The 121,896-nt window shown below is 46.2% G+C and overlaps 2 long non-coding RNA genes across 2 annotated transcripts; one reads left to right on the plus strand and one right to left on the minus strand.

Annotated features, from left to right (window-relative positions):
* Positions 1-9,524: 9,524 nt before the first annotated feature.
* Positions 9,525-77,810, minus strand: LOC140395463 (uncharacterized). The gene is made up of 3 exons (XR_011936196.1): positions 77,676-77,810; positions 22,793-22,882; positions 9,525-10,637 (listed from the first exon to the last, which is right to left on the minus strand). It is a non-coding gene; the product is annotated as an uncharacterized lncRNA (long non-coding RNA).
* Positions 77,811-77,901: 91 nt separating this feature from the next.
* On the plus strand, positions 77,902-120,776 carry LOC140395464 (uncharacterized). The gene is made up of 2 exons (XR_011936197.1): positions 77,902-78,029; positions 116,169-120,776. It is a non-coding gene; the product is annotated as an uncharacterized lncRNA (long non-coding RNA).
* Positions 120,777-121,896: the final 1,120 nt, after the last annotated feature.

Raw genomic sequence — 121,896 nt, forward strand, 5'->3', positions numbered from 1 at the left:
TTTGATCCTGGCTCTTGGTCACTGTCCGTGTTGAGTTTATCCGTGTGGAGTTTGCACATTCTCCCCATGTCTGCATGGGTCTCACCCCCACAACCCAAAGATGTGCAGGGTAGGTGGATTGGCCACGCTAAATTGCCCCTTGATTGGAAAAAATAATTGGGGTACTCTAAATTTATTTTTAAAAAGCAATGAATTAGATACTCCAGTGTATTGAATCATAGAGCGACTAATTGTGCAGGACTGTACTGCCTCGTTTTAACCTTGGTGTTAAGTCTCAGAAAGGAAGGGGCGAGAGCAGCAGGGAGTAGTGAGGAGGATGAAGGGGGGAATGGACACACAGTGGTCGAGGGGTGTTATAGATCCACCCCGGAGTGATGGGAGCACTACACTAGCGGGTAAGCTAGCACTAGGAAGAACGAGCAAGGGGGTTGCTCCAACCCATCTCCCATCGGGGAGAGGGCGCCTGCCGACAGCGTGGGGGTGGGGGGGGGGGGGGGAGAACATTGCAGACGGGATAATGGGGGAGACACTCGCAGCAGCAAGGGGAGGGGAAAGAGGGGAGACCCGGGGATAGCAGAGGGTCAAGGGGGGAAGGGCACTAGGCTGACAGATCGCACAGGGCAGCAAGGAACTCAAAGGCACCACAAACAGGCTTCTTGGAGGGTCTCAAAAAAGTTTCTTTGTGAAAAGTTTTCATTTTCTGGCTAAAGCTGCTTATTTTAAAATATTTTTATTCATGTTTCCGGGATGCGGGCTTCCTTCGCTAGGTCAGCATTTGTTGCCAATCCCTAATTGTCCTTATCTTTGAGTTGTAAATTATTTTGCGATGTTCGACTATTAATTTGAATTTGCAACATTTTTTTCTGTCATTTGTGTACGTTTTTGATCTTCTGGCAGATGTGCATATCTCAGTGAGTTAACCATTTTTTGTTCTCTATTACTTTTTTTGATGATGGTCCAAGAGCGTTTCGGGTCATTTGTGAGATGTTTTATTTTCCTGGCAATAAATATTCATCCCAGTGAGTTGAACAATATTTTGTGATATACTAGTTTTGATGAAGATCCAACAATTTTGAAGTCCTTTATGAAAAGCTGTTGGTTTCGGGCCGGACGGGTTCCCGGTGGAGTTCTATAGAAAGTATGTGGACCTGTTAGCCCCGCTACTAGTGAGGACCTTTAACGAGGCAAGAGAGGAGGGGACCCTGCCCCTGACAATGTCAGAGGCGACAATTTCCTTGATTCTGAAGCGAGACAAGGACCCACTGTAATGTGGATCGTAGAGGCCGATTTCGCTCCTCAGTGTGGACGCTAAGTTATTGGCAAAAGTGCTGGCCACGAGGATTGAGGACTGTGTCCTGGGGATGATTCATGAGGACCAGACGGGATTCGTAAAGGACAGGCAATTAAATACTAATGTGCGGCGGCTCTTAAACGTGATAATGATGACATCGGAGGAGGGAGAGGCGGAGATAGTGGCAGCTATGGATGCGGAAAAGGCCTTTGACCAAGTAGAGTGGGAGTACCTCTGGGAGGTATTGCGCAGGTTTGGTTTCAGGGGAGGGTTTATTAGCTGGGTTAAGCTCCTTTACAGCGCCCCGGTGGCGAGTGTGGTGACGAACTGGCGGAGGTCGAAGTACTTTCGGCTGTACCGAGGAACGAGGCAGGGGTGCGACCTGTCCCCCCTGTTGTTTCCATTGGCGATCGAACCACTGGCCATATCACTGAGGGAGTCTAATAAATGGAGGGGGGTGGTCCGCGGGGGAGAAGAGCATCAGGTGTCGCTATACACAGATGACCTGCTGCTGTACGTGGCGGACCCAATGGAGGGGATGGTGAAGGTCATGCAGACTCTGAGGGAGTTTGGGGAGTTCTCGGGCTATAAGCTCAATGTAGGGAAGAGTGAGCTTTTTGTATTACGGGAAGGGGACCAAGAAAGAGGGATAGGGGACCTACCGTTGAGGAGGGCGGCGGGGAGTTTTCGGTATCTGGGGATCCAGATAGCCAGGAGTTGGGGGGCCCTACACAAATTGAATCTGACGAGGTTGGTGGACCAAATGGAGGTGGACTTCAAAAGATGGGACATGTTGCCGCTCTCGTTGGCGGATAGAGTGCAGTCGGTCAAAATGGTGGTCCTTCCGAGGTTTTTGTTTGTGTTTCAGTGCCTTCCCATCGTGATCACCAAGGGCTTTTTCAAGAGAGTAGGTAGGAGTATTATGGGGTTTGTGTGGGCGAATAAGACCCCGAGGGTAAGGAGAGGGTTCCTGGAACGCAGTAGGGACCGAGGAGGGCTGGCGCTGCCAAACCTAGGGAGCTACTACTGGGCAGCAAATGTGGCGATGATCCGCAAGTGGGTTATGGAGGGAGAGGGGGCGGCATGGAAGAGGATGGAGATGGCGTCCTGAAAAGGAACGAGCTTGGGGGCGTTGGTGACGGCACCGCTGCCGTTCTCGCCATCAAAGTATACCACGAGCCCGGTGGTGGCGGCAACATTAAGGATCTGGGGCCAGTGGAGACGGCACAGGGGTGCAGTGGGAGCCTCGGTGCGATCCCCGATCAGGGGTAACCACCGGTTTGTCCCGGGGAAGATGGACGGGGGGTTCCAGGGCTGGCATCGGGCGGGGATTAGAAGAAGAGGGGACCTGTTCATTGACGGGACATTTGCGAGCCTAGGGGCACTGGAGGAGAGGTTTGAGTTACCCCCGGGAAATGCATTTAGATATATGCAGGTGACGGCTTTTGTGAGGCGACAGGTCAGGGAATTCCCGTTGCTCCCGGCACAAGAAATTCAAGACAGGGTGATCTCGGGTGTATGGGTCGGGGAGGGCAAGGTTTCGGCAATACACCAAGAGATGAAAGAAGAGGGGGAAGCGCTAGCAGAAGAGTTGAAGGGTAAATGGGAGGAGGAGCTGGGGGAGGAGATCGAGGAAGGTTTGTGGGCTGATGCCCTGGGTAGGGTTAATTCCTCCTCCTCATGTGCCAGGCTCAGCCTGATACAATTTAAGGTGGTTCACAGAGCGCACTTGACGGGGGCGAGGTTGAGTAGGTTCGTTGGGGTAGAGGACAGATGTGGAAGGTATTCAGGGAATCCGGCGAACCATGTCCACATGTTTTGGTCATGCCCGGCACTGGAGGGGTTCTGGAGAGGAGTAGCGGGAGCAATATCTCAGGTGGTGAAAGTCCGGGTCAAGCCAAGCTGGGGGCTAGCAATATTCGGAGTAGTGGACGAGCCGGGAGTGCAGGAGGCGAAAGAGGCCGGCATTCTGGCCTTTGCGTCCCTAGTAGCCCGGCGAAGGATATTGCTATGGTGGAAGGAGGCGAAGCCCCCTTGCCTAGAGGCCTGGATAAACGACATGGCTGGGTTCATAAAGCTGGAGAGGATTAAGTTGGCCTTGAGAGGGTCTGCGCAGGGGTTCTACAGGCGGTGGCAACCGTTCCTAGACTATCACGCGGAGCGTTAGAGGAAGGTCGGTCAGCAGCAGCAGCAACCCTGGGGGGGTGGGAGGGGGGACGGGGACGAGAGATTGTTTGAGGGGATGGATGAGCAGGAGATAGCATGGAGGGTGGGGGAAACTGGCACGTGCGGGCGAGAGCCAGTGTATAAAGCTAAGTAAATATACCATTTTGCCATGTATATATCTTGCTCAGTGCGATTTCGTGTTATTTTGTTACGGCGGGGGGGGGGGGGGGGTTATTGTTTGTAAGGGGAAAAAATTGTGTTGCTAAAAAACTTTAATAAATATATTTAAAAAAAAAGAAAAGCTGTTGGTTTCTGGCACAAAAAAAAGTTACTTATCGCAGTGAGTTAAGCATTTTTTGTGGTGTATTACTTTTTTATGATGGTGCAACAATTTTTGTGTTATTTGTGAAACATTTGATTTTCTGTTTTTCAAATATTATCTGAGCGGGTTGAGCATTTCTTCCCCCCTCCCACCCCCCCAGGGTTGTTGCTTCTTTCATGGTGGTGGAACAGTTTTGAGTCACTTGGGAAGGTTTCTTCTGCCAAAATGTGCTAATCTCAGAGTGTTCAGCATTTTTTGTAATGGGTTACTTTTTTTTTGATGACGATCCAACTGTTGAATCATTTTGACTTTCAAGCAAAGAATGCTTATCTCTGTGAAGCAATCATCGTTAGTGAAGTAGTACTGTTTGTTTGGATGGGGGGCGGGCAAACATTTCTTGAGTAATTTGTGAAAATTACTCAATTTTCTCAACTATCAGTTTCTGATTTTTTTTTTGGCAGTGTAATAATAATCTTTATTAGTGTCACAAGTAGGCTTACACTAACACTGCAATGAAGTTACTGTGAAAATCCCCTCGTCGCCACATTCCGGCGAGGGAGAATTCAGAATGGCCAATTCTCCTAACAAGCACGTCTTTCAGGACTTGCGGGAGAAAACTGGGGCAACTAGACGAAAGCCACGCAGGCACGGGGAGAACGCGCAGACTCCGCACAGACAGTGACCCAAACCGGGAATCGAGCCCCGGTCCCTGGCGCTGTGAAGCAACAGTGCTAACCACTGTGCTACTGTGCCAGTGTGCTTATTGAGTGAAGTTATACTTCCATTTTTTTCATGAGGTGCCTTCAATATTTGAGCCTTTTGTAAAAAGTTTGATTTTTCTGAAAAAATTACTCATCATTTATTTAACCTTTTTTTGAGATATTCACCTGCTCTTTATAATGGTCCAACAATTTTTGAGTCTGTTGTGAAATTTTCAGGCAGAGTGCCTGAAATTTTCTTGGAGAGTTAAGCATGCATTTATGATTTTTTAAAAATGATAGTTCAACCACTTTGCAGTGATTTGTGAAAAATAATTGATTTTCTGGCCATGAATACCAGAATGCTAATGTCAGTGAGTTACGTATATTTTGATGAAGCACTACTGATTTCTATAAATGTTCTAATTTTCTGGTGAAATTTGCTCACCTTGGTGAGTTTAGCATTTTTTTGTGATGTATTATTTTTTATATAATGGTCCAAGATTTCTTGCGTCATCGGTGAAATATTTTGATTTTCTGGTAAATGCTCACTTTAGTGAGTTTAGCATCTTGTTGTGATCTACTGCTGTTTTGATAAAGATGCAACAATTTTGAAATCATTGGTGGAAATTTTAATTTTCGGGTGAAACGTGCTTACCTCAGCGGGATAAGCAGTTTTTGTGATGTACCAATGAAAGTCCCACAGTTTTTTAATCTTTCGTGAAAAGCTTTAATTTCTGACAGGAAAGCTGCTTCTCCCACTGAGTTAAACTTATTTTGTTTGTGATTTACTACTTTTTATTGTGACCGTTGAATATTTTTTGACTCGTTGAGAAATGTTTGGTTTTTCTGTCAAAGAGCTCTTGACCTGAGTTTTTCGCTTGGCAGGCGAGCGCAATCGAGGTGCCTGGGAGAGGATGTAAACTGCCCCCCCCCCCGCCCCCCCCCCCCCCCCCCCCCGAGAGCAAACATGCACTGGCCAATTAGCAGCTGGCCAACGCAAAGCTCACTCTGAGGGCCAGCACTGACGAGGAGGGGAGGATTTAAAAGCAGGTGACCGACGGTAAGGAAGTTGATGCACGATCAATTGCACAGAGACGAGAGTTGAATACAACTGAGGCTTTATTGCTCTAAGATGTGTGGCCTCCTACAGCAGCTGGCAAAAGGGTTGCTATATAGGGAGCACACATATTTATACTCTGCCTACTGGGCGGAGCCAGCAGGCAGGGACTACCCCCGTACCTGTAGCACAGGGCCTTACCACTCATCTCCTAATATATACAACAGTGGTGATGACCACATTCACCCCCTGTTAAAATTGAGTCCGGGGGAGGGGGGGGGGGTGGAGAACTATATACAGAGCAAGATGGTTTGATAGTCCCGAACCAATTATAGGTTTAGCCAGTCCGGGCCTTGATGTGGCATTGGGAGCGTCACAGTGGTGGTGGCGATTCCGGTGATGGTCTGGTCCTCGGTGACTTGGGGAGCATGCCGAAATCCTCTTCATCCTCGGGCATGGGCAGGGGGAGGACAGATGGTCCTGGGGGGGTTGCTGCTGGGTGTGCCGAGGGGGGGGGGGGGGTGGAGCCGGGCCGGAGGGGTGTGTGTGTGTGGAACCTGCTGGTGCCAGGTCCCTGAGGGAGACAGTATCCTGGCGGCCATCGGGGTACGCTACGTAGACATGCTGGGGGTTAGCATGGAGTAACTGCACCCTTTCAACTAACGGGTCCGCCTTGTGGTTTTGGATGTGCCTATGGAGGAGTACGTCCTGGAATTGCGAGCCAAGTCGGGAGCGACACCCTGGAGGTGGACTTCCTGGGGAAGGCAAAGAGACGTTCATGGGGTGTGTCGTTAGTGGCGGTGCACAGTAGTGACCGAATGGAGTGCAGTGCATCGGGGAGGACCTCCTGCCAGCGGGAGGCCAGGAGATCTCTGGACCGTAGGGCCAGTTGGACAGCCCTCCAGACCGTCCCGTTCTCCCTCTCCATCTGTCCGTTTCCCCGGGGTTGTAGCTGGTCATCCTGCTGGAGGCGATACCCCTGCTGAGCAGGAACTGACGCAGCTCATCACTCATGAATGAGGATCCCTGTCACTGTGGATGTAGGTGGGGAAGCCGAACAGCGCAAAGATTGTGTTGAGGGCTTTGATGACGGTGGCAGACGTCATGTCGGGTCATGGGATGGCGAAGGGGAATCTGGAGTATTCATCGACCACACTGAGGAAATACGTGTTACGGTTGGTGGAGGGGAGGGGCCCTTTGAAATCCACGCTGAGGCGTTCAAAGGAGCGGGTGGCCTTCACCAGGCGTGCGCGGTCCAGCTGGTAGAAGTGTGGTTTGCACTCCGCACAGACCTGGCAGTCCCTGGTGATTGCTCTGACTTCCTCGACGGAGTAGGGCAGATTGCGGGCCTTTATGTAATGGTACAACCGTGTGACTCCCGGGTGACAAAGGCTGTCGTGCAGGGTCCGGAGTCGGGCCACCTGTGCGCTGGCACATGTATCTCAGGATAGGGCATCTGGGGGCTCGTTGAGTTTGCCATTGAGACAAAACCTCGTAGTTGTAGGTGGAGAGCTCGATCCTCAACCTCAAGATTTTATCATTTTTGATCTTACCCCGCTGTGTGTTATTGAACATGAAAGCTACCGCCCGTTGGTCAGTGAGGAGAGTGAATCTCCTGCCTCCAATGCCGTACAGCTTCAACGATGGCTTGGACCTCTTTTTCGACGGAGGAGTGCCGAATTTCGGAGGCATGATGGGTGCGGGAAAAGAATGCCACGGGCCTGCCTGCCTGATTGAGCGTGGCGGCTAGGGTGACGTCTAATGCGTCACTCTCCACTTGAAAGGGCAGCATCTCATCTACTGCGTGCATCGCTACCTTGGCGATATCGGCTCTAATACGGTTGAAGGCATGTTGAGCCTCGGTCATCAGGAGGAAAAGGGTGGACTGGATGAGTGGGCGGGCCTTGTCCGCGTAGTTTGGGATCCACTGGGCGTAGTATGAAAAGAACCCCAGGCAGCGTTTGAGGGCCTTGGGGCAGTGGGGAAGGGGGAGCTCCATGAGGAGGCGCATGCGGTCGGGATTAGGCCCCAGAACTCCGTTCTAGACCACATAGCCAAGGATGAATAGCGGTTTGTGCTAAATACGCACTTCTCCTTGTTATAGGTGAGGTTTAGGAGAGTGGCGGTGTGGAGAAATTTAGCAAGGTTGGCATCGTGGTCCTGCTGATCGTGGCCGCAGATGGTGACATTGTCTAGGTACGGGAAGGTGGCCGTACCGGTTGACCATTCGGTCCATCTCCCTTTGGAAGACCGAGACCCCGTTGGTGACGCCCAAGGGAACCCTGAGAAAATGGTAGAGGCGACCATCTGCTTCGAAAGCAGTGTATGGGCGGTCCGCCTTATGGATGGGGAGCTGGTGGTAGGCGGATTTGAAGTCTACAGTTGAGAAGACCCGGTACTGTGCAATCTGATTGACCATATCAGATATGCGTGGGAGGGGCTACGCGTCGAGCTGCGTGTACCTATTGATGGTCTGGCTGAAGTCCACGACCATTCTGTGTTTCTCCCCAGTTTTTACCGCTCCCTCTTGGGCTCTCCAGGGGCTGTTGCTGGCCTCGATAATGCCTTCCTGAAGCAGCCACTGGACCTCGGACCTGAAGAAGGTCCTGTCCTGGGTGCTGTACCGTCTGCTCCTGGTGGCGATGGGTTTGCAATCTGGGGTTAGGTTTGCGACTAGGGAAGGTGCGTCGTCTTTTAGGGTTGCGAGGCCGCACACAGTAAGGGGTGGTAGGGGCCCGCCGAATTTCAATGTTAGGCTCTGGAGGTTACACTGGAATTCCAGGCCGAGTAGCAGGGCAGCGCAGAGGTTGGGGAGGATGTAGAGGCGGAAGCTGCTGAATTCTACGCCCTGGACCGTGAGCGTGACTATACAGTACCCCCGGATCGCCACGGAGTGGGATCCAGAGGCCAGGGAGATTCTTTGATTGGCGGGGTGTACCATAAGGAGCAGCGCCTTACCGTATCTGGATGGATGAAGCTTTTGGTGCTGTTGCTGCTAACTTTAGCCTTAGTTTAATTGCTCTGTTCTATCACCTTTGCTCTTGAGTCGCCAGGTATCTTTATGATACCGCCACGTGGTTCAAGTCCGAGTAATGATCAATAATCCAACACACCGCTTAGTAAGAGTTAAATCAACGCACATTTATTATATACAGTAATCAATACTCATGCATAAATTCTACACCTAAGCTACTTCCTACAACTAACAGGCCAATACTTAACTTGGAAATGGCCCACCAGGCCAGGGAAACGAATGGCCTTTCGTTTGGGTTCTGAGCCTGCGGGATTCGAAGCTGGTACAGATCGATAGCTAGGAGCGCCTATCTCATAGCGAGCGTTGAAGTAAGACTTACGATTTGAGCGGCTGTTGCAGAAGGCTAGCAAAAGGGTCGCAGGAGGGTGCAGAAGGGGTAGCAGAAGTGGTAGCAGAAGGGTGGTGGAAGGGTCGATTTGAACTTGGACTCTATTCTTATAGTCCCCAGGGGCTTCCCGCCTTTTGGGGCGGACCCTGTACCTGGTTCCAAGTGATTGGACTTTGTCCCAATCACTTGGTTCGATATTCTCCAATGCTGGAGCGATTCCTTGATCGATGGGCAGTCTTGGGGTGAGCGTTCACCTCCCTTTGTGTAGGCTCCTGTTGGCGCCAAAGAGCCTGGGTTGGCTTTGTGTGTCTAAATTGTTGCACATTGTTCCCGGGGATTGCTCATTAGTATTCAGATGGCTGGTGTTTTGTTGTGCTGATGGCTGCAGGTATCGATCTTGTCTGGCCTTCCCAGAGGTGAATACACAGTTTACCTGCAGCTGCTTGTTTTAGTCCTGTTGGCTGATTTTCCCATCAGCCTTTTCCGTTTGCCATTTTAAATCGGGGTTAGCCATTCTAAATCGGGAGTTAGCCATTTTAACTGGCTACATTCCCTCCTTGTGATCCTAGCGCGAAGCGTGAAGGATCACATCATTATGTTGCTTTCCATTCCCTGACCTGGGGGGGGGGGGGGGGGGGGGGGCACTGCCTTCATGGCCTCTGCACTGACCATAGCTGTGCACAAAAATGTTTTAACTAACAATTCTAAGTGCGCTATGTCAGACAGGGACATGCATTACAAAACAATAAACTGGGAACCTCTAACTTATTCTTAATATACTACACTCACTTAAACATTCCATTATCCTACCTTCCTCAATCATAAAACAAAATCATAGCATTTCATACAGTCTTTCCTGGCTTGGCAGTCAAGCTCAAGATCATACAATTTGCTCATGAAAAAGTTCTTTACAGTTTTTTATTTACAATAACAATAAACGCAAGTGAATGCACTTTATTATTTTATTATAGATCGCGGGGGTCGGGGGTCTGGGCGTAACCGAACATAGGGGATCTGATCCTATATACCGGGGTTCGAGCGCGGTAGGCTCTCCTTCTCCATTTCCGTAGACGCATAGTCTGCACTATGGAACACAGTCGAACCACGCACACCACATCATGCTCGACGCAGCACACCACACCCCGCCCACAGCCAACGTAACCCTACCAACCCCCACCACGTCCAGCCCAGCCACGGACCCGACCTCGACTCCACCGCCGAAATATACACTCCGCCCCGGAACGCCCACAGACTGCAGCAGCAGAGACAGTGACTGTGACTCGGACGATAGCCACAGCACGCCTCCCTGCTATCCCCATGCAACCGGACCCACACCCAGCGCCTCCACCTACGATCCAAGTGATCCTGATCACTTCCCTGAACAAACCCACCACCGACCCCCGAACCACACTGACGACCCCGATTTTGTCCCCACACAACTAGGCACCAATTAGCAGCAGAGTGTCGCCAATGCTAGTAGTGTTTCGATCACATAGGACAGGGAGTACCAGGTTATGAACCTGGCACACCAAGATGATGTAGTGTCGCTGGTGACTGGGCTCTGGGTACTGCGGGAAACTGAAACATTAACGACTGGGGGTCTTGAAGTCATGGGGTTCGCGTTCACGCGCAACCAAATGTCCAATAGCACAAGGGTGATCCACTTGAAGGAAGTCCTCATGGCTGTTCTCTTTCCTTTTCTTTCTTTGTCTTCTCCGGTCCTGGAGCTTCTGGAGTTCTGTAGAAACAAGCATAGTGTCTGTAACTACCTTTGTTTAATATCTCGTACGCCAGTGTGTCTGTCCTTTTGTGCCAATTATTTCCTTTATAATTGGTCACTATGTGTGACTCCCTCATTTTTTTTTTCAAAAACAAATTTTAGGACACGGCACACTTCCCAATAATGAACCAGTGCTGATTTACCATCCAAATGTTCCAGGATGTAAATAGCAGATGGCCGGCAACCTAAACGTTACCTAAACAAACAAAACATTTTGAACTGAAAAATGCCAAAATGAGGTGCATATGGGCCGCGACGGGGAAGAGTTGGATGGAGTCTCCGGGTAGGATGGCTCCAAATGCCGTATCTCTCCTACCCGAGCGTAGTTGACCAGCGGGGGGATTCCCAGGCAGGGCGGGTCTCAAGCCGTTTCTCCACTGCATGAGCAACCAACAAGAACGGGCAAGAAATGTAGTCATCGCGGCGGGGCTGCCGTAGTGGTTCTATCCTTCGAACCAGAAGGGCAGTTATGAACGGGCGTCTGGTTCCGTAACCAGTCTCTGCAGACAAGCTCTCAGAGGTTTCTGCTGAACTGGTGAGTCTCTGAGGGCAAGTCCTCAGAGGTTTCGGCCGGCGTGGGGCAGTGAGAAAAAAATTCTCCTGTCAGACATACAACATTTACCAAACTTACAAACAACATAAAACATTCTGCAGGTTCCATCAGAAAGGACAACACTTCTCCCAAGCGGTTCCTTGAAAACATCATGTGGACACGTCAGTTCTCGGTTGCGAACAGGGTCGCAAAGGGGGTCTCGGTTTGGGAGTCAGACCCAAGGTCATCCTCTTCTCCCGGGTGCCAAACTCTAGAGTGTATCAGGGCTGAAAGGGCTGCATGGTGTGAGGTGGGGTCGCTCTCGTCGTTGCGGACGAGTCGGAACGAGTTATCTCGGTGCCAGTAATTGGTGTCTAGTTGTGTGGGGACAAAATCGGGGTCGTCAGTGTGGCTCGGGGGTCGGTGGTGGGGTTTGTTCAGGGAAGTGATCAGGAAGGGATCACTTGGATCGTAGTCGGAGTCGCTGGGTGTGGGTCCGGTTGCATGGGGATAGTAGGGAGGCGTGCTGTGGCTATCGTCCGAGTCACAGTCGCTGTCTCTGCTGCTGCAGTCTGTGGGCGTTTCGTGGCGGAGTGTATATTTCGGCGGTGGAGTCGAGGTCGAGTCCGTGGCTGGGCTGGATGTGGTGGGGGCTGGTAGGGTTACGTTGGCTGTGGGCGGGGTGTGGTGTGCTGCGTCGAGCATGACGTGGCGGGGGGGGTTCGACTGTGTTCCATATGCCTTCAACTGAAACCACGCAGTCTTACCATTGGGGTACTTTATTTTATAAACGGAAGGGCTTACTTTATCCGCAATGGAATACGGACCCGAGTATTTTGGTGACAGGAATGTGCTGGGGTTATATATAGAGAGCATCACTTGCTGTCCGATACTATACTCAGTCGCATGCACTGTCATGTTGAAACAAGCCTTGCTCTGTTTCTTTCTGGTGCCCAATTTTACTGCGGCTGCTAGGTGAGCTGTTTTAACATTTGCAACTAATTGCTCCATGGCTTTCTCGTGTGTGAGGGCCGTCACTTCGGGGCTTGTCAGGTCCAAACTTAACAAATATTCTGTGCCTTTCATGGGGCGTCCGGTCATGAGGGTGTGTGGGGTGTAACCTGTGGAAGTAGAAATAGTGATACGCAAAAACATCAGCGCAAAAGGGATCTTTGTCTGTGAGGCCTGAACTGCACTCACTGGCGCGCTTTCGGGGGGCTTCCAAAAATACCCATGTCTGGAACCTGCTTTAGCCAATGCGTCGGCTTTCACATTTCCAGGGGGGGAGGAATGATGGTGACTGCGGACTTTGATGATCCCAAAAGTCCTGTTCTGGGCTCTCTATAAAATATGGCGGAGTAATGGGGCTGAGGGGAGGGGTTTTCTGTCTGCGGAAACAAATCCTCTTGCTTCCCACAGGGGCAGAAATTCCGTAAGGCTGTTACAGACATAGAGGCTGTCTGAGTATATGTCTGCTGGGCTGGGGAAGGAACCTGGGTGTTCAACTATATATGCGATGGCCGCAAGCTCTGCTGCCTGCGCGCCTACGTGTCCGGGTAGTTTTAACGATATTTCCTCGAGGGCGCGTCCCTGCACGTCCTCGACATATATACCGCAACCTGTTATGCGTTTCCCATCCAAGACTGTGGAAGATCCATCCACATAGATCTTTATGGGCTCACACATATCCGTGTGCGGGGGGCTCTGGTTTGAACTATCTATCTTTCTGGGAGGTGTTTTAGCGATAAAGGGGCCTGTGTTGTGGTGTGGAGAGATAATCTCACATTCATGGGGGGGTTCCGGGGTACTGTAAATTGTCGGCTAAATAGGTGTGTGTCTTTGTCCTTTTCACAGTGATGTCCCGTCCCTGCAAGAGAAGGGTCCATCTGGCTGCTCTTATTTGGCTTACTGTACCGTCCTTGTATCGTCCGTCCAGTAAAAGTTGGGTGGGGGTGTGTTCGGTCAGGATTGTGATGGGGTTCAGTCCGGTAATATATGAAAAGTACTGGACTACCCAGAAAATTGGAGCAGGTGCCTCTCACAGGCTGAGAATCCCTGCTCCACAGCATCTAAGAGTCTGGAGGCATAAGCTACGGGCCTTAACTGGTCGTGCCGTTCCTGCAGGAGCACAGCTGAAAGGGTGCCGTCTGTGGTCGCTACCTCTATGGCGTAAGGGGAAAGTGGGTCTGGAACTTGTAGTGCGGGGGCTGCTATGAGTGCCTGTTTTAAAGAGTCCACAGCATCCGTATGCTGCGGAAGCCATTCCCAGGGAGCTCCTTTCTTTAGGAGGTCTGAGAGGGGGGCTGCCTTGCTGGCGAAACCGTCAATGTGGTTTCGGCAGTAGCCAACCAGTCCTAAAAATGACCGGAGGGCTGAAACATTCTGGGGAAGGGGCAATTTAGCGATCGAGTCTATTCTTTTATGCTCGATCTCGCGTTTACCGTGCGTGATAATTGTTCCCAAATATATCACTTTTTCTTCCAAAATCTGGGCCTTTTTGGGGTTGACTTTACAACCAATTGAATGTAATAGTTCCAGGAGTTCGGACAGAAGCTCAATGTGCTCTTCCTTGGTGTCTGTCTGCAGTAGTAGGTCGTCTACATACTGTACCAGACATTCGGGGCGAGAGAATTTGGCTAAACCATTTGCCAGCTGTCGGTGGAAAATGGAGGGGGAGTTGTGGAATCCTTGTGGCAGGCATGTCCACGTGTACTGCTGTGCTTTAAAGGTGAAGGCAAATTTGTACTGGCACGCCTTTGCCAATGGAATGGACCAGAATCCATTACTGACGTCCGAAACCGTGAAGAATCGGGAATTGAGTCCCTGCTTGAGCATGGTCTCGGGACTTGTTGCTACTGTGGGGGTTGCTGCGGGGGTGACTTTGTTGAGTTCCCGGTGATCGATGGTCAGTCGCCATGATCCAGCGGGCTTTCTCACTGGCGAAATCGGGGCATTATTAGTGGAGGCTACTGATCTAAGTACGCCCTGCTCTAATAAGCTTTCTATTACCTTGGAGATTTCTCCCTCTGCCTCTTGGGGAAATCCGTACTGTTTTTGGGGTCTAGGGTCAGGTCCTGTTATTTGTACGGAGCCAGTCATCCGTCCACAGTCGTGCTTGTGGGTCGCGAATGCTGCCCAGTTCTTTTGCAGAACTGCCCTAACCTGCTTGTCCGTACTAAGTGTGGTCGGGTTGAACCAAAATTCGCCTACTGCGCTAATTTTGTTCATGTACCCTCCTATGTTGAGCGTTGCAGGGGCTCTTGCAGATTTTGCCATCTTCCAGACACACTGGTTGACTGGATCCAATGATAAGTTGTGGGAATTCATGAAATCAATTCCCAGAATGTGTTCTGCTGTGTGGGGCAGGTCAACTTAAACCACGGGGTGCTTGGTGGTGATGTTACCAATTTGAATGGGTACAGGGGCTGTGATGTGTCCCTGCTGTGAGTGGCCTGTAAAGCCGCTGAGGGTGATAGTGGCTGTAGTGGGCCACGTGTCTTTTTGGAACAGGGTGGAGGAATTTATTGTGGTGCGGGACCCTCCTGTGTCCCACAGAAACTCGATGGGCTGTCCCCGAATTTTTGCTGCAACTACCGGTCGTCCTGACCTATCCCAAAGGGTGTCGCAGACCCAACTGGGGGAACCCGTACACCGTCAGTCCGTTCCGGTAAAGTTCGTCTGATCCGAAAGGGCGCTAACGCTATGAATGGGCTCTGTCTTTTTCTTAATCAGAGTGCCAATCTGCTGGGCTCTCTGTGGCTTTTTAGGGGCATTGCACTCCTTTGCGAAGTGTCCCAAATGTCCGCAGTGTAACACTCCTGTGACTTGGGTGGGGGGCTGTTCTTTCCCTCATTTACCCATGCGGGGTTGTGGTGTGTTGTTTTTACTGCCTGCATATCTGCGCCGGCCTGCTTTTCCTCGCTATTCTTAACGGTGGGTTTACTTTGAACAGATTGTTCCCAAACGCGGGACAATCTCTTCACTACCCACTTCTCGTTATGGGCCTCCTCTGAGGATTCATAACCCGTACAAGCTTTCTGTCCTGTTTCTGTGGCATGGGAGATGAGGGTGCGGGTCCATTTGGCCATGCTGTCTGGGGACAAATGGGCACGGTCTAAGTCTCCAATGACTGCTGCGAAGTGAATCCACAGGCGTCCAGCAAACGCTGTGGGGTGCTCAGATTTCTTCTGCCTACATTTGTTGAGGCCATCTACGGGGTCACCCCGGTTATACCCGATCGCATCCAGGATCGCGGTATGCATTTCTGCAAGGGTGCCTCCTCCTACATTCTGTGGGTCAGGAAGGGTTGCTGCTACCGACGGATCTAAACTTAAAACGGTGAGCTTTACATGCTCTCGCTCATCCAGGCCGTACATGTTCACCTGGCGTCTAACTGTGGCAAAGAACTGGTGGGGGTCTGAGGTGGGGAGGAAGGGTGTGATATCACACGCGTCCCGTAATTGGGTCACTGTTAAGAGGGTGGAATATAGAAATTCCGCATCGTCTGGTGTGGCTGTGCGGCGGGTGGTTACTGGGTTCATTGGAGCGTGAACTATCTGCTATGTGGGGGGTTGGGGTGCTTTTCTCTTTCGGGGCTGTCCCTGCGCACATGTTCCCTGAACATATCTCTGAGCTGTTTCCTTTAACTCTTCCCAATCAGGGCCGTCTTCCTGATCTAATTTTTCCCCAATGGTTTCCTGAAAACCTTTTTGAACAGAAAGCAGCGATTGCAGCTCTGCAATCTGCTTCCGGCACTTTGCGTGATCTAAGGTGCTTTGTCTTTGTTCTGTGGTGGCAGCATGGAGTGCTCTTAATGCTGCCTTGGGATCACTACACTGTTTCTGTAATGTCTCTACCTGTTTTTCTGTCTCCTCTCGTACCAGGACTGCACGTTGCGTGTCCTGATAGGCCTTTTCATATTGAGACTGGAAATTGCTTAAATGAGCCAGACAAGACTGGTGAGCCCGTTTGGCGTCATCCACCTCTCCATCTTTTGCTGCCAATTTCCTCCTCCATTCCATATTCTCTCTTTCTACTTCGCTTACATCGACCTTACTCATCCGATGTATGCCCTCAAATTCTTTGCGGAGCGTCTTAATGACCTCCTCTGGGCCTCGCAATTGTGCCAAACAGGACACGATTGACATCGGCTTGCGAGCTTTTCCCAAGCTCTTTTTGTGGCTCTCGCTCAGGTTCTCCCACCAAGTATGTCCTATACTCCCGGGACCTGATTCCTCGTTATCACAGAAATCATTCCAAAAGGGCCATTCTTTCCCTTTGAGATATTTCCTGATTTCTTCCTCCCAAATGGGACATTGTCCCACTCTACTGCTGCTGGTCGCTGCGGCCGCAAATTCCTCAGGGTTCATGAACGCTGCATTGCCTGCATTGCCATCCTGCCTATACGAATGCCTCTTCTAAATTTGGAACGGGGAGCTAAGGCGGTGCTGTAAATACGGGTACGGCTTTCGCTACTTTCCGATATACAAACTTCCAACAGTTTTGACGCAACAAAAATCTATCAGTTTTACCTTATAGCCCTGTTAGTTACGCATGCATACACACACTTCTGAATTATGACTATTGATCAGAACTCCTTGAATACTTGTGGTTTTCTGTTTCCAATTGGATCTCTAATTCAAATTCTTGGGTTCTCCCGGAGTGGTTTTACACTTCTAGATCGGGTCCCGTCAGGATGTCGCCAAATGTTGCTGCTAACTTTAGCCTTAGTTTAATTGCTCTGTTCTATCACCTTTGCTCTTGAGTCGCCAGGTATCTTTCTGATACCGCCACGTGGTTCAAGTCCGAGTAATGATCAATAATCCAACACACCACTTAGTAAGAGTTAAATCAACGCACATTTATTATATACAGTAATCAATACTCATGCATAAATTCTACGTCTAAGCTACTTCCTACAACTAACAGGCCAATACTTAACTTTGGAAATGGCCCACCAGGTCAGGGAAACAAATGGCATTTTGTTTGGGTCCTGAGCCTATGGGATTTGAAGCTGGTACAGATCGATAGCTAGGAGCCCAGCCAGTCCAGCCCATCCTCAGACACATCTTCAACTCCACCCCAAGAGGCACGATTCCGCCTCTCCCTTCCTTCAACCAGCAGCGACAGCAATGACGACAGCCACAGCACACCACGTTATGATTATATCCCTGCAACAGGCCCCACTCCCAGCGAAACCGAGCATGATTCCACCGACCCCTTCAAAGCCCCTGACCCAGACCCACCGCCCGACGATTACGGATTACAACCTAACAACTCCAACCTCGACACACGATTCTGGCACCGAGACAATTCCTTCAGGCTCATCCGGAATGATGAGATGGACCCCAATTCGCCCCAAGCAGCTTTAGCCAAACTACTCCAGTTAAGAGTATAGCAGCCGGGAGAAGATGATGACATAGAGTCTGACTCCCACCAAACAAATCCCTTTGCGACTCTGTTCGCCACTGAGCAATGAGGTGTCCACATGATGGAAAAAAGGAACCGATGGAGAGATACGGTGTCCTTTCTGATGGAACCTGCACCATGTTTGTCGTATGTTTGTTCGTTTAATGTACATGTTTGTGTTTGTGAATTCGAAAGTTTTTCATGGCCCCACGCCACCACCCATTTGACGCCCAATGGCTGTTAATGCAACAAGTTTGTTGACAGACAACCATTCAGAGGAATTAGTTTGTCGGCAGACACCACTCATAGCTACTCTTCTGATTTGATCACGAGAGGCAGCCCCCCACGACGACCACATTCTTACCCGTTCTTGCCGGTCGCCCAGGCAGTGGAGAAACGGCACTGGTCCCCGCCCTGCCTGAGGACCCCCCCCTCTGGTCAGCTACGCTCGGGTAGAGCACATATGGCCCTGATCACCGTCCTGCCCAGGGATTCCACCCATTTCTTACGCACCCCATTTTGGCTCGTTACGTTCAAAATTCTTTTGTTTGTTTTGGGCAACCCTTAGGTTGCTTCCGTATGCTATTTACATCCTCAAACACTAGGATGGTAGATCGCACAGGCTGCGAGATGGCTCGCACTGTGTCAGTATTTTTCTCGGATTTCTTGTCCAAATATTTGGTTTAAAAAAAAAATGAGGGAGTCACAGATGGTGACCAATCATCATGGGTAATTGGCATCCAAGGACAGACAGACAGACATATGAGATCTTAAGCAAGATAATAACAGATATTATGCTTGTGTCCATAGAACTCCAGAACCTCAGGAACCCCAGAGGAAGAAAAAAAAGAAGACAGAAAGACGGAAAGATGAAGACAACCTTCATGTTCACCTGGATCCTAGCGGGATCCCTTCAGTTGCGCGCGGATGCTACCCCCCTGACCCCTACCACACAGGCCGTGAATGATACCCACCCCTACCATACACTACACCCCGAGATAGTTAACCCCGAGACAGTTACCGACACCCCGACCTGGTGTAACAAGTTTATCACCTGGTATTCACTATCGTACATAGTAGAAGCCCTCTTAGTACTGGCAATACTTTGCAGTGTTATGAAGACACTTAGACTCATAAAATGGCGAAGGAGAGCCTACCGCTCTTGCACCCCGGTATACACGTTTAGGTCCCCTATTTTCGGACTTCACCAAACCCCTCAACCCCTTGAGTGAATTAAAGTGTATCCGTTTTTCTTTGTGTGTGTTTTGTTCAATAAAGAAATGTAAACCTCTGTGCTTGACTGCCAAGCCAGAGAAGTTTGTGTTGCTGTTATTTGTAAATTTAAAGTGTTGTAGAATTATTGTTCATAGTTTATTGAGGATAGTTAGACGTTCCAGTTTGTTATTTTGTAATGCATGCCTGAATGTCATAGCGCCCCGTAGAGTTTTATACTGATGTATGTAAGTAAAATGATTTTAGGTAAAAATTGCGATTCATAGGATAGGATAGTGTAGAGCCCGTGAAGTGCTTATGGGTGCCCCGCTTGGTCAGAGAACGAAGACGATGCGCTAATGTGATCCTTCATGCTTCGCGTTGAGGATCACAAGGAGGGAGCGTAGCCATCTGGGATGGCCACTTCCCGATTACAAAATGGACACTTTGCAAAGATTGCAGGGAAAATGGACAATGCTGAGAAAACAAGCAGGTTCAGGGTTTGTCTGTTGATTGGGCCGCAGCCCCCAGACAAGACCGAAACTGCAAACCCATTAGCATACTAATGGGCCATCTCTGGGGACAAAAGAGTAACATTTGAGTAAACAATACTAAGGCAGACACCCCGGCGCCAGAGGAGACTAGAACAAAGCAGGCCAACGGCCACCTAGGACACTCGCAGCCATCAGGGCACCCACCCCTTTATTGGAGGAAATCGATAGGAACGATTGAGAAACGGCTCAATTAATTGGGGCCAAGTTCAAGGCCCGCCCAAAAGCGCGCGAAGCCCCTTATTGTCACAACAGACGTAGTTCGGCGCAGCCTGGATAAGAGGAAAGACTTTGAAGCTCAGCCGCGAGTAGAGTATCCGGATCTTCTGAGCTTCCGGGATTGGGTCTGGTGCAGACCTGATGTAAGCTTTGAAACAAGCTAGCCAGTGTTGAAAGTCCTTTTTGGCATCGCTTGATTGCGGATCCAGCTACAGGCGATCCGGCTTGATGCGGAGGTCCATCTTCTGAAAATCTTAGAGTAATAAATTGATGCACGATCAATTGCACAGAGACGAGAGTTGAATACAACTGAGGCTTTATTACACTAAGATGTGTGGCCTCCTACAGCAGCTGGCGAAATGGCTGCTGTATAGGGAGCACACATATTTATACTCCGCCTACTGCGCGGAGCCAGCAGGCAGGGAACTACCCCTGTACCTGTAGTACAGGGCCTTACCACAAATCACCTAATATATACAACAGTGGTGATTACCACAGAAGTGAAGTCCAATTCTGGGACAGAGTGCTGCACGCTTTGAAGGTAAAACTTTTCATTGAAGAGAGCAAGGCAGGAAGAAATTAGCCAAGAATAGGGCAATGTCATCAACAGTGCTAACCACTGTGCCACCGCATTGCCCATTTCAGGGGCTGGTTTAGCACAGTGGGCTAAACAGCTGGTTTGTAAAACAGAACAAGGCCAGCAGCGTGGGTTCAATTCCCGTACCAGCCTCCCTGAACAGGCGCTGGAATGTGGCGACTAGGGGCTTTTCACAGTAGCTTCATTTGAAGCCTACTTGTGACAATAAGCGATTTTCATTTCATTTCATTTTCATCCAAGTGCCACTTGACAGCACAATTCAAGACCCCTTCCATCACTTTCAGTGAATCCCTACAGTGCAGAAGGAGGCCATTTGGCCTCCTTGGCATTTATGTGTCAGTCACCATCAACTGGTGCATTCTCCATGGCAATGCATCTACCTATCAGAGTCCACTTGCCAACCAATGAGCATTCTCTTCTCAGGCAGTATAACCTGTCGTTTTCATCTCACACTGGTATTCTTGTGAAGTGTCATGATGTCTCTTTTTTCAGCAATGACCCAGAGTTTGTTACTTTTGAGTTTCTGCTTTTTAATTTTGTGTCACGGTCAACATAACCTCTATTCAGTACCTCTTTCCTAATTTTACCTATGCCATCGATACCTACATGGAACTGTGAGTTCCTTTCCAGCCTTGAGCAGGCAACACAGCTGTCTGGACTTACTGTTCTCTGCAGTTAGGAGTGTATCTATCCCCCTGACTATGCTGTCTCCTATCATGACCACATTCCTCTTCACTCCCCTCACTTAATGGCCTCCTTCACCCTGAAGCCATGATCAGTCCAGTTGCAGTCCTTCTCATCTGCATAGGTAGCAAGCACCTCGTACTTGTTGGGTAAAGTCAAGGTCCGAAGCTCCTCCATCGCTATATGCTGGCATTTGCTCAATTCTCAATTTACCAAATGATATTCCTAACTATTGACCAACTCTAAAGTTCTTTGACAAAGAGTCATCCGGACTCGAAACGTCAGCTCCCTTCTCTCCTCACAGATGCTGTCAGACCTGCTGTGATTTCCCAGTATTTTCAGATTCCAGCATCCGCAGTAATTTGCTTTTATTGAAAGTTCTGTCTAGCTGAAGGGGGGTGGCTGCTTCTTCCAAAGTGTCCAGGAAACTCTCCCCCTCCCTGATGTCCCACACTGTCCGCAACTCAGACTCCAGTTCAGCAACTCAGAGCCAAAGTTGCCCAAGCGGCAGACACTTTTCTGTGGATGTGGTTTGTCCGGGACTGCAGTGTATCCCATATAACCCCACATGCTGCAGTCATGGCACACTCCCAGCCCTGTCCTTTCTGTCCAACCTTATTTATTTAATTAGTCCATTTGTTAATAATTTGCACAGATGAAGCACTTACATTGTATATGTTGTGTTGCCCTATTATGTATTTTCTTTTATTCCCTTTTCTTCTCTTGTACTTAATGATCTGTTGAGTTGCTCGCAGAAAAATACTTTTCACTGTACCTCGGTACACGTGACAATAAACAAATCCAATCCAATCCAACCTAGCTTAGAGACAAGGAAGGAAACTCACCAACCACTGCTCACTGACAAAGGAAAAGGAGAATCTTTGTTCCACTGCATCAAATTCCCTCTGAACCAAATTTCCAACTCCCCACTCCAACTTCATCTCATTCAGACACAGTCTGGGATTTGCGCACCCCCCCCCCCCCTTCTGTGTGTTACTGTGTTGCTTAAGGTCGAACAATGTTTGATTCTATTGTGAAAAGCTTTGATATTTCTGGCAAAAAGTGCTCATCATTTTATTTTTGTGATGTATTACTTTTTTATGGCATTCAATCAATTTTTGAATCATTTGTGAAAAGTTTGGATTTTCTGTTAAAATGTGCGTTTCACACTCTGGAGGGGGGTCGAGGCGCCCCGTTCCCCTATAGCATGAAGTACAGGTCTGAGCACATATCCATCAGTCTCTGTGTGACCTGGTGGACCTGGGTCTCGATGGCACACATTTCCATTTCTATGGAAGCAGCCAAACACCACACAATGCTGGAGCTACACCAGCAGACTGATTGTGAATGGACCTCTCCAGCCTTCGGCCCAACCTACACATTGCCTCTGACATCTCTGCCTAAATTTTCCCTGCCTAACTCTGCATCTCCAGCAGGCCTCTTATGACCAACGTCAGAGCCTTGTCATCTGTATGTGGTCCCCAACTGTCCTCCGAGTGTCAGAGACCTCAGCTGTCCCTTCCTCCACCACCTTTAGACCTGTGACAGTGATGTGTTCATCGGGATTCTGACCACTCATGAACCACCAAGGTGACTACATTGGCACTGGTGGAGGGTGCAGGTGAACAACGTAATGGTGGATCCTCTCGGTTTTGACTCCTCAGAAGTGGGGTTGGATACAGAGCTATGGCCTGCCTGAATAGTCTCCCTCTTTCCTTGCTGGTTTCTGGCTTGGAGAAAAGAAAGATTTAGCGATTGACTAAGCAAGCTCCTTAATGAAATAAATTTCTCACTCAGTGAGCACAGCTGACAACTACAGACTGGTGGCAGCCTCACTGGCTTCCTGGGGGAGTCCAACTTCACCATCAGCACTGGGATGATCCTGCCCCTCCCCTGCTAGCTCACTGACCTGATCCTTGAAAGGGGTGAAGACTCGAATGTCTGGAATTCTGCATTCTGTCGAGGATCGCTCCCACTTGTTGCGGCTCTTCTTGTCCGGCTGAAAGACAGAAGGATTGATTGTCATCCTATTGGCTGCAGGGGCAGTTTAGGAGCATGCATTCCTATGGCAGCTGCTGATCAACAAGTGACCAGTAAGTGATCAACAAGCAGGGTATCCTGCAACTTATATAAGATTGAGAGCGTGGCACACATTCAGTGCAGATATTCTATCTGCTGGACCCTAAACTCATGTGTCACATCCCTGTGCACGCGCACACTGAGACTACCTGATGCACTTAGGAGTATCAGTTACCAGTGAGAGTAGATGGTGCACTTACCCTGGCAGAGCACAGCAGATCATTCATCCTCTTCCGACACTGCTGGGCATTTCTGTGCTGGACACTATGGGAGCTAACCTCTGCTGCAACCTTCGTCAAGGCCACTGAGCAGAATGTGCAGAGAGGCATGTTATCTGCAGTGCTTGAAAGTGCCTTGAATGCCTCAGCCTGTGCATTAACCTCCTCCCCCCATCCTCTGATTCCAGACAGCATGTGAGCTCTGTGTGAAGGGAGAGGGAGCCAGAGGAGCAGCATTGTACAACATCTACAAGATGCACTGAAGTAACTCACCAAGGTTCCTCCGGCCGCTCCTTCCAAACCTAGGACCACTACCATCTAGAAGGGCAAAGGCAGCAGACACATGGGAACACCACCACCTGGAAGTTCCCCTTCAAGTGACTCACCACCCTGACCAGGAAATATATCGCCGTTCTTCTACTGTCACTGGGTCCTTCCCTAATAGCACAGTGGGTGTACCGACACCACAGAGACTGCAGCAGTTCAAGAAGGCAGCTCACCACCACCTTCTAAAGGAAAACTAGGGATGGGTAAGAGATGCTGGTCTAGGCAGCAATGAACACACCCGGTCAATGAATTACAAAGACACGGTGGCGCAGTGGTTAGCACTGCCGCCTCACACCACCGAGGTCCCAGGTTCGACCCCGGCTCTGGGTCACTGTGCGTGTTGAGTTTGCACAATCTCCCCGTGTTTGCGTGGGTTTCGCCCCCACAACCCAAAGATGTGCAGGGTAGTTGGATTGGCCACGCTAAATTGCTCCTTAATTGGAAAAAATGAATTGGGTACGCTAAATTTTTTTTTAATGAATTATAATAAAGCATGCCAACATCAGCAATAGCACCAAATAACAACCAACAACATCCACAATAGCGGCAATGACAGTAAGACCACAATGGTGCCTACAGCGACATCAAACAACAGCAATCAACACCAAAGAAAAGATATAACACTACAGAACAGCAATAAACACCAAAGAACAGTAATAAACACCAAAGAACAGTAATAAACACCAAAGAACAGTAATAAACACCAAAGAACAATAATAAACACCAAAGAACAATAATAAACACCAAAGAACAGTAATAAACACCAAAAACAGTAATAAACACCAAAGAACAACAATAAACACCAAAGAAAAGACAGACCACCACAGAACAGCAATAAACACCAAAGAACAGCAATAAACACCAAAGAACAGTAATAAATACGAGAAAACAGTAATAAACACCAGAAAACAGTAATAAACACCAAAGAACAGCAATAAACACCAAAGAATGGCAATAAACACCAAAGAACAGTAATAAACACCAAAGAACAGTAATAAGTACCAAAGAACAGCAATAAACGCCAAAGAACAGCCATAAACACCAAAGAACAGCAATAAATGCCAAAGAACAGACATAACACCAAAGAACAGCCATAAACACCAAATAACAGCAATAAACACCAAAGAACAGACAGAACACCAAAGAACAGACATAAAACACAAGAACAGCAATTAACACCAAAGAACAGCAATAAACACCAAAGAACAGCAATTAACACCAAAGAGCAGACAGAACACCAAAGAACAGACATAACATCTAAGAACAGCAACAAACACCAAAGAACAGCCATAAACACCAAAGGGCAGTAATAAACACCAAAGAACAGCCATAAATGCCAAAGAACAGACATAACGCCAAACAACAGCCATAAACACCAAAGAACAGCCATAAACACCAAAGAACAGCAATAACACCAAAGAACAGCCATAAATGCCAAAGAACAGACATAACACCAAAGAACAGCCATAAACACCAAAGAACAGCAATAACACCAAAGAACAGACATAACACCAAAGAACAGCCATAAATGCCAAAGAACAGACATAACACCAAAGAACAGACATAACACCAAAGAACAGCCATAAACACCAAAGAACAGACATAACACCAAAGAACAGCCATAAACACCAAAGAACAGCCATGAACACCAAAGAACAGCAATAACGCAAAAGAACAGACATAACACCAAAGAACAGACATAAAGACCAAAGAACAGACATAACACCAAAGAACAGCCATAAACACCAAAGAACAGCCATAAATGCCAAAGAACAGACATAACACCAAAGAACAGCAACAAACACCAAAGAACAGACATAAACACCAAAGAACAGCAATAAACACCAAAGAACAGACATAACACCAAAGATCAGACATAACACCAAAGAACAGCCAAAAACACCAAAGAACAGACATAAACACCAAAGAACAGCAATAAACACCAAAGAACAGGCATAACACCAAAGAACAGCAATAATTTTGGAGACGTGGATAGAGCAGGGACAGGAATGGATGTTGCAGGTTCCGGGGTTTAGGTGTTTTAGTAAGCTCAGAGAAGGAGGCAAAAGAGGGGGAGGTGTGGCGCTGCTAGTCAAGAGCAGTATTACGGTGGCGGAGAGGATGCTAGATGGGGATTCTTCTTCCGAGGTAGTATGGGCTGAAGTTAAAAACAGGAAAGGAGAGGTCACCCTGTTGGGAGTTTTTTATAGGCCTCCTAATAGTTCTAGGGATGTAGAGGAAAGGATGGCGAAGATGATTCTGGATAAGAGCGAAAGTAACAGGGTAGTTATTATGGGAGACTTTAACTTTCCAAATATTGACTGGAAAATATATAGTTCGAGTACAATAGATGGGTCGTTTTTTGTACAGTGTGTGCAGGAGGGTTTCCTGAAACAATATGTTGACAGGCCAACAAGAGGCGAGGCCACGTTGGATTTGGTTTTGGGTAATGAACCAGGCCAGGTGTTGGATTTGGAGGTAGGAGAGCACTTTGGGGACAGTGACCACAATTCGGTGACGTTTACGTTAATGATGGAAAGGGATAAGTATACACCGCAGGGCAAGAGTTATAGCTGGGGGAAGGGCAATTATGATGCAATTAGACGTGACTTGGGGGGGATAAGGTGGAGAAGTAGGCTGCAAGTGTTGGGCACACAGGACAAGTGGGGCTTGTTCAAGGATCAGCTACTGCGTGTTCTTGATAAGTATGTACCGGTCAGGCAGGGAGGAAGGCGTCGAGCGAGGGAACCGTGGTTTACCAAGGAAGTGGAATCTCTTGTTAAGAGGAAGAAGGAGGCCTATGTGAAGATGAAGTGTGAAGTTTCGGTTGGGGCGATGGATAATTACAAGGTAGCGAGGAAGGATCTAAAGAGAGAGCTAAGACGAGCAAGGAGGGGACATGAGAAGTATTTGGCAGGAAGGATCAAGGAAAACCCAAAAGCTTTCTATAGGTATGTCAGGAATAAGCGAATGACGAGGGAAAGAGTAGGATCAGTCAAGGACAGGGATGGGAAATTGTGTGTGAAGTCTGAAGAGATAGGCGAGATACTAAATGAATATTTTTCGTCAGTATTCACTCAGGAAAAAGATAATGTTGTGGAGGAGAATGCTGAGCCCCAGGCTAATAGAATAGATGGCATTGAGGTACGTAGGGAAGAGGTGTTGGCAATTCTGGACAGGCTGAAAATAAATAAGTCCCCGGGACCTGATGGGATTTATCCTAGGATTCTCTGGGAGGCCAGGGAAGAGATTGATGGACCTTTGGCTTTGATTTTTATGTCATCATTGGCTACAGGAATAGTGCCAGAGGACTGGAGGACAGCAAATGTGGTCCCTTTGTTCAAAAAGGGGAGCAGAGACAACCCCGGCAACTATAGACCGGTGAGCCTCACGTCTGTAGTGGGTAAAGTCTTGGAGGGGATTATAAGAGACAAGATTTATAATCATCTAGATAGGAATAATATGATCAGGGATAGTCAGCATGGTTTTGTGAAGGGTAGGTCATGCCTGACAAACCTTATTGAGTTCTTTGAGAAGGTGACTGAACAGGTAGATGAGGGTAGAGCAGTTGATGTGGTGTATATGGATTTCAGCAAAGCGTTTGATAAGGTTCCCCACGGTAGGCTATTGCAGAAAATACGGAGGCTGGGGATTGAGGGTGATTTAGAGGTGTGGATCAGAAATTGGCTAGCTGAAAGAAGACAGAGGGTGGTGGTTGATGGGAAATGTTCAGAATGGAGTACAGTCACAAGTGGAGTACCACAAGGATCTGTTCTGGGGCCGTTGCTGTTTGTCATTTTTATCAATGACCTAGAGGAAGGCGCAGAAGGGTGGGTGAGTAAATTTGCAGACGATACTAAAGTCGGTGGTGTTGTCGATAGTGTGGAAGGATGTAGCAGGTTACAGAGGGATATAGATAAGCTGCAGAGCTGGGCTGAGAGGTGGGAAATGGAGTTTAATGTAGAGAAGTGTGAGGTGATTCACTTTGGAAGGAATAACAGGAATGCGGAATATTTGGCTAATGGTAAAGTTCTTGAAAGTGTGGATGAGCAGAGGGATCTAGGTGTCCATGTACATAGATCCCTGAAAGTTGCCACCCAGGTTGATAGGGTTGTGAAGAAAGGCCTATGGAGTGTTGGCCTTTATTGGTAGAGGGATTGAGTTCCGGAGTCGGGAGGTCATGTTGCAGCTGTACAGAACTCTGGTACGGCCGCATTTGGAGTATTGCGTACAGTTCTGGTCACCGCATTACAGGAAGGATGTGGAGGCTTTGGAGCGGGTGCAGAGGAGATTTACCAGGATGTTGCCTGGTATGGAGGGAAAATCTTATGAGGAAAGGCTGATGGACTTGAGGTTGTTTTCGTTGGAGAGAAGAAGGTTAAGAGGAGACTTAATAGAGGCATACAAAATGATCAGGGGGTTGGATAGGGTGGACAGTGAGAGCCTTCTCCCGCGGATGGAAATGGCTGGCACGAGGGGACATAACTTTAAACTGAGGGGTAATAGATATAGGACAGAGGTCAGAGGTAGGTTCCTTACGCAAAGAGTAGTGAGGCCGTGGAATGCCCTACATGCTACAGTAGTGAACTCGCCAACATTGAGGGCATTTAAAAGTTTATTGGATGAACATATGGATGATAATGGCATAGTGTAGGTTAGATGGCTTTTGTTTCGGTGCAACATCGTGGGCCGAAGGGCCTGTACTGCGCTATATTGTTCTATTCTATGTAACAGCAATAAACACCAAAGAACAGCCATAAACACCAAAGAACAGCCATAAACACCAAAGAACAGCCATACATACCAAAGAATGGACATAACACCAAAGAACAGCCATAAACACCAAAGAACAGGCATAAACACCAAAGAACAGCCATACATACCAAAGAATGGACATAACACCAAAGAACAGCCATAAACACCAAAGAACAGCCATAAACACCAAAGAAAAGCAATAAACACCAAAGAACAGACAGAACACCAAAGAACAGACATAACACCAAAGGCTAATAGAATAGATGGCATTGAGGTACGTAGGGAAGAGGTGTTGGCAATTCTGGACAGGCTGAAAATAGATAAGTCCCCGGGACCTGATGGGATTTATCCTAGGATTCTCTGGGAGGCCAGGGAAGAGATTGCTGGACCTTTGGCTTTGATTTTTATGTCATCATTGGCTACAGGAATAGTGCCAGAGGACTGGAGGACAGCAAATGTGGTCCCTTTGTTCAAAAAGGGGAGCAGAGACAACCCCGGCAACTATAGACCGGTGAGTCTCACGTCTGTAGTGGGTAAAGTCTTGGAGGGGATTATAAGAGACAAGATTTATAATCATCTCGATAGGAATAATATGATCAGGGATAGTCAGCATGGCTTTGTGAAGGGTAGGTCATGCCTCACAAACCTTATTGAGTTCTTTGAGAAGGTGACTGAACAGGTAGACGAGGGTAGAGCAGTTGATGTGGTGTATATGGATTTCAGCAAAGCGTTTGATAAGGTTCCCCACGGTAGGCTATTGCAGAAAATACGGAGAGAAGTGTGAGGTGATTCACTTTGGAAGGAATAACAGGAATGCGGAATATTTGGCTAATGGTAAAGTTCTTGAAAGTGTGGATGAGCAGAGGGATCTAGGTGTCCATGTACATAGATCCCTGAAAGTTGCCACCCAGGTTGATAGGGTTGTGAAGAAGGCCTATGGAGTGTTGGCCTTTATTGGTAGAGGGATTGAGTTCCGGTGTCGGGAGGTCATGTTGCAGCTGTACAGAACTCTGGTACGGCCGCATTTGGAGTATTGCGTACAGTTCTGGTCACCGCATTATAGGAAGGACGTGGAGGCTTTGGAGCGGGTGCAGAGGAGATTTACCAGGATGTTGCCTGGTATGGAGGGAAAATCTTATGAGGAAAGGCTGATGGACTTGAGGTTGTTTTCGTTGGAGAGAAGAAGGTTAAGGGGAGATTAATAGAGGCATACAAAATGATCAGGGGGTTGGATAGGGTGGACAGTGAGAGCCTTCTCCCGCGGACGGATATGGCTGGCACGAGGGGACATAACTTTAAACTGAGGGGTAATAGATATAGGACAGAGGTCAGAGGTAGGTTCTTTACGCAAAGAGTAGTGAGGCCGTGGAATGCCCTACCTGCTACAGTAGTGAACTCGCCAACATTGAGGGCATTTAAAAGTTTATTGGATAAACATATGGATGATAATGGCATAGTGTAGGTTAGATGGCTTTTGTTTCAGTGAAACATCGTGGGCCGAAGGGCCTGTACTGCGCTGTATTGTTCTATGTTCTATAACACCAAAGAACAGCCATAAACACCAAAGAACAGCAAGAAACACGAAAGAACAGCCATAGACACCAAAGAACAGCAATAAACACCAAAGAACAGCAGTAAACACCAAAAAACAGACATAACACCAAAGAACAGAAATAACACCAAAGAACAACACTAAACACCAAAGAACAGCCATAAACACCAAAAAAAAGCAATAAACACCAAAGAACAGACAGAACACCAAAGAACAGACATAACACCAAAGAACAGAATAAACACCAAAGAACAGCAACAAACACCAAAGAACAGACATAACACCAAAGAACAGCCATGAATACCAAAGAACAGCAATAAACACCAAAGAATAGCCATACATACCAAAGAATGGACATAACACCAAAGAACAGACATAACACCAAAGAACAGCCATAAACACCAAAGAACAGGCATAAACACCAAAGAACAGCCATACATACCAAAGAATGGACATAACACCAAAGAACAGCCATAAACACCAAAGAACAGCCATAAACACCAAAGAAAAGCAATAAACACCAAAGAACAGACATAACACCAAAGAACAGAATAAACACCAAAGAACAGCAACAAACACCAAAGAACAGACATAACACCAAAGAACAGCCATGAATACCAAAGAACAGCAATAAACACCAAAGAACAGACATAACACCAAAGAACAGCCATAAATACCAAAGAACAGACATAACACCAAAGAACAGCCATAAATACCAAATAATGGACATAACACCAAAGAACAGACATAAACACCAAAGGACAGCAATAAACACGAAAGAACAGCAATAAACACAAAAGAACAGCCATAAACGCCAAAGAACAGCAATAAACACCAAAGAACAGCAATAAACACCAAAGAACAGCAATAACGCAAAAGAACAGACATAACACCAAAGAACAGCCATAAATACCAAAGAACAGCCAACAACACCAAAGAACAGCAATAACGCCAAAGAATAGACTTAACACCAAAGAACATCCATAAACACCAAAGAACAGCAATAAACACGAAAGAACAGCAATAAACACGAAAGAACAGCCATAAACGACAAAGAACAGCAATAAACACCAAAGAACAGCAATAAACACCAAAGAACAGCAATAACGCAAAAGAACAGACATAACACCAAAGAACAGACATAACACCAAAGAACCGAATAAACACCAAAGAACAGCAACAAACACCAAAGAACAGACATAACACCAAAGAACAGACATAACACCAAAGAACAGACATAACACCAAAGTACCGAATAAACACCAAAGAACAGCAACAAACACCAAAGAAGAGACATAACACCAAAGAAGAGACATAACACCAAAGAACGGACATAACACCAAAGAACAGCCATGAATACCAAAGAACAGCCATCAATACCAAAGAATGGACATAACACCAAAGAACAGACATAAACACCAAAGAAGAGCAATAAACACGAAAGAACAGCAATAAACAACAAAGAACAGCAATAAACACCAAAGAACAGCAATAACGCAAAACAACAGACATAACACCAAAGAACAGCCATAAATACCAAAGAACAGCCATTAACACCAAAGAACAGCAATAACGCCAAAGAACAGACATAACACCAAAGAACAGCAAGAAACACCAAAGAACAGCAAGAAACACGAAAGAACAGCCATAGACACCAAAGAACAGCCATGAACACCAAAGAACAGACATAACACCAAAGATCAGACATAACACCAAAGAACAGCAATAAACATCAAAGAACAGCCATAAACACCAAAGAACAGCAGTAAACACCAAAAAACAGACATAACACCAAAGAACAGAAATAACACCAAAGAACAGCAATAAACACCAAAGAACAGCCATAAACACCAAAGAACAGCCATAAACACCAAAGAACAGGCATAAATACCAAAGAACAGCCAGACATACCAAAGAATGGACATAACACCAAAGAACAGCCATAAATACCAAATAACAGGCATAAACACCAGAGAACAGCCATACATACCAAAGAATGGACATAACACCAAAGAACAGCCATAAACACCAAAGAACAGCCATAAACACCAAAGAAAAGCAATGAACACCAAAGAACAGACATAACACCAAAGAACAGACATAACACCAAAGAACAGAATAAACACCAAAGAACAGCAACAAACACCAAAGAACAGACATAACACCAAAGACCAGCCATGAATACCAAAGAACAGCAATAAACACCAAAGAACAGACATAACACCAAAGAACAGCCATGAATACCAAAGAACAGCAATAAACACCAAAGAACAGACATAACACCAAAGAACAGCCATAAATACCAAAGAACAGACATAACACCAAAGAACAGCCATGAATACCAAATAATGGACATAACACCAAAGAACAGACATAAACACCAAAGAACAGCAATAAACACGAAAGAACAGCAATAAACATTAAAGAACAGCCATAAACGCCAAAGAACAGCAATCAACACCAAAGAACAGCAATAAACACCAAAGAACAGCAATAACGCAAAAGAACAGACATAACACCAAAGAACAGCCATAAATACCAAAGAACAGCCATTAACACCAAAGAACAGCAATAACACCAAAGAACAGACATAACACCAAAGAACATCCATAAACACCAAAGAACAGCAATAAACACCAAAGAACAGCAATAACGCAAAAGAACAGACATAACACCAAAGAACAGACATAACACCAAAGAACCGAATAAACACCAAAGAACAGAATAAACACCAAAGAACAGCAACAAACACCAAAGAACAGACATAACACCAAAGAACAGCCATAAATACCAAAGAACAGCCATTAATACCAAAGAATGGACATAACACCAAAGAACAGCCATAAATACCAAAGAACAGACATAACACCAAAGAACAGCCATGAATACCAAATAATGGACATAACACCAAAGAACAGACATAAACACCAAAGAACAGCAATAAACACGAAAGAACAGCAATAAACACAAAAGAACAGCCATAAACGCCAAAGAACAGCAATAAACACCAAAGAACAGCAATAAACACCAAAGAACAGCAATAACGCAAAAGAACAGACATAACACCAAAGAACAGCCATAAATACCAAAGAACAGCCAACAACACCAAAGAACAGCCATAATGCCAAAGAACAGACATAACACCAAAGAACATCCATAAACACCAAAGAACAGCAATAAACACGAAAGAACAGCAATAAACACGAAAGAACAGCCATAAATGCCAAAGAACAGCAATAAACACCAAAGAACAGCGATAAACACCAAAGAACAGCAATAACGCAAAAGAACAGACATAACACCAAAGAACAGACATAAATACCAAAGAACAGCCATTAACACCAAAGAACAGCAATAACGCCAAAGAACAGACATAACACCAAAGAACAGACATAACACCAAAGAACAGAATAAACACCAAAGAACAGCAACAAACATCAAAGAACAGACATAACACCAAAGAACAGACAGAACACCAAAGAACAGAATAAACACCAAAGAACAGCAACAAACACCAAAGAACAGACATAACACCAAAGAACAGACATAACGCCAAAGAACAGCCAGAAATACCAAAGAAAGGACATAACACCAAAGAACAGACATAAACATCAGAGAACAGCAATAAACACCAAAGAACAGCCATAAACACCAAAGAACAGCAATAAACATGAAAGAACAGCAATAAACACGAAAGAACAGCCATAAGCGCCAAAGAACAGCAATAAACACCAAAGAACAGCAATAAACACCAAAGAACAGCAATAACGCAAAACAACAGACATAACACCAAAGAACAGCCATAAATACCAAAGAACTGCCATAAACACCAAAGAACAGCAATAACGCCAAAGAACAGACATAACACCAAAGAACAGCAATAAACACCAAAGAACAGCAATAACGCCAAAGAACAGACATAACGCCAAAGAACAGACATAATACCAAAGAACATCCATAAACGCCAAAGAACAGCAATAAACACCAAAGAACAGCAATAAACACCAAAGAACAGCAATAACGCCAAAGAACAGACATAACGCCAAAGAACAGACATAATAGCAAAGAACAGACATAACACCAAAGAACAGCCATAAATACCAAAGAACGGACATAACACCAAAGAACAGCCAAAAACACCAAAGACCAGCAAAAAACACCAAGGAACAGCCATAAACACCAAAGAACAGCAATAACACCAAAGAACAGACATAACACCAAAGAACAGCAATAAACACCAAAGAACACACATAACACCAAAGGAGAGACATTAACATCAAAGAACAGCAATAAACACCAAAGAATAGCCATAAATACCAAAGAACAGCAATAAATACCAAAGAACAGCCAGAAACACCAAAGAATAGCAATAAATACCAAAGAACAGCAATAACACCAAAGAACAGACATAAACATCAAAGAACAGCCATAAACACAAAGAAAAGCAATAAACACCATTGAACAGCCATAAACACCAAAGAACAGCAAAGAACAGCAATAAACACCAAAGAACAGGCATAACACCAAAGAACAGCCATAACACCAAAGGACAGACATAACACCAAAGAACAGCCATGAATACCAAATAATGGACATAACACCAAAGAACAGCAATAAACACGAAAGAACAGCAATAAACACGAAAGAACAGCCATAAACGCCAAAGAACAGCAATAGACACCAAAGAACAGCAATAAACACTAAAGAACAGCAATAACGCAAAAGTACAGACATAACACCAAAGAACAGCCATAAATACCAAAGAACAGCCATTAACACCAAAGAACAGCAATAACGCCAGAGAACAGACATAAACACCAAAGAACAGCCATAAACACCAAAGAACAGCAATAACACCAAAGAACAGCAATAAATACCAAACAACAGCCAGAAACACCAAAGAATAGCAATAAATACCAAAGAACAGCAATAACACCAAAGAACAGACATAAACATCAAAGAACAGCCATAAACACAAAGAAAAGCAATAAACACCATTGAACAGCCATAAACACCAAAGAACAGCAAAGAACAGCAATAAACACCAAAGAACAGGCATAACACCAAAGAACAGCCATAACACCAAAGGACAGACATAACACCAAAGAACAGCCATGAATACCAAATAATGGACATAACACCAAAGAACAGCAATAAACACCAAAGAACAGCCATAAACACCAAAGAACAGCCATAAACACCAAAGAACAGGCATAAATACCAAAGAACAGCCAGACATACCAAAGAATGGACATAACACCAAAGAACAGCCATAAATACCAAATAACAGGCATAAACACCAGAGAACAGCCATACATACCAAAGAATGGACATAACACCAAAGAACAGCCATAAACACCAAAGAACAGCCATAAACACCAAAGAAAAGCAATGAACACCAAAGAACAGACATAACACCAAAGAACAGACATAACACCAAAGAACAGAATAAACACCAAAGAACAGCAACAAACACCAAAGAACAGACATAACACCAAAGACCAGCCATGAATACCAAAGAACAGCAATAAACACCAAAGAACAGACATAACACCAAAGAACAGCCATGAATACCAAAGAACAGCAATAAACACCAAAGAACAGACATAACACCAAAGAACAGCCATAAATACCAAAGAACAGACATAACACCAAAGAACAGCCATGAATACCAAATAATGGACATAACACCAAAGAACAGACATAAACACCAAAGAACAGCAATAAACACAAAAGAACAGCAATAAACATTAAAGAACAGCCATAAACGCCAAAGAACAGCAATAAACACCAAAGAACAGCAATAAACACCAAAGAACAGCAATAACGCAAAAGAACAGACATAACACCAAAGAACAGCCATAAATACCAAAGAACAGCCATTAACACCAAAGAACAGCAATAACGCCAAAGAACAGACATAACACCAAAGAACATCCATAAACACCAAAGAACAGCAATAAACACCAAAGAACAGCAATAACGCAAAAGAACAGACATAACACCAAAGAACAGACATAACACCAAAGAACCGAATAAACACCAAAGAACAGAATAAACACCAAAGAACAGCAACAAACACCAAAGAACAGACATAACACCAAAGAACAGCCATAAATACCAAAGAACAGCCATTAATACCAAAGAATGGACATAACACCAAAGAACAGCCATAAATACCAAAGAACAGACATAACACCAAAGAACAGCCATGAATACCAAATAATGGACATAACACCAAAGAACAGACATAAACACCAAAGAACAGCAATAAACACGAAAGAACAGCAATAAACACAAAAGAACAGCCATAAACGCCAAAGAACAGCAATAAACACCAAAGAACAGCAATAAACACCAAAGAACAGCAATAACGCAAAAGAACAGACATAACACCAAAGAACAGCCATAAATACCAAAGAACAGCCAACAACACCAAAGAACAGCCATAACGCCAAAGAACAGACATAACACCAAAGAACATCCATAAACACCAAAGAACAGCAATAAACACGAAAGAACAGCAATAAACACGAATGAACAGCCATAAATGCCAAAGAACAGCAATAAACACCAAAGAACAGCGATAAACACCAAAGAACAGCAATAACGCAAAAGAACAGACATAACACCAAAGAACAGACATAAATACCAAAGAACAGCCATTAACACCAAAGAACAGCAATAACGCCAAAGAACAGACATAACACCAAAGAACAGACATAACACCAAAGAACAGAATAAACACCAAAGAACAGCAACAAACATCAAAGAACAGACATAACACCAAAGAACAGACAGAACACCAAAGAACAGAATAAACACCAAAGAACAGCAACAAACACCAAAGAACAGACATAACACCAAAGAACAGACATAACGCCAAAGAACAGCCAGAAATACCAAAGAAAGGACATAACACCAAAGAACAGACATAAACATCAGAGAACAGCAATAAACACCAAAGAACAGCCATAAACACCAAAGAACAGCAATAAACATGAAAGAACAGCAATAAACACGAAAGAACAGCCATAAGCGCCAAAGAACAGCAATAAACACCAAAGAACAGCAATAAACACCAAAGAACAGCAATAACGGAAAACAACAGACATAACACCAAAGAACAGCCATAAATACCAAAGAACTGCCATAAACACCAAAGAACAGCAATAACGCCAAAGAACAGACATAACACCAAAGAACAGCAATAAACACCAAAGAACAGCAATAACGCCAAAGAACAGACATAACGCCAAAGAACAGACATAATACCAAAGAACATCCATAAACGCCAAAGAACAGCAATAAACACCAAAGAACAGCAATAAACACCAAAGAACAGCAATAACGCCAAAGAACAGCCATAAATACCAAAGAACAGCCATTAATACCAAAGAATGGACATAACACCAAAGAACAGCCATCAATACCAAAGAACAGACATAACACCAAAGAACAGCCATGAATACCAAATAATGGACATAACACCAAAGAACAGACATAAACACCAAAGCACAGCAATAAACACGAAAGAACAGCAATAAACACAAAAGAACAGCCATAAACGCCAAAGAACAGCAATAAACACCAAAGAACAGCAATAAACACCAAAGAACAGACATAACACCAAAGAACAGACATAACACCAAAGAACAGACATAACACCAAAGTACCGAATAAACACCAAAGAACAGCAACAAACACCAAAGAAGAGACATAACACCAAAGAAGAGACATAACACCAAAGAACGGACATAACACCAAAGAACAGCCATGAATACCAAAGAACAGCCATCAATACCAAAGAATGGACATAACACCAAAGAACAGACATAAACACCAAAGAAGAGCAATAAACACGAAAGAACAGCAATAAACAACAAAGAACAGCAATAAACACCAAAGAACAGCAATAACGCCAAAGAACAGACATAACACCAAAGAACAGCAAGAAACACCAAAGAACAGCAAGAAACACGAAAGAACAGCCATAGACACCAAAGAACAGCCATGAATACCAAAGAACAGACATAACACCAAAGATCAGACATAACACCAAAGAACAGCAATAAACATCAAAGAACAGCCATAAACACCAAAGAACAGCAGTAAACACCAAAAAACAGACATAACACCAAAGAACAGAAATAACACCAAAGAACAGCAATAAACACCAAAGAACAGCCATAAACACCAAAGAACAGCCATAAACACCAAAGAACAGGCATAAATACCAAAGAACAGCCAGACATACCAAAGAATGGACATAACACCAAAGAACAGCCATAAATACCAAATAACAGGCATAAACACCAGAGAACAGCCATACATACCAAAGAATGGACATAACACCAAAGAACAGCCATAAACACCAAAGAACAGCCATAAACACCAAAGAAAAGCAATGAACACCAAAGAACAGACATAACACCAAAGAACAGACATAACACCAAAGAACAGAATAAACACCAAAGAACAGCCAGACATACCAAAGAATGGACATAACACCAAAGAACAGCCATAAATACCAAATAACAGGCATAAACACCAGAGAACAGCCATACATACCAAAGAATGGACATAACACCAAAGAACAGCCATAAACACCAAAGAACAGCCATAAACACCAAAGAAAAGCAATGAACACCAAAGACCAGCCATGAATACCAAAGAACAGCAATAAACACCAAAGAACAGACATAGCACCAAAGAACAGCCATGAATACCAAAGAACAGCAATAAACACCAAAGAACAGACATAACACCAAAGAACAGCCATAAATACCAAAGAACAGACATAACACCAAAGAACAGCCATGAATACCAAATAATGGACATAACACCAAAGAACAGACATAAACACCAAAGAACAGCAATAAACACGAAAGAAGAGCAATAAACATTAAAGAACAGCCATAAACGCCAAAGAACAGCAATAAACACCAAAGAACAGCAATAAACACCAAAGAACAGACATAACACCAAAGAACAGCCATAAATACCAAAGAACAGACATAACACCAAAGAACAGCCATGAATACCAAATAATGGACATAACACCAAAGAACAGACATAAACACCAAAGAACAGCAATAAACACGAAAGAACAGCAATAAACATTAAAGAACAGCCATAAACGCCAAAGAACAGCAATAAACACCAAAGAACAGCAATAAACACCAAAGAACAGCAATAACGCAAAAGAACAGACATAACACCAAAGAACAGCCATAAATACCAAAGAACAGCCATTAACACCAAAGAACAGCATAACGCCAAAGAACAGACATAACACCAAAGAACATCCATAAACACCAAAGAACAGCAATAAACACCAAAGAACAGCAATAACGCAAAAGAACAGACATAACACCAAAGAACAGACATAACACTAAAGAACCGAATAAACACCAAAGAACAGAATAAACACCAAAGAACAGCAACAAACACCAAAGAACAGACATAACACCAAAGAACAGCCATCAATACCAAAGAACAGCCATTAATACCAAAGAATGGACATAACACCAAAGAACAGCCATGAATACCAAAGAACAGACAGAACACCAAAGAACAGCCATGAATACCAAATAATGGACATAACACCAAAGAACAGACAAAAACACCAAAGAACAGCAATAAACACGAAAGAACAGCAATAAACACAAAAGAACAGCCATAAACGCCAAAGAACAGCAATAAACACCAAAGAACAGCAATAAACACCAAAGAACAGCAATAACGCAAAAGAACAGACATAACACCAAAGAACAGACATAATTACCAAAGAACAGCCATTAACACCAAAGAACAGCCATATATACCAAAGAACAGCCAACAACACCAAAGAACAGCCATAACGCCAAAGAACAGACATAACACCAAAGAACATCCATAAACACCAAAGAACAGCAATGAACACGAAAGAACAGCAATAAACACGAAAGAACAGCCATAAATGCCAAAGAACAGTAATAAACACCAAAGAACAGCGATAAACACCAAAGAACAGCAATAACGCAAAAGAACAGACATAACACCAAAGAACAGACATAATTACCAAAGAACAGCCATTAACACCAAAGAACAGCAATAACGCCAAAGAACAGACATAACACCAAAGAACAGACATAACACCAAAGAACAGAATAAACACCAAAGAACAGCAACAAACATCAAAGAACAGACATAACACCAAAGAACAGACAGAACACCAAAGAACAGAATAAACACCAAAGAACAGCAACAAACACCAAAGAACAGACATAACACCAAAGAACAGACATAACGCCAAAGAACAGCCAGAAATACCAAAGAAAGGACATAATACCAAAGAACAGACATAAACATCAGAGAACAGCAATAAACACCAAAGAACAGCCTTAAACACCAAAGAACAGCAATAAACATGAAAGAACAGCAATAAACACGAAAGAACAGCCATAAGCGCCAAAGAACAGCAATAAACACCAAAGAACAGCAATAAACACCAAAGAACAGCAATAATGCAAAACAACAGACATAACACCAAAGAACAGCCATAAATACCAAAGAACTGCCATAAACACCAAAGAACAGCAATAACGCCAAAGAACAGACATAACACCAAAGAACAGCAATAAACACCAAAGAACAGCAATAACGCCAAAGAACAGACATAACGCCAAAGAACAGACATAATACCAAAGAACATCCATAAACGCCAAAGAACAGCAATAAACACCAAAGAACAGCAATAAACACCAAAGAACAGCAATAACGCCAAAGAACAGACATAACGCCAAAGAACAGACATAATAGCAAAGAACAGACATAACACCAAAGAACAGCCATAAATACCAAAGAACGGACATAACACCAAAGAACAGCCAAAAACACCAAAGACCAGCAAAAAACACCAAGGAACAGCCATAAACACCAAAGAACAGCAATAACACCAAAGAACAGACATAACACCAAAGAACAGCAATAAACACCAAAGAACACACATAACACCAAAGGAGAGACATTATCATCAAAGAACAGCAATAAACACCAAAGAATAGCCATAAATACCAAAGAACAGCAATAAATACCAAAGAACAGCCAGAAACACCAAAGAATAGCAATAAATACCAAAGAACAGCAATAACACCAAAGAACAGACATAAACATCAAAGAACAGCCATAAACACAAAGAAAAGCAATAAACACCATTGAACAGCCATAAACACCAAAGAACAGCAAAGAACAGCAATAAACACCAAAGAACAGGCATAACACCAAAGAACAGCCATAACACCAAAGGACAGACATAACACCAAAGAACAGCCATGAATACCAAATATTGGACATAACACCAAAGAACAGACATAAACACCAAAGAACAGCAATAAACACCAAAGAACAGCAATAACGCAAAAGAACAGACATAACACCAAAGGACATCCATAAACACCAAAGAACAGCAATAAACACGAAAGAACAGCAATAAACACCAAAGAACAGCCATAAACGCCAAAGAACAGCAATAAACACCAAAGAACAGCAATAAACACCAAAGAACAGCAATAACGCAAAAGAACAGACATAACACCAAAGAACAGACATAACACCAAAGAACCGAATAAACACCAAAGAACAGCAACAAACACCAAAGAACAGACATAACACCAAAGAACGGCCATAACACCAAAGAACAGCCATAAATACCAAAGAACAGCCATCAATACCAAAGAATGGACATAACACCAAAGAACAGACATCAACACCAAAGAACAGCAATAAACACCAAAGAACAGCAATAACGCAAAAGAACAGACATAACACCAAAGAACAGCCATAAATACCAAAGAACAGCCATTAACACCAAAGAACAGCAATAACGCCAAAGAACAGATATAACACCAAAGAACAGACATAACACCAAAGAACAGAATAAACACCAAAGAACAGCAACAAACATCAAAGAACAGACAGAACACCAAAGAACAGACAGAACACTAAAGAACAGAATAAACACCAAAGAACAGCAACAAACACCAAAGAACAGACATAACACCAAAGAACAGACATAACGCCAAAGAACAGCCAGAAATACCAAAGAAAGGACATAACACCAAAGAACAGACATAAACATCAGAGAACAGCAATAAACACCAAAGAACAGCCATAAACACCAAAGAACAGCAATAAACATGAAAGAACAGCAATAAACACGAAAGAACAGCCATAAGCGCCAAAGAACAGCAATAAACACCAAAGAACAGCAATAAACACCAAAGAACAGCAATAACGCAAAACTACAGACATAACACCAAAGAACAGCCATAAATACCAAAGAACTGCCATGAACACCAAAGAACAGCAATAACGCCAAAGAACAGACATAACACCAAAGAACAGCAATAAACACCAAAGAACAGCAATAACGCCAAAGAACAGACATAACGCCAAAGAACAGACATAATACCAAAGAACATCCATAAGCGCCAAAGAACAGCAATAAACACCAAAGAACAGCAATAAACACCAAAGAACAGCAATAACGCAAAACTACAGACATAACACCAAAGAACAGCCATAAATACCAAAGAACTGCCATAAACACCAAAGAAAAGCAATAAACACCATTGAACAGCCATAAACACAAAGAACAGCAAAGAACAGCAATAAACACCAAAGAACAGGCATAACACCAAAGAACAGCCATAACACCAAAGGACAGACATAACACCAAAGAACAGCCATCAATACCAAATAATGGACATAACACCAAAGAACATCCATAAACACCAAAGAACAGCAATAAACATGAAAGAACAGCAATAAACACGAAAGAACAGCCATAAATGCCAAAGAACAGCAATAAACACCCAAGAACAGCAATAAACACCAAAGAACAGCAATAACGCAAAAGAACAGACATAACACCAAAGAACAGACATAACACCAAAGAACCGAATAAACACCAAAGAACAGCAACAACACCAAAGAACAGACATAACACCAAAGAACAGACATAACACCAAAGGACGGACATAACACCAAAGAACAGCCATAAATACCAAACAACAGCCATAAATACCAAAGAATGGACATAACACCAAAGAACAGACATAAACACCAAAGAAGAGCAATAAACACGAAAGAACAGCAATAACGCAAAAGAACAGACATAACACCAAAGAACAGACATAACACCAAAGAACCGAATAAACACCAAAGAACAGCAACAAACATCAAAGAACAGACAGAACACCAAAGAACAGACATAACACCAAAGAACGGACATAACACCAAAGAACAGCCATAAATACCAAAGAACAGCCATAAATACCAAAGAATGGACATAACACCAAAGAACAGACATAAACACCAAAGAAGAGCAATAAACACGAAAGAACAGCAAAAAAAAAACCAATTAACAGCAATAATCATCAAAGAACAGCAATAACGCAAAAGAACAGACATAACACCAAAGAACAGCCATAAATACCAAAGAATAGCCATTAACACCAAAGAACAGCAATAACGCCAAAGAACAGACATAACACCAAAGAACATCCATAAACACCAAAGAACAGCAATAAACACGAAAGAACAGCAATAAACACGAAAGAACAGCCATAAACGCCAAAGAACAGCAATAAACACCAAAGAACAGCAATAAACACCAAAGAACAGCAATAACGCAAAAGAACAGACATAACACCAAAGAACAGACATAACACCAAAGAACAGACATAACGCCAAAGAACAGCCAGAAATCCAAAGAATGGACATAACACCTAAGAACAGACATAAACATCAGAGAACAGCAATAAGCACCAAAGAACAGCCATAAACACCAAAGAACAGCAATAAACATGAAAGAACAGCAATAAACACGAAAGAACAGCCATAAACGCCAAAGAACAGCAATAAACACCAAAGAACAGCAATAAACACCAAAGAACAGCAATAACGCAAAACAACAGACATAACACCAAAGAACAGCCATAAATACCAAAGAACTGCCATAAACACCAAAGAACAGCAATAACGCGAAAGAACAGACATAACACCAAAGAACAGAATAAACACCAAAGAACAGCAACAAACATCAAAGAGCAGACATAACACCAAAGAACAGACAGAACACCAAAGAACAGAATAAACACCAAAGAACAGCAACAAACACCAAAGAACAGACATAACACCAAAGAACAGACATAACGCCAAAGAACAGCCAGAAATACCAAAGAAAGGACATAACACCAAAGAACAGACATAAACATCAGAGAACAGCAATAAACACCAAAGAACAGCCATAAACACCAAAGAACAGCAATAAACATGAAAGAACAGCAATAAACACGAAAGAACAGCCATAAGCGCCAAAGAACAGCAATAAACACCAAAGAACAGCAATAAACACCAAAGAACAGCAATAACGGAAAACTACAGACATAACACCAAAGAACAGCCATAAATACCAAAGAACTGCCATAAACACCAAAGAACAGCAATAACGCCAAAGAACAGACATAACACCAAAGAACAGCAATAAACACCAAAGAACAGCAATATCGCCAAAGAACAGACATAACGCCAAAGAACAGACATAATAGCAAAGAACAGACATAACACCAAAGAACAGCCATAAATACCAAAGAACGGACATAACACCAAAGAACAGCCAAAAACACCAAAGACCAGCAAAAAACACCAAGGAACAGCCAGTAACACCAAAGAACAGCAATAACACCAAAGAATAGACATAACACCAAAGAACAGCAATAAACACCAAAGAACACACATAACACCAAAGGAGAGACATAAACATCAAAGAACAGCAATAAACACCAAAGAATAGCCATAAATACCAAAGAACAGCAATAAATACCAAAGAACAGCCAGAAACACCAAAGAATAGCAATAAATACCAAAGAACAGCAATAACACAAAAGAACAGACATAAACATCAAAGAACAGCCATAAACACAAAGAAAAGGAATAAACACCATTGAACAGCCATAAACACCAAAGAACAGCAATAAACACCAAAGAACAGCAATAACGCAAAAGAACAGACATAACACCAAAGAACAGACATAACACCAAAGAACAGACATAACGCCAAAGAACAGCCAGAAATACCAAAGAATGGACATAACACCAAAGAACAGACATAAACATCAGAGAACAGCAATAAACACCAAAGAACAGCCATAAACACCAAAGAACAGCAATAAACATGAAAGAACAGCAATAAACACGAAAGAACAGCCATAAACGCCAAAGAACAGCAATAACGAAAAGAACAGACATAACACCAAAGAACAGACATAACACCAAAGAACAGACATAACGCCAAAGAACAGCCAGAAATACCAAAGAATGGACATAACACCAAAGAACAGACATAAACATCAGAGAACAGCAAAAAACACCAAAGAACAGCCATAAACACCAAAGAACAGCAATAAACATGAAAGAACAGCAATAAACACGAAAGAACAGCCATAAACGCCAAAGAACAGCAATAAACACCAAAGAACAGCAATCAACACCAAAGAACAGCAATAACGCAAAACAACAGACATAACACCAAAGAACAGCCATAAATACAAAAGAACTGCCATAAACACCAAAGAACAGCAATAACGCGAAAGAACAGACATAACACCAAAGAACAGCAATAAACACCAAAGAACAGCAATAACGCCAAAGAACAGACATAATACCAAAGAACAGACATAACACCAAAGAGCAGCCATAAATACCAAAGAATGGACATAACACCAAAGAACAGCCAAAAACACAAAAGACCAGCAAAAAACACCAAGAAACAGCCATAAACACCGAAGAACAGCAATAACACCAAAGAACAGACATAACACCAAAGAACAGCAATAAACACCAAAGAACACACATAACACCAAAGGAGAGACAAAAACATCAAAGAACAGCAATAAACACCAAAGAATAGCCATAAATTCCAAAGAACAGCAATAAATACCAAAGAACAGCCATAAACACCGAAGAATAGCCATCAATACCAAAGAACAGCAATAACACCAAAGAACAGACATAAACATCAAAGAACAGCCATAAACACAAAGAATAGCAATAAACACCATAGAACAGCCATAAACACCAAAGAACAGACATAACACCAAAGAACAGCCATAACACCAAACAGCCATAAACGCCAAGGAACAGCAAAAAACACCAAAGAACAGCAATATACACCAAATAACAGCAATAACGCAAAAGAACAGACATAACACCAAAGAACAGACATAACACCAAAGAACCGAATAAACACCAAAGAACAGCAACAACACCAAAGAACAGACATAACACCAAAGAACAGACATAACACCAAAGAACGGACATAACACCAAAGAACAGCATAAATACCAAACAACAGCCATCAATACCAAAGAATGGACATAACACCAAAGAACAGACATAAACACCAAAGAAGAGCAATAAACACGAAAGAAGAGCAATAAACACGAAAGAAGAGCAATAAACACCAAAGAACAGCAATAACGCAAAAGAACAGACATAACACCAAAGAACAGACATAACACCAAAGAACCGAATAAACACCAAAGAACAGCAACAAACACCAAAGAACAGACATAACATCAAAGAACGGACATAACACCAAAGAACAGCCATGAATACCAAAGAATGGACATAACACCAAAGAACAGACATAAACACCAAAGAAGAGAAATAAACACGAAAGAAGAGCAATAAACACCAAAGAACAGCAATAAACACCAAAGAACAGCGATAACGCAAAAGAACAGACATAACACCAAAGAACAGCCATAAATACCAAAGAACAGCCATTAACACCAAAGAACAGCAATAATGCCAAAGAACAGCAATAAACACCAAAGAACAGCAATAACGCAAAAGAACAGACATAACACCAAAGAACAGACATAACACCAAAGAACAGCCAGAAATACCAAAGAATGGACATAACACCAAAGAACAGACATAAACACCAAAGAAGAGCAATAAACACCAAAGAACAGCAATAAACACGAAAGAACAGCCATAAACGCCAAAGAACAGCAATAAACACCAAAGAACAGCAATAAACACCAAAGAACAGCAATAACGCAAAAGAACAGACATAACACCAAAGAACAGCCATAAATACCAAAGAACAGCCATTAACACCAAAGAACAGCAATAACGCAAAAGAACAGACATAACACCAAAGAACAGCCATAAATACCAAAGAACAGCAATAAACACCAAAGAACAGCAATAAACACCAAAGAACAGCAATAAAGCAAAAGAACTGACATAACACCAAAGAACAGCCATAAATACCAAAGAACAGCCATAAACACCAAAGAACAGCAATAACGCCAAAGAACAGACATATCACCAAAGAACATCCATAAACACCAAAGAACAGCAATAAACATGAAAGAACAGCAATAAACACGAAAGAACAGCCATAAACGCCAAAGAACAGCAATAAACACCAAAGAACAGCAATAAACACCAAAGAACAGCAATAACGCAAAACAATAGACATAACACCAAAGAACAGCCATAAATACCAAAGAACTGCCATAAACACCAAAGAACAGCAATAACGCCAAAGAACAGACATAACACCAAAGAACATCCATAAACGCCAAAGAACAGCAATAAACACCAAAGAACAGCAACAAACACCAAAGAACAGCAATAACACCAAAGAACCGACATAACACCAAAGAACAGCAATAAACACCAAAGAACACACATAACACCAAAGGAGAGACATAAACATCAAAGAACAGCAATAACGCCAAAGAACAGACATAATACCAAAGAACACACATAACACCAAAGAGCAGCCATAAATACCAAAGAACGGACATAACACCAAAGAACAGCCAAAAACACCAAAGACCAGCAAAAAACACCAAGGAACAGCCATCAACACCAAAGAACAGCAATAACACCAAAGAACCGACATAACACCAAAGAACAGCAATAAACACCAAAGAACACACATAACACCAAAGGAGAGACATAAACATCAAAGAACAGCAATAAACACCAAAGAATAGCCATAAATACCAAAGAACAGCAATAAATTCCAAAGAACAGCCATAAACACCAAAGAATAGCCATGAATATCAAAGAACAGCAATAACACCAAAGAACAGACATAAACATCAAAGAACAGCCATAAACACAAAGAAAAGCAATAAACACCAAAGAACAGCCATAAATACCGAAGAACAGCAGTAAACACCAAAGAACAGCAATAAACACCAAAGAACAGGCATAACACCAAAGAACAGCCATAACACCAAAGAACAGCCATAACACCAAAGAACAGCAATAACACCAAGGAACAGCAATAAACACCAAAGAACACACATAACACCAAAGGAGAGACAAAAACATCAAAGAACAGCAATAAATACCAAAGAATAGCCATAAACACCGAAGAATAGCCATAGATACCAAAGAACAGCAATAACACCAAAGAAGAGACATAAACATCAAAGAACAGCCATAAACACAAAGAATAGCAATAAACACCATAGAACAGCCATAAACACCAAAGAACAGCAATAAACACCAAAGAACAGCAATCAACACCAAAGAACAGCCATAACACCAAAGAACAGACATAACACCAAAGAACAGCCATAACACCAAAGAACAGGCATAACACCAAAGAACAGCCATAACACCAAAGAACAGACATCACACCAAAGAACAGACATAAACACCAAAGAACAGCAATAAACATGAAAGAACAGCAATAAACACGAAAGAACAGCCATAAACGCCAAAGAACAGCAAAAAACACCAAAGAACAGCAATATACACCAAAGAACAGCAACAACACCAAAGAACAGACATAACACCAAAGAACAGACATAACACCAAAGAACGGACATAACACCAAAGAACAGCCATAAATACCAAACAACAGCCATAAATACCAAAGGATGGACATAACACCAAAGAACAGACATAAACACCAAAGAAGAGCAATAAACACGAAAGAAGAGCAATAAACACCAAAGAACAGCAATAAACACCAAAGAACAGCAATAACGCAAAAGAACAGACATAACACCAAAGAACAGACATAACACCAAAGAACCGAATAAACACCAAAGAACAGCAACAAACACCAAAGAACAGACAGAACACCAAAGAACAGACATAACACCAAAGAACGGACATAACACCAAAGAACAGCCATAAATACCAAAGAACAGCCATAAATACCAAAGAATGGACATAACACCAAAGAACAGACATAAACACGAAAGAAGAGCAATAAACACGAAAGAACAGCAATAAACACCAAAGAACAGCAAAAAACACCAAAGAACAGCAATAACGCAAAAGAACAGACATAACACCAAAGAACAGCCATAAATACCAAAGAACAGCCATTAACACCAAAAAACAGCAATAACGCCAAAGAACAGACATAACACCAAAGAACATCCATAAACACCAAAGAACAGCAATAAACACGAAAGAACAGCCATAAACGCCAAAGAACAGCAATAAACACCAAAGTACAGCAATAAACACCAAAGAACAGCAATAACGCAAAAGAACAGACATAACACCAAAGAACTGACATAACACCAAAGAACAGAATAAACACCAAAGAACAGCAACAAACACCAAAGAACAGACATAACACCAAAGAACAGACATAGCACCAAAGAACAGACATAACACCAAAGAACAGCCAGAAATACCAAAGAATGTACATAACACCAAAGAACAGACATAAACATCAGAGAACAGCAATAAACACCAAAGAACAGCCATAAACACCAAAGAACAGCAATAAATACCAAAGAACAGCCATAAACACCAAAGAATAGCCATGAATACCAAAGAACAGCAATAACACCAAAGAACAGATATAACACCAAAGAACAGCAATAAACACCAAAGAACACACATAACACCAAAGAACAGACATAAACATCAAAGAACAGCAATCAATACCAAAGAATAGCCATAAATACCAAAGAACAGCAATAAATACCAAAGAACAGCCATAAACACCGAAGAATAGCCATGAATACCAAAGAACAGCAATAACACCAAAGAACAGACATAAACATCAAAGAACAGCCATAAACACAAAGAATAGCAATAAACACCATAGAACAGCCATAAACACCAAAGAACAGCAATAAACACCAAAGAACAGCAATCAACACCAAAGAACAGCCATAACACCAAAGAACAGACATAACACCAAAGAACAGCCATAACACCAAAGAACAGGCATAACACCAAAGAACAGCCATAACACCAAAGAACAGACATAACACCAAAGAACAGACATAACCACCAAAGAACAGCAATAAACATGAAAGAACAGCAATAAACACGAAAGAACAGCCATAAACGCCAAAGAACAGCAAAAAACACCAATATACACCAAAGAACAGCAATAACGCAAAAGAACAGATATAACACCAAAGAACAGACATAACACCAAAGAACCGAATAAACACCAAAGAACAGCAACAACACCAAAGAACAGACATAACACCAAAGAACAGACATAACACCAAAGAACGGACATAACACCAAAGAACAGCCATAAATACCAAACAACAGCCATAAATACCAAAGGATGGACATAACACCAAAGAACAGACATAAACACCAAAGAAGAGCAATAAACACGAAAGAAGAGCAATAAACACCAAAGAACAGCAATAAACACCAAAGAACAGCAATAACGCAAAAGAACAGACATAACACCAAAGAACAGACATAACACCAAAGAACCGAATAAACACCAAAGAACAGCAACAAACACCAAAGAACAGACAGAACACCAAAGAACAGACATAACACCAAAGAACGGACATAACACCAAAGAACAGCCATAAATACCAAAGAACAGCCATAAATACCAAAGAATGGACATAATACCAAAGAACAGACATAAACACGAAAGAAGAGCAATAAACACGAAAGAACAGCAATAAACACCAAAGAACAGCAAAAAACACCAAAGAACAGCAATAACGCAAAAGAACAGACATAACACCAAAGAACAGCCATAAATACCAAAGAACAGCCATTAACACCAAAGAACAGCAATAACGCCAATGAACAGACATAACACCAAAGAACATCCATAAACACCAAAGAACAGCAATAAACACGAAAAAACAGCAATAAACACGAAAGAACAGCCATAAACGACAAAGAACAGCAATAAACACCAAAGTACAGCAATAAACACCAAAGAACAGCAATAACACAAAAGAACAGACATAACACCAAAGAACTGACATAACACCAAAGAACAGAATAAACACCAAAGAACAGCAACAAACACCAAAGAACAGACATAACACCAAAGAACAGACATAGCACCAAAGAACAGACATAACACCAAAGAACAGCCAGAAATACCAAAGAATGTACATAACACCAAAGAACAGACATAAACATCAGAGAACAGCAATAAACACCAAAGAACAGCCATAAACACCAAAGAACAGCCATCAACACCAAAGAACAGCAATAACACCAAAGAACAGACATAAACACCAAAGAACAGCAATAAACATGAAAGAACAGCAATAAACACGAAAGAACAGCCATAAACGCCAAAGAACAGCAATAACACCAAAGAACAGACATAAACACCAAAGAACAGCAATAAACATGAAAGAACAGCAATAAACACGAAAGAACAGCCATAAACGCCAAAGAACAGCAATAAACACCAAAGAACAGCAACAAACACCAAAGAACAGACATAACACCAAAGAATGGACAAAACACCAAAGAACAGCCATGAATACCAAAGAATGGACATAACACCAAAGAACAGACATAACACCAAAGAATGGACATAACACCAAAGAACAGCCATAAATACCAAAGAATGGACATAACACCAAAGAACAGACATAAACACCAAAGAACAGCAATAAACATGAAAGAACAGCAATAAACACGAAAGAACAGCCATAAATGCCAAAGAACAGCAATAAACACCAAAGAACAGCAATAAACACCAAAGAACAGCAATGACGCAAAAGAACAGACATAACACCAAAGAACAGCCAGAAATACCAAAGAACTGCCATAAACACCAAAGAACAGCAATAACGCCAAAGAACAGACATAACACCAAAGAACAGCCATAAATACCAAAGAACAGCAATAAACACCAAAGAACAGCAATAAACACCAAAGAACAGCAATAACGCCAAAGAACAGACATAATACCAAAGAACAGACATAACACCAAAGAACAGCCAAAAACACCAAAGACCAGCAAAAAACACCAAGGAACAGCCATAAACACCAAAGAACAGCAATAACACCAAAGAACAGACATAACACCAAAGAACAGCAAATACACCAAAGAACACACATAACACCAAAGGAGAGACATAAACATCAAAGAACAGCAATAAATACCAAAGAACAGCCATAAACACCAAAGAATAGCCATAAATACCAAAGAACAGCAATAACACCAAAGAACAGATATAACACCAAAGAACAGCAATAAACACCAAAGAACACACATAACACCAAAGAACAGACATAAACATCAAAGAACAGCCATAAACACAAAGAGAAGCAATAAACACCATAGAACAGCCATAAACACCAAAGAACAGCAATAAACACCAAAGAACAGGCATAACACCAAAGAACAGCCATAAATACCAAATAATGGACATAACACCAAAGAACAGACATAAACACCAAAGAACAGCAATAAACACGAAAGAACAGCAATAAACACGAAAGAACAGCCATAAACGCCAAAGAACATTAAAAAACACCAAAGAACAGCAATATACACCAAAGAACAGCAATAACGCAAAAGAACAGACATAACACCAAAGAACAGCCATAAATACCAAAGAACAGCCATTAACACGAAAGAACAGCAATAACGCCAAAGAACAGACATAACACCAAAGAACATCCATAAACACCAAAGAACAGCAATAAACACGAAAGAACAGCCATAAACGCCAAAGAACAGCAATAAACACCAAAGAACAGCAATAAACACCGAACAACAGCAATAACGCAAAAGAACAGACATAACACCAAAGAACAGACATAACACCAAAGAACCGAATAAACACCAAAGAACAGCAACAAACACCAAAGAACAGACATAACACCAAAGAACAGACATAACACCAAAGAACGGACATAAGGCCAAAGAACAGCCATAAATACCAAAGAACAGCCATAAATACCAAAGAACAGCCATAAATACCAAAGAATGGACACAACACCAAAGAACAGACATAAACACCAAAGAAGAGCAATAAACACGAAAGAAGAGCAATAAACACCAAAGAACAGCAATAAACACCAAAGAACAGCAATAACGCAAAAGAACAGACATAACACCAAAGAACAGACATAACACCAAAGAACCGAATAAACACCAAAGAACAGCAACAAACACCAAAGAACAGACATAACACCAAAGAACAGACATAGCACCAAAGAATGGAGATAACACCAAAGAACAGCCATAAATACCAAAGAACAGCCATAAATATCAAAGAATGGACATAACACCAAAGAACAGACATAAACACCAAAGAAGAGCAATAAACACGAAAGAACAGCAATAATGCAAAAGAACAGACATAACACCAAAGAACAGCCATAACACCAAAGAACAGAATAAACACCAAAGAACAGCAACAAACACCAAAGAACAGAATAAACACCAAAGAACAGCCATAATACCAAAGAACAGCAATAACACCAAGGAACAGCAATAAACACCAAAGAACACACATAACACCAAAGGAGAGACAAAAATATCAAAGAACAGCAATAAATACCAAATAATAGCCATAAATACCAAAGAACAGCAATAAATACCAAAGAACAGCCATAAACACCGAAGAATAGCCATGAATACCAAAGAACAGCAATAACACCAAAGAACAGACATAAACATGAAAGAACAGCCATAAACACAAAGAATAGCAATAAACACCATAGAACAGCCATAAACACCAAAGAACAGCAATAAACACCAAAGAACAGCAATCAACACCAAAGAACAGCCATAACACCAAAGAACAGACATAACACCAAAGAACAGCCATAACACCAAAGAACAGGCATAACACCAAAGAACAGACATAAACACCAAAGAACAGCAATAAACATGAAAGAACAGCAATAAACACGAAAGAACAGCCATAAACGCCAAAGAACAGCAAAAAACACCAAAGAACAGCAATATACACCAAAGAACAGCAATAACGCAAAAGAACAGACATAACACCAAAGAACAGACATAACACCAAAGAACGGACATAACACCAAAGAACAGCCATAAATACCAAAGAACAGCCATAAATACCAAAGAACAGCCATAAATACCAAAGAATGGACATAACACCAAAGAACAGACATAAACACCAAAGAAGAGCAATAAACACGAAAGAAGAGCAATAAACACCAAAGAACAGCAATAAACACCAAAGAACAGCAATAACGCAAAAGAACAGACATAACACCAAAGAACAGACATAACACCAAAGAACCGAATAAACACCAAAGAACAGCAACAAACACCAAAGAACAGACATAACACCAAAGAACAGACATAGCACCAAAGAATGGACATAACACCAAAGAACAGCCATAAATACCAAAGAAAAGCCATAAATATCAAAGAATGGACATAACACCAAAGAACAGACATAAACACCAAAGAAGAGCAATAAACACGAAAGAACAGCAATAATGCAAAAGAACAGACATAACACCAAAGAACAGACATAACACCAAAGAACAGAATAAACACCAAAGAACAGCAACAAACACCAAAGAACAGAATAAACACCAAAGAACAGCCATAACACCAAAGAACAGCAATAACACCAAGGAACAGCAATAAACACCAAAGAACACACATAACACCAAAGGAGAGACATAAACATCAAAGAACAGCAATAAACATCAAAGAATAGCCATAAATACAAAAGAACAGCAATAAATACCAAAGAACAGCCATAAACACCAAAGAATAGCCATAACACCAATAAGAACAGCAATAACACCAAGGAACAGCAATAAACACCAAAGAACACACATAACACCAAAGGAGAGACATAAACATCAAAGAACAGCAATAAACATCAAAGAATAGCCATAAATACCAAAGAATAGCAATAAACACCATAGAACAGACATAAACACCAAAGAACAGCAATAAACACGAAAGAACAGCCATAAACGCCAAAGAACAGCAAAAAACACCAAAGAACAGCAATATACACCAAAGAACAGCAATAACGCAAAAGAACAGACATAACACCAAAGAACAGACATAACACCAAAGAACCGAATAAACACCAAAGAACAGCAACAACACCAAAGAACAGACATAACACCAAAGAACAGACATAACACCAAAGAACGGACATAACACCAAAGAACAGCCATAAATACCAAACAACAGCCATAAATACCAAAGGATGGACATAACACCAAAGAACAGACATAACACCAAAGAACAGCCATAAATACCAAAGAACAGCAATAAACACCAAAGAACAGCAATAAACACCAAAGAACAGCAATAACGCCAAAGAACAGACATAATACCAAAGAACAGACATAACACCAAAGAACAGCCAAAAACACCAAAGACCAGCAAAAAACACCAAGGAACAGCCATAAACACCAAAGAACACACATAACACCAAAGGAGAGACATAAACATCAAAGAACAGCAATAAACATCAAAGAATAGCCATAAATACCAAAGAACAGCAATAAATACCAAAGAACAGCCATAAACACCAAAGAATAGCCATAAATACCAAAGAACAGCAATAACACCAAAGAACAGACATAACACCAAAGAACAGCAATAAACACCAAAGAACACACATAACACCAAAGGAGAGACATAAACATCAAAGAACAGCAATAAACATCAAAGAATAGCCATAAATACCAAAGAACAGCAATAAATACCAAAGAACAGCCATAAACACCAAAGAATAGCCATAAATACCAAAGAACAGCAATAACACCAAAGAACAGACATAACACCAAAGAACAGCAATAAACACCAAAGAACACACATAACACCAAAGAACAGACATAAACATCAAAGAACAGCCATGAACACAAAGAGAAGCAATAAACACCATAGAACAGCCATAAACACCAAAGAACAGCAATAAACACCAAAGAACTGCAATAAACACCAAAGAACAGGCATAACACCAAAGAACAGCCATAACACCAAAGAACAGACATAACACCAAAGAACAGCCATAAATACCAAATAATGGACATAACACCAAAGAACAGACATAAACACCAAAGAACAGCAATAAACACGAAAGAACAGCAATAAACACGAAAGAACAGCCATAAACACCAAAGAATAGCCATGAATACCAAAGAACAGCAATAACACCAAAGAACAGATATAACACCAAAGAACAGCAATAAACACCAAAGAACACACATAACACCAAAGAACAGACATAAACATCAAAGAACAGCCATAAACACAAAGAGAAGCAATAAACACCATAGAACAGCCATAAACACCAAAGAACAGCAATAAACACCAAAGAACAGGCATAACACCAAAGAACAGCCATAAATACCAAATAATGGACATAACACCAAAGAACAGACATAAACACCAAAGAACAGCAATAAACACGAAAGAACAGCAATAAACACGAAAGAACAGCCATAAACGCCAAAGAACATTAAAAAACAACAAAGAACAGCAATATACACCAAAGAACAGCAATAACGCAAAAGAACAGACATAACACCAAAGAACAGCCATAAATACCAAAGAACAGCCATTAACACGAAAGAACAGCAATAACGCCAAAGAACAGACATAACACCAAAGAACATCCATAAACACCAAAGAACAGCAATAAACACGAAAGAACAGCCATAAACGCCAAAGAACAGCAATAAACACCAAAGAACAGCAATAAACACCGAACAACAGCAATAACGCAAAAGAACAGACATAACACCAAAGAACAGACATAACACCAAAGAACCGAATAAACACCAAAGAACAGCAACAAACACCAAAGAACAGACATAACACCAAAGAACAGACATAACACCAAAGAACGGACATAAGACCAAAGAACAGCCATAAATACCAAAGAACAGCCATAAATACCAAAGAACAGCCATAAATACCAAAGAATGGACATAACACCAAAGAACAGACATAAACACCAAAGAAGAGCAATAAACACGAAAGAAGAGCAATAAACACCAAAGAACAGCAATAAACACCAAAGAACAGCAATAACGCAAAAGAACAGACATAACACCAAAGAACAGACATAACACCAAAGAACCGAATAAACACCAAAGAACAGCAACAAACACTAAAGAACAGACATAACACCAAAGAACAGACATAGCACCAAAGAATGGAGATAACACCAAAGAACAGCCATAAATACCAAAGAACAGCCATAAATATCAAAGAATGGACATAACACCAAAGAACAGACATAAACACCAAAGAAGAGCAATAAACACGAAAGAACAGCAATAATGCAAAAGAACAGACATAACACCAAAGAACAGCCATAACACCAAAGAACAGAATAAACACCAAAGAACAGCAACAAACACCAAAGAACAGAATAAACACCAAAGAACAGCCATAATACCAAAGAACAGCAATAACACCAAGGAACAGCAATAAACACCAAAGAACACACATAACACCAAAGGAGAGACAAAAACATCAAAGAACAGCAATAAATACCAAATAATAGCCATAAATACCAAAGAACAGCAATAAATACCAAAGAACAGCCATAAACACCGAAGAATAGCCATAAATACCAAAGAACAGCAATAACACCAAAGAACAGACATAAACATGAAAGAACAGCCATAAACACAAAGAATAGCAATAAACACCATAGAACAGCCATAAACACCAAAGAACAGCAATAAACACCAAAGAACAGCAATCAACACCAAAGAACAGCCATAACACCAAAGAACAGACATAACACCAAAGAACAGCCATAACACCAAAGAACAGGCATAACACCAAAGAACAGACATAAACACCAAAGAACAGCAATAAACATGAAAGAACAGCAATAAACACGAAAGAACAGCCATAAACGCCAAAGAACAGCAAAAAACACCAAAGAACAGCAATATACACCAAAGAACAGCAATAACGCAAAAGAACAGACATAACACCAAAGAACAGACATAACACCAAAGAACCGAATAAACACCAAAGAACAGCAACAAACACCAAAGAACAGACATAACACCAAAGAACAGACATAACACCAAAGAACGGACATAACACCAAAGAACAGCCATAAATACCAAAGAACAGCCATAAATACCAAAGAACAGCCATAAATACCAAAGAATGGACATAACACCAAAGAACAGACATAAACACCAAAGAAGAGCAATAAACACGAAAGAAGAGCAATAAACACCAAAGAACAGCAATAAACACCAAAGAACAGCAATAACGCAAAAGAACAGACATAACACCAAAGAACAGACATAACACCAAAGAACCGAATAAACACCAAAGAACAGCAACAAACACCAAAGAACAGACATAACACCAAAGAACAGACATAGCACCAAAGAATGGACATAACACCAAAGAACAGCCATAAATACCAAAGAACAGCCATAAATATCAAAGAATGGACATAACACCAAAGAACAGACATAAACACCAAAGAAGAGCAATAAACACGAAAGAACAGCAATAATGCAAAAGAACAGACATAACACCAAAGAACAGACATAACACCAAAGAAAAGAATAAACACCAAAGAACAGCAACAAACACCAAAGAACAGAATAAACACCAAAGAACAGCCATAACACCAAAGAACAGCAATAACACCAAGGAACAGCAATAAACACCAAAGAACACACATAACACCAAAGGAGAGACATAAACATCAAAGAACAGCAATAAACATCAAAGAATAGCCATAAATACAAAAGAACAGCAATAAATACCAAAGAACAGCCATAAACACCAAAGAATAGCCATAACACCAATAAGAACAGCAATAACACCAAGGAACAGCAATAAACACCAAAGAACACACATAACACCAAAGGAGAGACATAAACATCAAAGAACAGCAATAAACATCAAAGAATAGCCATAAATACCAAAGAATAGCAATAAACACCATAGAACAGACATAAACACCAAAGAACAGCAATAAACACGAAAGAACAGCCATAAACGCCAAAGAACAGCAAAAAACACCAAAGAACAGCAATATACACCAAAGAACAGCAATAACGCAAAAGAACAGACATAACACCAAAGAACAGACATAACACCAAAGAACCGAATAAACACCAAAGAACAGCAACAACACCAAAGAACAGACATAACACCAAAGAACAGACATAACACCAAAGAACGGACATAACACCAAAGAACAGCCATAAATACCAAACAACAGCCATAAATACCAAAGGATGGACATAACACCAAAGAACAGACATAACACCAAAGAACAGCCATAAATACCAAAGAACAGCAATAAACACCAAAGAACAGCAATAAACACCAAAGAACAGCAATAACGCCAAAGAACAGACATAATACCAAAGAACAGACATAACACCAAAGAACAGCCAAAAACACCAAAGACCAGCAAAAAACACCAAGGAACAGCCATAAACACCAAAGAACACACATAACACCAAAGGAGAGACATAAACATCAAAGAACAGCAATAAACATCAAAGAATAGCCATAAATACCAAAGAACAGCAATAAATACCAAAGAACAGCCATAAACACCAAAGAATAGCCATAAATACCAAAGAACAGCAATAACACCAAAGAACAGACATAACACCAAAGAACAGCAATAAACACCAAAGAACACACATAACACCAAAGGAGAGACATAAACATCAAAGAACAGCAATAAACATCAAAGAATAGCCATAAATACCAAAGAACAGCAATAAATACCAAAGAACAGCCATAAACACCAAAGAATAGCCATAAATACCAAAGAACAGCAATAACACCAAAGAACAGACATAACACCAAAGAACAGCAATAAACACCAAAGAACACACATAACACCAAAGAACAGACATAAACATCAAAGAACAGCCATGAACACAAAGAGAAGCAATAAACACCATAGAACAGCCATAAACACCAAAGAACAGCAATAAACACCAAAGAACTGCAATAAACACCAAAGAACAGGCATAACACCAAAGAACAGCCATAACACCAAAGAACAGACATAACACCAAAGAACAGCCATAAATACCAAATAATGGACATAACACCAAAGAACAGACATAAACACCAAAGAACAGCAATAAACACGAAAGAACAGCAATAAACACGAAAGAACAGCCATAAACGCCAAAGAACAGTAAAAAACATCAAAGAACAGCAATATACACCAAAGAACAGCAATAACGCAAAAGAACAGACATAACACCAAAGAACAGCCATAAATACCAAATAATGGACATAACACCAAAGAACATCCATAAACACCAAAGAACAGCAATAAACACGAAAGAACAGCAATAAACACGAAAGAACAGCCATAAACGCCAAAGAACAGCAATAAACACCAAAGAACAGCAATAAACACCAAAGAACAGCAATAACGCAAAAGAACAGACATAACACCAAAGAACAGACATAACACCAAAGAACCGAATAAACACCAAAGAACAGCAACAAACACCAAAGAACAGACATAACACCAAAGAACAGACATAACACCAAAGAACGGACATAACACCAAAGAACAGCCATAAATACCAAAGAACAGCCATAAATACCAAACAACAGCCATAAATACCAAAGAATGGACATAACACCAAAGAACAGACATAAACACCAAAGAAGAGCAATAAACACGAAAGAAGAGCAATAAACACCAAAGAACAGCAATAAACACCAAAGAACAGCAATAACGCAAAAGAACAGACATAACACCAAAGAACAGACATAACACCAAAGAACCAAATAAACACCAAAGAACAGCAACAAACACCAAAGAACAGACATAAACACCAAAGAAGAGCAATAAACACGAAAGAAGAGCAATAAACACCAAAGAACCGAATAAACACCAAAGAACAGCAACAAACACCAAAGAACAGACATAACACCAAAGAACAGACATAACACCAAAGAACGGACATAACACCAAAGAACAGCCATAAATACCAAAGAACAGCCATAAATACCAAAGAATGGACATAACACCAAAGGACAGACATAAACACCAAAGAAGAGCAATAAACACGAAAGAACAGCAATAATGCAAAAGAACAGACATAACACCAAAGAACAGACATAACACCAAAGAACAGAATAAACACCAAAGAACAGCAACAAACACCAAAGAACAGAATAAACACCAAAGAACAGCAACAAACACCAAAGAACAGACATAACACCAAAGAACAGACATAGCACCAAAGAACAGACATAACACCAAAGAACAGCCAGAAATACCAAAGAATGGACATAACACCAAAGAACAGCCATAAACATCAGAGAACAGCAATAAACACCAAAGAACAGCCATAAACACCAAAGAACAGCCATCAACACCAAAGAACAGCAATAACACCAATAAACAGACATAATGCCAAAGAACAGCCATAAATACCACAGAAAGGACATAACACCAAAGAACAGACATACCACCAAAGAACAGCAATAAACACCAAAGAACAGCAACAAACACCAAAGAACAGACATAACACCAAAGAATGGACAAAACACCAAAGAACAGCCATAAATACCAAAGAATGGACATAACACCAAAGAACAGACATAACACCAAAGAATGGACATAACACCAAAGAACAGCCATAAATACCAAAGAATGGACATAACACCAAAGAACAGCCATAAACACCAAAGAACAGCAATAAACACGAAAGAACAGCAATAAACACGAAAGAACAGCCATAAATGCCAAAGAACAGCAATAAACACCAAAGAACAGCAATAAACACCAAAGAACAGCAATAACGCAAAAGAACAGACATAACACCAAAGAACAGCCATAAATACCAAAGAACAGCCATTAACACCAAAGAACAGCAATAACGCCAAAGAACAGACATATCACCAAAGAACATCCATAAACACCACAGAACAGCAATAAACACCAAAGAACAGCAATAAACACGAAAGAACAGCCATAAACGCCAAAGAACAGCAAGAAACACCAAAGAACAGCAATAAACACCAAAGAACAGCAATAACGCAAAACAACAGACATAACACCAAAGAACAGCCATAAATACCAAAGAACTGCCATAAACACCAAAGAACAGCAATAACGCCAAAGAACAGACATAATACCAAAGAACAGACATAACACCAAAGAACAGCAATAAACATCAAAGAACACCCATAAACACCAAAGAACAGCAATAACACCAAAGAACAGACATAACACCAAAGAACAGCAATAAACACCAAAGAACACACATAACACCAAAGGAGAGACATAAACATCAAAGAACAGCAATAAACACCAAAGAATAGCCATAAATACCAAAGAACAGCAATAAATACCAAAGAACAGCCATAAACACCAAAGAATAGCCATAAATACCAAAGAACAGCAATAACACCAAAGAACAGACATAAACATCAAAGAACAGCCATAAACACAAAGAAAAGCAATAAACACCATAGAACAGCAATAAACACCAAAGAACAGGCATAACACCAAAGAACAGCCATAACACCAAAGAACAGGCATAACACCAAAGAACAGCAATAAACACCATAGAACAGCCATAAACACCAAAGAACAGCAATAAACACCAAAGAACAGCAATAAACACCAAAGAACAGGCATAACACCAAAGAACAGCCATAACACCAAAGAACAGGCATAACACCAAAGAACAGCCATAAACACCAAAGAACAGCAATAAACACCAAAGAATAACCATAACACCAAAGAACAGCAAAAACACCAAAGAAAAGCCATAAAACCAAAGAATAGCAATAAACACCAATGGCAGCAACAAGTTAAACGACACCTGTTATGGTGCCTGGTCAGCACTCAACAGTGGCTAAGAGTCTGGATGAGATACCTTAACTTTTAAAAGTTTTAATGCGGTGCGGAAATATTGATTTGTTCCAGGAGCGATAATATATGAAATAGGTCTTGGTTGTTTTATAAACAAACTTTATTCCAACAAAAGAAAAGAAAAGAATATTTAAACTTTTACATCACCTCTAACACTAACAGATTACAAGCAGTTTTTTAATCTTAACACACGAGATGTCATTATACAACACTGTAAGAGGACATACAGATCTCATGACACTTTCACAGGTAGACAAAGGCAATACTTGCATTTATGAAAGAATTTTTCTTTCAAACTCAATTTCTCCCTCCATGTTGTGGGCAGCTCTTAATTCCATCCTTAGGGGGGGGACATTATTTCTTATAGAGCGTACATGATGAGGACAACACAGTTAGAGCAGTAAATGCTGGTGGATTCCATTCTAGAGGTGGATCACCAATAATCGCTCAGTCCTGCTCCAGAGCTTTGGCAAGCAGGAGAAAAATTACAGACCCATTTCGAGCTACTCTCCATGAACAAGGCTGTATGTTAGTTACCCCGCTACAGGGGTACCTTTTATGAATATGGGGAGAAGGCCAGTCATCTCTTGGCTCACCAACTCAAACGACATGCGGCCTCCCATGAGATCCCTGGGATACTCAATCCGGGCAGCAACTTCGTCTGCGCCCCTCTCCAGGAAAATGCAACTTTTAAATCCTATTACTGCGACCTACATAAATCGGAGCTCCTTGCAGATAAATCGATCAAGTCTGACTTTCTGGATAGTCTGCCCAATCCAACCACTGAGGTGGATAAGAGATGTGAGTTGGACTCCCATTATGCCCCGACGAGATTTAAAAATGTATCTGGCTGATGCAGTCTGGCAAGGCCCCTAGTCCGGATGGCTCTCCAATTGGGTTTTACAAGAAGTTCTGTATACCTCTGTTACTGGACATGTTCAATGACTCCCTATCCAGGGGTTCATTACCTCCGGCCCTCAAAGAGTGCGGTTCATTCTGACCCATCTCACTTTTTAAACACGGATGTTGAGCTGCTTGCTAAGGTTCTGGTGCTCCGGTTAGAGCCTTGCCTCTGAAGTGTAATTTCGGAGGATCAAATGGGCTTCTTGAAGGGCCGAAAATTGTCCGCCAATATACGTTGACTTTTTAAACGTTATTCTTTCCCCCACTCCTGCATCCGAGCCTGAGGTGATAGTATCTCTGGACGCTGAAAAGTCATTTGATAGGTTGGAATGGGAATATTTATTTGAGATTCTCGGGAGATTTTAGATTCGGCCATAAATTTGCCTGTTGGGTTTGCAATGCCATACGGCCAGCGTTCGCACGAACACTCTCCACTCAGATCACTTCCCGTTAAATCGGGGCACCAGGCAGCGCTACCCTCTTGCTCCACTTTTATTCGTCCTGGCAATAGAGCCACTCTCTGTAGCCTTAACCGAGATGGGGTGGAGCATCAGGCATTTCTTTATGCAGATGACATACTTTTATATATTACAGACCCAACTCCTCCGTTGATGGTATAATGAAGGCACTTAATAGCTTCAGCTTCTTCGCTGGCTATAAATTAAATTTAGCCGAGTGTGAATGTTTTCCAGTTAATCCCCCTGAAAGTTGAGCCCAATTAGGTGCGTTACCTTTACACCTCCCTAATACACGTTTTAGGGTCCGCGTGGCCCATTGCAGACCTCACTTCATAAGTTGAATTATTCAAGGCTGTATCTTAAAATGGACCTAGAGGACTTCCGGGTGCGGCGATGACCAGCTAAGTCGCACGTTTCGGCAACTCCCGGTGGAACGGACTTTTGGGCTCTTGATAAGAGCCCCAACGGCAATTTTAACGGCTAAAAGCACTGTGCGATAAACCAGAAGGGAATCCCCCCTGGATACGGATGGAAAAAGGAGAGGAAAGTGGCCGGATTGCGGTGTATCCTTTAGAGCAGCGGCAAGGAAGGCAAGCAAAAACCAAGATGGCGTCGGAAGGTGGCAGTTTAATATGGGGCCCTGAACAACACGAGTTTTTGAAACGCTGCGTGGAAGAGCTTAAAAAGGAGATGAAGAAGGAGCTGTTGGCCCCGATATTACAGGCGATCGAAGGGCTAAAGGATGAGCAAAAGACCCAGGAGCGGGAGCTTCGGGTCGTGAAGGCAAAGGCTGCCGAGAACGAGGACGATATACAGGGCCTGGTGGTGAAGACGGAGATGCACGAGGCACACCATAAACGATGTGTGGAAAGATTGGAGCTGCTGGAGAATAACGCGAGGAGGAATAATTTAAGGATTCTTGGTCTTCCTGAAGGTGTAGAAGGAGCAGACGTCGGGCATATGTGAGCACGATGCTGCACTCGTTAATGGGAGCGGAGGCCCCGGCGGGTCCGCTGGAGGTGGAGGGAGCATACCGTGTGATGGCGCAAGGACCGAGAGCAGGAGAAATTCATAGAGCTATAGTGGTGAGATTCCTCCGTTTTAAGGACAAAGAGATGGTCCTTAGATGGGCAAAGAAAACTCGGAGCAGTAGGTGGGAGAACGCGGTGATCCGCGTATATCAAGACTGGAGTGCGGAGGTGGCGAGAAGGAGGGCGAGCTTTAATCGGGCCAAGGCGGTGCTTCACAAAAAGAAGATAAAATTTGGAATGCTACAACCAGCAAGACTGTGGGTCACATATCAAGGGAGGCACCACTACTTTGAGACGGCGAATGAGGCGTGGACTTTTATTGTGGAAGAAAAACTGGAATAAGCGGGTTACTAAAAAAGAACGTTTGAAACAAAGTGGTGGGGCGAGTATGGGGGGCGAAGAGGGGGGAAAAAGGGGGGGAAAGATGAGTCTTATGTTATTAATCCTGCGATGCGGTAACTTTTCTCTCTTCCACAGGTGGTGGTGGAGGGAGGAAGGGAGGTGGAGGAGATGGGGCGTTGGTCATGGGGGGCGGGGCCAAAAGGGAAGCGCGGGCTTTGTTCCCGCGCTATGATAATCATGGCGGGAATAGGGAAGCAGGAAGGAGGGGGTGTCGCACGGTGCGAGCCGAGGTCACGGGGGGAAGCCGAGGTCGGCCAGAGTTTGCTGACTTCTGGGAGCAACATGGGGGGTGTAACTACGCTAGTGGGGGATCTAGCGGGGGGGGGTGGGAGGGGGGAGTTACTGGGTTGCTGCTGCTGGGGAGAGGGGGGAGCCGGAATGGGGTGGGGTGGGTGGGGGGGCGCCGCCTGGGGGGGACACAGCTGCGTGGGAACCGGGTCGGGAGCTGGAAAAAGGGGATGGCTAATCGACAAGGGGGGGGGGTAAAAAGCCCCCCAACCCGGTTGATCACGTGGAATGTGAGAGGGCTGAACGGGCCGATAAAGAGGGCATGAGTACTCGCACACCTTAAGAAACTTAAGGCAGACGTGGTTATGTTACAAGAGAGGCACTTGAAACTTATAGACCAGGTTAGACTACGCAAAGGATGGGTGGGGCAGGTGTTTCATTCGGGGCTAGATGCGAAAAACAGGGGGGTGGCAATACTAGTGGGGAAGCGGGTTATGTTTGAGGCAAAGACCATAGTGGCGGATAGCGGGGGCAGATACGTGATGGTGAGTGGCAAATTACAGGGGGAGGCGGTGGTCTTGGTAAACGTCTATGCCCCGAACTGGGATGGTGCCAATTTTATGAGGCGCATGCTAGGACGCATCCCGGACCTAGAGGTGGGAAAGTTGGTAATGGGGGGAGATTTTAATACGGTGCTGGAGCCAGGGCTGGACAGGTCGAGATCCAGGACTGGAAGGAGGCCGGCTGTAGCCAAGGTGCTTAAAGATTTTATGGAGCAGATGGGAGGAGTAGACGCGTGGAGATTTAGCAGACCTAGGAGTAAGGAGTTTTCGTTTTTCTCCCATGTCCACAAAGTTTATTCGCGAATAGACTTTTTTGACTTGGGAAGGGCGTTGATCCCGAAGGTGAGGGGGACGGAGTATACGGCTATAGCCATTTCGGATCACGCTCCACATTGGGTAGACTTGGAGATAGGGGAGGAAACAGAAGGGCGTCCACCCTGGAGAATGGACATGGGACTAATGGCAGATGAAGGGGTGTGTCTAAGGGTGAGGGGGTGCATTGAAAAATACTTGGAACTCAATGATAACGGGGAGGTCCAGGTGGGAGTGGTCTGGGAGGCACTGAAGGCAGTGGTTAGAGGGGAGCTGATATCAATAAGGGCACATAAAGGAAAGCAGGAGAGTAGGGAACGGGAGCGGTTGCTGCAAGAACTTCTGAGGGTGGACAGGCAATATGCGGAGGCACCGGAGGAGGGACTGTACAGGGAAAGGCAAAGGCTACACGTAGAATTTGACTTGCTGACAACGGGTACTGCAGAAGCACAGTGGAGGAAGGCACAGGGTGTACAGTATGAGTATGGGGAGAAGGCGAGCAGGTTGCTGGCCCATCAATTGAGGAAAAGGGGAGCAGCGAGGGAAATAGGGGGAGTGAGGGATGAGGAAGGAGAGATAGAGCGGGGAGCGGAGAGAGTGAATGGAGTGTTCAAGCATTCTATAAAAGATTATACGAAGCTCGGCCCCCGGATGGGAAGGAGAGAATGATGTGCTTCCTGGACCGGCTGGAATTTCCTAAGGTGGAGGAGCAGGAGAGGGTGGGACTGGGAGCACAGATCGAGATAGAGGAAGTAGTGAAAGGAATTAGGAGTATGCAGGCGGGGAAGGCTCCGGGACCGGATGGATTTCCAGTCGAATTTTATAGGAAATATGTGGACTTGCTTGCCCCGATACTGATGAGAACCTTTAATGAGGCGAAGGAAAGGGGACAGCTGCCCCCGACTATGTCTGAGGCAACGATATCGCTTCTCCTAAAGAAGGAAAAAGACCCGCTGCAATGCGGGTCCTATAGACCTATTTCCCTCCTAAATGTAGACGCCAAGATTCTGGCCAAGGTAATGGCAATGAGGATAGAGGATTGTGTCCCGGGGGTGGTCCATGAGGACCAAACTGGGTTTGTGAAGGGGAGACAGCTGAATACGAATATGCGGAGGCTGCTAGGGGCAATGATGATGCCCCCACCAGAGGGGGAAGCGGAGATAGTGGTGGCGATGGATGCCGAGAAAGCATTTGATAGAGTGGAGTGGGATTATTTGTGGGAGGTGTTGAGGAGATTTGGTTTTGGAGATGAGTATATTAGATGGGTACAGCTGCTGTATAGGGCCCCGATGGCGAGCGTGGTCACGAATGGACGGGGGTCTGCGTATTTTCGGCTCCATAGAGGGACGAGGCAGGGATGTCCTCTGTCCCCATTATTGTTTGCACTGGCGATTGAGCCCCTGGCAATAGCATTGAGGGGTTCCAGGAAGTGGAGGGGAGTACTCAGGGGAGGAGAGGAACACCGGGTATCTCTTTACGCGGACGATTTATTGGTGTATGTGGCGGACCCGGCGGAGGGGATGCCAGAGATAATGCGGATACTTGGGGAGTTTGGAGAATTTTCAGGATATAAGCTGAACATGGGGAAAAGTGAGCTGTTTGTGGTGCATCCAGGGGAGCAGAGCAGAGAAATAGAGGACTTACCGCTGAGGAAGGTAACAAGGGACTTTCGCTACTTGGGGATCCAGATAGCCAAGAATTGGGGTACATTGCATAGGTTAAACTTAACGCGGTTGGTGGAACAGATGGAGGAGGACTTCAAGAGATGGGACATGGTATCCCTGTCACTGGCAGGGAGGGTACAAGCGGTTAAAATGGTGGTCCTCCCGAGATTCCTCTTTGTGTTTCAGTGCCTCCCGGTGGTGATTACGAAGGCTTTTTTCAAATGGATTGAGAAGAGTATCATGAGTTTTGTGTGGGCGGGGAAGACCCCGAGAGTGAGGAAGGGATTTTTGCAGCGTAGTTGGGATAGGGGGGGGGGGCTGGCTCTACCGAGCCTGAGTGAGTACTACTGGGCCGCCAATATCTCAATGGTGAGTAAGTGGATGGGAGAAGAGGAGGGTGCGGCGTGGAAGAGATTGGAGAAGGCGTCCTGTAGGGGGACTTGCCTACAAGCCATGGTGACGGCGCCGTTGCCGTTCTCACCGAAGAAATACACCACAAGCCCGGTGGTGGTGGCTACTTTGAAAATTTGGGGGCAATGGAGACGGCATAGGGGAAAGACGGGAGCCTCGGTGCGGTCCCCGATAAGAAACAATCATAGGTTTGATCCGGGGAGAATGGATGGGGGATTTGGAACATGGCAAAGAGCAGGAGTAATACAATTGAGAGATCGGTTTGTAGATGGGACGTTTGCAAGTCTGGGAGCGCTGGCCGAAAAATATGGGTTGCCCCAAGGGAATGCATTCCGGTATATGCAACTGAGGGCTTTTGCGAGGCAACAGGTGAGGGAATTCCCGCAGCTCCCGATGCAGGAGGTGCAGGACAGAGTGATCTCAAAGACATGGGTGGGGGACGGTAAGGTATCAGACATATATAGGGAAATGAGGGACGAGGGGGAGATTATGGTAGATGAGCTGAAAGGGAAATGGGAAGAAGAGCTGGGGGAGGAGATTGAGGAGGGGCTGTGGGCTGATGCCCTAAGTAGGGTAAACTCATCGTCCTCGTGTGCCAGGCTAAGCCTGATACAATTTAAGGTGTTACACAGGGCGCATATGACTGGAGCACGGCTCAGTAAATTTTTTGGAGTAGAGGATAGGTGTGCGAGATGCTCGAGAAGCCCAGCGAATCACACCCACATGTTCTGGTCATGTCCGGCACTACAGGGGTTTTGGGTGGGGGTGACAAAGGTGCTTTCGAAGGTGGTGGGGGTCCAGGTCGAACCAAGCTGGGGGTTGGCTATATTCGGGGTTGCAGAAGAGCCGGGAGTGCAGGAGGCGAAAGAGGCTGATGTTTTGGCCTTTGCGTCCCTAGTAGCCCGGCGCAGGATACTGTTGATGTGGAAGGAAGCCAAGCCCCCGGGTGTGGGGACCTGGATAAATGACATGGCAGGGTTTATAAAGCTGGAACGGATTAAGTTCGTCCTAAGGGGATCGGCTCAAGGGTTCACTAGGCGGTGGCAACCGTTCGTCGAATACCTCACAGAAAGATAGAGGGAATGGAAAAGAAGAAGACAGCAGCAGCAACCCGGGGGGGGGGGGGGGGGGGGGGTGGGGGGAGGAACCAGAGGGATTCTCAGGGATGTCAATATATAAGTATAATATGTATAGGTTGTTGTTATAGATAATTGTATATTGGACGGTTAAAACATATTTTTGGAGAATCTTTATCTGGGACAAGGCAGTTCCCATTTAGTTTTGTTTTTGTTTATATATTATTTATTTCTTGTTTATAAAACTGGCCATTGTTATTTATATTGTGATATTACTGTGTAAAGGATACACAATGTACTGTGATGGTTGTCCAAAAATTTTCAATAAAATATTAAATAAAAAAAGAATGGACCTAGAGGGGTGGCGGGGAGGATTCAAACAATTAAAATGAACATACTTCTCTTTCAATGTCCCCCCATTTTTCTGACCAAATCCTTTTTTTATTAAGGTTAACAAATTGATATCTGCTTTTATTTGGGTGGGTAAGAATTCCCAGAATCCGCAGCGTTCTACTGCAAAGGTATAGGCAGACAGGGGACGCACAGAGGGAAAGCAAAGAAACCTGAGCATTTGTGGAGGGGAGGTTTCCCAGTTTCTCACATCTGGCCGACAAATTTGACCAAGCCAATTCTAGCCTTTTTCGTTATTTTCAAGTTTTCAACTTTTTGCGTAGTTTCCTTTCCTTTGGCTCCACCTTCCTCCTTGATGAAGAAGATTTAATCCTTGGCTCAGCCTGTCGAGGGGTCTATTTCGGACCTACATGACCCACATTCTCTCGTCGGATCCCTCCCCATTAAACGGGATGAGGATGAGATGGGAATGTGAGCTGGGTCTTATACTTATGGGTGAGGCTTGGAGGGAGGTCCTTTACAGGGTCAACTCCACGTCCTCATGAGCCTGGTTGAGCCTAATTCAGTTTAAGGTGTTACACAGGGCACACTTGACCAAGGCTGGGATGAGTGAGTTTTTTCCCCAAAGGTTGAGGACAGATGTGATCGCTGTTCGCTTGCCCCAGCTAACCATATGCATATGTTTTGGTTCTGCCAGTGAGGCAGACATTGTAGCCTTTGCCTCACTGATAGCCCAGAGGTGAATATAGGGCGGGATTCTCTCAGCCCGGGGCCGGGCCGGATAATCCCCGTGACCAGGCCACGGCCCCCGACGCCGGCATGTGATCCTCACAGACCGCATGGTTCGGTTGGAGCAGCAATTGGATGCACTTAGGAGCATGCAGGTGGCGGAAAGCGTCATAGATCGCAGTTATGTAAGTGTGGTCACACCCAAGGTGCAGGCAGAGAAATGGGTGACCACCAGAAAGGGCAGGCAGTCAGTGCAGGAATCCCCTGTGGTTGTCCCCCTCTCGAACAGGTATACCCCTTTGGATACTGTCGGGGGGGATAGCCTATCAGGGGAAAACAGCAGCAGCCAGAGCAGTGGCACCACGGCTGGCTCTGATGTTCAGAAGGGAGGGTCAAAGCGCAGAAGAGTAATAGTTATAGGGGACTCTACAGTCAGGGGAACAGATAGGCGCTTCTGTGGACGTGAAAGAGACTCCAGGATGGTATGTTGCCTCCCTGGTGCCAGGGTCCAGGATGTCTCCGAACGGGTAGAGGGAATCCTGAAGGGGGAGGGCAAACAGGTAGAGGTCGTTGTACATATTGGTACTAACGACATAGGCAGGAAGAGGCATGAGGTCCTGCAGCAGGAGTTCAGGGAGCTAGGCAGAAAGTTAAAAGACAGGACCTCGAGGGTTGTAATCTCGGGATTACTCCCTGTGCCACTTGCCAGTGAGGCTAGAAATAGGAAGATAGAGCAGACAAACACGTGGCTAAACAGCTGGTGTAGGAGGGAGGGTTTCGGTTATCTGGACCACTGGGAGCTCTTCCGGGGCAGGTGTGACCTGTATAAGATGGACGGGTTGCATCTAAACCGGAGAGGCATAAATATCCTGGCCGCGAGATTTGCTAGTGTCACACGGGAGGGTTTAAACTAGTATGGCAGGGGGGTGGGCACGGGAGCAATAGGTCAGAAGGTGAGAGCGTTGAGGGAGAACTAGGGAATATGGACAGTGTGGCTCTGAGGCAGAGCAGACGGGGAGAAGTTGCTGAACACAGCGGGTCTGGTGGCCTGAAGTGCATATGTTTTAATGCAAGGAGCATTACGGGTAAGGCAGATGAACTTAGAGCTTGGATTAGTACTTGGAACTATGATGTTGTTGCCATTACAGAGACCTGGTTGAGGGAAGGGCAGGATTGGCAGCTAAACGTTCCAGGATTTAGATGTTTCAGGCGGGATAGAGGGGGATGTAAAAGGGGAGGCGGAGTTGCGCTACTTGTTCAGGAGAGTATCACAGCTATACAGCGAGAGGACACCTCAGAGGGCAGTGAGGCTATATGGGTAGAGATCAGGAATAAGAAGGGTGCAGTCACAATGTTGGGGGTATACTACAGGCCTCCCAACAGCCAGCGGGAGACAGAGGAGCAGATAGGTAGACAGATTTTGGAAAAGAGTAAAAACAACAGGGTTGTGGTGATGGGAGACTTCAACTTCCCCAATATTGACTGGGACTCACTTAGTGCCAGGGGCTTAGACGGGGCAGAGTTTGTAAGGAGCATCCAGGAGGGCTTCTTAAAACAATATGTAAACAGTCCAACTAGGGAAGGGGCGGTACTGGACCTGGTATTGGGGAATGAGCCCGGCCAGGTGGTAGATGTTTCAGTAGGGGAGCATTTCGGTAACAGTGACCACAATTCAGTAAGTTTTAAAGTACTGGTGGACAAGGATAAGAGTGGTCCGAGGATGAACGTGCTAAATTGGGGGAAGGCTAATTATAACAATATTAGGCGGGACCTGAAGAACATAGATTGGGGGCGGATGTTTGAGGGCAAATCAACATCTGACATGTGGGAGGCTTTCAAGTGTCAGTTGAAAGGAATACAGGACAGGCATGTTCCTGTGAGGAAGAAAGATAAATACGGCAATTTTCGGGAACCTTGGATGACGAATGATATTGTAGGCCTCGTCAAAAAGAAAAAGGAGGCATTTGTCAGGGCTAAAAGGCTGGGAACAGACGAAGCCTGTGTGGCATATAAGGAAAGTAGGAAGGAACTTAAGCAGGGAGTCAGGAGGGCTAGAAGGGGTCATGAGAAGTCATTGGCAAATAGGGTTAAGGAAAATCCCAAGGCTTTTTACACTTACATAAAAAGCAAGAGGGTAGCCAGGGAAAGGGTTGGCCCACTGAAGGATAGGCAAGGGAATCTATGTGTGGAGCCAGAGGAAATGGGCGAGGTACTAAATGAATACTTTGCATCAGTATTCACCAAAGAGAAGGAATTGGTAGATGTTGAGTCTGGAGAAGGGGGTGTAGATAGCCTGGGTCACATTGTGATCCAAAAAGACGAGGTGTTGGGTGTCTTAAAAAATATTAAGGTAGATAAGTCCCCAGGGCCGGATGGGATCTACCCCAGAATACTGAAGGAGGCTGGAGAGGAAATTGCTGAGGCCTTGACAGAAATCTTTGGATCCTCGCTGTCTTCAGGGGATGTCCCGGAGGACTGGAGAATAGCCAATGTTGTTCCTCTGTTTAAGAAGGGTGGCAGGGATAATCCCGGGAACTACAGGCCGGTGAGCCTTACTTCAGTGGTAGGGAAATTACTGGAGAGAATTCTTCGAGACAGGATCTACTCCCATTTGGAAGCAAATGGACGTATTAGTGAGAGGCAGCACGGTTTTGTGAAGGGGAGGTCGTGTCTCACTAACTTGATCGAGTTTTTCGAGGAGGTCACTAAGATGATTGATGCAGGTAGGGCAGTAGATGTTGTCTATATGGACTTCAGTAAGGCCTTTGACAAGGTCCCTCATGGTAGACTAGTACAAAAGGTGAAGTCACACGGGATCAGGGGTGAACTGGCAAGGTGGATACAGAACTGGCTAGGCCATAGAAGGCAGAGGGTAGCAATGGAGGGATGCTTTTCTAATTGGAGGGCTGTGACCAGTGGTGTTCCACAGGGATCAGTGCTGGGACCTTTGCTCTTTGTAGTATATATAAATGATTTGGAGGAAAATGTAACTGGTCTGATTAGTAAGTTTGCAGACGACACAAAGGTTGGTGGAATTGCGGATAGCGATGAGGACTGTCTGAGGATACAGCAGGATTTAGATTGTCTGGAGACTTGGGCGGAGAGATGGCAGATGGAGTTTAACCTGGACAAATGTGAGGTAATGCATTTTGGAAGGGCTAATGCAGGTAGGGAATATACAGTGAATGGTAGAACCCTCAGGAGTATTGAAAGTCAAAGAGATCTAGGAGTACAGGTCCACAGATCACTGAAAGGGGCTACACAGGTGGAGAAGGTAGTCAAGAAGGCATACGGCATGCTTGCCTTCATTGGCCGGGGCATTGAGTATAAGAATTGGCAAGTCATGTTGCAGCTGTATAGAACCTTAGTTAGGCCACACTTGGAGTATAGTGTTCAATTCTGGTCGCCACACTACCAGAAGGATGTGGAGGCTTTAGAGAGGGTGCAGAAGAGATTTACCAGAATGTTGCCTGGTATGGAGGGCATAAGCTATGAGGAGCGATTGAATAAACTCGGTTTGTTCTCACTGGAACGAAGGAGGTTGAGGGGCGACCTGATAGAGGTATACAAAATTATGAGGGGCATAGACAGAGTGGATAGTCAGAGGCTTTTCCCCAGGGTAGAGGGGTCAATTACTAGGGGGCATAGGTTTAAGGTGAGAGGGGCAAAGTTTAGAGTAGATGTACGAGGCAAGTTTTTTACGCAGAGGGTAGTGGGTGCCTGGAACTCACTACCGGAGGAGGTAGTGGAGGCAGGGACGATAGGGACATTTAAGGGGCATCTTGACAAATATATGAATAGGATGGGAATAGAAGGATACGGACCCAGGAAGTGTAGAAGATTGTAGTTTAGTCGGGCAGTATGGTCGGCACGGGCTTGGAGGGCCGAAGGGCCTGTTCCTGTGCTGTACATTTCTTTGTTCTTTGTTCTTTGTTCTTTGTGATTCTCTGCAGAGCGGAGAATGGGCGCCGTTGGCGCCGGCATGGTTGGAGCGGCGCCAGTCGTGGGCAGCTGTATGTGGCTGGCCTGCCGATTCTCGGCCCGTGATGGGCCGAGCGGCCGTAGTTAAAACGCTGAGTCCCGCCGGCACCATCCACACCTGCTCCCAGCCGGCGGGAACTCTGCATGCAAGGTCGGATGGCGGCCTGTGGGGGGGGGTCTCCGACCCCGGGCGGGGCCTCTCTGTCCCCTGGCCTCTTTTCCTATGTGGCGGCCCCTGTAGCCCTGCGCCATGTTGCGTCAGGGGCGGCGCGTTGAAGGAGGCCACCGCGCATGCGCGCATTGCGCGGATCCCACGGCGCACAGTTCGCACCGAGATCGGCAGCTGGAGCGGCGCAAACCGCTCCGGCACCGTGCTAGCCCCCTGGAGGGGCCAGAATTACTCCTGGCAGCAGCCCGTGCACGCCGCCGTAAAACGTGACGGCGTTTACGATGGCGTGTACACTCTGCCGCGGGATGGGAGAATCCCGCCCATAGTGTTTAAGTTAAGTTTAATGTTTAAGTTAAGTTTAATGTTTAAGTTAATTATGTGTTTTTGTTTTATATTTGCTTGTAATTTCTTACACTCTTGCATTCTCGTTGGTTGTTTGTTATTTTGTTATTATGTAAAACTTCAAGACTCATAATTTTTTTAAAAACAAGACCCACATCAGTGACAACAGCAACGATGGGCGGGATCTTCTGGCGGTTCATGTCAGCAGAATCTTCCGGTCCTGCCGATGGGGCACCCCTGCCCCGGGTTTCCCAGCAGCGTTGGGTGGACTCACTGGGAAATCCCATTGACAACTGTGGGACCAGAAGATTCCACCCCCGGGCCATGTGCTGCCACCAAGGACCACATTGTGGGGAGGCCAGAGAGCCTCACCCAATACCACCAGCAGCAGTAACACCAACAATAGCAATAATAACAGCACCAAGAACACCTGTTGTTTTGAATTGATACGTTCCTTTTAGTACTGGAGCTGAGATTGCCACCGTTAAGTCGATATTAAGCCATCTACCACTAATTGGTAGCAAAACTCAGGAGCTGGAGGTTAATGAAGTGGCTGTGTTAAAGAGTCATTGGCAGAAACACTGCTTAATTTTGGGTTCCACACTTCCCACCTACCCCCTTCCCCACTCTCTCCCCAGCCAATCCATTCCCGGAGCACTGGGATTGACACAGAACTTGCTGTGAATTATGACATGGTCAGCAGGGTCTTTGATTACCTCAGGATCATTCAAGGTTGGCCTGGAATGTGTTGGAATAGGTAAGTCTGGAGATAACAAGGACACAAATGGTTTCTGCAGCGAGGGAAGGCAAGACTGGGGAAGGCAGTCATCGTTACAGAGGTGAAAATAGGTAGACTTATTGATTTCACGAGAATGTGATTAGAAACCTATCGTGGGGTCAAATATGACACCAAGTTTGCAAACAGACTAGTTTAGTCTTAGACGATTACCACGGAGAGGCATGGAGTTGATAGCTAGGGAACAAAATTTGTAGTAGGGTCCAAGGTCATGCTGTCAGTCTGCCCAATATTTCCTTGGAGGATAGTTCTGCTTATTTAGTACCATGGGAAGAACCTTATGGTTCTCTGCCAAGGGGTTGCAGGTTGTGGGGAGCGCAATAAGGGTGACCGTCAACCCATCCTCCCAGCTGCCCACCCTCAGCCCAATCGAAGCCCTTAAGAGATTGTAAGGAGTTAAGGAATAGGAGTGGGAGTATTCCATTCAGCCCCTCAACCTTGCCCCACCATGCTGGAAGATCAGGGTTGATCTGATAGTGGCCTCAGCCAATAGGAACATGAGAAATAGGAAGGTGCTGGCGGCATGTTTAAGGGCTGCTTCCTGCCCAGGCTCCACATTGAGTCAGAAGGGTGGAATTTAGGAGCAGGAAAGGTGAAATGACCTATTGCTGCCCTTATGTTCTATGTTTCTATGAAGGAAGTCAGGTAGGTGGCCCTGCTCGGTGCTGTGACAGTGCTCGTACCTCCATCACAGCCACATTGGACACCCTGATCGCGCCTCCCTCAAAAACCTCACTTTCCACATTGAACACCCTGCAAAGGTCTGTCCCCCGAAGGTGCTCCATTCCCTCCCCATGTCTCTCCATAAAGACTAACCCCGCCCCCCCTTCCCAGCCCCCCCCCCCCCCCCCCCCCTCTTCTGGCTGGGAGACACGGTACTTACTCCGGGACTTAGAATCTGGGGACGGACTGGTCCCAGCCATGGTCACTGCCGGGTCTACCAGAGCTCCTGCTCAAGCCTCGAGTGTTAATCGGCAGTGGGGCTGCCACGATTGGCAGGGGTCTGCTCCCCACAGACTCTTTGGGTGGCTGGGCAGGAAACACCACCAACTCTAGTGACCTGCCCCTTGGGGGCAAATAAGCAGGCTGATAATTCAGAGACAGTGAAGGCATCGAGAGGTGAATATAAAGGTGCAATCGAAGTCAAACTTCGCAGCCTCGAGCTCAGAAAAGGCCGAGCAAGTTACCCAGTTATGCCCAACCATTTAGACAATTATCGACAACAAATGCTGTTCTTGTCATGCTCACATTCCATGAACAAATGTAAATATATATATATATTACCCAGGAATAATTTAAATGTGTTGCGAGCTTTCCCCTGGTTTCCTTCCTTTTGGGATCGCTGACCTGTTTTTGTTTTGTTTGTAATGGTTCATTGGGTCTCTCATCTGGAGGCTTTCCATTCTCTTTGAAGCCAGGCAGAATTCACAGCTTTGATCCACATTTAGCCGTCGGGCTATAAATCAGTGCATTCAGCAGGAGCATCCCAGAGTTCTCTGTGAAGGAAGATTGTTTGGCAGGACTGATAGGTCGATGGGAGAGCGAGAGAGCAGACAGTAGTAGTTTCCAGCTGCCTGACGAACACACAGCGAGGTTACAGGCTGGAAGGATGAAGCTGACGCTCTTTGTGACCCGAGGGTAAGTGGACCACCAGCAGCGGTAAACTCAGGAAACGGTCTGTCACACAAGGGGGTGGTCGAAACCTGCAGCAACCCCCCCCCCCCCCCCCCCCCACCCACACGCCCTCCAGGGCTGAGGACGCCGGAGGTCAGCTGAATTTTTCAGGAGTGAAATCGAGAGATTTATTTTTTTTTAGGTCTGGGGGGGGGTCAAGTCTCTGGTGAAAAGAGAGACGGGTGGAGCTGAAGTGCAGATTAGCTGCGATTTTCTCAAATGGTACAACCGTCTCTGTTCAAACTGCAGCATTGGGATTGTGCTGCGGAAAGGGTTAAGCCCCACCACTATCAGACCAAATGGTTTTCACATCTGTGAAATGGCCCACAAGCTGGGTGATGCATTGCTGTTTACGCAGGGTCACCTTTGCCAGGAGATTCCAAACATACCGCCAACTCTGTCGGCGTCAGCCCCGTGAAGGCTGCAAAAGTCGCAAATAAACTTTTTCCCACCTCCGAGGCCGCAAATTCACAGCAGCTTTGACAGATGAGCGATCGCACTGACGTTTACGAGGCTTCGGAAAGAATGGATCCGGCCTGTTTTTGGGGGTTATACAGTATCTGCTTTCTGTCCACTTGCGTCAGTACACATGACAGCAGCGTAGCACCGTCGCAATCGCCTCCCTGTCTTATCCAGAATGAAGTGCGCAGGTTATCGGAGGGTCCCAAACGGCTTCCTCCATCAAACGAGTGCATGTTGAACTGCACTGTGCTGACTTACATGAAGATCCTCCAACTGCAGAAGAGAATGACCGTTCGTTTGCATAACTCAGTGACAGGTAAACAGGGGGAAGGGCACAGCCACACACACAGCACACACATCACACACACAGCACACACACATACACGCACACACACATACACAGCCAGACACACACTCAACATACACACAGCCACACACACATACACGCACACACACAGCCAGACACACACACAACACACACACAACACACACACAGCCATGCACACCCAAAACACACAGAGCCACGCACACACACACACACACACACAGCCACACACATACACACACAGCCACACACACACACGCACACAACACACAGCCACACACACACACAGCCATGCACACCCAAAACACACAGAGCCACGCACACACACACACACAGCCACACACATACACACACAGACACACACACGCACACAACACACACACACATCCACACACACAGCAACACACACATCCACACACACCCAGCCACACAAGCACAACATACACAGACACACTCAGCCACACACACAAAACACACACACTCAGCACACAGAAACAGCACACACACACACAGCATACAGCCACACACAACACACACACACAGAGCACACACGCACACACAACGCACGCACAGTCACACACACAACACACATACAACACACACACAACACACAGCCACAGGCGCACACAACACACACACAGCCACACAGAAACAGCACACACACACACATAGCCACACACACAGAAACACACACAGTACACACATGCACACACAGCACACACACAGCCACACACAAACATCACACACACACAGCATTCAGCCACACACACAAACAACACACACACAAACACAACACACACAGCCACACACACGCACAAAACACACACACACAGCCAAGCACACACACACACAACACACACAGCCACACAGACACAGTCATATACACACACACAACACACACATAAAGCCACACAACATGCACACACACAGCACACACACACACTGCACACACACCCATCCACACACAGACACACACACAACACACGCACAGCCACACACACAACACACATGCACCCATCCACACACACACAAAACACACACACACAACACACACACAGCTACACAGACATAGCCACACAGACACAGCTATATACACACAACCACACACAAAACACACACACAGCCACACACAGACACAACACACAAACAGCACACACCACACACACAGTCACACACACAACACACACACACAACACACATAGTCACACACACACACACAGCCACACACACACAACACACACAGAGCCACACACATGCGCACAACACACATACACCCATCCACACACACACAAAACACACACAACACACACACAGCTACACAGACACAGCTACACGCACATAACACACACACACCGCCACGCACACACAAAACACACACACAGCCACACACACATACAGCACACACACAGCCACACACACAACACACACGCACACAACACACACACACAGCCACTCACAACACACATACAGCCACACACACAACACACACACACACCACACACACACAACACACACACAGCCATACACAAACAACACACAGCCACACACACGCACAACACACACACACTACCACACACACACACACAACACACACACCCAGCCACGCACACACAACACACACATAAAGCTACACAACACTCCGAGACACACAACACACACACACACACAACACACACACAGCCACACACACACACAGCACACAGCCACACACCTACAACACACAAACACAGACACAACACACACACAGCCACACACACACACACAGCCACACACACACACAGCTACACACACACAACACACATACACAGACACACAGCACACACACACAGCTACACAACACAGCCACACACACATGCACAACACACATACGCAGCCACACACACACAGTTGCACACACATACACAGCCACACACACACAGCACACACAACATTGACATACACACAGACACATATACACACAACACAAACTCAGCCATACACTCGCACACAACACACAACACACACACAACCACTCACAACACACACACAACACACACAGCCACACAAATAAAGTTATACACAGACACAACACACACAAACAGCCACATATACATAGCACACACCCACACAGCATACAGCCACACACACACAACACATCACACATACGCACAGCACGCAGTCGCACGCACACACATGCAGCACACAGTCGCACACATATAACACACACACACAATGCACACACACAACACACAGCACACAGCCACACACACAGCACACACACAACACACACACACAGCACACAGCCACACACACAGCACACACACAACACACACACAACACATCACACACACGCACAGCACACAGTCGCACGCACACATACAACACATCACACACACGCACAGCACACAGTCGCACAAACATAACACACACACACATACACAGCTACATACAACACACATACACAGCCACACACACACACATACAGCACACAGCCACACACACAACACACACACACAGCCACACACACACACGCAGTCACACACACAGCCAAACACACACACAACACACACACATAGCAGATAGCCACACACACACACAGCCACAGTCACCCACACAACGCCACATACACACAAAACACACACATAGCACACACACAGCACATAGCCACCCACAAACAGCACACACACACAGCCACACACACACAAACACAGCCACATACACACACACGCAGTCACACACACACTGACATAGCACACAGCCACACACACACACAACCACATGCACAGCACACACACACAACACACATATACAGCCACACACACATACACAGCCACACACACACAGCACACACAACACACAGCCACAGACACAATACACACAGCCACACACACACAACCACACGCACAGCACACACAGCCACACACACACACAACCACACGCACAGCACACACACACAACACACAGCCACACACACACAGCACACACAACACACACATACACACAGACACACACACATCCACACACACACAGAGCCACACAAACACAGCCACACACACACACACAACACGCACACACACAGCCACACACAACACGCACACAGCCACACAAGTAAAGCTATACACAGATACAACACACACAAACAGCCGCACATACATAGCACACAACCACACAGCATACAGCCACACACACAGCACACACACAACACATCACACACACGCACAGCTCACAGTCGCACGCACACACATGCAGCACACAGTCGCACACATATAACACACACACACACAACACACACAGCCACACACACAACACACACATACACAGCCACACACCCACACACACACAACCACACAAACACACACAACACACACACAGAGCCACACACACACATGCAGTCACACACACAGCCAAACACACACACAACACACACACATAGCAGATAGCCACACACAGCCACACGCACACACACACAGCACACACGCACAGCATACAGCCACACACACCGCACACATACAACACATCACACACACGCACAGCACACAGTCGCACTCACACATACAACACATCACACACACGCACAGCACACAGTCGCACAAACATAACACATACACACACACACAGCCACACACACATACACAGCTACACACCCACACACACACACAGCCACACACACACAATACACACACACACAGCCACACACACATGCAGTCACACACACATGCAGTCACACACAACACACACACATAGCACACACACAGCACATAGCCACCCACACACAGCACACACACACACACACACAAACACAGCCACATACACAATACACACACACGCAGTCACACACACAGGCATAGCCCACAGCCACACACACACTCAGCCACGCACACAACACACACAGCACGCACAAACACACAGCCACACACCCAGCACACAGCCAAACACACAGCCACACACACATACAACACACACACAGCAACATACACAGCACACACACCCACACAAAACACAGCACACACTCACAGCCACACACACAACACAAACACAGCCACACACACACACGGCACACAGCCACACACCCACACACACACAGCCACACACACACGCAGCCACACACACACAACACAAACAGCCACACACACACACACATACCCACACACACACACACACAGCCACACACAAAGCCACACACCCATACACACACACCCAACCACACACCCACATACATACACACAGCCACACACACACAGTCACACACACAGCCAAACACACACACATAGCAGATAGCCACCCACAGGCAACACACACAGCGACACACACACAAACACAGCGACACACACAACCACATACACAACACACACACAGCCACACACACACACAGCCACTCACACACACAAACACAGCCACACACAACCACATACACAACACACACATAACACACACAGCCACACACAAACACAACACACACACACACACACTCAGCCACACACACAGCATACAGCCACACACACCGCACACATACAACACATCACACACACGCACAGCACACAGTCGCACAAACATAACACACACACACAACACACACAGCCACACACACACAACACACACGTACACAGCTACACACAACAAACACACACAGCCATACACACACAGCCACACACCCATACACACACACACACACAGCCACACACACACACACAGTCACACACACAGCCAAACACACACACAACACACGCACATAGCAGATAGCCACACACACACAGCCACAGTCACCCACACAATGCCACATACACACAACACACACATAGTACACACACACACAAACACATACACACAACACACACACAGTCACACACACACAAAGACATAGCACACAGTCACACACACATTCAGCCACGCACACAACACGCACACACAAACGCACAGCCACAGACACAGCACACAGCCACACACACATACAACACACACACACACAACAGACACACACAGCAACACACACAGCACACACATCCACACAACACACAGCACACAGCACACACTCACAGCCACACACACAACACACACAGCCACACACACACACAGCACACAGCCACACACACAACACACACAGCCACACACACACACACAGCACGCTGCCACACACACACGCAGCACGCTGCCACACACACAGAACACAAACAGCCACACACACACACATACCCACACACACAGCACACAGCCAGACACACACACAACACACACACACACACCCCACACACACAGCCACACACAACACATACACACAGCCATACACAAACACAACACACACACAGACAGCCACACACAGCAACACACACAACACACACAGCCACACACATGCAACACACACACACACTCAGCCACGCACACACAAAACACACACACACACACAGCCACACACACACAACACATACACACAGCCCACACACAGACACAGCCACACACACACAGCAACACACACAGCCACACACACACACACAACACACACACACAAAACACACACACACAGCCACACACACACACAGTCACACACACAGCCAAACACACACACATAGCAGATAGCCACCCACAGGCAGCACACACAGCGACACACACACAAACACAGCGACACACACAACCACATACACAACACACACACACAGCCACTCACACACACAAACACAGCCACACACACAACCACATACACAACACACACACACACACAGCCACACGCACACTCAGCCATGCACTCACAAAACACACACACACACAGCCACACACACAGCACACACACACAGCATACAGCCACACACACCACACACATCCAACACATCACACACACGCACAGCACACAGTCGCACAAACATAACACACACACACACAGCCACACACACAACACACACATACACAGCTACACATAACACACATGCAGCCATACACACACAGCCACACACCCATACACACACACAACACACACACACACAGCCACACACACAACCACACACACACACAGCACACTGTCACGCACACAACCACGCATACACACAACACAAACACACACTTACACACACAGCCACACATACAACACACACAACCACACACACAGCCACACACACACACACACAACACACATACACAGCCACACACACACACACACACAGCCACACACACACACACAACACACATACACAGCCACACACACACACACACAGCCACACACTCACAGCACACACAACACACACACACACAGCCACTAACACGCACAGCTACACACACACACAGCCACACACACGCACAGCACACACACAGCTACGCACACAAACACACACACACACACTCACAGCTGCACACACACACAGCCACACACATGCACAGCACACACAGAGCTACACACAAACACACACATCCACACACACACACATAACACACATACACAGCCACACACAGCCGCACACACACACAGCCACACACACAGCACACACAACACACACATACACAGACACACACACACACTCACAGCTGCACACACACACACAGCCACACGCACACAGCCACACACACAGCCACACACACACACACACACAGCCACACACACAAAGCACAAACCACACACACAGCACACAGTCACACACACAGCCACGCATACACACGCACACACACAAACATACACACAGCCGCTCACACCCACAACACAAACACACACACACAACCACACGCACAGCACACACAACACACATACACAGCCACACACACAGCCACACACACATACACAGCAACACACACACAACACATACACACAGACACACACACACGCACACAACACACACACACACACCCAGCCACGCACACACAAAACACACGCACACAACATCCTCGTGCACACACTCTCTTCCCCCACCCCCTGTATACACACTTTCTTCTCCCCACCCCCCCATACACACACTCTCTTCCCCCCCACCCCCCTCGTACACACGCTCTCTTCCCCCCCCACTCCAGGCACATATTCTCTTCCCCCCAACCCCCGTACACACACTCTCTTCCCCCCACCCCCCGTACACACACTCTCTTCCCCCCACCCCTCACACACACTAACTCCCCCCACCCTTCGTACACACACTCTCTTCCCCCCCACACCCCGTACACACACTCTCTTCCCCCCACCCCTCGTACACACACTCTCTTCTCCCCACCCCCCGTACACACACTCTCTCCCCCCACCCCTCGCACACACTAACTCCCCCACCCCTCGTACACACACTCTCTTCCCCCCCACCCCCCGTACACACACTCTCTTCCCCCCACCCCTCGTACACACACTCTCTTCTCCCCACCCCCCGTACACACACTCTCTTCCCCCCCCCCACTCCAGGCACACACTCTCTTCCCCCCACCCCCCGTACACACACTCTCTCTCCCCACCCCTCGTACACACACTCTCTTCTCCCCACCCCCCGCACACACACTCTCTTCCCCCCCACTCCAGGCACACACTCTCTTCTCCCCACCCCCCGTACACACACTCTCTCCCCCTACCCCTCGTACACACACTCTCTTCTCCCCACCCCCCGTACACACACTCTGTTCCCCCCCACTCCAGGCATACACTATCTTCTCCCCACCCCCCGTACACACACTCTCTCCCCCTACCCCTCGTACACACACTCTCTCCCCCCACCCCTCGCACACACTATCTCCTCCCTCACCCCCGGTACACACACTCTCTCCCCCCCACCCCCCGGTCGCACACTCTCTTCCCCCCACCCCTCGTACACACTCACTTCCCCCCAACCCACATACACACACTCTCTTCCCCCCACCCCCCGCACACACACTCTCTTCCCCCCCACTCCAGGCACACACTCTCTTCTCCCCACCCCCCGTACACACACTCTCTCCCCCTACCCCTCGTACACACACTCTCTTCTCCCCACCCCCCGTACACACACTCTCTCCCCTACCCCTCGTACACACACTCTCTCCCCCCACCCCTCACACACACTAACTCCCCCCACCCCTCGTACACACACTCTCTTCCCCCCCACACCCCGTACACACACTCTCTTCCCCCCACCCCTCGTACACACACTCTCTTCTCCCCACCCCCCGTACACACACTCTCTCCCCCCACCCCTCGCACACACTAACTCCCCCACCCCTCGTACACACACTCTCTTCCCCCCCACCCCCCGTACACACACTCTCTTCCCCCCACCCCTCGTACACACACTCTCTTCTCCCCACCCCCCGTACACACTCTCTTCCCCCCCCCCACTCCAGGCACACACTCTCTTCCCCCCACCCCCCGTACACACACTCTCTCTCCCCACCCCTCGTACACACACTCTCTTCTCCCCACCCCCCGCACACACACTCTCTTCCCCCCCATTCCAGGCACACACTCTCTTCTCCCCACCCCCCGTACACACACTCTCTCCACCTACCCCTCGTACACACACTCTCTTCTCCCCACCCCCCGTACACACACTCTGTTCCCCCCCACTCCAGGCATACACTCTCTTCTCCCCACCCCCCGTACACACACTCTCTCCCCCTACCCCTCGTACACACACTCTCTCCCCCCACCCCTCGCACACACTATCTCCTCCCTCACCCCCGGTACACACACTCTCTCCCCCCCACCCCCCGGTCGCACACTCTCTTCCCCCCACCCCTCGTACACACTCACTTCCCCCCAACCCACATACACACACTCTCTTCCCCCCACCCCCCGCACACACACTCTCTTCCCCCCCACTCCAGGCACACACTCTCTTCTCCCCACCCCCCGTACACACACTCTCTCCCCCTACCCCTCGTACACACACTCTCTTCTCCCCACCCTCCGTACACACACTCTCTCCCCCTACCACTCGTACACACACTCTCTCCCCCCACCCCTCGCACACACTATCTCTTCCCTCACCCCCGGTACACACACTCTCTCCCCCCCACCCCCCGGTCGCACACACTCTTCCCCCCACCCCTCGTACACACTCACTTCCCCCCAACCCCCATACACACACTCTCTTCCCCCCACCCCTCGCACACACACTCTCTTCCCCCCTACCCTCCGTACACACACTCTCTCCCCCACCCCTCGTACATACACTCTCTTCCCCCCACCCCCCGCACACACACTCTCTTCCCCCCCCCCACTCCAGGCACACACTCTCTTCCCCCCACCCCCTGTACACGCACTCTCTCTCCCCACCCCTCGTACACACACTCTCTTCTCCCCACCCCCCGCACACACATTCTCTTCCCCCCCACTCCAGGCACACACTCTCTTCTCCCCACCCCCCGTACACACACTCTCTCCCCCTACCCCTCGTACACACACTCTCTTCTCCCCACCCCCCGTACACACACTCTCTTCCCCCCACCCCCCGTACACACACTCTCTTCCCCCCACCCCCCGTACACACACTCTCTTCCCCCACCCCTCGCACACACTATCTTTCCCCCACCCTCCGTACACACACTCTCTCCCCCCACCCCTCGCACACACTATCTCCCCCCCACCCCCCGTACACACACTCTCTCACCCCACCCCTCGTACACACACTCTCTCCCCCCACCTCCCGTACACACACTCTCTCTTCCCCCCCACCCCTCGTACACACACTCTCTTCCCCCACCCCCCGTACACACACTCTCACCCCCCACCCCTCGTACACACACACTCTCCCCCCACCCCCCGTACACACACTCTCTTCCCCCCACTCCAGGCACACACCATCTCCCCCCACCCCCCGTACACACTATCTCCCCCCCCACCCCCCGTACACACACTCTCTCCCCCCACCCCTCGTACACACTATCTCCCCCCCACCCCCCGTACACACACTCTCTTCCCCCCAACTCCAGGCACACACCCTCTCCCCCCACCCCCCGTACACACACTCTCTCCCCCCCCACCCCCCGTACACACACTTTCTTCTCCCCCCACCCCTCGTACACACACTCACTTCCCCCCACCCCTCGCACACTCTCTCTTCTACACCCCTCGCACACTCTCTCTTCCCCATCCCTCGCACACTCTCTCTTCCCCACCCCTCGCACTCTCTCTCTTCCCCACCCCTTGCACACTCTCTCTTCCCCCACCCCTCGCACACTCTCTCTTCCCCCACCCCTCGTACACACACTCTCTTCCCCCACCCCCCGTACACACACTCTCTCCCCCCCACTCCAGGCACACACTCTCTTCCCCCCACCCCCCGTACACACACTCTCTCCCCCCCCCCCTCGTACACACACTCTCTTCCCCCCAACTCCAGGCACACACCCTCTCCCCCCACCCCCCGTACACACACTCTCTCCCCCCCCACCCCCCGTACACACACTTTCTTCTCCCCCCACCCCTCGTACACACACTCACTTCCCCCCACCCCTCGCACACTCTCTCTTCCCCACCCCTCGCACTCTCTCTCTGCCCCACCCCTTGCACACTCTTCCCCACCCCTCGCACACTCTCTCTTCCCCCACCCCTCGCAAATTCTCTCTTCCCCACCCCTCGCACACTCTCTCTTCCCCACCCCTCGCACACTCTCTCTTCCCCACCCCTCGCACTCTCTCTCTTCCCCACCCCTCGCAAACTCTCTCTTCCCCACGCCTTGCGCCCTCTCTTCCCCCACCCCTCGCACACTCTCTCTTCCCCACCCCTCGCACACTTTCTCTTCCCCACCCCTCGCACACTCTCTCTTCCCCACCCCTCGCACACTCTCTCTTCCCCACCCCTCGCACACTCTCTCTTCCCCACCCCTCGCACACTCTCTCTTCCCCACCCCTCGCACACTCTCTCTTCCCCCACTCCTCGCACACTCTCTCTTCCCCACCCCTCGCACACTCTCTCTTCCCCACCCCTCGCACACTCTCTCTTCCCCCACCCCTCGCACACTCTCTCTTCCCCACCCCTAGCACACTCTCTCTTCCCCATTCCTCGCACACTCTCTCTTCCCCACCCCTCGCACACGCTCTCTTTCCCACCCCTTGCACATTCTCTCTTCCCCACCCATTGCACACTCTCTCTTCCCCCACTACTCGCACACTCTCTCTTATCACCCCTTGCACACTCTCTCTTCCCCCACCCCTCGCACACTCTCTTCCCCACCCCTCGCACACTCTCTCTTCCCCCACCCCTCGCACACTCTCTCTTCCCCACCCCTAACACACTCTCTCTTCCCCATCCCTCGCACACTCTCTCTTCCCCACCCCTCGCACACTCTCTCTTCCCCACCCCTTGCACACACTCTCTTCCCCCACCCCTCGCACACTCTCTCTTCCCCACCCCTTGCACACTCTCTCTTATCACCCCTTGCATACTCTCTTCCCCACCCCTCGCACACTCTCTTCCCCACCCCTCGCACACTCTCTCTTCCCCCACCCCTCGCACACTCTCTCTTCCCCCACCCCTCGCACACTCTCTCTTCCCCACCCCTCGCACACTCTCTCTTCCCCCACCGCTCGCACACTCTCTCTTCCCCACCCCTTGCACACTCTCTCTTCCCCATCCCTCGCACACTCTCTCTTCTCCACCCCTCACACACTCTCTCTTCCCCACCCCTTGCACACTCTCTCTTCCCCCACCACTCGCACACTCTCCCTTATCACCCCTTGCATACTCTCTTCCCCACCCCTCGCACACTCTCGTCCCCACCCCTCGCACACTCTCTCTTCCCCCACCCCTCGCACACTCTCTCTTCCCCACCCCTCGCACACTCTCTCTTCCCCACCCCTCGCACACTCTCTCTTCCCCACCCCTCGCACACTCTCTCTTCCCCACCGCTCGCACACTCTCTCTTCCCCACCCCTTGCACACTCTCTCTTCCCCATCCCTCGCACACTCTCTCTTCTCCACCCCTCACACACTCTCTCTTCCCCACCCCTTGCACACTCTCTCTTCCCCCACCCCTCGCACACTCTCTCTTCCCCACCCCTCGCACACTCTCTCTTCCCCACCCCTTGCACACTCTCTCTTCCCCCACCCCCCACACACACTAACTGTCCCCATCCTCCACAACCATTGGTGTATGAGAAATTCTGAGGTGCAGGAACTTGAAGAAAATATATTGGCTACATAATTTCTCAATCTTCTATTATGTTGTTTTCCTATGTGTTAATCACTTGTCCTAATGTCAGTAAAACTATGCCTTTTAAGTGAAAAGTATTAGAGCTGGTTGGCATTTCTGTTTGAACCGTGAATCATGGAATCATTAGTCTTTAGCAGGGTTAGAAATAATTTTATTACGTAATTCAAGCTGATTAAAACAATGAATTACAGAGCTTTACTCACAAGAAACGGAACAAAACTGGAGCAATAGAGTTAAGATTCAGATCAGCCATATTTGCAGAACCAGCTACAGAAGTTGAAAGGCCTACTCTTGTCCCTATGTCCCCATCTAGATATCAGTGAATGAGGCTCGGCACGTGTGTGCAAAATTTCCTGCATCAAGCTCTTTCTCCAGTCAATTCAAACCATTCCAGATCCCAAAGATGTATATTAGTCTAGTTAAATTAATGTCTCGCATAATTCCTCTCCAATTTTCTCCAGCACGCCAGGTATAAGGTCCAGCACTCTGATCAATCTTCAGTGCCTCAAATCTCAAATCCATTTATGCATTTACACACAAACAGTCAATATTTAAAGCAGATGTACCTATACATGTATCACCTTTAATCATGAAAATAATGTAAATATATATATTTACATTTCAGCCACATCCTGCTAAATCTTTCAAAGGAACTATTATGTTGTTTTTCTCCAATGAAGTATTGGCATTCAGTTGTGGCTTTAGTTAATTGAAGCTGTATCTGCTACCAACACATGTAATCCTACCATTGTTTTATAGTTTGTGAAATATTTATTTTTGAAGCTACTTTCCTGAAGTACCTTCACCAGAACATTTCAGCTCAGCATATACTCTCCTATTTATGAAGGGGGCATAAAAACATTTTCCAACTATATAAGGAAACAAGTTAATTTTTCTTCTTCATAACTTCTTTCCCATCAACCAGCACACCCCAGTCTCAACTTTGGAAACCTTTCTTTATCCCTGAAAATTGAGCGCATTCTTACAGCAGGTACCAAGTTGCCTGCAATTTGCTCAATCAATTGAAAGCTGATCATACAATGACTATTCGTACGAATTGAGGTGCTGGGAGGACCCGGAAGGTTCCTGCCAGAAGCAGTTGCAGAAATAGAATTCAGCATACATTTCATATGTAAAATAAAAAGTACGATATATTAGGAAATAGGAGGACGTGGATAGTTCTTGGAGAGCTGTGCTGTCAACCATGATAGGCTGAGCAGGTTGCTTTTGCGCCAGTTCCACTTGGATATTAGATATCTGAGGAGCACGGCTAAAATCCATTACTTCCTAACATGTTGAGCAAGGGAGAAATTCTTGCCTGCATCTTCAACTATATTTTCCCTGCAGTGCTATCTATCAAATAAGGTAACATACCCTAATTTCTGACCAGGCACATGGGGCGGAATGGCTTCCTTCGCACTGTCACAATTCTGTAATCGGTGGACAAATTGACCATAGTACCATTTCTGTGTCATTGAATTAAAAGGAATGTGGTAGTGATCGGGGACAGTATAGTCAGAGGAGAGATTATGTTCCCCGTGGCCATGATCAGGAGTTCCGAATCCTGTGTTGCCTGCTCAGAGCCAGTGCTACGTACATGTCTTCCCAGCTGCAGATGAAGTTGGAGTGACAGAGGGTGGACCTAGATGTCACATAGGAACCAACAATACAGGTTGATAAAAATGATGTTCGGCTGAGAGAGTTCGAGGAGTCAGGGTCCAAATTAAAATGCAGAACATCAAAGGTAGTCGTCGACTTCCGGTTGCGGCGATGACCAGCTAAGCCGCACGTTTCGGCGGCTCCAGCTCGAACGGACCTTCGGGCTCTTTTAAGAGCCCCAACGGGGAATTTTTTCGGGACAAAACCCGGTGTGGGGTGAGACAACAGGGAGTCCCCCCCAGCGGAAAAGAAAAATATCGGCGGCGGCGGGCAGATCTCGGAGAATCCTCGAGGACAACGGCAGAAGGAAGAAAGGAGCAAGATGGCGGAGGAGGGAGCCCAGGCGACATGGGGACCGGACCAGGATGAATTTTTAAGACGGTGTGTGGAGCTGCTAAAAAAGGAGGTGCTGGCCCCGATGCTACAGGCAATTGAGGGGCTTAAGGAGACACAAAAGACCCAGGAGATAGAGCTCCGTGTGGTGGAGCAGAAGGTAACGGACAACGAGGACGAGATCCTGGGCCTAGCGGTCAAAATGCAGACGCACGAGGCGCTCCATAAGAAGTGCATCGAAAGGATTGAAGTCCTAGAAAACAGATCACGGAGAAAGAACCTCCGGATCCTGGGTCTCCCCGAGGGAGTGGAAGGAGCTGACGGCGGGGCTTACGTGAGTACGATGCTACGCTCGCTAATGGGAGCTGAGGCCCCCTCGGGCCCCTTGGAAATGGAAGGGGCCCACCGGGTCCCTGCGAGGAGACCAAAGGCGGGAGAACCACCTAGGGCGATGATCGTGCGATTTCACCACTTCAATGATAGAGAGGCGGTTCTGAGATGGGCCAAGAAGGTACGAAGTAGCAGATGGGAGAATGTGGTGGTACGAGTGTATCAGGATTGGAGTGCCGAGGTGGCGAGAAGGAGGGCGAGTTTTAATCGAGCCAAGGAGGTGCTGCACAAGAAGAAAGTGAAGTTCGGGATGTTGTAGCCGGCGCGACTGTGGGTCACGCACCAGGAGAGGCATTACTACTTCGAAACGGCGGAAGAAGCATGGACCTTCATTAAAAACGAGAAACTGGATCAGAACTGAGGGACTGATGTTGGAGGGGAAACGACAATGCTGATGTATATAGAAATGTAAATTGGGGAGGGGGGGGACATTGAGAAATGTGGGCGCCAGTGGGGGGGAAGAAGAGACTCAGGCGGGGGATGGGGAATGGGAGTGGGGCGGCAGAGGGAGCTGTGCCACGAGGGGCGGGGCGGCTCTAGAGAACACGAGGTTTCTTTTTCTTGTTCCCGCGTCAGAAAGAGGATGGCAGGAATATAGGCACAAGGTGGATGGGAGTTCCTCACACGGGGGGGGGTCAAGGAGAGAGCGGGAGAAGCCAGGGTCAGTTGAAGTCAGATGACTTTCGGAAGCAATATGGGGCGAGTAACCATGCTAGATGGGGGTCTAGCGGGGGGGGGGGGGGATAACTGGGTTGCTGCTGCGGAGATCGAGAAGGAACTGGTAAAAGAAAAGGTGGTCGGGGCGGGAATGTGCCGCCTGGGGGACGAGTGGGTGTGCGGAACCGGGACGTGGGACTGGCCCAGAGAGGGTGATGGCTAGTCAACAGGGTAGGGGGGCAGGCAGCCCCCCCAGTCTGGCTGATCACGTGGAACGTGAGAGGCCTAAATGGGCCGATTAAGAGGGCCCGAGTGTTCGCGCACTTAAAAGGACTGAAGGCAGACGTGGTCATGCTTCAGGAGACGCACCTGAAGGTGGCGGACCAGGTTAGGTTAAGGAAAGGATGGGTGGGGCAGGTGTTCCACTTGGGGCTGGACGCAAAGAATAGGGGGGTGGCCATACTGGTGGGGAAACGGGTGTCATTCGAGGCTAGGAACATTGTAGCGGACAGCGGTGGCAGATATGTGATGGTGAGTGGCAGACTGCAGGGAATGGAGGTCGTGTTGGTTAATGTATATGCCCCGAACTGGGACGACGCGGGATTTATGAAGCGGATGCTGGGGCGTATCCCGGACATGGAGGTAGGAAACCTGATAATGGGGGGAGACTTCAACACCGTGCTGGACCCAGGGTTAGATAGATCTAGATCTAGGACCGGAAGAAGGCTGGCAGCGGCCAAGGTGCTTAGGGGGTTTATGGACCAAATGGGGGGAGTGGATCCGTGGCGATTTGTTAGGCCGATGGCAAAGAGTTCTCCTTCTTCTCCCATGTTCACAAGGTGTATTCCCGGATAGATTTCTTTGTTTTGGGAAGGTCACTGATTTCGAGGGTGGAAGGGACTGAGTACTCAGCCATAGCTGTTTCAGATCATGCCCCACACTGGGTGGACCTGGAATTTGGCGAGAAGAGGGAGCAGCGTCCACTCTGGCGACTGGATGTGGGATTATTGGCGGATGAGGGAGTCTGCGGAAGGGTGCGGGGATGTATCGAAAGATACCTGGAGGCCAGCGACGACGGGGAGGTCCGAGTGGGAGTAGTATGGGAAGCACTAAAAGCGGTGGTCAGGGGACAGTTGATCTCCATCAGGGCTCACAAGGGGAAAACGGAGGCCAAAGAAAGGGAAAGACTACTGGGGGAGATTTTGAGGGTAGATAAAAAATATGCGGAGACCCCGGATGAAGGACTATACAGGGAGAGGCGAATACTCCAGGCAGAGTTCGACCTGCTGACCACAGGGAGGGCAGAGGCATAGTGGAGGAAGGCACAGGGGATGAGATATGAATATGGGAAAAAGGCGAGTCGCCTGTTGGCCCACCAGCTACGAAAGAGGACAGCGGCGAAGGAGATAGGGGGAGTTAGGGATGAAACGGGAGCCACAGTGCGGAGAGCAGAGAAGATAAACGAGGTGTTTGAGACATTTTACGAGAGGCTATATAGGTCCCAACCCCCGGAGGGAAAAGAGGCGACAATTGAATGTCAACGTGCAACGGCTATTAGGGGTGATAATGATGCCCCCAGCAGAGGGGGAGGCAGAGATAGTGGCGGCAATGGATGCAGAGAAGGCATTTGATAGGGTAGAGTGGGAGTATCTATGGGAGGTGCTGAGGAGGTTCGGGTTCGGGGAGGGGTTTGTCAGCTGGGTTAAACTCCTCTATGGGGCCCCAACGGCAAGTGTGGTCACAAATCGGCAAAGGTCGGAGTATTTTCGACTACACAGGGGAACAAGACAGGGATGCCCGCTGTCCCCATTACTGTTCGCGCTGGCAATTGAACCACTGGCCATAGCACTGAGAGACTCCAGGAAATGGAGAGGGGTGGTTAGAGGGGGAGAGGAACACCGAGTGTCACTCTATGCGGATGACCTACTGCTGTATGTGACGGATCCAGTGGGGGGAGATGACAGAGGTCATGCAGATATTGAGGGAGTTTGGAGATTTCTCGGGATATAGGCTTAGCATAGGAAAGAGTGAGCTATTTGTGATACACCCTGGGGACCAGAGTAGAGGGATAGATGGCCTACCGCTAAGGAGAGTGGAAAGAAACTTCCGATACCTGGGGATTCAGATAGCCAGGAGCTGGGGAACCTTACACAGACTCAATCTGACACGGCTGGTGGAACAAATGGAAGAGGACTTCAAGAGGTGGGACATGCAGCCTCTGTCACTGGCGGGCAGAGTGCAGGCAATTAAGATGATGGTCCTCCCGAGGTTCCTATTTTTGTTCCAATGTCTCCCTATACTGATCACTAAGGCCTTCTTTAAAAAAAATAGATCGGAGCATCACGAGCTTCGTGTGGGCAGGGAAGGCTCCGAGGGTAAGGAGGGGGTTCCTACAACATAGCAGAGACAGAGGGGGACTGGCATTGCCGAATTTGGGCGACTACTATTGGGCCGCCAACGTGGCGATGATTCGTAAATGGATGATAGAGGGAGAGGGAGCGGCGTGGAAAAGGTTGGAGACGAAGTCCTGCAAAGGGATGAGCTTGCAGGCGCTGGTGACGGCGCCATTACCGCTCTCCCCGAAAAAGTTTACCACGTACCCAGTGGTGGCGGCAACATTAAGTATCTGGGGGCAATGGAGGCGACAGAGGGGTGTGCTGGGAGCCTCGGTGTGGTCCCCGATCAGGAAAAACCATAGGTTTGCCCCAGGGAGGCTGGACGGAGGATTCCATAGCTGGCACCGGGCAGGAATCAGGAGAGTGGGAGACTTATTTATAGATGGGACGTTTGCGAGTTTGGGAGCGCTTGAGGAAAAGTATGAGCTGCCCCTGGGAAATACCTTTAGGTATATGCAGGTGAGAGCGTTCACGAGACAACTGGTGAGGGAATTTCCGCTGCTCCCGACACAAGGGATCCAGGACAGGGTGCTTTCGGGGGTGTGGGTCGGGGAGGGCAAAGTGTCCGAAATATACCGGGAGATGAGAGAAGAGGGGGAGGAGCTGGTGGACGAACTGAAGGGAAAATGGGAAGAGGAGCTCGGGGAGGAGATTGAGGAGGGTTTGTGGGCTGATGCCCTAAGCAGGGTAAATATCTCTTCCTCGTGTGCCAGGCTTAGCCTGATCCAATTTAAGGTGCTGCATAGAGCACACATAACGGGAGCAAGTTTGAGCAGGTTCTTCGGAGTGGAGGACAAGTGTGGGAGATGCGGGGGAAGCCCGGCGAACCACACACATATGTTTTGGTCGTGTCCGGCACTGGAGGGGTATTGGAGGGGAGTGACGGGAGTGATCTCGAAGGTGGTGAAGGTCCGGGTCAAGCCAAGCTGGGGGTTAGCTATATTTGGAGTAGCGGATGAGCCGGGAGTGCAGGAGGCGAAAGAGGCCGATGTTGTGGCCTTTGCGTCCCTAGTAGCCCGGCGTAGGATTTTACTCATGTGGAAGGAAGCGAAACCCCCCGGCCTGGAGACCTGGATAAACGATATGGCGGGGTTCATAAAACTGGAGCGGATGAAGTTTGCGCTGAGAGGATCGGCTCAAGGGTTCACCAGGCGGTGGCAACCGTTCCTCGACTATCTAGCGGAACGTTAGGGGGAAGATAGATAGCCAGCAGCAGCAGCCCGGGGCGGGGGGGGGGGGGGCGGGGGGGGTAGGGGGTAAATTGTTTGTGTTCTAGATGGGGAGAGGGGGTGGGGGAGCATTACTTCGTGTTATTTGGTTAGTTTACTATATTATTTAAACAATGTTATATAGCAGGTATCATGCTACCATTTTTGTTGATTTGTAAGGGAAAAAATTGTGTTTGAAAACTTTAATAAAATATATATTTTTTTAAAAATCAAAGGTAGTCTCAGGATTATTATCTGGGGCACATGCCAATTGGTGTAGGATCAAGCAAACGTGTGGCTCAAAAAGTAGGTGTGGAGAGAAGGGGGTTTTGGCAGCAGTACACAGGGAAACTGAGCTTTTCCTTTTGAACCGGCTCCAATTAAACAGGGCTGCGATCAACATACTGGCAAATTGTCCAAGTATGGCTGTGTGTAGGGCTTTAAATTCCCGGCGGGCATCAGGGGTGCGGGGGGTCTGCCAGGCTGGTGAAATGGGGAGAGTTTCAGGCGAAGGGTGGTTTAGAAATCCGAGGCGAAAAATTGAAGCAACAGATAGTGTAGTGATGCAGGTAATGACAAGCACAGTGAGAGAGGAAGAAGAAGTGAGCTTAACAGTGCCCATTGCATCAGTGAGTAAAGTTCATGCAGGCCAAAGTAATATAGAATTGAACTTAAAGGCTCCATGTCTGAATGCACAAAACTTCTATAATTAGATAAATGGCACGAATAGAGATAAACGGTTCAGATAATTGAAAAGGTATGGTGCTGATAAGGCCAATAATTAAGTAGTCACCATAGTCCCAGGTGACTCTCGGCTGCTTTCCCCTTTGAGGGGGAGAGCTGATTTGAGGTGATTTAACCTGAGGATCACCACACCTTAGGTGAGGGGTAAGGTTGAGAAGGCGGGGCCTTCATGAATAACCTCAGCAGGTATGGGAATTGAACCCGTGCTGTTGGCCTTGCTCTACATCACAAACCAGCTGTCCAGCCAACTGAGCTAATGGTACAATGGGGCAGCTAGGGCCATGGGACAGGAAGCTCACCCATGCCCAAAAAAAGGCCCTTAAATGCCCACTTAATGACCACTTTAAAAAAACAAATTTTCAATTAAGGGACAATTTAGCATGGCCAATCCACCTACCCGCACATCTTTGGGTTGTGGGGGTGAGACCCATGCAGACACGGGGAGAATGTGCAAACTCCATATGGACAGTGACCCGGGGTCGGGATTGAACCTGGGTCCTCAGCGCCGTGAGGCTGCAGCGCTAATCACTGTGGCACCATGCCACCCTGACTTAATGACCACTTAAGGACCTTCTCCTGCCCAACCTCAATTTTTAGGCTGGTGTGCACCTGATGTTGGACTGTTGGAAACAGAAAAGGTTCTCGATCTCGATCTGGGGTGGAAAGGGGGATGTGCCTCCATGGTAAGGCCCCTTTAGACTTGGGGCACCTTTCCCTCATGGTCCTCCCTATCCTCCCGGCCTATCCCCTGACAGTGAGATGTCTCACGACCTCCCAGATCATTCCCTACCCTCTGCTCCCTGGGACCCCTGGTATTTACCGTCACTGCAGTTTCCTGGACTTGGTTCCAGGCGCAATGCTGCAGTACCATTTGTGGCCACTGTGGTGCGGTTCTGGGGTGGCTGGAAATCTGTCAGTCAATCTGAATGACCGATAGCTCTCCAAGGCAGGACTCCCTTCCAAGTACAGATGGAAGTTCCGCCAGCTGCCCATCAAAGCTTATTAAAAATGGCAGGTCTGTCGGAGTCGGTGTGTTGCGTTTCTTGCTGACCCTCCGGATGATGGGTGCTGAGTGATTGCCATCCTGTAAATACCCGTTAAAATGTCCATTCTAGAGCCTATCCCATGTTCGAAATGAAAAGCTTCGACAGCATGTCTCTTTATTCAGCGATACTCAATTTCTGTACTACCAGGTGACAATCTTCAGCTGTTTCATCATCGATCTTTCCTCTTTCAGAACGTCAGAAATGAGGATGCTCGCTGATGATTGCAGTGTTCAGTGCCATTCAAGGCTACTCAGATACTGGGCGCGACCTGATGGAAAGGTTTCTAAGTGTGCAAGCAGCTGGAATTGCTGGTGTTTCCTGACAGCCGACCTGCAGAGCATGTCCCTGTCTCAGGTGGGCATTGCCGAGGCGCTCCAGAACATGTCCCAGTTGCTGAGGAATGTTTCCCAGACACAGGTGGACATTGGCAGACAATGGGGAGCCGCCATGGCTGGCTGAGCCAGGTGATGCAGGGGCCTCAGGAGCTCAGTCCAGCTACCACTCCATCCCAAGTTGCCTCCCAAAGCCCTACGGGAAGAGGGAGCGCTGGAGGCCAGCCTGGAGCCTCCCTACAAGGTGGCAACGGCAACCGCCAGCTCTCCCGCGTCCTCCCCCGCCAACTCCCCCTCCCCCACAACCACCACACCCACCTCCCCCACCCCTCGACAGCGCGCGTCTCTGGGTTATCATCACCCTCCTGCCTTGAATATTGACGCTCTGACAGTGCCAACACAGCCCCATCACCCTGGAATGATTAACACAGACCCTGAGTGAGTGAAACAGGGTTATTGGGGAGGGAGGGGTATGGGTGGGAGAGAGAGGCGGACAGGGTGGTAGGAAAGGGGAACGGGTGTGGCGGAAGGGGCGAGGGAGTAAGATGACGGACAAAGCCACATCCTATGAGAAGCGGACAAGGACTAGGGCCTCCCTTGCCCTCTGTACATGCCGGACCTCGCCGCCTCCAGCAATCCTCCATCTTCCGGCTACTCCCGCCCGGCACACAGCGGGGGTCCCTGGGTGAATGTTATTTGCCACTTGTCAGCTCAAGCCTGAATGTGGTCCAGGCCTTGCTACATTGAGGCACCGATGAAAGTGCCACCGATCTAACGCCCAGGTCGTGTCAGGCACGAATCCGAGCAAGCCAGTTACATCATGGGAGAGGCCGAAATCGGGAGTCACGTCGGGCGCCGATCGGTTTCTGATCTAACTCAGAAAATCTTAATATGGTTAGACAAAGTCAATGGGGTTTTATAAAGGGGAAATGGTGTTTAACAAATTTATTAAAGTTTGTGGAGAATGGAACCAAGCAAAGTAGATGAAGAGGAATCAGTCGAATTGGTTTACTTGGATTTCCAAATGCATTTAATAAGGTGACACAAAACAATTAACATCAAGAGGGGCTGGTTTAGCTCACTGGGCTAAATAGCTGGCGTTTAAAGCAGACCAAGGCAGGCCAGCAGCGGGGGTTCAAGTCCCGTACCAGCCTCCCCGAACAGGTGCCGGAATGTGGCGACTAAGGGCTTTTCACAGTAATTTCATTTGAAGCCTACTTGTGACAATAAGCGATTTTCATTTCAGATGGAGTTGGTGGCAGAGGTGAGGGGGGCTTATTATGTCAGCATGGATAGAGAATATATTTTTTCTAAATTTAGAGTACCCAATTCATTTTTTCCAATTAAGGGGCAATTTAGCGTGGTCAATCCACCTACCCTGCACATCTTTGGGTTGGGGGGGTGAAACCCACGCAAACACGGGGAGAATGTGCAAACTCCACACGGACAGTGACTCATGGCCAGGATCAAACCCGGGTCCTCGACACCGTGATACAGCAGTGCTAACCACTGCACCGCCGTGCCGCCCATGGGCAGTGAATTGGTCAACAGACAGGAAGCAGGGAGTAGGGATAGAAAGTACACTTTCAATTTGGTAGGCTGTGATTAGTGGAGTACTGCAAAGATCAGCATTGAGGTCTCTGCAGTGTTATTAGGACGGCGAGGTTTCTCTTCCCACCATCTGAAGAACCAGCAGCGAATGCATCCTCACCAAAAATGGTGGCCCCGCCACAACCATTCCAAGCTCCAATTAGTGCTAATTGGCTGGAGGTGGGATTTTTGCCCCTCAGTTGGGAGAAATCTGGGAGTCCGGCAGCTCTCCAGTCTCAGTAGTTCCATGAGCTGCAGTGCTCAGGACTGGGCCTGCAAACAGCCCCCACACTCTAAACCCCAGGAGTCCTGATCCAGTTAAGTCTGGGGGTCTCAGACTGGGAAAGGGTGAGGTCCAGAGGGAGTACGGGGGAGGTTAGGCAGACAGGGGTTGGGTGATGTTGGTGAGGATTCGGGGGGGGGGGGGGGGGGGGGGTGGTGAGGGAAACCTGTAGGGTCCAGACCTCGAGGGGAGGTGGAGTGGCAAACATCTGATGTTGAAAAGACACTGGTGACAGAGGCGTCCAGCGCCCCACATCAACCCGATTAGTGACCGAGGTCTGAGCAGATAGACTTTTTGGGCTTCCCTGATATGTTTTCAGGGGTTTTAGTTTTACTCACAATATAAACAAAGCAAAACCAGATTGTCACACCGTACGTTACTTAACCAGTTGTCAGTTTATTGCAAATGTGTTGCTTGCTCACAGCCTAAATGGAAGAGAGGGAAATCTCCTAAGTGCCTCTGATGGTGTCACAACGTAATCATGTGACATACTATGTGTGTCTCCTCCAAACTCTCGTCATTGGTTTACACCACATATGAAATGGGCCCATCTTAGAGTATTGTGACAGGTACCCACTTCTCACTTAAAGAGTAGTTTCTTGTTACAACTCTTTCTCCTTGCTCAAAACTTCTGTTTCGATGTCTGTTCACGGCACGGAACTTGGTTTTATTGTGGTCGCTCTACAATGGTAGTAGCATGAGGCGCTAAGAGCAAATCAAACTTGGTTCTCAACTCCTGTTTCGAGAATAATATTGCCGATGAGTTTTGGTTTGTCCCATGCGCACTGTTTCTTTAGGAAATGAGAAATTAAGTTTACTCTCTCACGTAACGGTCTATCATCCTTTGTACCAGCCTTTCCGCCAATCCGTTTGTGAAAGGATTGTTACGTTCTAGTGCGTTGCAATGATTGAGTTAGTGCACCAAAGAATGTCTAGTTCTTGACTAGTTAAGATTTATTAAATTACAATAACGCGAGTAGAAAACAAAACTAATAACGGACTGTAAACTGTTAACAACTAGAATGGAAGAGCTAATACTAAACACGACAATTCCTCACTCAGACTCCTCAAGGCTGCAGTGTCACATGGTGTAATTCTACTACCATCTGCTGATTGGAGGTCTAACATAGTAATATACAGAATTGCTTATGCATATCATTATGTCCTCTTTCCTTTAGATTTTTAACAAAAATATAATATACATTATTTCAACCAATTATAAGATATATGATATGCATAGCATAACAATTCAGATTATTTACAATTACAGTGTCCACTACAGATTCAGTCTGTCAGCCTTATTTCGATGTCTCGTTGACCTTCTAGGTTTTTGTTGGTCTGCCTATCTGCTTGACATTCTAGTGGCTCTGAAGATGCATCTGTTGGAAGTGCATTACTCTGTGCATCTTCATGTTGTACATTTGATTTTTGTTTATGTTGCGTCTGTTTGGATAGTCTTCATGCACATAATCTGCTGACAGTGAAGTAACAGTTTGCTGGATTTTTAACAAAGCTCTTCTGTTTCTCCTGAGTACCTGTCCTTGCTCTGTGATGACTGTACAGGATCGCGGACCTATCTTCTGTATCACCTTCGCACACTGAGACCAGCCATTAGGATCCTTCACCCTTACTATATCATTGTTTCTAAAGGTTGGCCTGTCATAGTATCTCTTCTGCTTCCTCTTTTGAGACGACAGTTGATGCTTTATTTTGTGACTTGCTTGTTGATTTGAAAGGCATGACAACGTTGTTCTTATCTTCCCGTTCATTAGTAATTGTGATGGTGACAAACCATTGCTCAAAGGTGATGCTCAATAATTGTTTTTCTAACAAACAATTTTATTGAGGTATTTTAAACATATAGAAAAAGTGACATTGTACAGTACAAAAAAAAGAAGTCAAAACACAAATTAAACATAGTGCAAACCACGGCTCTGTTCACGCAGGGACCTGCCTCAATATCCCCCCACTCTACTCTACCCTAGCCCCCCCCCCGATGCTTACTCCTCTGCGAAGAAGTCAATAAATGTCTGCCACCTTCGGGCGAACCCTAGTAGCGAACCTCTGAAGGCGAATTTGACTTTCTCTAGGCCAAGAAAGCTCGCCATGTCCGATAGCCATACCTCAGCCCTTGGGGGCTTTGAGTCCCTCCATGCTAACAGTATTCGTCGCCGGGCTACCAGGGAAGCAAAGGCCAGAACGTCGGCCTCTCTCTCTTCCTGGAACCCCAAAGATTGCCACCTCAGGGCTCATTACCACCCCAGTTTTCAATACCTGGGACATGACATCTGCGAATCCCTGCCAATACCCCCTGAGTTTAGGGCACGACCAGAACAAGTGTACATGGTTAGCCGGCCCTTCGGTGCATCTAGCACACTTGTCCTCCAGCCCGAAGAATTTGCTCATCCGGGCCACCGTCATGTGGGCCCGGTGCACGACCTTAAACTAGATCAGGCTGAGCCTGGCGCATGTTGCGATCGTGTTTACTCTACTTAGGGCTTCTGCCCAGACACCGTCTCCATCTCCCCCTGAACTCCTCTTCCCATTTAAGCTTCAGGTCCACGATCTGCGTATCCTCAGCTCCCATTAGCTCCTTGTAGACGCCTGAGACTCTTCCCTCTCCCACCTCTCCCCTAGAAACTACCCTGTCCTGCCCCACCTTTGGCGGGAGACGTGGGAAGGACGGCACCAGTCTGCGTACAAAATCCCACACCTGTAATTATCTAAAGTCGTTCCCTCTCGCTACCCCAAACTTCTCCTCCAGTGCCCTCATGCTCGGAAAGCTCCCTTCCAGGAACAGATCCCCCATCCTCACAATCCCCGCCCTCCTCCACAGTCGATACCCCCGTCCATGTTCCCCCGGGGCAAATCGGTGGTTGCCGCAGATCAGGGTCCACACCGATGCTCTTACCTCCCCTACATGCCTCCTCCACTGGCCCCAGATCCGAGCCGCCACCACTATCGGGCTGGTGGAGGACCGTGCCGGCAGAAGCGGCAGAGGCGCCGTGACCAGGGCTGCCAAGCTGGTGCCCCTGCCCGAAGCAGCCTCCATCCGCTCCCAAACCGACCCCGCACCCACCATCCATTTCCTTATCATCGCTATGTTGGCCGCCCAGTAATCATTGCTGAAGTTCGGCAACGCCAGCCCCCCTTCTCCTCTGTTCCTTTCAAGCATCACCCTCTTCACCCGCGGGGACTTCCCTGCCCGTGCAAATCCCAGAATAATTTTATTCAGCCTCTTAAAGAAGGACCGTGGGATAAAGATGGGGAGACACTGAAAAACAAACAAGAACCGCGGGAGAATTGTCATCTGCACTCTCCCCGTTAATGACAACTGGAGCGTATCCCACCTCCGGACCTCCTCCCTCATGCGTTCCACCAATGGGGACAGGTTGAGCTTATGCAACTTCGTGCCACCTGAATACCCAAATATCGGAAACTCTTCCCCCACTAGCCTGAACGGTAACCCCTTCAGCCTACTCTCCTGCCCCCTCGCCTGAATTACAAACAACTCGCTCTTAGCCATGTTCAGTTTGTATCCGGAGAACCGGCCAAATTCCCTCAGGGTTGCCATAATATCGTCCATCTCCCCCATTGGGTCCGATACATATAACAGCAGATCATCTGCGTATAACGAGACTCTATGTTCCACTCCCCACCAGACCAGCCCTTTCCAGCCCCTAGAAGCTCTCAGTGCAATTGCCAGCGGCTCTATGGCCAGCGCAAACAGCAGTGGGGAGAGAGGGCAGCCCTGTCTTGTACCACGGTGCAGTCCAACGTAGTCCGATGTTGTCCTGTTTGTCCTTACACTTTCCTCCGGGACCTGATACAATAGCCTAACCCAGTCGATGAACCCTGCCCCGAACCCAAACCATCCTAGTACCTTCCACAGATAATCCCACTCGACCCGGTCAAAAGCCTTTTCAGCATCCATGGCTACCACTATCTCTACCTCCCTACTCTCTGGGGGCATAATAATCACGTTGAGCAGCCTCCTTAGGTTGGCCACCAGCTGCCTCCCCTTTGCAAACCCGGTTTGGTCCTTGTAGCGCACAAAGACTCCGAGAGACGAATAGAGTGAAGTCGATGAGGCTTTATTAAGCGTGTCTGTTCCCCCGCTGCTCGATAGTAGAATGGCCTGTGGGGGAGGACTCCGGCTTCTTATACTCCGCCTTCAGGGCGGAGCTATAGGTCAACGGCCAACCAGGACCCGGGATCTGTCAGCCAATGACATTAGGGCTTCCAGTCCCACATGACCCCTAATACATACTACCACATTCACCCCTTGTCAAAAATGAACCCGGCGGGGTGATGCTTCGCATGGTGGTAAGGGTTTACAGGGCTGGTCCTGGGAGGAAAACATTCATATGGCAATACAGTATGTACAATTTTGTCCTGTTTCAACTATTTACAGACGGTATCGGGAGAAAAAGCAAAATGTTCTTGTGAAAAGTCCATATTTTGATTTAGATCGATGCCACGAGTCGGTCGGGCGGTCTGGTCGTCCGTGTCGGTCGCCTCGGCCCCGGTGGTGGTGGTGGTGCTTGTTCCGGTGTTGTCGTCTCCGGGAGCCTTACGGTTTCAGCTTGGGCTTTATTCTTGGTCGGGCCTGAGGGGAGGGGAACCGATCCTCCTGGGAAGGGGCGGTCGCGGGGTGCGGCGGTGGCAGGAAGGGGGGGGTTGGGTGAATGGTGTTGGGGGGGGGTGTGTTTTGCCGGCGGGCGCCAGATCCCGCAGGGAGACAGTGTCCTGTCGGCCGTCGGGGTACTCCACGTAAGCGTACTGCGGATTCGCGTGGAGGAGGTGAACCCTTTCGATCAACGGGTCCGCCTTGTGTGCCCGCACATGCTTTCGGAGCAAGATGGGTCCTGGGGCCACCAGCCAGGTTGGCAGCGACGTTCCAGAGGAGGACTTCCTAGGGAAGACAAGGAGACGCTCATGAGGCGTTTGCATCTACGCTCGCTACCAGCTCGCGACGAGACGGCAAAGTCCCGGAGAATCGATTGACGAATTCTACCCGGCGCTGCTGATTTTGGGACGAGCCTGCAGCTGCCCTTCAGTGAACGCAAATGAACACACGGACATGTTAATGTGCGATGCTTTTGTGGCAGGTATGAATTCCTCCCAAAATCAAAAACGACAAGATCTTGCGGTGGAGGATCGAGCTCTCCACCTTCAACTACGAGATCTTGTATCGTCCCGGAAAGCTGAACGAGCCGTCCGATGCCCTATCCCGCGGCACATGTGCCAACGCACAAATTAACCGCCTCCAAACCCTCCACGAGGACCTCTGCCACCTGGGGGTCACTCGGTTTTTCCACTTTATCAAGTCCCGCAACCTCCCATACTCTTTAGAGGAGGTCCGTACAGTCACAAGGGACTGCCACATCTGCGCAGAATGCAAACCGCATTTTGCCGTTCTGAGGTAGGCCTCGAAACAAGTCTGCCAGTGCTTGAAGGCTGCTGCCGCGTTCACTGCGTGGCGGCTGATCCTCAGGCATTCCGGGATGATCCTGAGCTCCATAGTCCTTTTTAGGCACGCTTAATAAATTGTGGCGCACAAAGACTCCGAGAGACGAATAGAGTGAAGTCGATGAGGCTTTATTAAGCGTGTCTGTTCCCCCGCAGCTCGATAGTAGAATGGCCTGCGGGGGAGGACTCCGGCTTCTTATACTCCGCCTTCAGGGCGGAGCTATAGGTCAACGGCCAACCAGGACCCGGGATCTGTCAGCCAATGACATTAGGGCTTCCAGTCCCACATGACCCCTAATACATACTACCACAGTCCTCCACAATTACACCCGGTACACAGTCCTCAATTCTGGTCGCCAAAATCTTGGCCAGTAACTTGGCGCCTACGTTGATCAAAGAGATTGGCCTGTATGACCCACATGTCTCCGGGTCCTTATCCCGTTTCAGAATGAGATGGTGGCCTGCGACATTGTCGGGGGTAAACTCCCTGTCTCTTGCCTCGTTAAAGACCCTGACCAGCACTGGCCCCATTATCCCGGCAAATTTTTAAAAAAACTCCACCGGATACCTGTCCGGCCCCGGGCCTTTACCCGACTGCATGACCTTCAGGCCCCCCAATACCTCTTTGATCCTGAACAGGGCCCCCAGTCCGTCCACCAACCCCCTCCCCACTCAGTCCGTCCAGGAATCGCCTCATCTGCCCCGGTCCCCCGGGTGGTTCCGAAGTGTACAGCTTTCTATAAAAGTCCCTAAAGACCTTGTTCAGCCCTGCCGGGTCACCCACTAGATTGCCTTCCCCATCCACAACCCTCCCTATTTCTCTAGCCGCTTCCCTCTTCCTTAATTGTTGCGCAAGCATTCTACTGGCCTTCTCCCCATGCTCATAAATCGTGCCTTTTGCCTTTCTAAGCTGCTCTACAGCCTTGCCTGTAGTCAGCACCCCAAATTCGGTCTGCAGCCTCTGTCGTTACCTGAGTAACTCCGGCCTCGGGGAGTCCACGTAACTCCTGTCCGTCCGTAAAATTTCCTTAATCAGTCGGTCCATCTCTGCCTTATCTGCCCTGTACCTGTACGACCGGATTGAAATCAGCTCCCCTCTCACCACCGCCTTCAGTGCCTCCCAGAGCACTGCTGCCGAGACTTCTCCAGTATCGTTCACCTGCAGGTAATTCTGCAAGCATTGCCTCAGCCTCTCGCACGCCGCCTCGTCCGCAGGTAACCCAACTTCCAGACTCCATGGTGGGCGCTGAAAGCTGTCCGTACAAAACTGCAGGTCTACCCAGTGCGGAGCATGGTCCGATATGGCAATTGCCGAATATTCTGCCCCCACCATTCCGGCCAGCAGATCCCTACTCACAACAAAGTACTCAATTTGGGAATTCACCTTGTGGACGTAGGAGTAGTACGAGAACTCCCTCGCTGTCGGCCGGCTAAATCTCCACGGATCTGCTCCCTCCGTTTGCTCCATGAACCCTCTCAGTTCCTTTGCCATCGCTGGCAACTTGCCCGTTCTTGAACATGACCGGTCCAGGCTTGGGTCCAGGACTGTATTAAAGTCCCCGCCCATGATCAGCTTACACAAGTCCAAGTCGGGGATCTTCCATGGCATCCTCCTAATAAAATCCACATTGTCCCAATTAGGGGCATACACACTGACCAGGACTACTCTCACCTCTTCGAGCTTACCCCTCACCATAACGAATCTGCCACCCCCATCCACGACTGTGCCCTACGCCTCAAATTGTACCCTTTTATTAATCAGGATCGCAACCTCCCTCGTCTTAGAATCAAGCCCCGAATGAAAGACCTGACTGACCCAGCCCTCCCTAAACCTAACCTGGTCTGCCACTTTCAGGTGCGTCTCCTGCAGCAAGACTATGTCCGCCTTCAGAACCCGCAAATGCGCAAACACACGCGCCCTCTTCACTGGCCCGTTTAACCCTCTAACATTCCAGGTGATCAGCCTGGTTGGGGGGCACTTTGCCTCCCCCTTTGCAGATCAGCCATCCCCTTTATTTGGCCAGCCCCCCAGCCATGTTTCGTGCTTCATCTGGCCAGCCACCTGATCGGCTCCACCCATGACCTCCTCACTGTCGCCATGCCCAATTTCCATCCCCGTCAGCAGAACAACTCCCCCCCCCCCCCCCCCCCCCCAGCAACACCATCCTATCACCTAACCCCTGCTCTAATCTAACTATATGCACCCCCCCCCCCCCAACCTCGGTTACCGTTGTCTAGCCGCACTCAGCTAGCCTGGGGCTCCCAGCCTCGGTGCCAGCACGTCGCCCACCCATTGTTCCCAGTCACCCCTCCCCCGACCCATCCATACCACTTCCCCAGATCATCCCTACATAAGCAAACACTCCATACAAGTCATAAACAACCCCCACAATAGCACCATTCAAGTTAAACAAGAAAAAAAAGAGATAAGAAATAACAGGCACTCTCAGTCCTTCCCATAGAGACACAGAAAAAGATTGCACAAAGTTCACTTGAAGCATCCATTTTAACCCAGCCCTTTTAACTCTTTTCTTTATTATTTTCCCCCCAGCCAAACTCCAATGAATCAAAGAGCCCAAACAGGAAACATTCAGGTAAACCACGCAAAAAAAACCCCACATTCCTACCACCTTCCAACCCCCTACAAAGGTCGAAAAAGGAAACGACAAAAACGGACCCAAACATGCAGTACTTTTCAAAATGGGAGAGACACCACATATACTTAAAAGTTCTATCATGAGTCCAAACGTCCTCAGCTCAGGGCCAGCCCTTGCTTCTTAACAACGTCCATCGCCTCTTTGGGTTCCTCGAAATAGTGGTGCTGACCCTCATACGTAACCCACAGTCGCGCCGGAAAAAGCAGCCCGAATTTCACCTTGTTTTTATACAGTATCACCTTCACCTGCCTGTAGCCTCCCCTCCTCCTGGCCACCTCCGCGCTCAAATCCTGGTACACACGGAGGGTGGTATTGTCCCAGTGCAGCTTTGTGTGCTCTTTGCCCATTGCAGCACCCGTTCCTTGTCCAGGTACCTGTGAAAGCGTACCACCATCTCTCATGGGGGACCCCCTCATTGCGGCTGCCTCACCTGCACTCTGTGTGCCCTGTCCACCACCGGCGGGCGCGGGAACACCTCGTTCCCCAGCAACTTCTGAAACATACCCTCCACATATGCGGTAGCGTCTAGCCCCTCTACCCCCTCCGGGAGGCCCATGGTTTTCACGTTCTGCCGGCGAGATCTGTTGTCCGGGTCCTCCAGCCTTTCCAGAAGCACTTTTTGCTGGTCCCTTAGCCTCCGAATCTCCACATCCGCCACCGTTTGAAAGTCAGCCTGCTCCTCCACTGACTTCTCCAACTGCTGGAGCTTCTCAGCCTGATCATCCAGCCTTTTTCCCATCCGGTCAATCGACTTCTATAGCGGCTCCAAGTTGTCACGCTTCAGAGCCAAAAAGCCCTCCTGCATAGTCTGCAGCAGCTGCTCCATTGTGGGCTGGGCTGTCGGTGCCTTGCTCTGAACATCAGCCATGCTGGTCTCTCTCACAGCCTCCACTGTGCCCTTACTCGACCACTTCTTCTGCTGTTTATGGACCCTCCGGCTTCTTAGGTCCATACAATTCTGTATGGGTCCTGTGCCTGAGCACTATTGGTTTCCAGTTCTGCGCTCAAAATCGCAAAAAAGTCAGGGGAAACGGTCCGAAAGTCCGACCAAAACGGGAGCCACCAAATGTGCGACCTACTCCCTCATAGCCGCCACCGGAAGTGGATACAAGGGGCTGGACGTGACACGCTTGAAGTCGTACTTCTGCACAAATTCCCTCCATTTCTGACAACTGAAACGTGGACCATTGTCACTCAGGACAACCTGTGGAATGCTATGACAAGCAGAGATAGCTTTAGTATGCATTATAACACACCTGGCTGACGAGCTGGATAACTTCAGGAAAATTGGAAAAGTAATCAACGACCAGTAAATACTCTTTCCCTTCGAGGTAAAACAAGTCTATCCCTACTTTCTGCCATGGAATTATCGTCCATCTGTATTGGTTCTTTCATTTGTCTATGTTGGAATTTTTGACATGTCACGTATTCCTCTACCATCCTTTGAATATCCTTGCTAATGCTTGGCCAATATACCGTGTTTTGTGCTCTCCTTTTACAATTCTGAGGTGGCCGTCATGAATTTTTAATAAAATTTCGGCTCACAGAGACTGTGATATTATTATTCTTTGTTGCCTTAGTAGGCCATTGGCTGCACTTCGTTCTGCTCTGATGCTGTGGTACTTTGAACATGACCCTTTTGGCCATCCCTCATTGAGATTCTGGATTACCTTCTGTAGAACTTCATCCTTTTAGGTTTCTGCCACTGTTAGTTTTGATATTTTATCAGACACCGGCAGTATCTCTGTATCAGATTGACATGCACTTGCACATCTTCTTCCATATGATTGTCTTCCAGCACAGCTGTAGCTTTTGATAGCGCATCTGTAACTACAATGTGCTTGCCAGGAGTGTAGATTAGATCAAAATCATACCCCTGGAGCTCATCATCATTCTCTGGATGAGTGGTGACATCTCACTTAGGTTGTTTTTGATGATGGCTACCAATGGTCTGTGATCCATTTCTACCAGAAAGGTTGGTAGGCTATGCACATGGCTGTGAACTAGTCCAAGACATTCCTTCTCAATTTGAGAGTATCGACACTCAAGAGTCGGTCATGGACCTAGACGCACAGGCAACTGCTCTCCATCTTCCTGCTGTAACAAAACTGCACCTAACCCATCCTTCGACGCATCAGTCGAGATTTTTGTTTTCTTGGTCGGGTCGAAAAATGCCAGCATCGGAGCTGTTGTCAAAGCTGTCTTCAGAGTAAACCATTCTTGCTCATGCTTATCTGTCCATTCAAAAGTTTTCATCTTCTTCATACGTTCTCCCAGACACGTTGTCTTGGCTGACAAATTTGGAATAAATTTACCTATAAAGTTAACCATTCCTAATATCCTCAGAACGCCTTTCTTGTCTGACGGTCGTAGCGTATTCATTATTGCCTGTATTTGCATTTGATTGGCTTGTACGCCTTGAGCAGACAACTTGTCCCCCAAAGAAACATAAAGAAATGTGATTACTTTAACGCCAAATTACCACTTGGCTTTGTTCAACCTTCGCCGGTACTTCTTAACACTCAGTAGTACTTTGATAAGTCGGTCGTTGTGTTCTTCCTTCGTAGAACTTTTATATTGATACATTTATATCGTCAACATACACATGAACTCCTTGAATACCTTCCACGATGTGCTCCATTGCCCTGTGAAAGATTTCAGATGCGGATATTATCCAAAAGGCATTCGAAGAAAACGGAAGCGCCCAAATGGAGTGTTAAACGTACAATACTTTGTACTCTCTTCATCCAAATTGAGTTGCCAAAAACCCTGCGATGCATCCAGTTTACTGAAGCAAGGCGCACCTTTTGATTTGATTTATTATTGTCGCATGCATTAATATACAGTGAAAAGTATTGTTTCTTGCATGCTGTACATATGGAAGACTGCAGAATATAATGTTACAGTTATAGCAAGGTGTAGAGAAAAGAGCAACTTAATACGAGGTAGGTCCATTCAAAAGTCTGATGGCAGTAGGGAAGAAGCTGTTCTTGAGGCGGTTGGTACGTGACCTCAAACTTTGGTATTTTTTTCCTGACGGAAGAAGGTGGAAGAGAGTATCTCTGGGGTGCGTGGGCTCCTTAATTATGCTGACTGCCTTTCTGAGGCAGCGGGAATTATAGATAGAGTCAATGGATGGGAGGCTGGTTTGCGTGATGAATTGAGCTACATTCACGACCTTTTGTAGTTTCCTGCGGTCTTTGGCAGAGCAGGATCCATACCAAGCTGTGAGACAACCAGAAAGAGTGCTTTCTATGGTACATCTGTAGAGGTTGGTGAGGGTCGTAGCTGACATGCCAAATTTCCTTAGTCTTCTGAGAAAGTAGAGTTGTTGGTGGGCTTTCTTAACTATAGTGTCGGCATGGGGGGACCAAGACAGGTTGTTGGTGATCTGTCCATCTAAAAACTTGAAGCTCTCGACCCTTTCTACTTCGTACCCATTGATGTAGACAGGGGCATGTTCGCCACTACGCATCCTGAAGTCGATGACAATCTCCTTCGTTTTGTTGACATTGGGGGAGAGATTATTGTCGTCGCACCAGTTCACCAGATTCTCTATCTCATTCCTATACCCTGTCTCGTCATTGTTTGAAATCCGATGCACTACAGTGGTGTCATCAACAAATTTGAAAATCGAGTTGGAGGGGAATTTCGCTGACATTTCGCTCGTTATTTCTTCACATTTTGGTATTGGATAGATTTTTCGTTTGATATTGGTCTTGAGGTCTTTAGGATACATGCATATTCTTAATTTGTTATTGCGTTTCTTAATATACACCATTGAGTTTACCCAATCTGTTGGTTCTTCGATTTTCTTAATAACCCCCAGATTCCTCATTCTATCAAGTTCAGCTTTTTACTGATCGCTTAATGGTACTGGTACTCTCCCTAGGAGCATGTATTACAGGTTGCGCATTATCCTTTAGTTGAATTTGGTAAGTAAATGGTAAGACACCGAAACCTTGTAACATTTCCGGAAACGCTTGTACTATTGAATCCACCGATCCACTGTGCGCATTCAAAGCATAGTCAGCACTATATATTCTCTTGATTAACTGAAGTGTTTCACAAGCTTCCACACCTATAATGATTCACGATCTGTGGCTCCAATTGAAAATGTCACTTTATGGATTCTATTTTTGACTTGAATTTCAAGCTCACACACACCTAAAGAATTAATCCTTTGATCATTGTAATCTTTTAAAAATACTGGTCTGTTCAAAATCTTTAGCTTGATTCTCATCGCTTCAATATCCATGATACTGATGAGATTCGCTCTCGCTCCTGTGTCAAGTTTGACATTTATAAACGTTTAATTTCTGAGCAAAGAAACTCTGTAAATGCCTATTTCCACACTGCTTAAACAAAATGGTGGCATCTGGCAATCGGCTGCCGCTGTTGAGACCACATTTTCCTTTTGGGTGCGTCACAACATTCCCGATTTTCGCACCTAAACTTCTCATGTTTAACGTGTTGATTTGCTGCCCAGCTAACTCGCTGGCATGGCAGATTTTTATTTCATCTTCGAGCTGGAGCTCATTCGCCCTCAAAAGACATTCACACACTTTATCATTTTTTATGCCAAATACAATTTGATCCCTGATAATTGTTGACTTTAATGTGGCAAAATTACAAGTCTGAGCCTTTCATTTTAAATCTGTCAGAAAACTGTCGAACGACTCGCCTGTCTACTGCGTGCGCATTCCAAAAATGTACCTTTCAAAAGGTTTGTTTTTCTTCGGGATACAATGCTCATCGAACTTTTTAATGTTGGCATCAAAGTTCTCACTATCTACCTCCTGCTCAAATACAAATGTGTTAAAGATTTTGATCACATGTGGACCTGCTACAGTGAGCAACACTATTTTTCGCTGTGCCTGTAGACCGAAGGCTGCCACACAAAGGCAACTGCTGCTTAAAAGCGCACCAATTTGCATCCAGTTACACAAAGACTTTGTGCTGTTTTCAAGTTACCCGTCTTCTTCTTCGGTGACCAGTTGAGCGTTGAATGTAATCTTTAGATGCTCTTTGCGATTAATAGATTTATTTTAGTAGTACCGTTTCCTAAGTTCTTTACTTCAGATCTTCAATTCGTAGATCTGTATGCTATTGTTAGCAATATGAATTTGACTAGATAATCTCTTTTTAGTGATGTTGGTTGAGGGATAAATATTTGCCAAGATACCGCGAGAACTCTCCACCTCTTCTGCATGTAATACCATAGGATCTTTTATCAACACCCGAGATGATGGACTGTTCCTTGAGACTGTTAAATAAGTTAAAAGCCCACGGTATTAAGGGTAAGATCCTGGCATGAATAGAGGATTGGCTGACTGGCAGAAGGCAGAGAGTGGGGATAAAGGGGTCTTTTTCAGGATGGCAGCTAGTAACTAGTTGTGTGCCTCAGGGGTCTGTGCTGGGACCACAACTTTTCACAATATACAATAATAATCTGGAAGAAGTACTGAAGGCACTGTTGCTAAGTTTCCAAATGATACAAAGATCTGTAGAGGGACAGGTAGTATTGAGGAAGCAAGGGGGCTGCAGAAGGATGGACAAGCTAGGAGAGTGGGCAACGAAGTGGCAAATGAAATACAATGTGGAAAAGTGTGAGGTTATGCACTTTGGAAGGAGGAATTTAGGCATAGACTATTTTCTAAATGGGCAAATGCTTCGGAAAGCAGAAGCACAAAGGGACTTGGGAGTCCTTGTTAACGATTCTCTTAAGGTTAATGTACAGGTTCAGTCGGCAGTTAAGAAGGCAAATGCAATGTTTGCATTCATGTCAAGGGGCTAGAATACAAGACCAGGGATGCACTTCTGAGGCTGTATAAGGCTCTAGTCAGATCCGTCAGACTCCATTTGAAGTATTGTGAGCAGTTTTGGGCCCCATTCTACGGAAGGATGTGCTGGCCTTGGAAAGGGTCCAGAGGAGGTTCTTAAGAATGATCCTTGGAATGAAGAACTTGTCATATGAGGAACGTTTGAGGACTCTGGGTCTGTACTTGTTGGAGTTAAGAAGGATTAGAGGGGATCTTATTGAAACTTACAAGATACTGCGAGGCCTGGATAGAGTGGACGTGGAGAGGATGTTTCCACTTGTAGGAAAAACTAGAACCAGAGGACACCATCTGACTAAAGGGACAATCCTTTAAAACAGAGATGAGGAATTTCTTCAGCTAGAGGGTGGTGAATTTGTGGAACTCTTTGCCGCTGAAGGCTGTGGAGGCCAATTCGCTGAGTGTCTTTAAGACAGAGATAGATAGGTTCATGATTAATAAGGGGATCAGGGGTTATGGTGAGAAGGCAGGAGAATGGGGATGAGAAAATATCAGCCATGATTGAATGGCGGAGCAGACTCGATGGGCCGAGTGGCCTAATTCTGCTCCTATGTCTTATGGTCCTTGGGTTAATGTCTCATCAGAAAGTCAGCACCTCCAATTAAAGTTCAAATGAAATCATTCTAACCTTCTTCCTTCTCTTGTTCCAACAGCCAGAGAGAATGAATACTGTTGGCCTTCTTATTTGCGCTGCCGGAATGGAGAGCGGCTGGACAAAGCTTTTGTGTTCTTAGACACCAACAAGAAAAAAGTCAACTCATCTGCCAGTTATGGACTGAGTTCAGCCAAGGCTATGTCAGTTCAGGGCGTGCACAAGACCCCAGAGGTCACCAGCTCAGTAATGAGTGAGCAGTGTGGCATCAAATTTGACATGACAAACCCTTTCAAAACCACAACCAGTACATTCTGTGTGCAGGTCACCTGCCAGGACACGATTTCCACATCATGTGATTCGCTGAACAGCACCCTTAAATGTCCACCGTTCTTGGCGACCATATGGTCCAGGATCAAATAGCCCCTCTCATGAAGGACATTGGACAATGCATTCACAGTGAATTAGAAATGTATATTTTTTTCCAAAGATATTTGGAAACGGGGATAAATGAATGTTGAACAGAAGATAGAACTGTGATAAAGTGGGGTCCTAGGAAATATTAGGGACCCCTTGTTTTATAGAGAGAGGATGATCTTTTATTTTTTATATGTCTTTGTTCTATATAATTCTGAGTTCAACATAGGAACATCCATTTGATCCCTTGAGCCTGCTCTGTAATTCAATGAGATCACGGCAGATCTGATTGTGGCCTTCTTCCCATAACCTCGGACTCCCTGTAGATCAAATCATGAGGGCCACTTAGATATCAATGCTGTTGAGCGTAAGCCAAGCAGTCAATGAAAGTTGACATTGAAAGGTTGCCAATCGCTCCTGAATTGCCATGATTAGAAAGGCAAATAGAAGGTTCTTGTTTATTCGAAGAGAAATAGAATATAAAAGTAGGAATGTTTTGCTACAGTTGTAAGGGGCATCGATTAGACCACATCTTGGCCTGAATTTTTCTGATGGCAGGGATTTCACCACTTTGGGGACCAAATCTAGGAACTGGAGGCCCTGGTAAGATTGTGATGTCCCGGGAGTGTAGGGTAGGGAAGGCCTGGAGGGCCACGAGTGGTGATTGGGGTCCTGAGGCAAGGGGGGGATGTAGGAGGGTGTCCAGAGGCCGGAGACTATTGGACCAAAAGGATGGGGCAGGTGCTTTAGAAGCAGTTCAGGGAAAGTTCTCTGGACCATTTTCTGGGAAGTGATTAATAAGGAAACTTAAAAGTTTGTATCCACTGGAACTCAGAAGAATGAAAGCGATCTTATTGAAACATGGAGGATCCTGGGGAGCATTAATAGGGTAGATGCTGAGAGGATGTTTCATCTTGTGGGAGACAGTAGGTGACACTGTTTAAAAATAATGGGCCTCCCATTTAAGACGGAGGTGAGTTTTTGTTTCTCTGAGGGTCGTTAGTCTGTGTAATTCCCTTCCTCAGAGCAGTGATGGCAAGGTTATGGAATAACTTAAGGACGGAGTTAGGTGGATTCTTGACTGACAGGGACAATGGTAAATGGAGGTAGGCAGGGAAGTAGAGTGGAGGCCATAATCAAATCAGCTATGATCTTATTAAATGACGGGACAGGCTCGAGGGGCTAAATGGTCTATTCATGTTCCTAATTTGTATGTTTCTATGTTTGTCTGCCCTGGAGTCTGCAAGAATTAAGCATTAAGTTCTTCAGTACTGCTGCATGCAAGAAAAATATACGGGCATAAAAAATAAAATTGGAGCTGGGGTCTGTCAAAAAACATCCAAAACAGGCAACCCCTGCCATTGTCTGTGGTCTGCTTGTATTTCGAGCTATATAGAGGCAGTGACCGCGGGAACACACACGTCAGCTAAACGACGCCAGGAGTGTGCGGGCAGGGCTATTATAGGTGACTACATTAAAAACAGAGTAAAATGATGTCTGATATTAGAAACCTTTGAACATAGGAACAGAAATAGGCTGTTTAATCCCACGGGCCTGTTCCACCATTCAGATAGATCATATTTTAACTAGGCTCAATAGCTTTTTGCGACAGAGAATTCCAGATTTCCCCAACACTTTGAATTAAGAAGTGCTTCCTGACATCAATCCGAATAGCATGGGTAAGATAGTTCCACTTATTCTAGACTCTCCAAGAGAAATTGTGTCTCTTTGTCTACCCTATTAAATCCTTCAATCATCTTTAACTCCTCAATTCAATTTCCCGTAATCTCCAATAGTTAAGCCATGCAGGCCTTATCTGTAACTGAACCTCAATCTTTAAACCTTCTGGTGAATCTAATCTGCACCCCCTTTCAAGTTCAATGTACCTTTCCTGCAGTGCAGTGCCCAAAACTGAACACTTACTTTGGGGCAGCACTGTAGCACAGTGGTTAGCACTGTTACTTTACATCGCCAGGGACCCGGCTTGAGTCACTGTGCGGAGTCTGCACGTTCTCCCTTAATCTGCGTAGATTTCCTCCCACAGTCCAAATACGTGCAGTTTAGGCGGATTGGCTATGTTAAATTGCCCGTCGTGTCCAAAGGTTAGGTGGGGTTGCAGGGTGAGGGTGTGGGCTTAAGTAGGGTGCTCTTTCAGGGGCTGGTGTAGACTTGATGGGCCGAATGGCCTCCTTCTGCACTGTAAATTCTATGATCGGTGAGAACCAGAAGTTTATACCACTGAACCATAAGACCTACCCCTTCGTATTCCCGTCTCCGAGATAAAGGACAACATTCCATTAGCCATTTTAATTATTTTTTGCACTCCTTCGCCAGTGATTTCTGTACAAGGGGCCCTAAATCCTCCTCCATAGTTCCTGGCTTTGTACCCCTTACAAATCACTCTTTTGTGACAGGCTGAGAATGGTTTTGATCTCAGCTCTTGCATCAAGCCCTGAATATCATACCTGAATTTCCACAGTGATATAGTCTTATTAATGTGACAGTCAGCTGTTCATTTCTACATATCACACATCACTCTATGATAAACCATTATGATTTGTGTGTTTTTTGTATCTGAAGAGTGGGCATAAAACTCTAGCTGCTACAGTGTTGGCTACTGACTTAAATCTATTGATATCCCTTTTAAACTTTCTCCTTCTGTCTACATAATTTATTGTGCCACCTAATTCAGTGTCATGAGCAAATGAATAAAGTTATTTATTTGTTTATCCAAGTTATTTATATCATGAAAAATGGGGGTTCAGTACAGATCCTAATGGACATCTTGTGTCATCTCCTGCCAAATGGAGCACACACCTATTTGCTCAAGGCCTTTCCTTTTACATGCCCATTTCTTGTAGGATCCTGGGATTGTCCCGCTTTAGTTTAACTAAATTCTCTCCAACTTTCCTTTTATTTATAATATTTCTTACTTCATTTTAATCATCATTTCAAGAATAATGAAGGATGGCAGTAAATGCCAGTCTTGCCAGAAAAACTCATATTCTGTTAACAAATAAAAGTCTGGATCTACCTATTCTATGGTCATTCTCTTGGGTGAACACTGATGGAAAGTGCATCCTCACCAATTTCCACTTCACCTCTCCTAACTCACAACCTTCCTCAGAGTTACTCGTAATTTTGAAATTCTAGATTATTAGACCCCCCATGAAGCATATCTGAAGACTGTGGTTGCCAAATGCAGTCATTTCTAATTCCATCTCTTCTTGGAAGATACTGTATGCAGCAAGCCAGGTATGTTGTGATGGGGTGGCATAATACACTGAAAATATTAATACTACACTTTTGCACACTAGACAAGCCCTTACTTCCATTAATATTTCATAGATTCATGAGAATCAATTCCCCTCCCACCATGAATCAAAGGTATGCCTTCTGCTTCTGTATGAGAGAAGCAGTTTGACAACCTTGCTCATTGCGCCTTCAGGGCACAGAGTTCTTGAAAAGGTGAATCTGTAATCCAATCCAGTGTTTATTTGGCTATTTGAGTCCTGGATTGCAAATTTCCTTTCCTGGATAGCACTGCTGCCTTACAGCGCCAGGGACCTGTGTTCAATTCCAGCCTTGGATAACTGTCTACGTGGAGTTTGTACGTTCTCCCGTCTGCGTGGGTTTCTTTTGGGTGCTCCGGTTTTCTCCCACAGTCCAAAGGCAGATTGGCCATGCTAAATTGCCCCTTAGTGTCCCAAGATGTGCAGGCTAAATGGGGCTATGGGGTTGCAGGGATAGGGTGGGGGGAGTGAGACGAGGTGGGGTGCTCTTTCGGAGAGCCGGTGCAGACCTGATGGGCCGAATGGCCTCCTTCTGCACTATAGGGATTTTATGGATGGATGGGAGAGTGAATCATTTAAGATGCAAAAATCAGAGCACCCTCAGAAATCACATGGTTCAAAGCCACAAGCCCCAGCGGTTAGGCTACCATTAAACATTGAGGGGAAATGTCACGTCTGTCTTTGTTACAAGGAATTTATGTCTCAAAACTGTCCAGTATCACAATATTAAATGTGTCTAATAAAATGAACTGCTGCTGTAAATAGAAGAGATGCATTTTTCTGAATGTTTTTGCACGAATGTATACCTTATTATATGCTCCTCTTAGGTGTATACCATCAGCATAAATAGAATCAGTTATACACTTAAGATGTGTTAAAAATGCAAGTCTGTAAGCTGCTAACACTGAACAATTTGTTCCAAATGTAAACCAATTGAAATAAATGTTACATCACCAACATTTGTCTCCCAATTGTTCTTTTGATTCATTGAACAAAAGGACAGAATAAATCTTTTTCCATCATTAAATTAAACATTTCCACCCACCATCCATTTCAGTTATTGCCAGATCTATCCATCACAAGAACAGCCCCCCTCCCCCACCCAAAGATAATTTCAGTTCATCTGTCTTTTCCATCATAAACCTCCTTCCACAGGGCAGCACAGTGGTGGCACAGTGGTCCCAGGATCGATCCTGGCTCTGGGTCACTGTCCGTGTGGAGTTTGCACATTCTCCCAGTGTTTGCGTGGGTTTTGCTCCCACAACCCAAAGATGTGCAGGCTAGGTGGATTGGCCATGCTAAATTGCCCCTTAATTGGAAAAAATGAATTGGGTACACTAAATTTAAAGAAAGAAAAAATAAACAAATAAACCTCCTTCCACCATCAATTGGTCACTTCAGCCCATCACCAGCTCAATCCATTTCAGTTAATTCCATTAATTTACCTGCAACCAGATCTTTCTATTCCCAGGATACATCACAATGCATTACCCTCCCACTTAATTCCAGTGCTGGTTAATTGGTTCACCAACTTATTGTCCCTCTAGCCCATTCCCCTTCCAACCTATTACCCCTACAGCTGAACCACTGACCTGGTGAGTGGTGCTGTGGGCAGCGGGTTTGCTGGACGGATCAGCAACAGGAATCTTGGGTGTTTTTCTTGTACCCTAAAAACACATTGACCCAAACAACAATTTGCTCAGAGTTCGAACTAAGCATCCAGAGTTTGATGGTTCAGCCACTGGCCACATAGATCTGAACAGGCCCATTGGGGAAAGTTGTAAATCATTTATTTGAGGAGGATAAAAAAAATAGATAACATATCCTTCACTGGGACTGTATTCTGAAGCTGTTCAACTATAAATAAAAATGTTAAGATAGCCATGAATAAGTCCAATAGGGAATTCAGGAGAAATTTCTTTACCCGAATAGTAAAGGACTTGCACTGAAATGGCACTTTTCACAATCACCAGACATCACAATTTGCTTTGCAACCAATGGAGTATATTTTGAAGTGTATTCACCATTATAACGTAGGAAATGGAGCAGCCAATTTACACTCCGCAAACTCCCACAAAC

Source organism: Scyliorhinus torazame, chromosome 18, assembly GCF_047496885.1.
Source record: "Scyliorhinus torazame isolate Kashiwa2021f chromosome 18, sScyTor2.1, whole genome shotgun sequence".
Classification (NCBI taxonomy): Eukaryota; Metazoa; Chordata; class Chondrichthyes; order Carcharhiniformes; family Scyliorhinidae; genus Scyliorhinus; species Scyliorhinus torazame.